The sequence below is a fragment of the Pinus tabuliformis genome, chromosome 9 (genome assembly GCF_031772625.1).
Source record: "Pinus tabuliformis cultivar Carrire ecotype Pingquan chromosome 9, CPIR1, whole genome shotgun sequence".
NCBI lineage: Eukaryota > Viridiplantae > Streptophyta > Pinopsida > Pinales > Pinaceae > Pinus > Pinus tabuliformis.
Genome location: NC_142307.1, coordinates 1097928373 through 1098072551, shown reverse-complemented (window position 1 = coordinate 1098072551; position 144179 = coordinate 1097928373). Strand labels below are relative to the sequence as shown.

Sequence of the window (144179 nt, the reverse complement as noted above, 5' to 3'; positions counted from 1 at the left end):
AAAATGGCGGGAGGAGTATTGTACTGGGGCCTCCACCCCGACTGAGGTGCATTCCACTGAGGCTGTGGCTGGGCATGTGAATGATATGAATGAGAAGTAGGTTGAGTAGGGTACTGAGGTGGATAAGACCATGGAGGAGGCATGGACCAGGAAGGATGAGCAGGGGGACCCCAGGAAGGCATAGGAGTCAATTGGTTGGGGCTGTAATAAGCTTGAGGTGCCCCTTGCATTCCCTGCTGATAAGGTCTAGATCCTTGTGGCCTCCTTTGGTTGAGGTAATAGAGAGGTTCAGTGGGAGCTTCTGTCCCTTGGTACATGGCTTTAAACCCAAGTAAGGTTGGACACTGATTTGTGGGATGGTCCTCCTCACAAACGAAACATACTTCAACCGAATGCAATGGGCATTCGTTCTTAGGGTGTCTCCTTGTGCACCTAGGGCAGAAGACAACCAAGGCTCTCTCAGCTTCTTCTTTCTTCTGCTGGATCCTGAATGTGTCCAGCTGCATGGCAATGGTCTGTCTCACCTCGCTCTTGAGATCTTCTAATTGATTTGCAAGCTCATGTTTGGAGAAAGGGACACTAGTTGAGAGGAGGTTTCCTCTACCTCGTTTCCGAGCTGCCCTGGAGTGGTTTCTAAACACAGTCTTGATGTCCTCATAAGGCAGTTGGTAAATGTCCCCCCCAGCTAACATGTGAAGGGTATCTAAGAGGTCTTCAGGGACTCCTCGGAGCAGGACCAACTTGAGGGATTCAGGGTCAAGTGTGCACCTGGCCCGCTTATAGCTATGTTGGAACCTCTCCTCATAATCCTCTAAGGACTCATCATTTCCCATGGTCATCCGAAAGATTTCTCCCTTGGTTTCCTTGGACCGACAGTAATCCCTGTACTTGGTATTGAAAGCTTGCTGCATCTGAGCCCAAGTGGTGATACTATTCCCAGGTAAGCCCATGAACCAGCGTAATGCTGCATCCTTAAGAGTTGAAGGGAAGAGTTTCAGCTTTTGCTCATCTTCAGTATAGTCATAGGTTCTACAAAAGACAGCAAACTCAAACAGGAAGGTATCAGGATCTTCAGTAGTCAGTCCATGGAAGTGAGGTAAGGCGGAGGGGCTAATGTTCTTCATTTTCATCTCTCCATTGGTCTCTCGGATGGGAAGACACCTTCTATTCTCTCATCTTCTCTTCTATTGTCAGCCATAGCTTCAGATGGAGTGGTCTCTAACTCTTCTTCTACTATAGGACCTTTGTATATCTCGGGATGTTCACCTATAGGTTCTTCTGGATCACTGTCACCAAAGAAGAGAGAAGGGTGACTCAGTGATGTGGTGGGGGTGTTGGGTAGGAATTTGCCTAATTTATCCCGGTTTCTACGAGGCATGAAATGGAAAAGACTTTCTTTTTTGATTGCTTTTGCTTTTTGTCTTTGGTACCTGCAAAAATGAAACAGATTGATCTACAACTAACTATAAAAATGCAGAATTAAACTGAAAGCAGGAAAGAACTAATCTACTTTGCTCAAATGAAATTGCAGGAATGGGAAATGCTAGTCTACGCTTGCAGAATTGAAACCTAGTCTACGCTTGCAGAAATGAAATGCTAGTCTATGAAAGCAGGAAATGCTAATCTATGAAAGCAGGAAATGCTAATCTATGAAAGCAGGAAATGATAATCTATGAAAGCAGGAAATTCTAATCTATGAAAGCAAGAAATGTCTATGCTACTTTTGCAGAATGGAAATGAAATAAACTACTTAGCAGAAGGCAATAGTAAGAAAATAGAAGAAAAGCAACAATTACTAATACTCTGACACTTCCCCAACAACGGCGCCAAAAAGATGGTGGGCTCCAGTATTGTAGCAATAATGCTACAACTCCTGGGGCTCCCTATCTCTATTTTTATCAACCCGGTAGTTCGTACAAACTTGGAAGTGACGGTGCTGTATGCACAAGTACTAGCTCTTGTCGCAGCTGTCACTTGGTCAGCTGGCACAAGTCCGCTAGGGCTCAAGCCAACTTCTATATGTTCTCAGAAGAAGCTTTCTAAATGATGGACGAAGGCTATCTCAAGGAAGCTGATCTATTTTGCAAAAATGAACTGAAAGCCAACCAAAGCATGGAAACCCTAGTAAACCCTAATTTGACTAGTTTAACCTCTATGATGCAATAGTGAGAGTGAAAATGTCTAAAAATGATGCCATTACTTCTAGTGATGTGAAATGCATGAACTCAAACTACTTTCATTGAAAAGAACATTGTTTTTGTATTTTTGCTTAAGTGGTTGGAGTGATTATGGTTTTGTTTCTTATTAGGGTTTGGCTGTGCAGAGGTGGTGCGAAGGGAGAGAAAGCTTGGGAAAGGTCAGGAGGGCTAGGAGAGGTCCCAGAGGATCCAACACATCATTCCATAGAAGTCCACAACGTTCAGGTGCTCGGCAACCGAGGTTACAGGTTTCTACAGGATGTCTGCAGGGGATCCTACAGGAAACTCAGGGATTCTACAGGAAATCTGCTAACTTCTACAGGATGTTCTACCGTGGGAGTTTTGGGTGATGGTGAAGTGATGGAGCGGTATGGGTGGATAGGTAAGGTGGAGATGGAGCTTGTGATGACTCAGGGGCAGAGAAATAAGATGGAGAAAGAGTGCACGAAGTTGGTTGGTGGATAAAAGGATGGCAGCAACGAAAGGTCAAAAAGATGGAGCTAAGTGGCAATGGAAAAGTTGGAAGGTGAACGAGCTGAACAGAGGTCGAGTAGGTGGCTTTAGGCGTGGTTAAGAAGAAGAAGAAGGAAGTGGAATGATACTGAGCAGTGTAAATAAAACAAATTGCTTATGTCCTGCACCAAAAACGAGAATCCATTAACTTGTGCTACCTGTGCTATTAAACCTATGAACATCAATGTAAACCGTGAAAAGAAGTCGTGCATGGAGTTGTGATGAAGAAGTGTGGCTCAAGATCAGAGTGCATGGATGGTTCTATGATCAAAACGACTGTGTTGCAGCTTGCATAAAAGTAGAAAAAGACTGCGTTTTTTTGTGTGGTTGGTATAGACTGCACCCCAATCCCTAAACAGAGATGGCAGTGAAGGCACTAACAACCTTTTCTTGGAGCTCCAGTGAATTACAAACCTCCTATTCTAATCTAAGCAACTGAAAGTGATTTAACCATAAGCTAATCCTACTCAATCTCATTAAAGAAATCAAATCAGCAGACTGTGTTCTTGAAATGCATATCAAACAAGGAAACAAAGTGCTGGAAAGAAAGGCAAATAACACTACAAGAAGAGGATATCTATTGCTCTCAGGTTGGGCCCTAACCTGAGAGCTATAGCTCCCTTAAAAGCTCAGAATTAGATCCAAGTCTGCTTGCCTTTATTCATAATCAAAAGTCTAATGTCATGCCAAAACTGGCTTACAAAAACAAACACTGAGATGTTCTCAGAAATTACAATATCAGTCCAAAAGTTCAAAAAGCTCCTATCAAAGGCTACGACCTTCATATTTATACACAATGAAGATCAAGCTGGCTTCCTCCATTCGTGGAGCTTGGCTGTCCAACTGGAAGTCAAACTGCTGTAAACTGCTGATCCTGTAGAACATGTTGGCTGCCTTTAAGCTCGGTGGGGAGAGCTGTTGGAGCTCGGAGTTAAGGTGAAAATCACGAGGAAGGTCATCAAGACTATGGACAACCTCCCTATGAACCCGCAATGTCACCTTTGCTGTCTCCTTGTCTCCATTTACGTGGTCTTTTGCTCTCTTTAATGCCAAAAACCTGAAATCATCATGTATTAGCCACATAGATATAATGCCTGCCCTTCTTCCTACAAACAACACGAATATGCTAAGAAATGAATGCATAAGTGATAAAAGATGAATGGTTGAGCAAGGTAAGTAGGCCAAATGAGCCCAAATTGTACCAAAAATTGGGGCTCATCAATGGGATTGAACTGGAGGAGTGACGCTGAATCGAGCAATGGGTTGTAACTCTTCCTTTTACTAATAAAGTGTTCAAATATTTTTCCATATGCTTTTGTTATTCATTTATGCTTTCATATGTATATCATGTACTTGATTCCATGCTATGTCTAGTCGATAGATCATTATTATCACATGCTTTGATTGGTTGTTGTCTTCTATCTGTGTGCAGGTACTCTTCAAGTGGATTAAGTACGGAGAGGAGTGACCGAATCGGTCAAGGGATATAAGAAGCAAGTGATTACTACAGGTAGGCTTCTTTGCCTCTTATTTAATCTATTGATCATAGGAAAAGTAGAGAACTCTTTAAACTATTGTTCTAGACATAGCTACTAGTCTAGGGGTTTAAGCATTTATCCGTAGACACTAAAACTTCCCAAAACACTATGGGAATAGTTGCTCTGCCTCAACCAACCTTACCAACATCTTATACGTTGCAGAAAATCCTCAACCTAACATATGACTACAACTCCCAGCTCAACCCAAACCAAATGCTAACAACAGGCCAATCCAGTGAGTCCAAATTATTGAAAGTCTGAACCCTGAAATTGAGATGAGAGAATGTAATGAACTTAAGTTAAGATCTGGTCGCGTAATTGCTCCAGATGAGGACAATAATTTGCAACCTGAGGGTTGTTGGGTTGTGTTATATTCTTTCCACGTAGTTAATGGGGGGTTTGAGGGGCACCCGTAACCTCACTTTATGGGGTCCGGGGCAGTGCCCCAGAAAATTTTGGTTATGGACCCTATGTTAGGTTGGGCGAACCCACCTATGGTTTTGTGCATGATTTTTGGCAGATGTTTTTTGGATGCGATGGTTTTCGGTCCATGGTATTGGATGCTTTGGCATGTATAAATATGTATTATAACATTGAAAGGAACATAATGAAAAATCAAGCTGGTAGTCCCGATTTTGGGATCCCAGGGAAAATCTTTGTGTATATGTGTATTATGTCTTATGCTCTTGCATTGCTTATTTTCTGTGTTTTAAAATTCTTATGCAGGTAATTTGTGTACGGGGTTAAAACTTACAAGGGTAAAGAAAGACATCTAAATAAGCCTTCAACTGTAGATTACCAACAAATAAAATAGGGAGGAGATACAGTCAGGCAAAAATATCCCGAGCAAATTATAATTACTTCTCCCCTGTTCTCAGAAAGATTGATAATACCTCGACCAATTGAATATATTGACTTTGATCTTCTGGGTGAACTCGAAAATATCTGTATAAAAATAACCCTCCTCCAGGCCATTCAAGACATTATGATATATGCTAAAACCATTAAATAATTGTGTGCAAATGTCTGTGAGGAAAACAAAAATAACACCAACTATACATGTCGTCGGAACTTTGTCTGATTTATTACTAGGCAAAGAGACACCTATAAAATATGAAGACCCGAGAAATCCCATTGTCATAGTACAAATAAATGGCCACTCTTTTCCCAATGCTTTAGTTGACTTAGGGGCAGCCATTAATATTCTTACAACAGAAACTTGTGAAGTGCTTGGCATCACAGCCTTAGAACCAACCACTACCTTGCTGGAATTCGTTGACCATTCAGTAATTAGGCCAGAAGGAACATTACAAGATGTGATGGTTTTTGTGGAATCGTGGAAATATCCAGTAGATTTTTTGATTATTAACCCCAGAAATTGGCTAGATGGGCATCCCTTAATACTAGGAAGGCCTTGGCTAGCAACAACCGATGCTTATATAGGCTGTCGAACAGGAAGTATGACCATAACTAGAGGAAATGATGTAAAGAATTTAGCTTTATACCCTCCTGCTCAGCCAAGCCTAACCATTATAAAAACTAGGAAACAACCAACAACATATTTAAAAGAGAATATTCGTTCACCATTGACTGTGGCAAATGTTAGTGCCTAGATTTACCTCAGGCTAAAAAGGTAGGATCCAGGGCCAACATCAAACCACGCTCAGCCTGGTAGCTAGCCCTACCAGGTCAGGAGAGGGCTCTCTCCGGGTCAATCTCAGCAAATAATGATCTATGGGGGCTTGAGATGACTGAAATATCTTCTGATCTTAGGCTAGGTATATGTGCAAGAGAGTTGATTTGATAAAATATTGTTTTGTTGGCTCAGATGGAAAGATTGCTTTTGGGTGCGGGGATTGAGGCTCAGTCCTGCAGAGATCTCAATGGGGCAAGGTAGGAAATCGTTTTGGCACTTAAATTTGAATGGGATGGAGGGAACAGACAGGTGAGGTGTTGAAGAGGGAAAGTGCAATCATGGATCCTCCCCAAACAGCTGAAAACATCAAATAACTAAAGCAAACTTCAAGTAGAGCACTGCACTTTCAATGGATTCTACTTACAACCTTGTTTGTTTAGTTCAGAAGAAATAAGATAGATAATGGCATACAATCACATAAAAAAATTCACAATTACAAAGGGAAAGCACTGTACCAAGACAAATTGCCACATGAATCCCAAAGAGTGCTACAAATCCTGGTCTCAATTCCTTAGCCAAAATGAAAATATGAGTGTACAATGAAGTTCCTTTCTTTCTCAAGAGTCCAACCTTCTACAAAAATCCAACCCCTACACTATGAAATTCAAAAAATATATACATTTTCTCATCCTTGTACTAAGGGATTGAGCTCAACCATTTTCTTCAAAATAGAATTAGTTACATTAAACTTGGGCCGAATTTCTGAAAATAGGCGTTGAAGATGAACTCGTATCTCCTAAACCATAGCACCTGTTATGAAACTGAAAGCGGTTTTTGTAGATAAGGTCATGTTGGCGAAAAACCTCTCTCAAATTTGGAAATTCATTTCCATTTGCTAGCAATCGGTTCCGCTATTTCAAAAACCTCTTTCACCTTTAAAAAATTCCTTACCATTATTTCAAAAACTAATTTTGTACTAAACTTGTCATTCTGTGCAGCAACTGACCTCAAAACATGCATAACCAAGAATCACTCATTCATTTTGATCATATCTTCTAATCCGGGAGCCGGTTATAGGAGTGTGATATACCGTTGGAAAGATTTTTCCGAGCTTATTTTAGTGGAAACACTTGTGACATGTTTTGTGCTGAAGATCATGTGCAAAACATATAACAAAACCATACATAGTAAGAGCTCATGTTGATCCCTAGTGACAGGCTGCGAAGACTGGACTAACATCGGCTCCAATGGGGATGGTAGCTCCTTGGAGGTGCCAAGAACTACAGATCTCTGGAAAGTAGACAGTGCCTCTTCCATTGGGAATGGATGGTCAAACAACTTCAAACCCAAAATAACTCATACCAATCCAAAAACATATAATTACTGCAACTTGTACATAAACAAATACTGAAAACTGAAATGCTGCCTTGGACAACTTATTTATGTACAAATCTAACCCACTTTGCTGCAAAATTGATAGATTAGGTAATGTTGTAATTCCATATCAACCAATCAAGTAACTGTGACAAGGATGCTGCTTGAAAGTGCTTCAACCAGGACACAAATGTAGATGATGATAGCCATACATGCACATAACAAGTCTGGTTGCGTAAAAGACAATTTGATCTATCATTCAAATAGAAAAAATACTCCATATATGCGACAAGAGGATCAAAGAAACCAGACTCTGTTTGCTGCCCTAACTCCTCAACACAGACCGCCAACTGCAAATTGTCAATGCAAACATCCACGGGCAGCCTTACCTTTTGTTCCTTCTACTGAAAAAGGTCCCCAAAGAATGGGACTCGATAGTCTAGATCCTGGGACTGTATTTGGGTCTCCAATTCAATTAGATCTCCTTCAATTTTGATGGAAAACTCTTGCAAGAAATTGAGCTTAACTTCATGGCTGCATCGACAGGATTTCAGATAAGAAGAAAGAGATGAAGCAAAGTTCTCATCTACCTCATCATCCATGCACATATCTTCCCATTCTCTAAAACCTTGAATAGAAGGCACCTCTATTTTGAATTCTTCCTCTTTCTCCATCCATGTTTCAAGAAAGATATGCCAAAAATCTACAAAGGACTTAATAGATCTGATAGGAAAACCTTCAATCCATTTTCTACATTTGCCTTGAAACGAATCAAAGAACAATCTAATGAAGACATCTTCCTTTTTAACTCTAAGAATGTCCACAAATGTTTTAAAATTTTCTATATGTTCTAGAGTCAAAGTCAGATCTTCCCCATTGAATTTAGGGCCATTACTCAAAATGTATGCATCCTTTGGTAATTGATTAGGAAAACCAGGAAGATTAGAAAAATCGACACATGAATACCTTGAACAAATAGAAGCAACATCTGAGTCCTTCATTTAGCCAATGGAGCCACCATCAATACTTTGAAACTCGGGACTTTGAACAATGGAGTTTCCAGGTAGATGATTTCAGCCTTCATATGTGTCAGACTGCTGTCCACCATTAGCAATCAGATCTGAAACTTGAATGATCTTTCCTGAATGTACTGGGGCAATTTGCAAGTTAGATGTTCAGTTCATAAACTAGACCAGAGATTGACTGAAGTAGCTTTTATCTACTTGTGCTAATGCAAAGAAAAAGCGTTTCGAAGGCTACCTGGATAATCTTCAGAGTCCGTCTGTAGTTTATAAAATGAACAACACTAACAAACAAACAATTTCTTCCCCAGTATGGTCGCCACTATGTTAGTGCCTAGATTTACCTTAGGCTGAGAAAGGTAGGATCCAGAGCTCACATCAAACCATGCTTAACCTGGTAGCTAGCCCTACCGGGTCGGGAGAGGGCTCTCTCCGGGTCAATCTCAGCAAATAATGATCTATGGGGGCTTGAGATGACTGAAATATCTTCTGATCTTAGGCTAGGTATATGTGCAAGAGAGTTGATTTGATAAAATAGTGTTTTGTTGGCTCAGATGGAAAGATGGCTTTTGGGTGCGGGGATTGAGGCTCAGTCCTGCAGAGATCTCAATGGGGAAAGGTAGGCAATCATTTTGGCACTTAAATTTGAATGGGATGGAGGGAACAGACAGGTGAGGTGTTGAAGAGGGCAAGTGCAATCATGGATCCTCCCCAAACAGCTGAAAACATCAAATAACTAAAGCAAACTTCAAGTAGAGCACTGCACTTTCAATGGATTCTACTTACAACCTTGTTTGTTTAGTTCAGAAGAAATAAGATAGATAATGGCATACAATCACATAAACAAATTCAAAATTACAAAGAGAAAGCACTGTACCAAGACAAATTGCCACATGAATCCCAAAGAGTGCTACAAATCCTAGTCTCAATTCCTTAGCCAAAATGGAAATATGAGTGTACAATGAAGTTCCTTTATTTCTCAAGAGTCCAACCTTATACCAACCCCTACACTATGAAATTCATAAAATATATACATTTTCTCATCCTTGTACTAAGGGATTGAGCTCAACCATTTTCTTCAAAATAGAATTAGCTACATTAAACTTGGGCCGAATTTCTGAAAATAGGTGTTGAAGATGAACTCGTATCTCCTAAACCATAGCACCTGTTACAAAATGGAAAGAGGTTTTTGTAGATAAGGTCATGTTGGCGAAAAAATTCTCTCAAATTTGGAAAATTCATTTCCATTTGCTAGAAATATGTTCCACAAAATAATCTCTAAAACAGAAATCATTAAAAATTTAAATCTGTGAAAATGAGCTATAAAGATCTAGTCACATATCCCAATTCATGACACCTATGAATAAAATGAAAGAGGCTTTTGTTATATGGCTTGTGTTTAACAAAAAACCCTTGGGTTTTGCAAAATTACTTTCCATATGTTGTAAAATGGCCCCGCACTAAAATGATTAAAATAGTAAAAAATATGAAAAATTTGCTTTGTTTTAATGTAGGCTCCAAATATCACTATATATCTCCCACATAGTAGCACCTATGCATAAACTGAAGGACGTTTTTGTTATTTGGTATGTGATGAACAAAAAAGTATTTCACTTTTGAAAAATTCCTTACAATTATTTTAGAAACTGATTTTGTACTAAACTTGTCATTTTGTGCAGCAACTGACCTCAAAACATGCATAACCAAGAATCACTCGTTCATTTCGATCATATCTTCTAATCCGGGAGCCGGTTATGGGAGTGTGATATACCGTTGGAAAGATTTTTCCGAGATTCTTCTGATGGAAACACTTGTGACATGTTTTTTTGTTGAACATCATGTGCAAAAAATTTAACAAAACCAGACATAGTAAGAGCTCATGTTGATCCCTGGTGACAGGCTGCGAAGACTGGAACTAACAGCAGATGCGATTGAATTCAAAAACCAAACAGAAGATGATGTCATTAACACATTTATTAATCACCCTTCTGTAGTGTCTAATTTGAGATGTCACATGATTGAATCAGTCCTTGATAATGAGATTGAAGAAGATTCCTTGAGAGACATTAATGACCAACCAATACCAACAACCACTACCTATAATAACAAACCTATTCAAATCGAGCAAGGGAAAATCCTAAACATTAACAGTAATCTGAGTAATGACCAGCAACATAAACTTGTCCAAGTCCTTAGGAAATATAAAGGGGATTTCACATGGGATTACCCATACATAAAAGGGATTGACCCTCAGTTATGCATGCACCAAATCTACACTGAAAAAGATGCAAGACCCATTCGAAAACCACAACGTAGATTAAATCCTCATCTAAAGTATATTATGAAAGAAGAGCTTCAAAAACTATTAGATGTGAATTTTATCTATCCTATATCTGACAGTAAATGGGTTTCTCCATTAGTAGTTCTCCCTAAAAAGAATGGAAAACTGCAGATATGCGTTGACTACAGAGAACTCAACAAATGATCTGATAATCACCCTATGAGTGACCTCAGTTAAAAATTTATTGAACAAAGGTATTACAAACTCATGTGATAGTGTGTGTGTCTATGTTATTTAAGCAACGGATCGATCAGATTGCAAATACACAGACACTTGAAATAGAAAGACAACAGAGAAATACAGTAAGCAAATACAAGAACACAAGACTTTAATAAGGAGTTCACCCTATCCTCCAGGGCTACATCTCTGGTCTAGTTCTCGGTGGTGGCCTTATTTTATTGTGTCTTAAGTAGAGAATTACAATGCAGAAGCTAAATATGAGTCTCCTGAAACAGATTTGCTTGGCAGGGTGGTTCTTGGATTCCCCAAGCCACTGGAGTTCACAGACTCTGTTGCCTACCAGCTCTTTAACCTCTTTGGTCTGATAGATCCACTCGGGGATGGCTTGAATCTCTCAAGTTCTCTGGTGCTCAACGCTGCCTTTGGTTAGCTCGACCCTCTGTCTTCTTTCTACTTTTCTCTGCTTCACTGTCTTCTTTGCCTCTCTGTTTTTCTGTCTTCGGTTCTTCCTCTTCTGTTTGTCTTATGTTCTCTGTTCATGGATTTAAAGCCATTCGAGCCCAAGGCTGTTCAGTTCCTCTTCCACCTCTGTCGAATCACCTTCTTCAGTTGCGCTTGGAGTTCCCTGTTCGGCGTCATCATTAGGCTCACAGGGAGTGTGTTGTTGGGAAAAGTATCCAATTCGGAATGCCCCTATCCCACTCTAAGGTGTGATAGTGCCTTAGCAACAAACAAGGAAACTTATTTGAGTATTCTTCTTTATGAAATGTAAATGAGGAAGGAGGATGTAACTAACCTGTGTCTTCCGCTAGTTTGTCGATCCAAATCACTCCTCTCTTCAGTAGCTCCCAGCTTCTTGCTCCTTCCCCGGCCCAGCTTCACCGAATTCCTGCAAGATCACAAGAGAGAGAAACTACACAAAGATACAGATATACATTCATAAAAAGCTCAAGATCAGATTAAGCTAAACATGTAAGCATAGCAAAACATCATTGGTACACAGCATGTAGGAGAAACTCAAATAGTTTATTGATAGAATAAGAAAGTCCAAGAGGGGATACAACCAAGTGAGTTCCGATCCAGCATCTACCTCCCAGCAAAGGAATCCCTTCCTCTCCTCCAACAAAGCATAAATCACCCAATATACTAATCTCAATCTCAAACCAACAGCAATTCTCTGCAAAGTACACAATTCTAGCCTCCTGAACCTCTGGGTGAGAGATCCATATATAGATGTAAGTAGAGAGGATGAGTCAGCTTATGTTTTGACTTGTGGCTTCTCTCTGTCAGTTCTTGTTTCCACTTGGAGGTTGAGAGCCTCTTACTCATCACTAGTCGAATTCATTGAGGCAAGTGTCATTGGAGAAGATTCTGGAAGCTTCTAGGGTCTTTCCACCTCGTTGAATAAACTTGCCATTTGTCATTTCCCGCTCAACGCACCCTGGTAGTGCTTCCACCTGCGTTGCAGTGCACCTAGCCAGTGTAGCCTCTGCATTTCAACGCAGGCAGCTAGTGGAGCCTCTGAATTGATCCTGAATTGACTGTTTCTGAGTGGTTTTTGGTGGAGAACTTCTGGGAGAAGCTGTCATTGGTTGACCTTGTTCCTTTAGGAGCTGTAACAACATCTTTAGGGACTTTGAATCCCTTGAATTATGGACATTTCATGATTATAGATGTAAGGCACAAAAATGTCTATAAAAGTTGCCCCCTAAAGTATGAGGTCGTTTATCGAGTGAAATGATTTATTAGGAGGATCCGAAGTTCATTCAATGTTGGGAGGAGACCTGTAATAAGATACAATACAATACATTATTTTTCATACTGTTTTCATGATCTAGTTGAGGCGGGCATTCCCATGCTCAACTGTTATAGACATTTTTGTGCCTTACAGCATGAAGCATGAAATGTCCATAATTTGAGGGATCCAAAGTCCCTAAACATGTTGTTCCTACCCCTAGAGGAACAAGGTCAGCAAACCACAGCACTGAATATCAGTTCTCCACCTGAAAACACTCAAAAACAAGCTAATTCTGGATCATGTCAACTGCTCCACTGAGCATCTGCACTGAATGTCAACTGCTCCACTATGTACCTGCGCTGAATTTCAACTGCAAAGAAGGCTACCTGCGCTGGGCGAGTTGGGACAAGTGGCACAGTCATTCCTCAAGGTGTCAATGCCCAGGAAGCTTCCAAAATGACACTTGGATCAGGGAATTTGACCGGTGATGAGTAAGAGGGTCTAGATCTCCAAGTGGAAGCAAGAACCTCCAAGTGGACTCAAGAACTGAAGAATAACTGAAGTGGGAGAGGACACTAGTTAGCTTCATGCCAGCTACAAGTTGACTCATCCTTTCTCCAAAACTCTTATATATAGAGCTCTCTCATGAGGTCTAGGGAGGCTGGAATCTTGTGAATGTAAGGAAGTGCTGTTGGTTTGAGTATAGAACTATTGGGTGATTTGCTTTGAAGGAGGTGAAGAGGAGATTTCTTTCTGCTGGGAGGTCATGCTGGATTGGGACTTTTATGGTTGTATCACTTCCTGAACTTTACTTCTTCCATTAATAAAGCATTTGAGGTTCTTCTATATACATGTGTCTCAATGGTGTATTGTTATACTTGTGTATTTGATTTATTCTAATCCTTAAATCAATTATGAATGTATGCTTCTTGTAGTTTCCCTCTCTTGCCATTTTGCAGGATCTTGGTGTAGCTAGGCCAGTGAAAGAGCAAGGAGCTGGGAGCAAGCAGCAAGGAGAGAAGATTGGATCAACCATTAGCGAAAGACATCGGTTAGTGGATCTCTTTCTCCCCTATTTTACTTTCATAAAGAAGAAATCTTAGATAGCTTTGCTTCGATTGTTGCTGAGGTACTATCACCCTTAGAGTGGGATAGGGTCATTCCGTATTGGATACTTTTCCCAACAACAAATTGGCGACTCCACTGGGGATCGTATCTTGTTGGTTGTTTGTGTTTTTGCTATTCATTTCCTAAACACAGGGAGTACCGAATCAAACTGCATTTGGATCTTTCAAATGCAAAGTAGAGGGCAGCTACTCTAGTTCAGTTTCTGGGCATGTTTATGATTTGAAGAGCTGATCCACAAGGACTCTGAACAGCTCTTAGTGATAGCTTTTCATCCTCCTAATTACCCTTTAGTGTGTACTTGATTGATAGCTTTTGATTTGGCCTAAAACTGTGAATTTTTGAGCAATCTGTGACCCGGAAACTGAGAAAAACGCAAGTTTATCTCTTCATTGCAGGCACTGTGAAGGCAGTCTGCATTTCATCGCAGGTCCCGAAGGGGCTACCTGCGCTGAAGGTCAAACTGCCAGTGTACTACCTGCCCTGAACCAGTTTTTCCTAGTGCTACTGGGGTTCCCTCCTGTTTATTGCCCTGTTTTCATCCTTGTTTTTGCAGCCTGTTATCAGTCAATGTACCTATCTGAAACCAACTTTCCTTGCCACTATTCTGCCTCAGTTGTATAAAGAAACTGTATTTGTTCTTTGCGTATTTCTTACATCATTTACAGTTTCCCATAACGAAAGTGAACTAGTCTTGCTGTGGCCTCTTAGATCTAGACCTATGATAAGTGTCGTTTTGATCTTAAGAGTTAGTTTGTTTGCTGTTCATAGCTGATTGAGCTTTTACTTTCGTCATATGGTTTGAATTTATGTATTTCTAGTGTCGAAACAAGTAAATCTTAAGGTGTCTTTTGATTTTGGACAAAAGCTTGTTTGCTTTCACTTGAAATTGAATTCAAAATTATACAAAAGCTTTCTTTTTGTATTGCACCAACATTAAGAAAGAGAAAAGAAATACCTGCATTGTGCATGTGCATTTTGACAGCTTGTATGTTGATTTAGGGAAAAGTGCATTAGTGTGTGCTCTATGATCTGTGTGAAAAGATGATGCCTTTCTTTTGCCTCAGTAGTTAAGATTTTCAAAGTTGAAAGATTGAAAAGCTTGCTTATCATCTTAGACTGCATTTAGGAAGTTGTATTATACATCTCGTGGTGATCCGTAAAGGCAAATTGCTAAACAAGATCAACCTTAAAATAAATTTAATTTACATAACAACGCATTGAAACATAACGCAAACACATAGAGGTCTAAGCTAGAGACGTGTTCCGGCGTCGTTAAACGTAGTGACTGTCGATCTCGAAGAAGGTGGGTGATTCCTCCTGAGAGTCGGTGGCACTAATACGGACTTGTGCTCCCACGTACCGTCGCGTATATATTGGGAGACCCCTATAGGCATATATCTTTTATCCATAGGAAGCCGTGTCGGCCGCCCTACTGATCGCAATGCAGTGAACACAGCATTCACGAAGATCGACCACTCGTACCGTAAAACGTATTCTGTGGTTTTGCGAAAAGTTTGGCACACCCTCTGCCTAGAACTCCAGAGCAGTTTCTTTTGGCCTTTTTCAAACTCTATAACTGAAAAAGTCCATCCGAGCATTTGTCACTTCGGGCTCGTTAAAACATCGAAGGAGACTAGAGTCATATTTAGCTTTTTCTCGCCTCTTAAAAAGTGAAAAAGCAAGTTGTGTCTAAAGCGTCGTTATAAAATTTATTTTAAACGGAACATAATCACCTCCTATTCCTGCGTTGATCTGTAGGTCGAGAACATGGAACGCACCAACCAAGGAATTCCACATGATGGAAATCCTAGTCCTTTCTCCTCTTGGGGAGAAGTTGGTGCGCCCCACATGGCCACATTGTCGCTTCCAGGACTGACAATTGGCCTGCCAATTTGGCTATTCTCTACCAATGTAGTTCAGAACACCATGGTTCCTGAACAGTCGAGTCAACAGTTAGATCAGTCTAGAGCTGCCCACTAGCCTTCTACTTCCTATAACTCTTCTTCCAATCCTTCATCTTCGCAAGGTAGAGCCAGCAAAAGCCAAGCTCCCATGGAGAAGAAGGAGAAGAAGAAGAGGGAGAAGAAGAAGAAGGAGCCTAAGGCGACTGGGGGCAAGCAAAAGACATCTGACAAAAATCCACACACAACACAGACCGGGCCTAAATCGCCATGTGTCATATGTAGAGGAGACCACTTCCATAGAGATTGTCCCTGTATTCCCCGGATACTAAGGGACTGGTCCCCTCGTTTGCACAATTCGGGAGCATCAACCTCTGATAGCCATGTTGAATGCTTACCGTCAACCAGCGAAAGTGAAGGTTCAAGACAAAGAGGGGGAGCAAGATCCCCCTGCAGACTGTGTGAAGGCGATCACGCCATCCACCGTTGTCCCTTCTTAGACGAAGCAAAGAGAGTTTTGGAAGATCGTCCGGTTTCACCGTTGAGATTTCCTCCTGGATACAAAAAACTCGTGCCAAGTCCTTCGTTGGTTGAAAATACAGCTGGCCTGCTCAAGTGGTCAGCTGAAGCGTCAGTCATTGAAAATGAACCTACTGAATCCAGACCGGACGAAAGTCCAAAGGTCAAAACGGTAGTTGACCCGGTTCTTCCTTCAGAAGTTTCATCGTCAAATGACACCGTCACTGAAGATTCATCTTCAAATGAAACCCTCACTGAAGAGAATAAGGATGACACCATCCAGATTCTTTTCATCAACACAGACTCTGATGAGCATCAGGGCAATGTGCCCATTCCTTTATCGCAGGAAGGAACATCGTCAGGGTCATATCCGGCCGTATATTCGGTCCCACCACCAAGCAACCTGGTTGTATCCTTTGATTGGAATCAACTAGGCAGACCCCGGTTGCCAGCCAGTATGCCATTCAGAATCATCGTCCAAATATACAGAATGGTAATGGCTGGAACTATCATTGATAAAGGGGCATCTGTGGGTATCCTTTCCTCTGTTTCTTGGAAAGCACTGGGTTCCCCAGCGCTTTTGCCTGAGATAAGAAATCTCTCGGGTTTCGATAAAGGAACCAGTCGACCATTAGGGATCCTCCCCAATGTGCCTGTTGCATTGAAAGGGAAGACCGTTCAAATGAATGTGAAGGTCGTTCAAGGACCCTTGGATTATAACCTACTCCTTGGATGAGACTATATATATTGCATGGGAGCAATAGTCTCCTCACTCTTTAGAGTAATGTGTTTTCCACACGAAGGAAGGATGGTCAAGCTCGTAGACCAACTTTCATTTCCGGGATCACGCATCGCAAATAGTCACATACCAACCCTGAATGGTATATTCAATCAAGAAATGTCTCCACCCCTAGTCCTCCTTCCCGATGAGTGCGAGTGATTCGGAAAGATGGGACTGGAACCCAGGGGGCGTGCATCCTGGTCTGCTTCGGGTAGAAAAAACCCTGGGTATAAGGTAGAATTTCCGCGAGAGAATATGACTAGTCCGTACCCCGTCCGTGGATGGAAGAGGGGTTGTTCTGGAATAGGATTCTTTTGTCAAAGTTACGTGTTTGACAAGAGTCATTCACCCTTGTCTATTTCGGTAGACAGTGCCGAGGAAATGTTTTCGTTTGAAGAAGTTAACAAGACAATCTTTGGGTAACCAGAAAGAGGCAAGCCTCCCTCAATAACACAAATGTTTTGTCTTTGAGTAGTGTTCTTCTCTTGTCGCAAGTAGCTGCTCTCTTGTCGCAAGTAGCTGTTCTCTTGCGATCTTGCAAAAGATCTGTTAAAAGTTGGGCTGACGGGAAGACAAGTACCGCATAAGACCCGTTAAAAATAATGAGAAGAAAAGTATCGTTAACATTAGACTGGCAAGACGACAAGTAGCTGTGAACACCCAAAGAAAAGCAGAGGTGGGGGAGAGGAGGGGCAGCCTTGAAATTGTATTTTATACCTGGGGGCATGCAAACCTTTTGGAGTGCAAGCTAAGAGCGGTTATTTATCTGTTTTTGGGATTAACCGTTTCCGAACTTGCATAAAGAAAGGATGAGGGAGCAAAGCTTAGTGAAGATGAAGCTCCATAAAAAATAGAGATCTCACTGGAGACATTTCTTATCTTATGACTGGTATATCGAGCAGTTTTAGCATAAAGTTCATGCTCGTTAAAAAATAAACGCAAGATTCGAGCAGTTTTACCGCGGAATTTATGCTCGTTAAAAAATAGAAAAGCGAGATTCGAGCAGTTTTAGCATAAAGTTCATGCTCGTTAAAAAATAAACGCAAGATTCGAGCAGTTTTACCGCGGAATTTATGCTCGTTAAAAAATAGAAAAGCGAGATCCGAGCAGTTTTAGCACATAGTTCATGCTCGTTAAAAAATAAACATAAGATTGAGCAGTGTTTTGGCGCTTTCAAGCTCGTTAAAAAAATGAACCTATCCCGGTAAATAACCACTATGATCGTAAATTTATCAGCCATAAAAACCTTGGTCGTGTTTTGCACCTGCCACCTCCACCGTCATTTGGCCAATTGTTCACCTCCATATGATTGTTTACCTATTTTGAGGAACAGCTGCGAAGAGTGATTTCACCTAGCCATCCTTGTGACACTGTCGTGATTGGAAAATTCCAACCTGTACCTGGAATCTGCTGCTATCCCTGTTTATCACTCGTTCCTCAAAAGACGAGTCTTCTTTGAGCTCTTTTCAACTGACTCGTAAAATATGAAAAGTTTGCCGAGTTTTGGCCTTCCAGCTCGTTAAAAGGACCGGAAGAGCTATCCCTCCTCTAGATTTTAATCTTTTTGGACCTAAGGGATTATTGCACAAAAAGGTCGAGCGCTTGTTTTATTCGGCTCGTTAAAGTTATCGAAAACTCATCCCTTCTGTATTGTTTTATACTTTTTCGGACTTAAGGGATTAGATGACGAAAAAGGAATTTTGGAGTTAACTTTCTGTACCTTTTCAGACTCTCTAAAAATGAAAAGGACCGAGTTTTCCTTGTTGTTAGACTCGTTAAAATGATTAAATAGCGACAAACTTGTCTTTAGACGAGAACTAGTTTCCCTATCGCTAGGCTCGTTAAAACATAGCGATGGGCTTACCCGAAGGGCAGGTTATAGAACAAGCATATGTTATCCTCCTCAAGCTTGACAAAAATAAAGAGGTACTGGTCAGAAATGACTGGGGAAAAATTGGGAGAACCTCAAAGCTTTAATGGTAGCAAGTTGCTCTTGAACATGACACTTTTCCTCCGTATCACATTGGGTTGGGTTGTTTCATTCACCGGTCTCATCACCATGGTCTCGCCAAACCATCCACATTTGGGGTAATGCTACCGATCCATCGCATCAGTGTCGTTATATGTTCAAGAGATGTTGTTCAGAAAGAGTCAACCATGTCCCATCCACTGCCATACATTATCCTTCATCCATCCATGATCGCCACCCTGAATCATCTGTCATAGATTGTTTTCACCTCCACTAAAATCATTAGCTCCGTTCCGTATCACTGATGTGGGATTCATTAAGGCCCTCCTTTGACGGATCGCTTCTTGTCGACTTCAGCTCATTATCCAAGAAGTTGATCTAGGAACAACCCCCTCAGTACTTTGAAGCTTGCATGCCTCAATGGCAAGTTTCTCACTTCCGGCGACAGGTATACATCAATGACCTTCGACCAGAAGATTTTGCGTGGTGTTCGACGCCAAGTCCTTTATTCACACCACATGAATTGTACTGCAGTACCTTGAGGGTCATTATCATTATCGGTGATTCCTCTCGCGCTTGTTAACGGTTTACATCATTGACCGGTAATCAAGCGATGTCTTTCCATGTTCGACTTCAACGCAATTCTCACATGGATTGACTTGTACTTAGAGTGAAGGTCGAACGAGTTTGAAGACCCCGGATCTAGTTTCATCCATCCGGGCTGCGATATATATTCAGGAAATATAAAGACATTTGATATGTACATCATTGCAGCAGATGATCATCCTACTCAAAGGATGATAATTTCAGCAGAGAATTATCAGTCTACTATCAGACGATCGTCTGTTCTATGTACCAAAATGAATTTATAAAGCTGAGCATGGGAATGCCCGCCTCAGCTAGATCATGAAAGCAGAATGAATCATAACGTATTGTATTGTATTTTATTACAGGTCACCTCTCAGCGATTGAATGAACTTCGGATCCTCCTGATAAAGCATTTCACCCGATAAATGACCTCATACTTTAGGGGGTAAATGTTATAGACATTTTTGTGCCTTACAGCATGAAGCATGAAATGTCCATAATCTGAGGGATCCAAAGTCCCTAAACATGTTGTTCCTACCCCTAGAGGAACAAGGTCAACAAACCACAGCACTGAATATCAGTTCTCCACCTGAAAACACTAAAAAACAAGCTAATTCTGGATCATGTCAACTGCTCCACTGAGCATCTGCACTGAATGTCAACTGCTCCACTGTGTACCTGCACTGAATGTCAACTGCAAAGAAGGCTACCTGCGCTGGGCGAGTTGGGACAAGTGGCACAGTCATTCCTCAAGGTGTCAATGCCCAGGAAGCTTCCAAAATGACACTTGGATCAGGGAATTCGACTGGTGATGAGTAAGAGGGTCTAGATCTCCAAGTGGAAGCAAGAACCTCCAAGTGGACTCAAGAACTGAAGAATAACTAAAGTGGGAGAGGACACTAGTCAACTTCATGCCATCTACAAGCTGACTCATCCTTTCTCCAAAACTCCTATATATAGAGCTCTCTCATGAGGTCTAGGGAGGCTGGAATCTTGTGAATGTAAGGAAGTGCTGTTGGTTTGAGTATAGAACTATTGGGTGATTTGCTTTGAAGGAGGTGAAGAGGAGATTTCTTTCTGCTGGGAGGTGATGCTGGATTGGGCCTTTTATGGTTGTATCACTTCCTGAACTTTACTTCTTCCATTAATAAAGCATTTGAGGTTCTTCTATATACATGTGTCTCAATGGTGTATTGTTATACTTGTGTATTTGATTTATTCTAATCCTTAAATCAATTATGAATGTATGCTTCTTGTAGTTTCCCTCTCTTGCCATTTTGCAGGATCTTGGTGTAGCTGGGCCAGTGAAAGAGCAAGGAGCTGGGAGCAAGCAGCAAGGAGAGAAGATTGGATCAACCATTAGCGAAAGACATCGATTAGTGGATCTCTTTCTCCCCTATTTTACTTTCATAAAGAAGAAATCTTAGATAGCTTTGCTTCGATTGTTGCTGAGGTACTATCACCCTTAGAGTGGGATAGGGTCATTCCGTATTGGATACTTTTCCCAACAACATCAGCTTTATAAATTCATTTTTATGTACATAGGACAGACAATTGTCTGATGATAGACTGATGATCCTGCTGAAATCATCATCCTTTGGTAGGATGATTGTCTGTGTTGCAATGCTGTACATGTCAATGTCTTTATTTTTCCTGAATATATATCGCAGCCTGGATGGATGAAACTAGATCCGGGGTCTTCAAACTCGTTCAATCTTCACTCTAAGTACAAGTCGATCCATGTGAGAAATGTTCTGAAGTCGAACATGGAAAGAAATCGCTTGATTACCAGTCAATGATGTAAACCGTTAACAAGCATGAGAGGAATCACCGATAATGATAATGACCCTCAAGGTACTGCAGTACAATTCACGTGGTGTGAATAAAGGACTTGGCGTCGAACACCATGCAAAATCTTTCGGTCGAAGGTCATTGACGTATACCTATCGCCGGAAGTGAGAAACTTGCCATTGAGGCATGCAAGCTTCAAAGTACTGAAGGGGGTGTTCCTAGATCAAGTTCTTGGATAATGAGCTGATGTCGACAAGAAGCGATCCATCAAAGGAGGGCCTTAATGTATCCCACATCAGTGACACGGAACGGAGCAAATGATTTTGATGGAGGTGAAAACGATCTGATGATATATGGTTCAGGGTGGCGGTCATGAAAGAATGAAGTATAATGTATGGTAGTGGATGGGACACGGTTGACTTCCCTGGATGACTTCTCTTGAACATATCGGCAACACTTATGTGATGGATTGGTAGCATTTACCCCAAATATGGATGGTATGGCGAGACCATGGCGATGTGACCGGTGAATGAAACAACCCAACCCGACTCTGGCATAGAGTGGAAGTGTCATGTTCAAGAGCGACTTGATACCAATAAAGTTCTTTGAGTTTCTTCCCAATTTTTCCCCAGTCATTGCTGACCAGTACCTCTTTATTTTTGTCAAGCTTGAGGAGGATAACATATGCTTGTTCTATAATTTGCCCTTCGGGCAAACCCATCGCTATGTTTTAACGAGCTTAGCGATAGTGAAACTCGTTCTCATCTAAAGACACGTTTGTTGCTATTTAATGTTTTTAACGAGTCTAACGACAAAGATAACTCGATCCTTTTCATTTTTAGAGAGTCTGAAAAGGTACGTAAAGTCAACTCCGAAAGTCCTTTTTCGTCATCTAATCCCTTAAGTCCAAAAAAGTATAAAACAATATAGAAGGGATGAATTTTCGATAGTTTTAACGAGCCGAACAAAACAAGCACTCGATCTTTTCGTGCAATAATCCCTCAGGTCCAAAAAGATTAAAATCTAGAGGAGGGATAGCACTTCCGGTCGCTTTAACGAGCTGGAAGGCCAAAACTCGGCAATCTTTTCATATTTTACGAGTCAGATGAAAAGAGCTTAAAGAAGACTCGTCTTTTGAGGAATGAGTGATAAAACGGGTTAGCAGCTGATTCCAGGTAAGGGTTGGAATTTTCCAATCACGGCAGTGTCACAAGGATGGCTAGTGAAATCACTCTTCGTAGCTGTTCCTCAAAATGGGTAAACAATCAAATGGAGGTGAATGATCGGCCAATGGAAAAGTGGACGTGACGGTGCAAACACGACCAAGGCTTTAGTGGCTGATAATGTTACATTCACGGTGGTTATTTACTGGAGGGTAGTTCATTTTTTAACGAGCTTAAACGCGGAAAAACACTGCTCGGTCTTATGTTTATTTTTTAACGAGCATGAACTATGTGCTAAAACTGCTTGATTAATCCAGTCATATGATAAGAATGTCTCATGTAAGATTCCATTTTTTATGGAGCTTGCGCCTTACAAAGCTTTGCTCCGGAATCCTTTCTTTATGGAAGTTAGGAAACGACTAACCCCAAAAACAGATAAATAATCGCTCTTTGCTTGCACTCCAAAAGGTTTACATGCCCCCAGGTATAAAGTACGATTTCAAGGTTACCTCTCAATTTGCAGATAAAACATTTGTTCTACCAGGAAAGGCCTACCTCTTTCAGGTTACCAAAGATTGTCTCATTTGCGCAGCAAACAAAAAACCTCTTCGGCGATGTCTACCGAGATAGACAAAGGTGAGTGACAACGAGCGCCAAACACATAACTTTGACAAAAGAATCTTATTCTAGAATAACCCCTCTTCCAAGACTGACGGGGTACAGACTAGTCATATTCTCCCGCGGAAACCTACCCTATACCCGAAGTTTTCCTGCCGAAGCAGACCAGGACGCATGCCCCTTGGGTTCCAGTCATATCCTTCCGAATTACTCGCGCTCATCGGGGGGACGGATCGTAGGTTGAGACATTTCTTGCATGAAGAGACCATTTAGGGATGGTATATGACTATTTGCGATGCGTGATCCGGGAAATGAAAGCTGGTCCACGAGCTTGACCACTCTTCCTTCGTGCGGAAAACACATTACTCTAAAGAGTGAGGAGACGATGGCTCCCATGCAATATATATAGTCTCGTCTGAGGAGTAGGTTGTAATCCAAGGGTCTTTGAACGACCATCACGTTCATTTGAACGGTCTTCCCTTTATTGTGATAGGCACATTGGGGAGGATCCCTAAAGGTCGACTGGTTCCTTTATCAAAGCCTGTGAGATTTCTCATTTCAGGCAAAAGCGCTGGCGAACCAAGCACTTTCCAAGCAATAGAGGAAAGGATACTCACAGATGCCCCGTCATCAATGATGGTGCCAACCATGACCATTCTGCATATTTGGACGATAATTCTGAATGGTATGCTTGCTGGCAAACGGGGTCTGCCTAGTTGGTTCCAGTCGAAGGAGACAACTAGGTTGCTTGGTGGTGGGACCGAGTAGACGGCCGGTATCGCTCTGACGAACTTCCTTCCTGCGATAAAGGAATGGGGGAATTGCCCCCGTGCTCGTCGGAGTTTGTGTTGATGAAGAGAATTTGGATGGTGTCATCTTTATCCTCTTCAGTGACTGTATCATTCGAAGATAAATCCTCTGAAGGCAAGACCGGGTCAACTGTCACCTCGACCTTTTGACTTTCGTCAGGTATGGATTCAGCTGGTTCATCTTCAATGACCGGCGCTTCAGCTGACCACTTGAGCGGGCCAGCTGGATTTTCAACTAACGAAGGACTCGGCAAGAGTTTTTTATATCCAGGAGAAAGTCGTAACGGTGAAACCAGACGATCATCCAAAACTCTTTTCGCTTCGTCTAAGAAGGGAAAACGGTGGATGGCGTGGTTGCCTTCGCACAGTCTACAGGGAGATCTAGCTCTCCCTTTTTGTCCAAGGACTTCACTTTCGCTAGTTGACGGTATGCATTCAACATGGCTATCAGAGGTTGATGCCACCGGATTGTGCAAATGGGGAGACCAGTCCCTTAGTATCCGAGGGATGCAGGGACAATCTCTGTGGAAATGGTCTCCCTTGCATATGACACATGGCGATTTAGGCCTAGTCAGTGCTGTGTGTGGATTTTTGTCAGACGACACTTGTTTGCCCCCAGTCGCTTTTGGCTCCTTCTTCTTCTTTTCTTTCTTCTTCTTTTCCTTCTTCTCCTTAGGAACTTGGTTTTTTGTTTTACCAGTTCCGTCAAGCGAAGAGGAAGGAGGAGAGGAAGAATTAGAGGAAGCAGAAGGCTGGTGGGCAACTCTGGACTGGTCTAACTGTTGATTCGACTGTTCAGGAATAGTGGTGTTCTGAACGACATTGGTTGAGAAGAGCCAGACCGGCAAGCCAATTTTCAGTCCTGGAAGCGACAATGTGGCCATATGGGGCGCACCAACCTCTCCCCAAGAGGAGAAGGGACTAGGATTTCCACCAAGGGGAATTCCTTGGTTTGTGGGTTCCATTTTCTCAACCTAAAGATCAACGCAGGAAAAAGGGTATGAATATTCCGTTTAAAATAAATTTTAACGACGCTTGGACACAACTTGCTTTTTCAATTTTAAAGAGTCGAGAAAAAGCAAAAGATGACTCTAGTCGCCTTCGATGTTTTAACGAGCCCAAAGTGACAAATGCTCGGATGAACTTTTTCCGTTATAGAGTCTGAAAAAGGAAAAAAGGAACTGCTCTGGAGTTCTAGGTAGAGGGTGTGCCAAACTTTTCGCAAAACCGCAGAATACTTTTTAAGGTACGTGCGGTCAATCTTCCCGAATGCTGTGTTCAGTGCATTGCGATCAGTATGGCGGCCGACACGTCTTCCTATGGATAAAGTTTTTATTCCTATAGGGGTATCCCAATATATACTTGACGGTACGTGGGAGCACAATCCGTACTGGCGCTATCGTCTCTCAGGAGGAATCACCCAACCATCAGCGAGGTCGACAGTCACTAGGTTTTACGACGCCGGAACACATCTCTAGCCTAGACCTCTATGTTGTGCGTTAAGTTACAAAGCGTTGTTAAGTTCATTCAATTTATTTTAGGTTGATCTTTCTTAGAAGTTTGCCTTTTTGGATCACCACGAGATGTATGATACAACTCCTAAATGCAGTCTAAAGATGATAAGCAAGATTTTATATCTTTTCAACAATGAAAATCCTAGCTACAAGGGGAAAAGTAAGACACAAACTTTTCTCAAAGAGAATAGAGCACACTGTAAATGCACTTTTCCTAAATCAAAGCATGCAAACTATCAAAATGCAAATGCACGTATGCATGTATTTGTTTTCGCTTTCTTAATATTGATGCCTAAAAAGAAAGCTGTTGTACAAATTTGAATTCGATTTCAAGTGAAAACATAAACAAGTTTCCTTTTGAAAACAAAAAGACGATTACGACACTTTATGATTTTGAAGTAAACACTTGTTTCGACATTAGAAATGCATAAATTCAAACCAAAAGACAAAAGTAAAAGTGTAATCAACTGTGAACAACAAACAAACTCACTCCTAAGATCAAAATGACACTTACGACAGGTCTAGATCTAAGGGCGACAGTATGACTAGTTTACTTTTGTAATGGGAAACTGCAAATGATGTAACAAATACATAAAGAACAAATACAGTTTCTTTATACAACTGAGGCAGAATTGAGGCAAAGAAAAGGGGTTTCAGATAGGTACACTGACTGATAACAGGCTGCAAAAGACAGAGATAAAACTGAGCAAAAGGAAGCAGGGAACCACAGCTGCACAAGGCAAGGGCTGATCAACGCACCCTCAGCACAGAGAAACTAAACTTCAGCGCAGGTATCCTTCACGGGACCTACGTTGAAATGCAGAACCTCTTCACAGAGTCTGCGCTGAAGCAGAAACGAGAGTTGTTTCTGGGTTCTGGGTCATGGTTTGCAATTTAATCTACAGTTTTTGGCCGGATAAAAGCTATCAATTAGGAGGATGATTTAAAGGAGGACTAAGATCTATCACAAAGGGCTGTTAGAGCACTTGTGGATCAGATGTTTAGATCATAAAAACAGGCCAAGTGAATGGACTAGAGTAACATATCTCTACTTTGCATTTGGAAATGGCAAATGCATTTCGATTCGGCACTCCTGAGTTTATGAGAAGAACAACAATAGAAACACAAATAAACTAACAAGATACTCTCCCCAGCGGAGTCGCCAATTTTTTGTTGGGAAAAGTATCCAATTCGGAATGCCCCTATCCCACTCTAAGGTGTGATAGTGCCTTAGCAACAAACAAGGAAACTTATTTGAGTATTATTCTTTATGAAATGTAAATGAGGAAGAAGGATGTAACTAACCTGTGTCTTCCGCTAGTTTGTCGATCCAAATCACTCCTCTCTTCAGTAGCTCCCAGCTTCTTGCTCCTTCACCGGCCCAGCTTCACCGAATTCCTGCAAGATCACAAGAGAGAGAAACTACACAAAGATACAGATATACATTCATAAAAATCTCAAGATCAGATTAAGCTAAACATGTAAGCATAGCAAAACATCATTGGTACACAGCATGTAGGAGAAACTCAAATAGTTTATTGATAGAATAAGAAAGTCCAAGAGGAGATACAACCAAGTGAGTTCCGATCCAGCATCTACCTCCCAGCAAAGGAATCCCTTCCTCTCCTCCAACAAAGCATAAATCACCCAATATACTAATCTCAATCTCAAACCAACATCAATTCTCTGCAAAGTACACAATTCTAGCCTCCTGAACCTCTGGGTGAGAGATCCATATATAGATGTAAGCAGAGAGGATGAGTCAACTTATGTTTTGACTTGTGGCTTCTCTCTATCAGTTCTTGTTTCCACTTAGAGGTTGAGAGCCTCTTACTCATCACTAGTCGAATTCATTGAGGCAAGTGTCATTGGAGAAGATTCTGGAAGCTTCCAGGGTCTTTCCACCTCGTTGAATGAACTTGCCATTTGTCATTTCCCGCTCAGCGCACCCTGGTAGTTCTTCCACCTGCGTTGCAGTGCACCTAGCCAGTGTAGCCTTTGCATTTCAACGCAGGCAGCTAGTGGAGCCTCTGAATTGATCCTGAATTGACTGTTTCTGAGTGGTTTTTGGTGGAGAACTTCTGGGAGAAGCTGTCATTGGTTGACCTTGTTCCTTTAGGAGCTGTAACAACATCTTTAGGGACTTTGGATCCCTTGAATTATGGACATTTCATGCTTATAGCTGTAAGGCACAAAAATGTCTATAACAGAGTGGCCACATGTCCTCCTGTAAACTGCACCAGCCTGCTTCGTTGGTTCAATTCTTCGGTTATGTCGTGGAATGAGTCTTCCTCCACCATGGTGGTCAAAGCATACCTTAAATTCTTCTAAATCACAGCTTATTTCCTCATTAAATCTGGCGTTGCCGTCAGGTGCGATGTCGACCATCCGATCTGGATCCCCTAGATCCAACGCCATTCGCTCATTTTGTGTGGTTGACTTGCTTTGCTTGCCACGCATCGAGTGCTGAGTGGAATCACTCCAATTTCATCCAAAACCGCTTACCATTCAAGGAGCCCCCGATCAATACCATCGGTTTTGGAGCGGGTCCCACCTTTTAGCTTTTAGCCTTTTTTGCCTTTTGTCCTTCGGTTCTCTGGCTCTCCACATGACCAAGCACTCGGGGCTTCTCCATTTTGAGGGTTTTCACTAAGCGCTAATCGGGCATCAAAAACTCTCCTCCGTTTCCCGATTTGGGCCTCCCAAGGGCTAATTTCGCCTCCTGCACAGTCTCCATGGTCCTCGGTCAGCCCACTTTGACCGAGGTCCTTGTTGTTCCACGTTGGCTGCCAACTGCCACTAGGTTAAAGGTGTTTTTGACCGCTGTTTTGAATTCTTTGAAGTCTGTCCCGACCTGGTACAACCATGGTTCTTTTGATTATTCTTCATGGATCCAATTCGGATCACGACCTTCCCACTGAAAAAGCTTTTGGACCACCAAAAGTTGGTTTTCAAGCATCGACTAAGTGAGGGTATTGTTTTCTCACTTGTCCAATCTCAATCCACTTTGCACTGCTTGGCTTTGAACCTTTGAGCCCAACTCTGAGGTACTCAACATCTCCCCTGTGCGTTGTCCTCACCTTCCTATCCAGCACTGTGTCTTCGTGCAATTCATTAAGATATTCAGGTAGTAGGTCATCAATAGAAGGCAATTGACTTTGCTATTTAGGGTCCTAAATCATTGAAGTTTCAAACTATCTCAAGCAATTTGCATTTACGACTGAGTAGATGTGCATGTAGGCTAGTAGATCAAGGTGAAAAGAATTTTCACCAATCTTCTCAAGTATCTTAAAGGGTCCATACCTGATAGGCTTTAGCCTTTTACCTTCACGTTGCATCCTGTCCTTGCTGATATACATCCAGACCTGGTCACCAACTTGAAAACTATGCTCCATCCGATGCTTGTCATGCTTAGCCTTGTATTTGGCTTGGCTATTTTCTAGCTATTCCTGTACTGCCTGGTGGATCTCCTGGATTTGTTCAATGAACCTAGTTGCCCTATCCACATCACTGTGTCCATTAACCATGGTATCTTTACCAAAGACAAAATCCAAAGGAGACCTTGGTGTGAAACCAAAACAGGTCTCAAAGGAGATCTCTGTGTAGAAGAATGTTTTGCTCTGTTGTAAGCATGCTGCACAAAACACAAATGTTCATCCCAAAGCTTAGGATGTTTGCTGTAATATCCTCTTAGTAACTAGATCACTATTCTGTTAACTACTTTCGCCTGGCCATTAGTTTGTGGATGAAAAGCTGTCCTTTTCTTCAGTTTGGTGTCCATCAGTTCCCACAGACTTGACCAAAACTTCCCCACAAATCGGGTGTCTCGATTAGATACAATAGAAGTGGGTAATCCAAAATGAACCCATACATGTTCAAAGAACAATTTTGCAGTCTATTCAACTGTAATCTGTTTATTACAAGGTATCAAAATACACATTTTGCTGAACCCATCCACAAAAACATATAGATAATCATGACCTTTCTTAGATTTAGGCAGTCCTCCAACAAAATCCATGGAAACACTTTCCCAAGGGTGATAAGGAATTGGAAATGGAGTGTACAAGCCGAGTTTTCTATTGTTGGGCTTGCTTTTAGCACACATAGCACACCCTCTTACATATCTAGAATCTGTCTCATTCATTTTTGGCCAATAACAAAAGCTTTGCAGCTGTGCAACCGTTTTACTTACCCCAAAGTGACCTGATATCAGAGAAGTACGTGTTTCCCTAATTATCTTTATTCTCTTAGTTTGTGGAATGCAGAGTTTCCCACAATGGTATAAGAGTTGGTCCTTCACATGATAATCCAATTCTTCTACTCTTTTGCCTTGACTCAAAGTTGTATATACATCTTTAAAGTCCATATCTTGAGCATATTGTTCAATGTAGCTTTCATGTAGTACAAAATTATGCTTAAGTATGGTAGATGCATTTACAATGGGTGTAGATAACATGTCTGCAACTTTGTTATGTATTTCCTTTTTATATCTGATGACTAAATGAAACTGTTGTAGAAAACCCATCCATCTGTAATGTCTTGATTGTTGCAACTTAGTTTGGGAGTGTAGATATTGAAGTGTTTGATGATCAGTATGGATTATTGTCTCTTTTCCCATTAAGTAATGTTTCCACTTTTTCACACTCTCAACTAATGCGTACAATTCTTTATCATATGTAGGATAGTTAACTACTGCAGGATTAAAAGTCTCAGAGTGATAACATATGGGTTTACCATGCTGTGTCAACACTGCTCCCATGGCATAGTCACTGGCATCAGTTTGGATCTCAAATGGTCTTTGTAGATCTGGTAGTGCTAGTATAGGTGTTGTACTAATCTTTCCTTTCAAGGTGTCAAAGGATTTTTGATTTTTGCCTCCCCACTGAAACACCTTGTTCAATCCTGTTAAAGCATGTAAGGGAGTTGCAATTGAGGAAAAGTTAGAAATGTACTTCCTCCAATATTGTGCTGCTCCTAAGAAGCTTCTCAGTTCTGTAGCAGACTTGGGTTTAGGCCAATTTGCAATGACTGCCACTTTAGAAGGATCTATTTTCAATTCACCTCCCCCTACTATATGAACCAAGTAGTTTAGAGATGTCTTGCCAAATTCACATTTTGAGAGTTTGACATAAAGTTTTATTCTTTTCAAAACATCTAGTGTTTGTTTAACATGCTTTAAATGTTCTTCCCATGTTTTGCTAAAAATCAGAATGTCATCCAGATACACAATAAAAAAATCATCAAGAAAAGGTCTGAGTACATCATTCATTAATCTCATGAAAGTAGCAGAAGCATTAGTTAAGCCAAAAGGCATAACTAACCATTCATACAATCCCTGCTTTGTTTTGAAAGCAGTCTTCCATGCATCTTGCTCTGCAACTCTGACCTGATGGTATCCACTATGCAAGTCTAGCTTGGTGAAATAAATAGCTTCCTTCAATTGATCTAAAAGATCATCTATGCGAGGAAGGGGATAACGATTTTTGATTGTTATCTTATTCAGTGCTTGGTAATCAATGCACATTCTCCACGAGCCATCTTGCTTTCTCACCAAAATGATTGGTGACCCACATGGTGATGTGCCAGGCCTGATGAACCCCTTCTCGAGCAACTCCTGCACCTGCTTCTTGATTTCAACATTCTCTAAAGCAGACAACCTATACATTCCAATGTTAGGCAATGGAACATATTTCTACAAAATAATATCATGTACTATGTTATCACAAAATCAAGCACTGGAAGGCTGCTGACCAGGTAGACTCTGTGTAACTGTTTCAAACCAGACTTTTGACTAAGGCTTAGCCTCCTTAGCCTGAGAGGGCTCTCTCAAAAGGTTATTGATTTTGACTATTGATGAGATGGCTAACTCTTGCAAAGTAAATTTAACAAATATGTTGGCTGGACAGACATTACAAAGACTTCCATTGGGCTTATGGAGTTAATCATTCTTCAGTAAACTATAACACTACTCATTCATAGAAGTCAGGGCATGTAATGTTTAAATACTCAAAACACATCTCATAAAAACCTCACCTTATAAATACACACAGGAAATCAGAGCAGCAAAGTGAATTCTGAGTGATTGTGTATCTATACAACTGTAAAAACATAAAGGATAAAACAAAACCACATATCTTGAGCATTTGAAACACTGTATGAATCCTGAGAAGAAAAACAGTCACTTGTATTACTGAAAATAAGTTTGTACACAAGCCAAAATAACACTCTGTTTCTCAAATATCCAACCCTCATTACATAAAAGTTTCAACTATATATAGAAACATAACTTTAACTACTTTGAGCTTCCTCCTCCAGCATGAGGGGAGCTCGATGACTGCCACTAATTACCCCTATCCACTATTGAACTAACTCATTAAATACAATAAGTGCTAAACTGGAGTTTAAAGAGTCCTAATTTATCTATAACTCTAATTCTATCCTCCTCGTAGAATGATTCTTTCTTGTTCTCTGACACCTGTCTCCTTTTAGTTTGGCCGAGATGGCTGAGAAAAGGATTCAATGTCCCATACTAGCTTTGGATGCTGAATGCTTTGATGGTTCAGTAATGTTAGGAGAAAACCCCTGTTTTTCCGGTTCCAGTCTTCCACCACTTATTCGAAAATGCAGCAGCCTGTCTCCAGCTCTTTAATAGCCCAAGAATATAGAGCATCACCATGTTCCTGATGTGCTGGAGGCTTCTTTGATGAACAGGTGTGCCAACCAAAACTCCCCGTATGCAGCTCCTTCCAAACCCTAATGACCGATAATAAAGTGACTTTATAATCAAAAACTTTAAACTTAGGTCAAAACATTTCACCTTTGTTAAAGGTACACCTGTCATAATTTGAATGGCCTGGTAGCTTCCTTTGATCTCTTTCATGTCACTTAGGTGTTCCCTTTGAAAATTTCTGATTATCCCATCGAACTGTTTGCCTGTATTAAAAACAGCACCTACAGTAGTTTCGCAGTAGGTCCAACAGTGAGAATCTCAAGGAAAAGATAAACTGTTTAAACCTCCTTTACATGTGGCAGAGATCTATATGTCTTCAAAATAATGAAACTAAGCAAAATTTTACAAAACTTAGAACAACACCTTTCTCAACATCAGTTAGCAGCTATTTGACCTAGCTGTGCCTTTAAGTCTGAAACCTCCTTCCTCAAGGCTTTGTTTTCAGCTCTTAAATGCATGTTTATTTTTCTAATGGATTTAGCTTGTTTGAGAGCTGGAACAATCCATGTGTAAACATCAGCTACTGAATCCACCTGGCTTACTAAGTTTTTACTTCCTCTCAAAACAGCTTTTCGATAATTTTCATACTGACTGCAGACTCCCTAGTGGCACTTTTCACCTTGGCAATTACATTTTCTGCTACCTCCAACTGGTTCTTTATAGCTATAATGTTACCTCCTTGGGAAATAATGACTGTTCTATTCTTGTCCTTTTGCTTAATTTTCTCTGCCTCTGTTATGGACAATTCCTCTGCTACCTCTGTTCTGGGCAATTTTTCAACTTCCTCTGCTCTAGGCAGTTTCTCAGCTTCCCTTGTTTTCTTGTAACAGGTCTTCTTGGTTTGAAGATAAATTTATCACCTGGTTCATCAAACCTCAATCTTTTTGAAGCTTTAGATTTCTTAGTGCTTTCTGGTGATGATTGAGTCAAATCAATGTGCATTAGTTCAATATGCACCGGTTCAACCTGCTCAAACTCAATGGCCTCAAGCAAATCACTCAAGCTGGCCTTAGATATCGGGCTTTCCTCAACAACCAATGCTTTGCCTTTTTCTTTGCTTATTTGACTCCTTGTCTTAATTCTTGACACTATTTCAGATCCACTTGGTCCAGGTACAACTTTCTTGTGCTTAGCTTCTTCTTTTGATGATGGCTGAGGTTGCTCTTTAATGATCAGTGGCTTCACTGATTTTCTCAACTGTAACTTGGCCTTCTTTTTATCTTTTGCCTCCTTTCGAAGCTCAGCTATTGTGGGTTCTTCAACTGATTTTTCTTTTTCTCTAACCGGCTGTGGAGTAAGACCTGTTTTACTCTGGAAACCAGCCATGAAGATGAAAGAGATCCAATCCTTACCTATTTTCTGAAGACCATCCAAAACCAACAACTTAACCAAACCATGGTGAAATAACGATGTTTCACAGTCATCCTTCCTTAATTGCACTTTGTCACACATTTTGCTTAGACTGCGAAACAAGTAAAAGGGAATATCTATGGATGCTTTACCAATAAAATGTAACATCAACTTGAAGTGATAGGAATAGACCTTATTGTATCTTCCCTCACAGGTTAAGTACTTCTGAATACAGGTGAGAAGAAGGGCATAGTGCTCCTTAACATAGTTTCTAGGCACTGCTTTTGTTAGGTCTTCATTCACATATGCCTCTTTTAAGAACTCTTTGCAGGGGTTCATATCAAATTTAAAGTTCTTAAACCATTCTTGCCCCCCTCTTGGAATCTCAGTTACAGCAGCAATTGACTCTGGAGACACTTGAACCTCTAACATAGCTATTTTAGAATTCAAACCCGTGAAGTTTAAAGCAAAATCCTTTGTTACCTGAGCATGGCCACCCTGCAACTTCTCATAGAAATTCCAACAGCCAGCATCCTTGAAGGCTTTCTTCACTCCTTCATCTCTTAATGCAAGGTCCAAACCTTCAAGCTCTGTTCTCTGACATTTTCCAGACCTATGCTCTTTCCTCTCCATTTCGCTTTTGAAATTTTCACACAGAGAATGGTCAACAGCTTCAACTCAAATGGTAATTCAATTTTTTTTAACGCGGGCTCGCTTGTAATCAGGCTTACTTGAAAACTCGGGCTCGCTTGCAAACTCAAATATCTCATCACACAGGTTGGTCATTTATGCATCATCTACGATCATCATAAAAATCCTTGCACGGTAAAAACCATTTGAATAATATTTATGTGCATGTCTACAAATCTATTGGTGGAGTGATGGTTAATGAGTGTTTGGGAGGTACACCCACTGACATGAACGGACGGAAGTGATGACTCATCAACAGACTTGACCCTTTGAGGAAAATTCGCTGCAAAACACACGAATCTGTGATTTCGTAGCGCAGTTAGTTATGAATTGGCATAATGCGCTGCGAAACGGCTTGATGCTGACGCGCTACGAAATGGCTAAACAATGATTACGCTGCAAAACTGACGAATGAGACTGCGCTGCGAAATTACGGAAAGGATCGGTGACATGAATAAGACAAGACATGGCTTTAACAATCATGATGGAGGATGACCGATAGGATTAGAGAATGATTTACATCAAACACCTTTAAAACTTCAACCCTAAGTAAGAAACATAGGACAAAAACCATTTGACACCAACTTTTTGACATTTAACTTGGACAAAGGATTATATACATATGTTTATAGTTCTAAGTGATAACATACTATTCCCTTTCTGGGTGGTAGACCTTTAGGTTCCTGAAATAAGACATCATACTTTGAAATAACCTTTTCTATATCAGCTTGCTGTTCAACATGACAACCCTCAAATACATTGGTTTTATCAGGTTTCTTTTCCTTTACAACCATCAGTAAGAATTGTTTGCATGAATTTATTATTCTTTTCATCTGCCCTGAGTTTATGAGAGTATAATTATTTTTGAGCTTATGAGCTCTTACAAAGTATTCGATTCCATCTTTGACAAGTAGATACTTGTTTTCAACTCTATAGAAAATAGCCTTTCTATCATACAAGTAAGGACTTCCTAAAACAATTCCACATATATCCAAAGGAATTATGTCTAACTCCACCTCATCTACAAATGCTGACCCAAAAGAAAACTTGAGTTTGCACTGTCTAGTCACTTGTACTTGTGCTTTATCATTCAACCAACCTAATGGGTATGGCTTCTTATGAGGTGTGGTTGCTAATCCCAATTTCTTTACAATTGCTTCAGAAATTAAATTTACTTGTGAGCCACTATCAAACAAAGTATCAATATTTTGTTTTTTGGAAACAACTCGAATATGGAAAAGCTCACGTCTTTTTCTCTCATTTTCTTCATCGATAACAGATTGAGAAGAATTACTAGTAGATGCCTCAGAATTCTTACCTTTTATACCTATGGCTGCAATAGTTGTTTCATCTCCTGAGTTTGACCCCAAATCTTTCTGAATAGTTGCAGCAGTCTTCTTTTTCTTGCCCTCAGACTTCTTAGGTCTCAGCTCTAGATGTAGAATCCAACAACGCTCATCATCATGCCCATCCTTTTTATAGTGAGTGCATGAAGCTTTGCATTTCTGTGCAGTGTTAGCCTTCCTTGCTTTCCACTTATGCTTTCTTTTCTCCTTTCTCTTGCTTGCAGTGGGTTGGGATGGTCCCCCAACTTCTAGATTTCCATTCTTTCCTCTAGCTTCTAGATGAGTAGCTTGTACGGATACCTCATATATACTAGTGGGATTAAAAATAAGGATGGTATGCCTCATGTAGCTGTGTAGACCACCAATGTACTTCAAAAGAGTCTCTGGTGAGTCTAATGAGATCCCTAGAATCAATGCTCTCTTTCTAAATTCTTGAGTGTACCCTTGCACACTTTTCCCTTTCAACTGTCAAAGAGTTTTCCAACTCATCATGGCTTGTTGCATGTAGGCCAATGGATAGAACTGCTTTTTGATTGTAGAAACAAAGTCATTCCAGACAAAGATAGTCTTACCACATCTTTTCATATCAGCTTGGGTTCTGCATTCCCACCAAACCAAGGCAGTGCCTTCTAGGCGTAGGCTTTCCAGCTGAATCTTACTCTTGTTTGAGTTGATGTTCTGTACTCTGCAATACACATCAATTTGTCTAATCCAATTGTCCAACTTTTCAGCATTTAGTTCTCCATCATATATAGGAAAATAAAATTTAACATCTAACTTGGTCAAAGATGCTTTCTTATTATGCACAGGGCTATTAGGAGGTGTGAGAAATCTTTCATTTTTCCCTTTTCCCTTGGAGTGGTCATGGAAATGAGACTCATCTTCTTCTTTATCTTATTTGGAACTTGATAAATCTTCATCCTTATGCTTTCTAAAGTCCCTATACATTTCTTCTACCATAGACTTTATAGCTAGGAAACTTTATATGAATTGAGGGTTTGGCCCCACAGAACCTTCCTCTGACATTGTCTTCCGAGGATAGACTCTCCCAATTTTAGGGTTAGTTTCGACCAACTCTCCTTCTCCTAATTTGAGCTTTGATCTAGTGAGCATTCAACAACTAACCAACACAAGCTTGTCTAACCTTACAACCCTAAAGCTCTGATACCACTTGATTTGATAATCACCCTATGAGTGACCTAAGTTAAAAATTTATTGAACAAAGGTATTACAGACTCATGTGCTGGTGTGTGTGTCTATGTTATTTAAGCAATGGATCGATCAGATTGCAAATACACAGACACTTGAAATAGAAAGACAACAGAGAAATACAGTAAGCAAATACAAGAACACAAGACTTTAATAAGGAGTTCACCTTATCCTCTAGGGCTACATCTCCGGTCCAACTCTCAGTGGTGGCCTTATTTTATTGTGTCTTAAGTAGAGAATTACAATGCAGGAGCTAAATATGAGTCTCATGAAACAGATTTGCTTGGCAGGGTGGTTCTTGGATTCCCCAAGCCACTGGAGTGCACAAACTCTGTTTCCTACCAGCTATTTGACCTCGATGGTCTAATAGATCCCCTTCAGGATGGATTGAATCTCTCAAGCTCTCTGGTGCTCGACGCTGCCTTTGGTCAGCTCAACCCTTTGTCTTCTTTCTGCTTTTCTTTGCTTCATTGTCTTCTTTACTTCTCTATTCTTCTATCTTCGGTTCTTCCTCTTCTGTCTGTCTTCTGTTCTCTGTTCATGGCTTTAAAGCTATTCAAGCCCAAGGATGTTCAGTTCCTCTTCCACCTCTGTTGAATTTCCTTCTGCAACTGCGCTTGGAGTTCCTTGTTTGGCGTCATCATTAGGCTCACAGGGAGTGGCTACATGTCCTCCTGTAAACTGCGCCAACCTGCTTCATTGGTTAAAATATTTGGTTACATCGTGGAATGAGTCTTCCTCCATGTGGCAGTCAAAGTGAACCTCAAATTATTCTAAATCGCGACTTATTTCCTCGTTAAATTCGGTCTTGCCATCGGGTGTGATGTTGACTGTCCGATCTGGATCCCCCATATCCAACACCATTCGCTCATTTCACGCGGTTGACTTGCTTGACCGTTAGCATGTGATGAGGGGCTGTTTTCTCTCTCCTCTGCTTGCCATGCGTCGGGCGCTGAGTGGAATCACTCCACTTTCATCTAAAAATACTTACCGTTCAAGGAGCCCCTGATCAATACTGCTGGTTTCGGAGCGAGTCTCGCCTTTTAGCTTTTAGCCTTTTTTGCCTTTTGTCCTTTGGTTCTCTGGTTCTCCACACGACCAAGTGCTCGGGGCTTCTCCATTTTGAGGGTTTTCGCCCAGCGATTAGCGCTAAGCGCTAATCGTGCATCAAAAACTCTCCTCAGTTTCCCGATTTGGGCCTCCCAGGGGCTAATTTCGCCTCCCGCGCTATCTCCATGGGCCTCGGTCAGCGCTCTTTGACCGAGGTCCTCGTCGTTCCACGCTGGCTACCAACTGCCACTAGGTTAGAGGTGTTTTTGATTGCTATTTTGAATTCTTTGAACTCTGCCCTGACCTGGTACAACCATGGTTCCTTTGATTATTCTTCATGGATCCAATTCAGATCAATAAAGCAACGCAAAAAGACCATTTTCCCCTTCCATTTATCGACCAGGTCCTAGATACACTAGTAGGAAAGAAATTCTTCTCTTTCTTGGATGGCTTCATTGGCTACAACCAAATCCAAATTGCCCCTAAAGACCAGGATAAAACTACTTTCACCTGCCCTTGGGGAAAATTTTCTTAGAGGGTATTGCCTTTCGGATTGTGCAACGCACCTGCTACATTCCAAAGAGCCATACTCAATATCTTTGCAAACTTGATAAATGAAGGATTGGAGGTGTACATGGATGATTTCACACCCTATGGAGATGACTTTGATCAGGCATTACAAACATTGGAGAAAGTCCTAGATCGGTGTATTGCTACTAGAATATGCTTAAGCCATGAAAAATGTCATAAGATGCTGACAGAAGGCTTGATTCTGTTTCATTACATTTCAGCAGCTGGAATTCAGGTAGATCCAACAAAGATACATGTAATCCTCTTATTAGCTACTCCTTGCACTCAAACAGAGGTACGTAGTTTTTTGGGTTTTGCTGGATATTATCGTAGATTTATAAAGAACTTTTCGCGGATTGCCACACCTTTATATGCCTTGACAGGAAATGCTGACTTTATATGGATTGATAGATGTGACAATGCCTTTACAGATCTGAAACAGTTAGTATTGAAAGCACCAGTATTACAAGGCCCAAATTGGGATATACCTTTTCAGATTTCATCAGATGCATTAGATACAACTATTGGAGCTGTTCTTGGCCAAGAAGAAGATAAGAAACCCTACGCTATATATTACATTAGCAAAAATTTAACTCCTATTGAGTTGAATTACACAGTAATAGAAAAAGTATTTCTAGCTATTATTTAAATCAACAAATTTAGACACTATATAACTGGATTCCCTGTAGTTCTGTATACTGATCACTCAGCTATCAAATAGTTAGCCAATAAACCCATTAAAAATGGAAGAGTGACTTGATGGTTACTACTTTTGCAGTTTTTTGACATAACTATAAAGGATCGACCAGGGAAGGAGAACCTCGTGGCAGACTTCCTCGCTCGAGTGCCAAGAACAGATGATACAGCGGCAGTAGAAGATCAGTTCCTGGATGAACATTTGTTTGATGTGGCTGTAAAAATGCCATGGTATGCAGATGTAGCGAATTACTTAGCAGCGGGAAAATTGCCCAAACATCTGACATCTAGAGAAAGGAAATTGATTATGCAGCGTAGCACTCGTTTCTCCTAGATCGGAGGATACCTTTTCCACACGGGAGCTGATATGCACATCTGCAGGTGCATCAGGGAGGACAAAATTTATGATATCTTAAAATCCTGCCATGATGGACTTTACGGTGGACACTTTGCAGACTGCAGAACTAGACATAAAATTCTACAGATGGGCTACTATTGGCCCACTATTTTTAAAGATGCTAAGAAATTTGTCTAGGCATGTGATAGTTGCCAAAGGATGGGTCGCCCTGGCCAATCTGATGAGATGCCCCTCCATCCACAGCTGGTGATAGAACCCTTTGAGTGTTGGACATTAGATTTCATTGGGCCGTTCAAACCACCATCCAGCTAGAAAAAGTATATATTGGTTGCAATGGATTACGTAACTAAGTGGGTGGAAGCAGTAGTGTTACCAAGAGAAACAGAGGAAATTGTTATTAATTTTCTTTTCAAAATTTTTGTGCGATATGGCTTACCCAGAGAAGTAATTACTGATGGGGGGCCACAATTCATGGGTCACAAGATTGCTGCTACACTGAAAAATCATCACATCACACACAAAATTACCTCTCCGTATCACCCGTAGGTGAATAGGAAGGTGGAGAGCACCAACAAAGTTATCAAAGCTATTCTAACAAAGACTGTCTCATCACATCGACGAGACTGGACCGTTCGACTGCTAGAGGCATTGTGGGCGTATCGAACAACTTGGAGAAACACTACTGGATACTCACCCTATCAACTAGTATTTGGTAAGGAACCCATTTTTCCCATAGAATTTGAGATACAAACACTAAAGACAGCCCAGGAAATAGAACTGGATTTCACTGAAGCCCAGGTTAATAGGCTACAACAAATGAATGATTAGATGAAATTCAGCTACTAGATCTATAGCGTATGACACTTATTCAATAGCAAAGAGCCAAATGGCATGATGCCCTCATTAAGAAAAAGACATTTCATGAGGGCGACTGGGCACTTCTTTACGATTCTAGGTTCCAAGACTTCCCTGGCAAATTGCAGACTAGATGGTTAGGCCCCTATGAAATAAAGCAAGTACATGACAATGGTACTCTTACATTGGCCACCATTGATGGGTCTGGTTCTTCTTTTAAAGAAAATGGGCATCAGGTGCACCTCTAGCAAAAGCCACTTACCAAAGAATCTTTCTATCATCAGATACGTGAGGACATCACCATGCAAGTTTTAGCTGTAGAAGGAAATCCTTCGACAGCTCCATCTTGATAAATTTTATTTCTTCTTTGTAAAATATGTAAATATGATTTTTGATTTGATTTGATTTCTTTTTTCTTTCTCTCTGCTTGTTTTGATTTTCAATTTATTGAACAACACTTTCTTGCTTTTTATTGTTTTGTTGTTCAATATATTGAATAGTTGCTGTTCAATCTATTGAACATCACTTTCTTTTCTTTTGCTGTTCAAATTATTGAACAACTTCTATTCAATCTATTGAACAACACTTGCCTGCTTCTTATTGTTTTGTTGTTCAATCTATTGAACACCATTTTCTTGTTTTTATTGTATTGTTGTTCAATTTATTGAACAACTGCTATTCAATCTATTGAACAACACTTTATTTCCTTGCATTGTTTTTTCGTTTAAATAACTGAACAACTGATGTTCAATATATTGAACAACTACCGTTCAATCTATTGAACAACACTTTCTTTCCTTTGCACTGTGTTGCTGTTCAATTTAGCGAACACCTGTCGTTCAATCTATTGAACAACACTTTCTTTCTTTCCATCATTTTGCTGTTCAATCTATTGAACAACACTTTTTCTTTTTGCGTGGTTTTGTTGTTCGTTTAATTGAATAGCTGCTGTTCAATCTATTGAACAACTGTTGTTCACTATATTGAACAATTGTTGTTCAATTTATTGAACAACACCTTTTTTCTTCTGCGTTGTTTTTTTGTTCAATCTTTTGAACATAGGCGGTCCAATCCAATTGAAAAACAAAATTTTTCTTTTGCGTAATTGCTCTTCGTTTCTCAGCCCCATTTTTCTTTTGTTTTTCATTTTGTTTTCTTTTCATGGCATGAAGTACACTACTTTTATGAGGACAAAGAATTTATGGATTCTATTGAAAGGATTTAATACCATTAACGTTATGATCTTTAACATGACAACTTCTTGATGATAGATTCTTTTCAAGAAAAGGGACATAGTTATTTATATACTACTTTACTGTATCGTTTTCTGCTGTACATGATACTAATTGATCATCTTAAAAACCATGCTGGTTCCACCCTTCCTGGTTATAATCTTCTCTGTCTATAACAAATAAGACTATGGGTATACCTTTTTTTATTGACATGTTCAACTTCTTCCACCATCCCTTCTCTTAAGGAGTATTGAGCCTCCCTCTATTTATCACAAAAATGTGTAATAAAAACAAAATTTTGTTTTTAGATGGAGGATAGGAGGTCTCATTATGAGCCAACCTACCATGTTCATAAGGTTGCAACAAAGTGACATTCCCACTATGGCCACCACACCAAGGTTATGATCCATTGGATAGAAAAAATATCCTTGGAACAGGAGGTCTCATAACGAGCCGGCCTGATTACGTTTTCTACATCCCAATGAATGGAAATGTGGTTATCTGGTTACCACACCAGCACACTGATCTCTTCTGTAGAACAACATTGGAACTCTCCATTTATAAATTGAGGATCCTGGCTCATATGGGTTAAAAAGCAACCCTGCCGAGGCTATGGATGCATGCTGGTAGCAGAGGCTCTTCTTATGGTATTGAAGTTATATCTTATTGTCAATTAATACTGTTATCACTTAAGAATTATAATGCCAAAATTTCTCATATTAGCTTGATGATAAAGGTCAGTGTTAGTCTAAGTTTTATTTCATTTTTCCTTAGAGTCTGAGTCTTAGGAGGTCTTGAGTCAAGCATGCATTCTCATCTATCATTGGTCACCCTTATTCATCACCGATCTCATAGCCATGTGTTAGTTTGGTTTAAAAATCATTATGTACCACAAAGCCTTTTTAGGTGATTGCATAGTGCATGTAACCATTCTAAAGTGTTTTCGTAGCGCATTAACCCTGTTTAGCAGTTTCGCAGCGCAAAAGTTCATTAGGTGATTACATAGCGCAATAGTCCTTTAGGTGTTTTCACAGTGCGATAGGTTTTAGGTGATTTCACAACGCATCATTCAAAATTTACACTGACCGCGCTGCGAAATTGGAGATTCGTGCATTCCGCAGCGAATCTTTCCCAAATGTCAAATCTGTCAAGTTAATCTATGGCTACGTCATTCAGTATCAGTTTATGCACTCCATATATCATCTCCAACCACTTATCTCCATTATTGCAATCACTAAGTATGTTGGTACACATGAAATACAAGTTCCAAGAAAGGCCAGATATGCTCAGTTTTAATGATGATTGTAGGCCTTGCAGGAAAAAAAAATCTACTAGATTTCAATTTGAAAACATCGTCATCAAGCGAGGCAGCTATCAAGCGAGGTAGCCATTCAAGCGAGGCAGAGTTGGGAGTTTGAGTAGTGCTAGCATTTCCAGCCTACAGGTCACTGAATCTTCACGGAGGGATCGGTAGAAAGGAAAGACCATAGATAAGGCAAATGTCTGAGAAACGAGCCTGAAGGTTTGGATATAAGCTTGAACAACAGAGAGGGCGAACATGCATTTAAACAAGTTGGATGTTGGAATTTTTGCAAGAAGCTCCAGGGAGGACATGCACAAGTGACTAAGGAATTTGCACTGAATTTCACAGGGCTAAACTCAAAGGTTGGCATGTTGGAATTGCAGGTCTCACCAGACATGATATCCACAGTTACAGAAATACCAAGAGGGCAAGAAAATTGGTTCAAGAATTTCAAATTTGACATGAATCCATGCAAAGAATTTCTAAAGCAGGAGTTCATTAACTCAGATTTGAGCAATTCTGTTCCTAGAAGTTATGTTAAAGAATCATATACCCAATTGATTACTTGTATAGAAGTATCTGACCTGTGAAGGGAGATATAACAAAGTGTATTCATACCATTTTAAACTGCTGTTGCATTTCACAGGCAAGACATCTATTGATCTACCTTTTTATTTATTCTGAAGTTTAAGTAAAATGTGTGACAAGGTGCAACTAAGGAAAGAAGCTTGTGAGACTTCACTTTTCCACCATGGCTTGGTTAAGTTAATGGTTCTGCATGAACTCCAGAGGGTAGGCAGAGACTGGGACACATTCATATTCATGTCCGGTTTCAAAAGCAAGACCGGTCTCAGCCCTCAAGCGACAAAAGATCCTTCAACAATAACCAGTCCTCAAGCAGAAACAAGAGCCAAGAGGGTTTCTAAGTTAAAAGCAAGGAAACAAGTTAGAGAGTCTACCAAGCCACTGACTATTCAGGATACACCCCAGCAGTCAATTAAAGAAAAAACTCAGGTCAAAGAAACTGCACATGAATCAAGCACATGTGGAGGAGTTCAAAGAAGAAGAACTAGGAGCCAGGTGGCCAAAGAAAAAGGTAAGTCAGTGAGTGTTGAAGAAAGCCCTGTTTCAAAGGGAGACTTAAATGATTTATTGCAAGCAATTGACATTAAAGAGTCCCCACTAGTTCAAGCTGATTTGATGCAGTCAGGAAAAGAGAAGGCTAAGAGGGTCAAGGCCTCAAAGAAACTCAAGTTTGATGATCAAGTTGATCAATTTGTTTTTAAACCCAGGAGACCCATAACAAGGAAGTTCAAACAAGTACAGGACGTACCACTAAGAGCTGATAAAATAGGGGAGGTGACACGGCCACATGAAAGAAAGGATAGAGGCAAAACTGTTGCCACTCAAGAAGAAGGTGGTGTGGTAGACTTGAAAAGGAGAATGGAATCTGCCAACTTTGAGATCGCTAGATTGAAGAAAGATGATAGGAAATTTGCAGTTAAGGAGGCTTATTTCAACCAAATGCAAGCTCGGTGGGAGGACCAAACTTTTCAAATTCCTGAAGTGGTTGAATTTAGTGTTCAATTGAAAAGCTGGACTACTCCTGCAATAAAAGAAGCTCAATCTATCAGAAAAGTCAATACAAACCTCAGGCCTGGGATCAAAGTAATGAAGAAACAAATTGAAGACTTAAAGATATAATTGAACCAAAAAAAAGAATCTCGATAAAGAAATCTCACTTCAAGTAAGGATATGTCTCAAAGTTTTGATAGTTTTGCTTGGTATAATCTTTTCAAACATTCCCATTCAGTTTTGAAAGGTCTTGAAACAATTGAAAGAATGTTTAACAACAAAGTGCTCAAATAGCGAAGTTTTGGGTTGAAACTGTGATTTTTGAAACAACTTAGCAGTTTCGTAGCGCGCTACGAAACTTCTGAAGGTGATGACTAGAGCTCAGCAGTTTCGTAACGCACTACAAAACTGCTGAAGCTAAATAATCCAATATCAATCAACCGGTTTTGAAACATAAGCGGGAAATTTGAAAGGGGAATATAGACAAGGCATCATCTAAAGCTTCAACATTCAACCAGGTCAAGACAGGTGGAGAAAATATGGATTCGAATCCAACTTTAAATTTTTGTCATAAAGTGAGCACATTTACCACCGTGCAAGGTATGTCAAAGCAGCTTGAAAGAGTTTTTGCCTTTACACATAAAGGAAGTGGACAACACATCAAAGACGTTCATCTGTTACATTTTGGATAATTAAAGATAAAGGACATGCTTCTTTGGATTCGAAAATTGTAAGGCAAAATAAAGACCGATGAGCAAGGGTAGTTTCCTATGTTTCAGGACAATGGAGAAGATGTGGCATTAAAGACCAGCATGGAGTTTTGAACATTCATCACAGCCAAACTAAAAAGGAACCAGATGTCAAAGAATGAGAACCATTGTAACCAAGGCTACTATTAACATAACATGGTGTTAGAATCCTACTTGATTTAGACCTCTAGAAAGTCTAGTTGAAGTTTGTTACATTAAATAGACAATTAAAAGTTAAACAGGTGTCATTAGAAGTAGTTTTCGAGTTCCCTTAATGTTTAAGGAGGAACTCTATATATAGAAGAATGGGAAATGTAATAGGGGTTGGAAGTTTATGTAAAAAAGCTTTGTTGCCAAGCTTATGTAAAGACTCTGTTTATTTGGTAATACAATAAATGGCTTCTGCTGCTCATGAATCATAGTGATTTCAATGTATGAATTCCTCTTGTTGTCTTTCATGTTGTATACGGTGTTATGAGTATTTGATTACTTAGAAATCACTTGCAGTGTTATAATTTCCTTCATATGCTCAAATACTGTCCCTTTTGTGTCTGTTGTACTTTATCTATGTTGAAGTCTGAATGCCTTGATTTTATTGCAAAGCCAATTCATTGTTGATGCTAAATGACATATGACTCCATGAGCCCAATGGATTCTTATTAATTTAGATTTTACCAGCCTCATTCCTATTTGTTTTATAAAGAGTTAGCCATCTCAATTATAATCACAAACCTTAAATCCTTTGAGAGAGCCCTCTCAGGCTAAGGAGGCTAAGCCTTAGCTAAAAGATTGGTTTGAAACAGTTACTTGAAGTCTTCCTGGTTGGCAACCTTCCAGGGCTTGATTTTGAGATAACAAATACTATAATACCCTCTTCTTATTCTTTCTTTTTATCGGAGAAATGATTTCCTTAATTTTCCCCTGTTTTGAACCGTTATGCATGAGATAATGTCTTTCGAGCAATCGTATCATTCTCGGCTAGAATACCATCAGTAGAGTACCCTTTTGGCATATTGCTGTTCTTTTCTTTTTCACATAACTTATCATCAACCCAAAGCGTCCTATCTCTTATTCATAACTACCGTTACACACTCCGCTCTCATTATAACCATTCCCCCTACCGTCCTATCGTTGATATGCGTACTTTACTTCATTTACTGCCATATTGTTCATTCCCTTGCCTTGCCATCAAAACAACACTTTTCCTGTCTACTCGGTCGTAGGCGACCTCTCTTTTAAGGAGGGGGAAGGATTTCCATTATGCCTTTGCATGCGCTATATTTATTCCGCTTATTTGACTTGATATGTTGCTGTAATATCCCATGATCAAATGACATGTGGCAGTATGCTAGTCCTTGAATTAATATTATTAATTCTCATGGAAATTCCACTTAATATCATGGAATTTAGTTGTTACATCTACTTGCTATTCTATTTCACCAAAGCAATTGCTGTTCTCTGCTGTTTCTTTTTTGCTGTGTTAATCCTTGAAATTGTAAGACGAACATTGGAAGAATTCGAGCATTATGGGTGGAAAATTAGTTCGCTGAGAACCCTTAGTGTTGGAGATTTCTGACAGAGCCAGGGAAATTTTGGAGCATGTAGGATGGATATCATATTTCACCAGACTTCAGGCCCCTAGTGAAGAAATCACTATCGAGTTTTTACAACACCTATAGAATGTACAGTCCACAGTAAAAGGCATAAGAGTAACAGTGTCAGAGGCTGTGATAGTTGAAGCTTCCAAGCTGCCAGCAGAAGGAGAAATATGCACATAATGTTGCATGACGCGGTGGATATTTTGAGAGATGCAGGTGAGGAATTAACATGAAAAGGCAAGGGCATTAAACCATCCTCTCTGGGACAACCATGGTGTGAATTGGCAAGTGTCATTCAAAAGTACATCAACTGTGATGGTCGCCGGGATGTGGAGAAGCCATAAAAAATTAAACTCTTAGCTGTTTTAAAACAGAAGATCACTGTCAATTTACCATTTTTCTTGAATTTGTTATTGCATGACACAACAGATAGAATAAGACGGGCTAGACATCCTGAGATTGTAGTTAGTCATCATGGTTTGATTAGACTAATTGTTAGTCATAGTCTAGCCCAACAAAATCTAATTTGGGATTATTTTATAGCACCGCTAGAGATAGGGACAAACCCTATAGTCCAAACCCTTGCAACCATGGAAATTGAACCTCAGAACCCTGTTTCAAAGAGGAAGAGGACCGCTCATTCAAAAATTGGACCTCATAAGTGCAGACAATCTGCGAGGTTGAACCCAGTCCAGAGGACGTTTGTAGATCCTTAGGGTAGCGCCGAACGACCGGTGGAGCCATCCATTCCAATTAATGTACAAGACTCTGAGTCAGAATCAGAGGAAGAACATAATTCTGAGCCAGAAAATGAAGCAGGACCTCCTCAAACACCACCTATGAGCCCCCAAGATGATTTCTTACAAGACTTTGAGGAGGGGATGGCCCAGGTCTTGGAAAATTTAAATGCATACATGCAACCTGGAGGATCACTTGATCCAAACCTGACTGAAGCCCAATCCTCAGAAGGTTCTGGTCACACAAAATTTTTTCCTTCCCTAGACACTGTACATCGGGAAGAGGAAATGGACAAAGAAGTAATGCATGAATCCGATAACTAGTCAGGTGACATGGCTATATTGGAACGCAACCAAGACAAGCACCAGGAACCCTTAGAAACAGAGGGTATTGATAAACCTATTTCTATAAAGGATGCTCCTCAGAAAAGCGAGTAGTTGAAACAAAACTAAAGAAGATGAGGAAGAAATACCAAAAGCTTCAGAAGACTATTAGAAGGATACATCAGAAATTGAAAGAAACTGAAAATAGAGAGGCCCAGAGCACTACTCCTGAGGTAGTCACTGTGGCCACACAAACAGAAACATGTGAGGGTAGGGCAATAGACACCCAAACCGAACCTATTTCTGCTCAGACAGTAGCCACCCAAACAAATTTGCATGCAGACTTAATGGATACAACAGTTTAGATGGAGGGTTGGCCCTCCCACAATAAAATAACTTAGACGAAGGGTTGGTCCTCCTATAATAAAAGAACTCAGACCAAGAGTATACCATCTCCCAACATAGGTACCCAGACAAAATAAATAATCATTAACTCTCGATCATGCAATGATCATATTCTTTCAGAATTACAAGAGGAGCTGGCACAAGCCCAACTTGCTTTAGATTAATGTAAGATGGAGATAGTTCCTTTGCAAAGGTATGAGGGGTTGTAGAAGCAATGTAGAGAATTGACCATAACTAAGAATGAAACTTTTGATAATTCTAGACAGGAGGAAGAAAAGAAGAGGAAAATAAAAGCCAAACTAGATAAGGTCGTGGGCTAGGTCGATGCTATTTGCTCTTTATACTTTGATGTCTTATCTTGCAGGTCTCTTGCCACAAATTATGCTCTGCTTTTATTAGAAAGATATTTTATGTTGAAGATTAAAGCTATTAAGGCTGGAAAGTTAGTTGAATTGAAGACAACTGACGAATTCATAAACTGTTGTAAGGAGCATGGGACAAAGGTACAACGTCTCCTTTGTGAATTATATTTGCACAATTTTGTATTAGAAGGGGAGGTGGATAATAATCCTAGTCCTTTTGTTGGGGATATTCAGTTCCAGGCCTTTATTTCTTTTGTAGTAAACCAACTCAAGTGGTCTAAGGCTTATAATGCCTTTCAAAGAAAAGAACATGGACTGAATTTGTGGGTAAGGAGTGAACCTACACACCCCTTGAAACTTTTTATTAAACATAAAAGCCTCATGACAAAGGAGGGTGTAACTAAGATTTTGGGGCCTATACATAAAGAAATCGTGCAAATGGGAAGGGAGTGTTTCTTATCCATTCAAGAAAGATACTTGATTACATCCAAGAAGAGATGGACAATCTTAACCAATAGTATCAAGGACAGTGAACCATTTAATTACAGGAATTTTAAAGCTACCGTAGGCCGTTTTGTCACTTACATCAATATTATCTTAAGGGAAGGACCATATTGGTTGGGATGTCAATTTAAGAGTCCTATTATTTGGTACCCACTTGAAGGATACCGTTCTAATTATGAGTTGCCTGAAGGTCATGTGTTATAGAAATTTTTGTGCCTTACAGCATTGAGCATGAAATGTCCATAATCTAAGGGATCCAAAGTCCCTAAACATGTTGTTCCTACCCCTAGAGGAACAAGGCTAACAAACCACAGCAATTCACAGAAGTTCTCCACCAAAAAATTGCTCAAAACAAGTCAATTCAGGATCATTTCACTGGCTACACTAGCTATCTGCGCTGAATGTCAAAGACAACACTGGCTACTTGCATTGAATGTCAACTAGAACAAAGGCTACCTGCGCTGAACGAGAGTGGACAAGTGGTAGGCTCATTTCTCAAGGTGTCAAGACCCAGGAAGCTTCCAAAATGACACTTGCCTCAGGGAATTCGACTGGTGATGAGTAAGAGGTTCCAAATCTCCAAGTGGAAGCAAGAACCTCCAAGTGGACTCAAGAACTGATAGAGGGAGAGGACACTAGTCAGATCTCAAGCTGACTCATCCTCTCTCCAAACATCTATATATGGATCTCTCCTCCATGAGATCTAGGGAGGCTGGAATTTTGTGATTGCAAAGAATTGCTGTTGGTTTGAGACTGGAATCATTGAGTGCTTAATGCTTTGAAGGGGCTGAAGATAGGAATTCCATTTGCTGGGAAGGAGATGCTGGATTGGAGCCCTCTGGGTTGTATCTCTTCCTGAACCTTGTTATTCATCAATAAAGCTATCTTGGTTTCTCCTATATGCTGATGTATTTTGATGTATGAATGTATTAGTGTATTTGGTTTATTTCTAATCCTAAACTAGTTATGAATGTGAACATCTGTCTTTGTGTAGTGTTCTTCTCTTGTCTCAAGTAGCTGTTCTCTTGTCGCAAGTAGCTGTTCGCTTGTGATCTTGCAGGAAGTTGTAGCTGGATAAGCAAGAAGGCAAGTAGCTTTGAACACCCAAAGAGAAGGGAGATTGGATCTAGGGACAAACGGAAGACACCGGTAAGTCTATTGATCTCTCTTCTTTCACATTTCATAAAGGAAGAAACCAGTATAGCTGTACTCGTTTGTTGCTAAGGCACTGTCACACCTTAGGTGGATAGGATCGTCCTGCATAGGCATTTTTCCCCACAACAAATTGGCGACTCCGCTGGGGATATTTGTTTAGTCATTTTATTTGTGTTTCTATCATTGTTTGCATCATAGACTTGACAACAACAATCGAACTGCATCTTTCCCGGATGCAAAGTAGAAAGTTGCTGCTTTGATCCAATTACTGGACTTGTCTATGATCTTAACAATGGATTCACAAATGATTTGATGATCCTTGTGATAGATCTTAGTAGCCTTCAAAGCATCCCTTTGATTACACCTTGCTTGTTGCTTTTATTTGGCCTGAAACAGTTGATTGAGTAGCAAACTGTGACCCAGAACCTGAGGGAAACGAGAGTTTCTCCTTCAACGCAGACCCAGTGAAGGGATTCTGCATTTCAACGCAGGTCCCGTGAAGGATACCTGCGCTGAATGTCAAAACCCCTGTGTTGAACCTACGCTGAACCAGTTTGCTCTTGTACAGCCGGGGTTCTCTGCTCTGTTTTGCCCTATTTTGATCTCTGTTTTTTGCAGCCTGTAACCAGCATAGGTACCAGTCTAAAAACCCCTTTTCTCTACTTAGATTCCGCCTCCTTTTGTACAAAATGACTGTGAGTGTTTTTATGTGTTTGTGGCGTCATTTAGAGTTTTCCTTTGCATGAGTAAAATAGTCATCCTGTAGCCTTTGATTCAGATCTGATTGATTGTGATCTTAGAAGAGAGTTCATTGGCTGTTTGCAGATTGATTATTTTGCTTATTGGTTTGAATTTGTCTCTTTGAAGTGTCGAAACAAGTCTTTATTTCGAAAATCGTTAAGTGTTGTAATCTCTTCTATCTTCTCTGATTTCGAAAAAGTAAACTTGTTTGTATTGATCATTTAAAAGCGAATTCAAAGTTGTACAAAAAGCTTTCTTTGTAGGCATCAATACTAAGAAAGCAGAAAACAAACACCTGCATTGTGCATTTACATTTGATAGTTTGCATGTTGGATTTAGGAAAAGTGCATTAGAGTGTGCTGATTGCTCTTTGAGAAAAGATGGTGTCTTTCTTTTCCCTTAGTAGCTAGGATTTTCAAAGTTGAAAAGATATAAAGCTTGCTTATCATCTTTAGACTACATTTAGGAATTTGTATCATACATCTCGTGGTGAACCTTGAAAGGCAAACTTTAAAAAGATCAACCTAAAATAAATTGAATGAACTTAACAACGCTTTGTAACATAACGCACAACATAGAGGTCTAGGCTAGAGACGTGTTTCGGCGTCGTTAAGCCTGGTGACTGTCGATCTCGTAGAAGGTGGGTGATTCCTCCTGAGAGACGATAGCGCCAGTACGGATTGTGCTCCCACGTACCGTCGCGTATATATTGGGAGACCCCTATAGGCATAAAAACTTTATCCTTAGGAAGCCGTGTCAGCCGCCCTACTGATCGCAATGCACTGAACACAACATTCAGGAAGATTGACCGCCCGTACCCTAAAAAGTATTCTGTGGTTTTGCGAAAAGTTTGGTACACCCTCTGCCTAGAACTCCAGAGCAGTTCCTTTTGGCCTTTTTCAGACTCTATAATGGAAAAAGTCCATCCGAGCATTTGTCACTTCAGGCTCGTTAAAACATCGAAGGAGACTAGAGTCATCTTTAGCTTTTTCTCGACTCTTTAAAATTGAAAAAGCAAGTTGTGTCTAAAGCGTCGTTAAAATTTATTTTAAACGGAAAAATCACCCTTTTATTCTTGCGTTGATCTTTAAGTTGAAAAATGGAGCACACCAACCAAGGAATTCCCCTTGGTGGAAATCCTAGTCCCTTCTCCTCTTGGGGAGATGTTGGTGTGCCCCACATGGCCACATTGTCGCTTCCAGGACTGACAATTGGCCTGCCAGTTTGGCTCTTTTCAACCAATGTCGTTCAGAACACCACCATTCCTGAACAATCGAGTCAACAGTTAGACCAGACTAGAGTTGCCCACCAGCCTTCTACTTCATCTTCCTCTCCTCCTTCTTCTTCGCTTGACGGAACTGGTAAAACAAAAAACCAGATTCCTAAGGAGAAGAAGGAAAAGAAGAAGAAAGAGAAGAAGAAGAAGGAGCCAAAGGTGACTGGGGGCAAACAAGTGTCGTCTGACAAAAATCCACACACAGCACTGACAAGGCCTAAATCGCCATGTGTCATATGCAAGGGAGACCACTTCCATAGAGATTGTCCCTGTATCCCTCGAATACTAAGGGACTGGTCTCCCCGTTTGCACAAGTCGGTAGCATCAACCTCTGATAGCCATGTTGACTGCTCACCGTCAACTAGTGAAAGTGAAGTCACAGGACAGAGAGGGAAATCTAGATTTCCCTGCAAACTGTGTGAAGGCGATCATGCCATCCACCGTTGTCCCTTCTTAGACGAGGCTAAAAGAGTTCTGGAAGATCGCCCGATTTTACGAGCGCAACTTCCTCCTGGATATCAAAAACTCCTGCCAAGTCCTTCACTAGTTGAGAACCCGGCTGACCCACCCAGATGGTCAGCTGAAGCACCTATCATTGAAGATGAACCGTCTGGATCCATGCCTGACGAAAGTCAACAGGTTGATACGGCAGTTGACCCGGTTTTGCCTTTAGAGGCTCTATCTTCGAATGATACCATCACAGAGGAGAATAAAGACGACACCGTCCAAATTCTCTTCATCAACACTGACTCTGATGAACAAGGGGGCAATGCCCCCATTCCTTTATCGCAGGAAGGAAGTTCGTCAGAGCGATATCTGGCCATTTATTCGGTCCCACCACCAAGCAACCTGGTTGTGTCCTTTGACTGGAACCAACTATGCAGACCCCGGTTGCCAGCAAGCATACCATTCAGAATTATCGTTCAAATATACATAATGGTAATGGCTGGCACTATCATTGATGAGGGGGCATCTGTGAGTATCCTTTCCGCTATTGCTTGGAAAGCGCTTGGTTCGCCAGCGCTTTTACCTGAAATGAAAAATCTATCAGGTTTTGATAAAGGAACCAGTCGACCTTTAGGGATCCTCCCCAATGTGCCTATAACATTGAAAGGGAAGACCGTTCAAATGAACGTGATGGTCGTTCAAGGACCCTTGGATTATAACCTACTCCTTAGACGAGACTATATATATTGCATGGGAGCTATAGTCTCCTCACTCTTTAGAGTAATGTGTTTTCCGCATGAAGGAAGAGTGGTCAAGCTCGTGGACCAACTTTCATTTCCCGGATCACGCATCGCAAATAGTCATATACCATCCCTAAATGGTCTATTCATGCAAGAAGTGTCTCAACCCACAGTTTGTCCTCCTGATGAGCGCGAGTAATCCGGGAGGATATGACTAGAACCCAGGGGGCATGCGTCCTGCCCTGCTTCGGCAGGAAAACTTTGGGTATAGAGTAGGTTTCCGTGGGAGAATATGACTAGTCCGTACCCCGTCCGTGATTGGAAGAGGGGTTGTTCTAGAATAAGATTCTCTTGTCAAAGTTATGTGAGAGGGCGGGTCTCATCACTCACCTTTGTTTATCTCGGTAGACATCACCGAAGAAGTGTTTTGTTGAAAGAATAACAGAACAATCTTTGGGTAGCCTGAAAGAGGTAGGCCTCTCCTGGTAAAACAAATGTTTTATCTGCAAATTGAGGGGTAACCTTGAAATCATACTTTATACCTGGGGGCATGCAAACCTTTTGGAGTGCAAGCAAAGAGCGGTTATTTATCTGTTTTTTGGGTTAGCCGTTTCCTAACTTTCATAAAGAAAGGATGCGGAGCAAAGCTTAGTGAGATGAAGCGCCATAAAAAATAGAATCTTGATGAGACACTCTTATCATATGATTGGGTAATCGAGCAGTTTTAGCATAAAGTTCATGCTTGTTAAAAAATAAACGCAAGATCCGAGCAGTTTTAGCGCATAGTTCATGCTCGTTAAAAAATAAACATAAGATCGAGCAAATGTTTCCACCCGCGTTTAAGCTCGTTAAAAAATGAACTATCCCGGTAAATAACCACTGTGAATGTAATATAATCAGCTGTTAAAGCCTTGGTCGTGTTTGCACCGTCACCTCCACTTTTCATTTGGCCGATCGTTCACCTCCATATGATTGTTTACCCATTTTGAGGAACAACTGCGAAGAGTGATTTCACCTAGCCATCCTTGTGACACTGCCGTGATTGGAAAATTCCAACCTGTACCTGGAATCAGCTGCTATCCCTGTTTATCACTCGTTCCTCAAAAGACGAGTCTTCTTTAAGCTCTTTTCAATTGACTCGTAAAATATGAAAAGATTGCCGAGTTTTGGCCTTCCAGCTCGTTAAAGCGACCGGAATGGCTATCCCTCCTTTAGATTTTAATCTTTTTGAACCTGAGGGATTATTGCACAAAAAGATCGAGCGCTTGTTTTGTTCGGCTCGTTAAAATTATCGAAAAATCATCCCTTCTGTATTGTTTTATACTTTTTCAGACTTAAGGGATTAGATGACGAAAAAGGAATTTTGGAGTTGACTTTATGTACCTTTTCAGACTCTCTAAAAATGAAAAGGACTGAGTTATCCTTGTCGTTAGACTCGTTAAAATCATTAAATAGCGACAAACTTGTCTTTAGACGAGAACGAGTTTCACTATCGCTAGGTTCGTTAAAACATAGCGATGGGCTTGCCCGAAGGGCAGGTTATAGAACAAGCATATGTTATCCTCCTCAAGCTTGACAAAAATAAAGAGGTACTGGTCAGCAATGACTGGGGAAAAATTGGGAGAAACCAAAGAAAACTTTGATGGTAGCAAGTCGCTCTTGAACATGACAATTTTCCTCCATACCACAATCGAGTTGGGTTGTTTCATTCACCGGTCACATCACCATGGTCTTGCCATACCATCCATATTTGGGGTAATGCTACCGATCCATCGCATCAGTGTCGCCATATGTTCAAGAGAAGTCGTTCAGAAAGAGTCAACCATGTTCCATCCATTGCCATACATTATCCTTCATCCATTCATGACCGCCACCCTGAATCATATGTCACAGATCGTTTTCACCTCCATTAAAATCATTAGCTCCGTTCCGTGTCACTGATGTGGGATTCATTAAGGCCCTCCTGTGACGGATCGCTTCTTGTCGACATCAGCTCATTATCCAAGAAGTTGATCTAGGAACACCCCCTTCAGTACTTTGAAGCTTGCATGCCACAATGGCAAGTTTCTCACTTCCGGCGACAGGTATACATCAATGACCTTCGACCGAAAGACTTTGCGTGGTGTTCGACGCCAAGTCCTTTATTCACACCACGTGAATTGTACTGCAGTACCTTGAGGGTCATTATCATTATCGGTGATTCCTCTCGTGCTTGTTAACGGTTTACATCATTGACCGGTAATCAAGCGATGTCTTTCCATGTTCGACTTCAGAACAATTCTCACATGGATCGACTTGTACTTAGCGTGAAGATCGAATGAGTTTGAAGACCCCGGATCTAGTTTCATCCATCCGGGCTGTGATATATATTCAGGAAAGATAAAGACATTGACATGTACATCATTGCAGCAGATAATCATCCTAGTCAAAGGATGATAATTTCATCAAAATTATCAGTCTACCATGAGACGATTGTCTGTTCTATGTACAGAAAAATGAATTTATAAAGCTGAGCATGGGAATGCCCGCCTCAGCTAGATCATCAAAGCAGTATGAAAAATAATGTATTGTATTGTATTGTATTACAGGTCTCCTCCCAGCATTGGATGAACTTCGGATCCCCCTGATAAAGCATTTCGCCCGATAAGCAGCCTCATACTTTAGGGGGCAACTGTTATAGACATTTTTGTGCCTTACAACATTGAGCATGAAATGTCCATAATCTAATGGATCCAAAGTCCCTAAACATGTTGTTCCTACCCCTAGAGGAACAAGGCTAACAAACCACAGCAATTCACAGAAGTTCTCCACCAAAAAACTGCTCAAAACAAGTCAATTCAGGATCATTTTAGTGGCTACACTAGCTGTCTGCGCTGAATGTCAAAGCCAACACTGGCTACCTGCGTTGAATGTCAACTGGAACAAAGGCTACCTGCGCTGAACGAGAGTGGACAAGTGGCAGGCTCATTTCTCAAGGTGTCAAGACCCAGAAAGCTTCCAAAATGACACTTGCCTCAGGGAATTCGACTGGATATGAGTAAGAGGTTCCAAATCTCCAAGTGGAAGCAAGAACCTCCAAGTGGACTCAAGAACTGATAGAGGGAGAGGACACTAGTTAGATCTCAAGCTGACTCATCCTCTCTCCAAACATCTATATATGGATCTCTCCTCCATGAGATCTAGGGAGGCTGGAATTTTGTGAGTGCAAAGAATTGCTGTTGGTTTGAGACTAGAATCATTGGGTGCTTAATGCTTTGAAGGGGCTGAAGATAGGAATTCCATTTGCTGGGAAGGAGATGCTGGATTGGAGCCCTCTGGGTTGTATCTCTTCCTGAACCTTGTTATTCATCAATAAAACTATCTTGGTTTCTCCTATATGCTGATGTATTTTGATGTATGAATGTATTAGTGTATTTGGTTTATTTCTAATCGTAAACTAGTTGTGAATGTGAACATCTGTCTTTGTGTAGTGTTCTTCTCTTGTCTCAAGTAGCTGTTCTCTTGTCGCAAGTAGCTGTTCTCTTGTGATCTTGCAGGAAGTTGTAGCTGGATAAGCAAGAAGGCAAGTAGCTGTGAACACCCAAAGAGAAGGGAGATTGGATCGAGGGACAAACGGAAGACACCGGTAAGTCTATTGATCTCTCTTCTTTCACATTTCATAAAGGAAGAAACCAGTATAGCTGTACTCATTTGTTGCTAAGGCACTGTCACACCTTAGGTGGATAGGATCGTCCTGCATAGGCATTTTTCCCCACAACATCATGAAGGGACAACTTTTGTAGATTTAATACAAAAGCACGGTTTTAGGTCAGATAAAGAAAAAGTCTTTCCTGCTTAATCATTAATTGCAGTACATAATAACTATTTATGTTCATGAGGCTGTGAAACAAGGTAAGCAGGGGAGAATGTTGGGCCATGCAACCGGTATAAATTTACCCTTGATTATACTATCTTTTTCCTCCTTTTTATGCATTTTGTGCCATGACATAATAATGTTTTGATAAGATTTCGAAAGAAAATGAATGCAACTATTTTTGATGTGATATGATTGACAAAACTAACTTTCGTTGTTTATTATGCAAAAATTGGCGAAGGGAACAACTGCTGTTCAAAAGATTGAACAACAAAGGTTAAACAGAGGAAACAATGCGTGTCTTGTGCGGTCAAAACGAGAAGCAGATCAGGAGGATTAGCGCAAGATAGAAAGACTATTTGATAATAGAATTTAGTTGCGAATTCCTCACGATCTCCTGATCCTAAGGAATCACATTTATCTCTTTTCCTCTTTGGTTATAAGAAGGGAAAGACACATAGAGTAAGGGAGAACTTTTTCACCGTTTACTTCAGTTGTAATTTTAATATACAAAGCGTTATTTTGAAAGACATTATGCTGCAATGACATTTGGATTTGATGAATAATATATAATTTGCGTTGCTATTCATTTACGAGATTCTGAAGTAATCAAGCAATAATCACTGACGGCTTGGGCCCAGTCATTGGTGGATTTCACTGCTATTCCCTATTTCATAGTTTGTCTTTCTACAGTTTAATTACTCTGTTTTATAGTTTTATGATTGATTTACTTTCACTAGTGTTGAGTTTGTATGTTCATTACATTGGTTCTTATTCCTGTTGATTATTTCATTTATTTAATATCGTGGATTGAGTTGATTAAGAATCATTTCTTGTTAATTGAATTCTAGAGTTTTATTGATTATATCAGATGTATTCCTTTTATGCATAAGCCTAGATTCAGCTGAAAGAGCTCTGTTATCACTACGGTGCACTTGGTTGATGTAATTGCAGTTAGAAATTTCGGTTAAGATTGGATTGTGATCTCGCTTAAGATTGAGTTTTGATGTTTGAATGAGTTAATTTCCTTGAAGTTACAAATTGGTAGTTTATGGTTTGATCCATTTACTCTTGTATTGAAATCAATAAGTTATTTTAAAGCATTACTCTCTATAGATTCAACGATTTACATCACTTGCACATATTGTGTACACTCGTGAAACAAAAAGACTTAGCCAGGTTGATAATTAATGTGAGGCATTTAAGAGTTCTAAAAGACACCTTATTTGTGCCTAACAATGACCCTTTGGTATACCATCACCATCATCCTAATACCATACATATCATGGAAATAATGTATTTTATAGAGTCTTTAAATATTTCTGGGTCAAAGCAGGTCTAAGTTCATGGAGTGAAACCATTTATACCATTAACGTCAATAAAAATTCCCTTCTTCGACTCTCAGGAAGGGCTTCAAAATTCCTTTCTAGTTCATCTTCATTAATGAGTTATAACATTTACATAACCTTAAGAGATTCGAAATATCTTCCTATTTTATGGAAGCCAACACATTTAAGGTCTTTTCATTCCTTATAACCATTTCAAAAATATCATAAAACTCAGAGCACATATGAACAAATTCTAGAAAGGTGTAAGTCCTAGGGATTACAACTTGAAGTGACCCAATTTCCCATAAAGGGAAATACTCTAAGTTATTTGTAAAATGGAATAAATATTCACTCAATAGGGTTCTATGGGATTTACTTGTTAACATTAGGTCAAAAATATCCCTATCTTTATCAACAAATATCTTAGGAAAATCGTTGTCTTCACTTAGCTTATCTGTGGGCATATCTCTCTTTGTAGGTGCCATTTTCTGAGCAAGGTCTGAAAACAATATTTTATAATGGAAGTGACATAGACTAAGAGGATTCATAAACATATATTTTATAGGGAGTTAAAAAACATATATTTATATGAAAACATAGCTTAAAAATCTCAATTCATCCTTACCTAAACTACAATCATACTCTTTTGAAACATAGTAAATTACATAAATGATATGGGAAATAATAATTAACCATTTAGTTGATTCATTAATTGAAAGGATACATATGTCATTAATAAATATGTAGGTTTTAACCCTATACAATTAGTTTTTGCAAATAGATTCTTAATAAAACATAAAGACATAGTGGAAAACACACGCATTAAAACAAATATTTCATCCTAGAAATTCATACTGGGAAAAATATAAATATTTTTTAGTATACTCATCTTTACAATGTTACGATACAATTTTAATATCCATAAACCACTAATATATTTATCTTGGATTAGAATAAAATCATAGTTCCTTAACTGAAACTACAAAACCATTTTGTAAACCATTATGTGCCACATGTTAGAGTCGGTCTTGTCAGTCCTCCGGTAGAGATCAAACATGCTCTTACAAAGTGATTTTAAGGTGTCAAGGTCAAATTTTATCATTTCAGTGAGTCTTCAAGCAAAATTTGGTCACTAGGTACTTGGTCTAAGGTTTGCTTTTACTCCTGTCAAAGTTGTCCAAATGTCAGTCCATGTCACTATTTAGCTGAGTGTACCATCATTCAGAGGGTTTTCATTATCATGTCAAGTTCCATTCGGTCATTTTACACCTTGTTCATGCTTCAGTTGCGCCTAGGTAAGGTCATTTCCCTCTCCTAGGGTTTTGAAGGCAATTTCTCTTGGACGGTCAAATCATCGGCAAAACTTGTATCCCGATGTTCATACACCTTCGCCTATCCTTAAAGTACCTTATCAAACACTTCCCATCACTGAGATCCCCCAAATTCCTCATTTTCGCACAAACCCTAGTTTCTTGCTACAACCTGGCAATTTTCTAGGTTGGACCTGTGTTTTGCATTTTTGGACCCCTTCCCCTCACTAAATATTTGAAATTCCACTTTCCCCTACTTCTTAACATCCCTCCCTACTTCCAAGAATTTTCCCAAGAATTTAGAAGCCACTTATCCCCTTCATTTCGCTTCATTTCAACAAATCTCTTGTTCCACACATCGGGATAGGTTTTACTCCAATGATGTTTCTGAGCAATAAAATATGAATTTGGGAAGATTGAGAGAGGTTTTTGTCCAAAATAAGCCATGGAAGAAAAACCTCCTTCACTTTTTACACAAGTGTCATGGTTTTAGATAAATGGCAAAAATACAATTTCCTCAGGAGAATTGATGCACCTCTGAAGTGACCTTGGGAAAATCAAGTTTTCTCCTAGATCGGTTGGCAAAATTACTTACTTGATTATTCAAATGATAACTAGACACAAATATCTTTCCAATGAGCTATCATGAACTCAATTTGGAGTTGAGAAAGGCATTCCAAAGTTGACTGTAACAGCACTCTGCCTTGAGGCAGCCTCATTTGGCACATTTTGAACAGTCTAAGGAGATTTGATTTTTGACAGGGAAAATGAACTCCAAATTGAAAAATTCTAGTTGGATTGGAAAATAGACTCAAAGAAATTTCCAACGAGATATCCTACACCCAATTTGGACACCAGGAAGGCCTCCAAAAGTCACCTGGAAAAAGGCGCGATGCACAGGGGAGGCGCGGCGCACTCGGAGAAAATTTCCAGTGTAAATTTACACAGGCGCGACGCACTGGGAAGGCGCGGCGCATAGAGCTACCAAGGCTGATTTTTTTAAAAAATTTGCTCCAAGATTGCCCCAAAATGCATGGATTTCCATTGGTACAAGTAGGTTGAACTTCTCTCATGGTTTTTCATCCAATATTGATGGTTGTTGATGGTGTTTGATGAATGGTGAAGTGCATTAAAGAAAACAAACCTTATCTCTTCAAAATTTGCCAAGGAGATTGCTGCTAGAGTTTTGTGTTGCAACTAAGTATCCCCTCACCTAATCACTCCCTAATCCCATACTCTCCTTACTTCCCTTATTCCCCAAGTTAACATACCCCCAAAATTCACTAAGCCCATGCTCCCAATTCCCAAATCACTTATTCCTAAGTTCTATTATCCCTATTCCTAAACCCTACCATTCCCTATCACTCTCCTTCTCTCATTTCACTTGTAAAATCCTCAAATCCCAATTCCAAAACATAGTCAAGTGACTGTCCTCACCTTCACTTGATTGAACCACATTTTTCCCACACTCCACTATACCCACTGTCCCTAGCCTCACCTTCACTTGATTGAACCACATTTTTCCCACACTCCACTATACCCACTATCCCTATTCATCACAGTCCCTTCCTACTTGGCACATATTTGGCATTGAAATAAAGGGTACCAAATTCTCTTTTTCAACAAGTTTCTAAACATACACCTTTCATGGACATTGTGGAGATAGACACTGAAACATCATATGAACAAGACAGTCATTTCCACCACTGAACTACATTCACCAAGAAGGCATCAAAAAGGAAAAAGAGGAAAAATGAGCATGATCGACTCCAGATATTGGCCAAGGCAATCCTTGGCCCACCATAACATGTAATGAAGAAGCTCCAGCCCAAATTTCAAGAAATTTTGGGCAGTTTTGGTATTTTTGTGCAAAAAACAGCGTTTTTCTCCCTGTGCGCCGCGCCACCTGGCGCGTGCTTACAATAGGGAGCTCCAAATGAAAAAATGTTTTCATTTTTGGATTTTCCATGGAAAATCATGACTGTTGTTGCATTTCCTAGAAGGTTGGGCCAGTTTTGAGTCCTCAGGAGGTCAAAAACACCCAAAAAATGACCTCTCTGCCCTAATTTCACACATAGGAAGCAGTCTTGGGGGATTGCAGTTTTGGAGGGGAAAATGGTCACAAAATTCAGAAATTCCACTTGGGTTGGAGAGTAGATAGGTAGGGATTTCGAACAAGCACACTTGGTCTAAATTTGGACTTCGGAAAGGGCCTCAAAACTAGCTCCAAAGTAGCGCGACGTATACAGTTTTTGGCGCGGGGCACAGACACCCAAAGGCCAAAATTGTGCCCGCTTCGCAAAATTTACATTCACAATTTTCTCCAAGTGGGCCCGCTCGTTTACAACACATTTTTCCTGGCATCAAAGGCAAAGTTTAAAAATCATTTTTTGCTTCTATCCAAGTGGCCAAATGAAGGCGAACAACCACCCACAAAATCTATGCTCATATTTGATTTTTTCTAATTGGTCTTCATAGAAAATTAAATGTAACTGCTGATGGTTGGCTCTTCATTGCCTGGGTTGATCAACCTTCTCATGGAAATTCTTATTTATTGTATTGAGAGTCATTTTGTAAAGGGTTGGAGTTTCTGGGAATAGTATGGAGAAAAAAACTCAGTTATTCATTGTACAACTTGGCCTGGAGATTAATGAAAAATGATGCAGATCTGATTTATGAGATTCCTGTGGCGTGAGTTTTAGCAATATGTTTCTTCTCTGTTTCATATGTAACTTGTAATGTTTTTCCGTTCATTCATATTCATTTCCAGTTGAATTTTTTTTAAGTAGGAAAGGTAGAATCCACATTTAGTGCTCTGCCTTGGAAAACATTCATCCTCTGTGTTTCTTCTTCTGTCTGAAAAGGATTCATGCGTATGCCCTTCTCAGCTTTCTCATCAGTCTTTTCACTCCATATTATTTAAATCTGATTGCTAAATTTCTTGCCTATCTTGCCTCACGAACTATTTTGTGTCTTCAATCTAATTTCCCAGCTCATGCAGTCCTTTGGTCCCACACAGCCCAGAAAATTCAATCATTCAAAAAATCACCTTTTTTCATATCTATTTACTAGCCTAAAATCAATATACAATTTAAGTCATTCTCAGACCCTATTTGTTTATTCCTCACTGAGCGTGACCCAGAGAGAGCCCTCTCTTGTTCTGGTAGGGCTAGCTACCAGACTGAGTGTGGTTTGTGGTTACCCTGAATTTCGCCTTCCTCCAGCCTAAGGCAGATTTAGGTGCTAACATAGTGGCGACTCCACTGGGGACGAAAATGGTTTGCTTGTAGATTGTCTTGCCCTAGTACATATCTCAAGTTCAGAGCTGATTGTTGATGGTGAACAACGATCAGACATAAGAAGGCTGAAATCATTCACCTGACGACTCCATTCACTAAAGAATCCAACAATCAGTGCTTCATGGTGACTCCACTAGAGGACTAAATTTTTCTCTGCGAAAATGGAAGGATCTTACACAAAGTTTGGGTATCCAAAGTGGAATGGTATTCAAGACCTACTCTGCTTTCTTGTGAATTACTTCTTTGCTGTGCTTGAAGCTGCCCTGAAAATTTTTCAGAACTTGTTGTATGATAAAGGTGATCAAAATATTCAATCGACCCATTCAAAAAGCATAAATACTAAGTTTCCCTTTGATCATGGCCTCCTTACTTTTCCTACATCTTATGGTGATTCTCTACAAAGTGATGAGCCTAAAGAAAAAAAAACTGATCCCATAGCTCTTGTATATATTCCTATAGCTGTTATAATCCCAGATAGGTATAAACCTCTTGTTTTACCTTCTATTCTTCATGCTTTCCCCAAAAACTATGATCTATACTTGCCAAGTTTTGACGGTGAATGTAAGAATGTCAATGCTGAGCAACATGTGTATAATGTTGAGACTTTTCTAGACCTTTTTGAAATTGATGAAGAAGATGTCAGTATAAGGTTTTTTGCTCTTTCTTTGTGAGGCAAAGTCAAGAGCTGGTTCAAAGCCTTTCCTGATGTGAGCATCAGAGATTTACAACAGTTCATCAAAGTTTTTTTTGACAAGTGGAGAATCGGACAGAACCTTTTCCTTATCATAGAAGAGTATAATCAGATGAAAAGACTGCCAGGGGAGATAGTACAACAGTTTTTAGCCAGATTTAATCAAGTTTATTATTCAATGCCGGTTGATATAAGACCCCCTCCTAGATCTTCTCTCTTGCATTACCTAGGTGTCTTTGATCTGGAAATGGAGTTTCAGCTGAGAGAAAAGAATGTCGCAACACTTGAAGAGATGCAAAAAAGTGCAGTAAATGTAGAGGCTCACTTGTTGATCAGAAGGGCAAGGTTGAAAGAAGAAGAGATGAAAAACGTGGATCCAGAGAAAACGACACCTTCAGAGGAAAAGCTTGACATTTTGGTGAGTGCAGTAGAAGAGATAGTGCGGAAAATGACTGCAAAAGATGAAAATGATGTTCATGAACAAGTTGCTGATCCAAAACATATTGTTTCTTGTCTCAGTTGTCATAATGATTGTTTTGTAGATCATCTTGAGGAAGAAAGACATGTTGATATGACATGTATGCTTGATGATGTGTTTTATACTGAAGATTTGCCTCAGTTTGATCAATATGATGATGATGATTATGTTCTCCAAACAGAAGCTAATCTTGCAGATAAATCAACAACCATTTTTTGGGATGAGGAAGTTCACTTACAGCAGCTCGAGTACAGTGACCAACCGATAAATATCGGCTATGAAAATGGCGAGGAGAGTGCAAAAAATTTCGAAGTAAGTGATGGATCTTTACCTTTTTGCTTTGATTCATGTCAGTTCATCAGAGACAATTTCCATGCTATCAGAAATCAGCTGTCGACTAGTCTTGATTTGGAGCCTCTTGAGGGCGATGAAAACTTAGTGCCAGACTTCTCATATTTAGATTTCCAGCCCCCAAATGCCATTAGTTTTCAAGTTGCAGATGAGGACATGGAAGCTGGCACATGCGATCAAATGATACAAGAAGATTCCTTACCTTTCTGTTTTGAATCATTTAAGTTTTTGAGAGGTAAATTACATAGTAAATCTTCAAATGAGCAGCCTATAGGAAATCAACAATCTCTCAGTTCTAATATTGAGGATGAGACAGATGGCGAAATTCTTGAGCAAGTTGTTAATAAGAAATCTTCCCCTGAAATGATTGACGAAATAATTTTGGATATAAAACCTCTCTAGCACCAGATTCACAGCCACCAAACACAATTGAAGGTCAGATTACAGATGAAGGTGTGGCAGCCGAAGTACATGACCTAATGATGCAAGAAGATTCTATACCCTTTTGTTTCGAAATATTTCAGTTTATAAGGTAGAATCTTCGTAATATCTCTAAAGATAAATATGAACCGCCAATAGGATGTCATACAGTTTCAATAGATACATCGCAGCAGTCCCCTCAAGTTTTTGATGATCCTTTTGCTCATGTGTTAGATTCTGTTTGCTGTAAAAATTCTTCTCCATAAGCCAACCATGTGACAAAAGAGAATGTTGATAATAATATGATTCCAAGGCCACCTTCATTGTCTTGTTTAACAGACTTTTCATTACAAAGTGTCACACGGAATGAGTCGATCTTGCGGACAAGAATGACCTTCCTAGAATCTAAAGAAGACCTAATGACAAGCAAACCAATCACAAACTATCTTTCTCTAAATATGCATTTATAAACAAAGGCAACAAGTGTTTTTAGGCCTACCTTGGGTCCAACGCAAGTTTGTGGAAGACTTCGCTCCTTCGATCCAAATGAGCTCCCTTGTCGCGAATCTGCAAACACAAACAAGCAAACAAATTAAATATCACCTGAAAAGCCAATATCATAAAACATATTTAACATGAAAGTCAAGGTATTCATGAAACAAATGACATGAGACAATTTGTTGAGAAAAATGATTCTGATTGTATTAATTCAAATCAAAGAAGAACTTTACAACCTGTGCCTTGAAGCTGTACAAGCTCCTCCCAGGGTCCAGCAATAAGTCTCCTCTACTTTGACAAGTTTCACTCTCTTCCCAATGAAGCCAAAAAGGTATGTGATCTCTCCTCTCAAGCTCAACTAGGAAGTCTTAATTTCACCAGCATTTACCCTCAAAAATGTTCAGCTTCTAACCTCCCTAGCAACCAGCCCAATGCCTTAATTTATAGTGCAATGGAGGGAAGTTACTAGGTCCTCCTTGAAAGGGATAAAGCCCTCCTTCAAAGGGATAGCTTCTCTCATCAAGGGATTATCTCCTTCTCTTTTGGGATGCATGAACCACCTAAGAGCAGAAAATCCACGTCAAAATTCCTTCTAGAATCATCTAGAATTAACCCAAAGTCAGTTTTTTAGAATAAACTTGCGCCTTTTTTACTTTCACATGGGTTTGCACCCACACCTTTAGGGACAGAGCATGTAGGTCCGCAGTTTTTTGTAAACAGGAGGTGCGGGACCGCAGGCAATAGTGAGAGAAAGTGCGGAACCAGAGCTTTGTTGATTTTCAATGTCTTTCTCTCATTTTCAAAGCTTGACTTGAAGAGCTGAGGTCTGAGACTTGCTTAGGAGGACAATACAAGTGATGATAAACTCATACTGACTGCAAATAATCATGGTGACAATATTTTTGTGTAACAGATTGCCCCCTAAAGTGCAAAGTCTGTAGTAGATGAGGATTTCATTTATCATTTAGGAAGAGTGAAGTACTTTATCATTTCGAGGATCATCTTGTGGAGAGCCCGGTTGGAACCTGTAAAAACATTCAATGCAAGATATATATATGATATCATATCACCGCTGAGGTAGGCATTCCCATACTCAGATCAAAACTGACTTAGAAAACTGACTACTGCTCTGGTACAGGAATGATCTTGTAAGACATCACAAGTATAGACTCGTGTGGACACAGTATGGACGCAATCATCTGTTTATGAATAGTCTATTATATAATGAATACAAAATTCCTCGCAGCCTGGATTGTGGAAACTAGATCCAGGGTCTTCATTTCTTTTTCCGAAACAGTACGATTCTATCCATGTGAATGAATGTGTTGAAGTCGAACATGGTAGAAACCACTTGATTACCAGTTAATGATGTAAACTGTTAACAAGTGTGAGAGAAACCACTAGTGATGTCAATGGCTCTCAAAGTACCCAGTACAATCCATGAGATGTGAATAAATGTGTTGATGTTGAACATGTCACAGAATCCTTTGATCGAAGGTCAATGATGCAACCTGTCATCAAAGGCGAGAAACCTGCCATTGAGGCATGTAGATCCCAAGGTACTGACGATTTCTAGATCATCTTTCTAGATAATGAGCTGAAGTCGATAGAAAGCAATCCGTCGCAGGCAAGCCCACAACATGAAATCATAGATCAAGTTGAAGAAATTTAGTTGCAAGGACTGACTCAGGGATGGTCAAGATGGATGACAGATATTTTGCAGATGAATGGCTTATTGGCAGTGACCTCTTGAACACATAACGACATGACAGATGGCTTGGTGACAATTGACCCAAAGTTAATACCGAGAAACTGGCTGAAGACTTTCAATGTGGTTTGATCAACTGTTAGGCAAAGGATTTCCCAAACCAGGTGAATAAAAGTGTCGTGTTCAAGAGTGGTTACAAAGTATGACAAACAGGCCGATTTTTCTCTCTTTTCCCCCACCATTTTTGGCAAGTACCTCTTTATTTTTGACAAGCTTGAGGAGGATAACATTTGCTTGATTATAAGCTCATCCTTCGGATGAGTCCAACTTAGTTTAAATTCAAACCCTAAGAAGGATTGGTTCGTTCCTGTTTTTAATTGAACAGGTCCTTTACTGTGAAATTTTAACGAGTCCAGTATAGGAGAAACTCGGCGTTTTTCAATTTTAGAGAGTCTGAAAAATCTTAAGAAGACTCCAGGGTTGACCTTTTTCGTAAATTTGTGTCTCCCAAGCCCGAAAAAGTATAAAATAATACTTGAGAGAACCGCTTGATCTTTACGACCAAGGAGTAATTTTCGTAATTAGTGCCCCTGATCCAAAAAAGTCAAAAAGCGATCAACGACACGTCGTTTTATAACCAATATCGAATTTCAAATGACAAAAATCCGGAAGTCTTTTCATGTTTTTACGGTCAGAAAAGCGCTGTAAGTGGACCATCTTTTAGTTCCGTTTTAACGAGTTTAAAAGAAAAACTCGGCAATCTTTTCATGTTTCAGGAGTCAGAAAAGAGCTTAAAGGTGACTCTAAATGTTTTTTCGTCGAGAATGATAGATTTCACCTGAATAATCCGTTATCCTGAACAAAAATGCAAACATTGCTCATACCTGTTTGAAATGGATAAAAATGTTGCAAAAATACCTTTCCAAAGTGAAACATAAACAAATTTGCAATTTATTTACTAAAAAAACTTATAAAAAGGGCTTTCGTCAATTCATTTTAACCGTTTGAGTTTTGGGTGAGAAAATAGTGCTTTTGTTCAGAAAACTTCCCGTGAAGATTGCGGAAAATCCAACCGTCGGAATCGAATGTCGTCTTCTCCAGGTAATCCACATCATCCTACTCTTCATTTTTAACCGTTTCATTTCTTGTTTTAGGTTTTTATTTCATTTTTTGGAGGGTTTTTAGGCTTAAAACCCGCGCGCAGGGGCCCGCAGGCATAACACTGCCAGCCCGCGGACCCCGACTTTTTCTCAATGGGGAAAAGGTCAGGGGTCTGCACCTTCCATGTAGAAAAGGTGCAGACCCACGCACTGTGCCTAACCCAGAGGGTGCGGTCCTCGCAGCAAGGGTTTTTAACCCAAAAATTCTCAAATTTGACCCAAATAAATTAATTTCTAGCATTCTAATTTATCTTTTTATTGGATGCAGAGAGTACATCATGCTAGATTGGCCTGAACGAGAGCATGAGGATGTGGATCTAGCCGTGTTGAATCACCAACCTTTGATCGATGCATTGAAGGCCTGCGGCTTGTACAAATTTTGGGCCATACCTGGCATGAGGGCCCAGGTGGATTTCTTACAGTGGCTGGTTGACAGATGGAGCATACAGGACCAACGCTTCTTCATTGGTGGCCACCAGCTTGAAATCGAGCCGGAAGACATATATTTCTTGACCGGTTTGCCTAAGAGAGGTGAAGACTTGACTCTATTCGGGACTAGGCCAGGTGGCCAGTCTGTCGATAGCCTCCGGCTAGAGTTCTGCAACAGCCAGACTAGAGACAAAGGAATAGACATAAAAACCATATCCCTTCTTGAACTCATGGTGATCGCGTTTACTGTCACCAGACTTTGTGGGAGTGTCGCATTACATATTGCCACCGGATCCCAGATGCGGATGGCAGTTGACTGCTTTCGAGGCACCATCTTCAACTGGTGCGATGCTGTGTTGGCCAATGTAAAAGGCCAAATGACCAGAGCCAAGAACGGACAACTAAACACCTTTGGTTATGGGGCTTTGGTTGTGAGCTTTGGTCTGGAGAGGGTTCCCATGTTGATCCCGCAGCACCTTACTGTTGGAGCTGGGCTTCCTCGAGAGCCCAAACTGATGCGATGGGTCGCAGTTATGGCCCGTCATCTGGACGAGGGGACAGAGGTTGTTCAATTCAAACCTGAGTATTTCCAGTGGTTGGAAAACCAGGTTTTTTCTATTCAGGACTTCCCTTACACTGGGGTAGATTTTCGTGGTGACCCAGATATGGCTCTTCCACCAGGAGAGCAATGGGATGACTCAGGTAAAATCATTTTCAACATTTTCCTATTTTAATTTTTTTATTATTTTTCTATCATCCCAAAACTGATAGTAAAAGTTTCAAATGCAGATGTGGGTCCACAGCGACCAGTCGCTCTCTGGCCTTACGAGAGGAAACAACCAGTTGCAGCCGCGCCAGCCCCACAGGATGAATCAGCAGAGGTTTTGGCTGAGTTGGAGAGTCATCTAGAGCGCTCGACAGGAGATATTCTAGAGACCACCATAGATGACATTCCTCGTCGACTTCAGCGCTATGTGATTGGGGTCCCAGGACCTTTTAGGAGGTTCCTTTGCAAGGTGGCCTGTGCAGTGGTTTCTTATCGAGATCATCACCAGTGATAGGATGATCACCTATTGTGGGCACATATGACATTTTTGTTTTTTGTACTTATCATTTTTGCCAATCATAAGGTGTTTTTCAACCTATGATCGAGGACGATGTATTTTTTGACACTCCTATATATATATATCACTATTACCGGCTTATTTTGTAAATCATGTTATGGAATGGTTTTAAATTTACATGTATGATTATTGCAAATGTCTACTTAACATTCGAGAAGCAATTGCATCTGCTAATGTATTTAAAGATCTTGGAATATGTTGATACTCAATATAATCAAATTCACGTTCCAAGAGATGCACTCTCAAAAATAATCTCAATAACACTGGATTTCTAATGGCATACACTCTATTAAGCTGTAATACAACGAGTTCAGAATCTAACCTCACTATCCAACTCTGAATCCCAAATGAAATAGATTCAGATAATAACTCAATCACTGCACTATGCTCGGCAATGTTGTTCGTTGTTTGACTGAGGCTTACCCCATGCATAGATACCAACTCGTCAGAGGGCGAATAGATAACCCAAGCTGCAGAAGAAATGTTTCGTGTATTACGACAAGCACCATTAGCGAAACCGATGTATGTTTGGAGAGGCATTGACATCTGTAATATCAAGAGTAAAACCAAGATAAGCAGGAATAATGACAAAAAACACTCTCTAAGCTAAGCACACTGTTTAAAATAAAACACACCAGCTAGAAAGAAAAAACTATCCTAACTAAAAATCTCCATACCCATTCTTTAAGCATAATACCTCTTCAGGTAAAGACCATTTCTGGGTTTACCTAAAGAGTCCCCGTCAAAGTCTACCAATTCATAGGCCCCTTTTGCTAGCTTTCGCTTGACAACATAGGGACCATGCCACATAGTAACGAATTTTCCAGCACCTAATTTATCATTAGCTTGATCGTAAACTAAGACTAGATCTCCTTCCGAAAAATTTTGAGGGGTCACATTTCGATCATACTGAGCTTTCATACGTTTTGCGTGAGTCTCGATCGCCAATGCAGCATCACGTCGATTCTCATATAATTGAGCCAAGTATAACAAACGCTTTTCCTCTTCGGAAGTGGCTGGAAGTAACTCGATGGCCATTTGCAATGATGGGATTTCGCATTCAATGGGTAACACAGCTTCCATACCATAAACTAGTTGGAAAGGAGTGAACCTTGTTGATGTTTTTGCTGAAGTTCGATACGCCCAAAGTGCTGAAAATAGCATGTTATGTCAATTCGACCGATGAATCCCAATGATTCGTCGGATCATGATGACTAAGACTTTGTTGATGGATTCAACCAGACCATTAGCTTGTGGATAATAAGGAGTTGAACTATCATGACGCAACCTAAGCTGGCCTGTAAGTTCGGTCATCATAACGTTTCGAAAATGATGCCCATGATTAGTGATAATCGCTTGTGGGACACCACCTAGCAATTATATGATTGAACACGAAAATTGTCGCTGTCTTGCCGTTTGCCTCAAATGTAGGCATCGCCTCGGCCCACTTGGTAAAATAATTTACCGCAAGGATGATATACGCATGCCCCCCGGTCGAGTGAGGGTTACATGTAATAAAATCAATACCCCATTTGGCAAAAGGACCAATGGCAATTATAGGGTGGAGAGGAGCATGTGGAGCACGCATATTTCGATCAAAAATTTGGCAGTTGTCGCATTTTCAGACCGCGTTAATACAATCTTTAAACAAAGACAACTAGAAGTAGCCAGCGCGCAATATCTTTTGGGCTGTGGCATACCCAGACATATGACCGCCACACGCTCTAGAGTGACAGTCATTTAGAACCTTTTCAGCTTCCTTGTGAGTTAAGCAATGTCAAAAAACAGAGTCCGCCCCATGGCGATAAAGAGTATCTCCAATAATCCTGAATTGTTGGGACTGGAATTGTATTTTCCGACGTTCTGACCTTGAAATTTCTAGCCGAAAGGATTGGGTCCGGAGATAAACGATGATATCCCCATACCATGGATCTACAGTGCTGATTAGAAACAAGGATTCATTCGCAATGGGCTCCTCCGCCACAGTTTCCGTGTCAGCACGTGGGAAGTCACAAATTAATTCCGCAAAAACTAAAGATTTCTTAGACTTAGATTTTTCAAATTCCAAGTCGAACTCCTACAGGATAACAATCCATTTAGAGTGCTTGCCCCCTAGCAATTGCTTGGTCAAAATGTAGATCATAGGGTTGCAATCAGAAATTACTATAGTTTTACGTAGTAAAATGTAGTGACGAAAACGTTGGACAACTTGAACAGCTGCCAATGCCAATTTCTCCACATGTGAGTATTTTAGCTCAGTTGGATTTAAAGTTAGACTAAGGTAATATATCACATGTTCAGTACCAAATTCATCTTCCTGAACTAGGACCATTCCAATGGTGGAATGAGAGGCGGCGAGATACAAGAAGTAATCCTGGTTGTAGTTGGGAGGATGCAATAATGGTGCATGGGCCAATGCGTGTTTTAGTGCATCAAAAGATTTCTGAGCTATCTCATCCCAATAGAATGGAGTATTTTGTTTCAACAACCGGGTAAAACCCTTTGTAACCTCGGTGTAGTTAGGAATGAATCATCGTAAAAAGTTTGCTTTCCCTTGCAAACTTTGGAGTTGGCGAAGACTCGAAGGAAGAGGCAATTTGACAATAGCTTTGACCTTCGAGGGATCGACGCGAATGCAGGCTTTCGAAACAACAAACCCCAGCAACCGACCCGTTTCTATACAGAAAACACACTTGTGTGGATTCAACCGAATCCGATAATGCCTACACCTCATAAAGATTGCTCGTAAATGGACGAGGTGATCAGCTCGATGTAATGAATGAGCAGGCAAATCATTGAGATAGGGTTGCACAATGTGCTTGATGTCATGAAATGCATAAGACATGACCCTTTGAAAAGTTTCTCCGGAATTCTTGAGTCCAAAAGATAATTTGCAATAAGCAAATGTCCCCCATGGACAAATGAAATCCATTTTTGGTTGATCGGCAGGTAGAATATTGATTTGATTGTATCTGGAAAAACCATCCATGAAGGAGAATATTTCACTACCGGCACAATCATCAATGATTTGATCGATATAGGGAGTTGGGTAATTGTCCTTTGGATAGGCTCGATTAATGTCCCTATAATCGATACATATTCTTATTGTCCCTTGCTTTTTGTTAACCAGAACAATATTCGATACCCAATCCGTTAATGAGATCGGATAAATGAAACCTGCTTTGAGTAATTTTTCAACTTTTGCTTTAATTGTAGCAGCTTTTCTTGGGTGAATCTGACGCAAACGTTTCCAGATGGGTTTAGCGTCCGGGTAAGTCTTTATTTCATGAATAACAATTGCAGGATCAATTCCCAGCATTTCCTCATAGGACCAGGCAAACACGTCGCGGAATTCTTGAAATAGGGCCTTATATATTTGAATTTCGTTTTCTGTACATGAGGCACCTATATGAATGTTCTCAACAATTCCAGGCTTAACCGAAATGTCAATAGGAATAGTGCGAGAGATGTTTCCCAAATTTAACTCTGAATCAGGATGTTTCATTGGATTCTGAGGTTCCTTGACATATTCAGTCGTAAAAATTGATGAAAAATCATTTTCAAAATGATAATTCTTGGGTAAAAACGAAGATCTGTGATGGAGATCTTCCCATGGCAAATCATCTACAGACAGGATTTCACGCATTTTCTCATTAGAGTGAACAAGTTCAGAAAACGTGATTGAATCCGAGCTTGATGTGAAAAGTGATTCTTCATGGACCACATTCATTAAGTCAATTCCGGTTGAATATGGGTTGGTAAACGATTGCACGGCCTCATACGCAATTTCATATGGACTCAAAGGCATGACATCACCAAATGAGTCTATCTCAGATTCAGAAGGATCAATCCAAGGATCATCATAAACAATGGTGTCTGACGTAATCATATGAATGGTTGCAAATGAAGACGATGCGTTGATCGGAGGAAAAGGAAAAGTTCCCAGTAAACTAGCATCTTTAACTAGTCCTACTCCAACATCCTTATACGGGATAGTCGTTTTACCGACATGCTGAATACTTTCAGAAGAGGCTGGGTCGGATGAAAAGTAAGTCAGCTGGTCTATTGTTACAATCTTTCCATTATGTGGAAACTTTATAACCCGAAATACCGATGAAACGACAGTTTTCATAGCATAAGACCAACTTCGACCCAAGAGAAGGTTGTAATCTAGAGGGGCATCAACCACCTCCACATCTAGATTAACGGTTTTCCCTTCAACCCCTATAGGCAAATCTTGTAGAATTCCAAAAGGATGAAACCCACAGCCATCAAACGCCTTTAGAATCGTCGGGGATTGATTTAGAGAAGGAGAACCAAGCGATCTCCAACACTGTATCGACATAATACACGTTGAGGCTCCCTCATCAATCACAATCCGATGAATAGGCCTGTTTTTAACTATCACTGGAATCTGGAAAGCCATTTGATGAGGTAAGCATTGTGTACTATTTTCTAGATTGAAAATTATTAGGTTCGAGTCCTGAACGTCAACAGCTCCTATAGCCGACAAAAGTAATTTACGCTGTGCTAGACATGATGCAGCACTTCCAAAGCCGACATTGCTGAGGGTGAAACAACTAAATCCTCAACAATGTTATAGTTCTGAGCCACTCTCGCATGTGGATTGAAAGCTAACTTTTGAAGTATACCCTTGGTGGGCGATTTGATTACCAAGTCTGGATTAGGTTTCTCAATCTGTAGTGGATCGGAACCGGGAGCTGAGGTTGATGGATTAGAATGAGAAGATTCTGCTTCTTTACCATCAAAAAGACTTTTACTACCATAATCATGCGATCGAGTCGCAATCCTAACATGGGACATCATCAGTATGGGTTCTTCATTGGCACTCGAGGAAGAACCTATCATCTTACTGTCTTGACTTGGAAAAGGATCCTTCAAAACAGCAGGCGTTTGGAAACCTTTGACAATCTTCGCAACCTCCGCACGATGAGGGCAGTCTCTTGTAAAATGTTCTTCATCACAAATGAGACAAGGATAATGAGGTTTGTGTTTTTCATCATTGGATTCCGATTTTTCAGGTTTCTCCTTTGAATTTTTGTCTGTTTTATTCTTCTTCTTCCCACCGGATTTTGATTTGGCTGTAGATGACTCTACAATGTGAATATCGGCAGAAATCTCCGCGGAAGAATCTCCTATCGGGCAATCAAGCAAGGTTATGATAGGAGAAGAATTCTTGGAAGACTTCTTCTTACTCTTAGTGTTAACCGTACCAATCATACCATCGGCGGCATGAGATCTCGAAGGAGCTGCAGCGTTTTGATTTTGCTTGGGAAGATCGGGGATTTTCTCGTGTAACGTACCTGACTGAGTATTGACCAAGTCAAGGTACTGTGCTTGAGCAATTACTTGCTCCTCAGTAACAACTCCGCCTTTAGCTACATCTTCAGCAATCTTTGGCAACAAAGATTTTACAAACCATTCAACCAAGATCTGATCCGGAATAAAAACCTTCACTAAATGCTGTCGACGTCTCCATTCATTGATATGATCTGAAATGTAAGTGGATGTCGATTGCTTTAATGAAGTTAGTAATTCTGTGCCATTGTCATATCTGACTGGCAACTGAAAATGAGTTAAAAACGAGGTAGCTAACTGACTAAAATTATAAAAAGTGCCTCGCAGTAACTCAATGTACCACTTGGCCGCGAGACCAATTAGAGTGTGCTGGAAAAGTCTTAGACGGATTGAATCATCTGAAATGGAGTTAGACGCACACTACAGGTGATAAGTCATCACATGGTTTGACAGGTCCTCTCCTGATTTGCCTTCGAACTTAGGAATATCACTAGGCAAATTATTCGGCATTGGCGGCCAAAACAGAAGATAATTAATGGGATCGTTCATTAGGCGCGAAAAGTCAGGCAAGTCCAAAGTTGCGATAAACGGTAACTGACGATTAGGGTCCCTAAAACTCTGAGTCATGAGACCAGCCCAAGGAGGAGGATATCCATGATAACTAGGAATAGGGATTGCATTGGGATATTGTATCCTCCCGGAAAACCAGGATTAACCGTACCATACTAGGGTTGTTGAGGTTGTTGATATGTGTATGTAGGGTACGGTTGATACTGATATACTGGCTGCTGCACAACAGGACCGAATTGGTACTATCCCTGGTACGGTTGATAAGTAAATTGTGGTTGACTTGTGAAACCATACTTGAACCAGGTTGTCCTACAGGCATCTAAACCGAAGTTTGAATCATGGATCCAGACGAAGGTAAAGATGTCTGAGGAGTCGATACAGGAACAGTAGAAACCGGAGCTGTCGATACTCCGGAAGTAGGTGGGGTAGGCGGCAGTTGCTGCAGTCGTTTGAGGCGGAGTACGAGGTGTACTAGGCCCAGGTTGAGAAACTACCGAAGGTACAGAAGTTTGAAGAGTAGACTGGACAGGTTGCTGGGGTGTACCAGAAACTAAGGGTTGTCTAGTTTGAGATGACAACTGTACATTTGGCTGCAACGCCTATTGAGTTTGTGATGGATCCCACACTAAATTCATTCCGGGGTATGGACCCATAACAGGTTGAGAATATTGAGGACCATAACCAGGTTGAGGGTAGGATTGATAATTCAAGGTACATTTCCCATTCCTTGAACATATGATTGACTGGAGGGTGGTTGGAAACCTTGGTTCGAGTACTGACCTTGGGGTTGATACCCTTGAGGCACGTACTGATACTGGGGTTGACCTTGAGGTATAAATTGATACCGGGGTTGACCTTGGGGTACATATTGAGTCTGGGGTTGACATTGAGGAACATACTGTCCCGTAGGTATGTACTATCCTTGAGGTTGCCCCCCAGGCACAAATTGGGTACCTTGAGGTTGCCCCACAGGCGATAATTGAGGATTTTGAGGCTGCCCCCTAGGCGGTAAATGGCCACCTTGAGGTTGAGGATTGGGAATAGAACCTGACATCATGAGAATATCTTCTACGCTCAACGGCTTAGTACCATTGCTTCCAGTTAATAACACTTGTTCAATGGGTTGAGGAGATGCTCCCGAAAAAGTACCAGAAAGTGATTGATACCCATAGGGAACAGAAGGACCGCCGTACAAAAAGGATTCGGGCGATTGAGTAAACATGGACAATTGTCTTGACATATTTAACGGAGGATAATATCCTCTAGGTGTTGGGTGATAAGGAACACGAGGTGGTGAAAAACTTAACCCTGGGTCTTCTAAGAAATTAGTCAAAGAAAGATACCAAGCACTGCTCCTAGGTGGACTGTAAAAAATTGATTCACGCTCCCTTAGCTCAATAGCAGGTTGATTTTCAGGGATAGGGATGCCTACTTCTTCTTCTGGAGTAGCAAGTTCTTCGATAGCTATAAGTACAGAAGGAAGATTTTGGGTGATTATTCTTTCTACCCTAGGTGAACCAGGACCACTAGAAGTTGGAGAAGAAAACCCCGATGTCGGAGTAGCAGCAAAGTCACTTTCATGTTCGGATATTTCAGGTTCCTCAGCTAGCAGACAATTTGTTGAGAAAAATGAATCTGATTGTATTAATTCAAATCAAAGAAGAACTTTACAACCTGTGCCTTGACGCTATACAAGCTCCTCCCAGGGTCCAGCAAGAAGTCTCCTCTACTTTGAAAAGTTTCACTCTCTTCCCAATGAAGCCAAAAAGGTATGTGATCTCTCCTCTCAAGCTCAACTAGGAAGTCTTAATTTCACCAACATTTACCCTAAAAAGTTTTCAGCTTCTAACCTCCCTAGCAACCAGCCCAATGCCTTAATTTATAGTGCAATGGAGGGAAGTTACTAGGTCCTCCTTCAAAGGGATAGCTCCTCTCATCAAGGGATTAGCTCCTTCTCTTTTGGGATGCATGAACCAACTAAGAGTGGCCAATCCACGTCAAAATTCCTTCTAGAATCATCTAGAATTAACCCAAAGTGAGTTTTTTAGAATAAACTTGCGCCTTTTTGACTTTCACTGGGGTCCGCACCCACACCTTTAGGGACAGAGCAGGCAGGTCCGCAGTTTTTTGTAAACAGGAGGTGTGGGACCACAGGCAATAGTGAGAGAAAGTGCGGAACCAGAGCTTTGTTGATTTTCAATGTCTTTCTCTCATTTTCAAAGCTTGACTTGAAGAGCTGAGGTCTGAGACTTGCTTAGGAGGACAGTACAAGTGATGATAGACTCATACTGACTGCAAATAATCATGGTGACGATATTTTTGTGTAACACAAAGCTCATATCAAAGTTTGCAGTCATATGAGGAGATTGATAAAGGAGGCTTTGGTTCTATTTGGAATCAACAACAGAGTTTGGTTCTTCACGAAATTCAGGATCCTTTTGACAACCTACTACTATGACCAAAGAAAGAGAGCACGTATGCGAGGAAAATTTTAATATCCAGCTATGAAGATTACTTGGACCAGAACAGTAATGTGTTAATGGAAATCAATGGCGATGCTTATGAAGATCCTTTTGCAGTATTCTTGAAGTCATCCAACCAATTTATGCTTTGCAAGTTTATCAGCAGTGAACTTGATTCCAAGTTTCCAAGGAAGTTGCCTTTCGATTCTTCCCTTTTCCTGAGCATCATAAAGCATTTGGGAAGAGATCAAATATCAACCATTATGCTCACATGGTTGCATTGGATATTCCATTTCACTTTATCGGGTGGTGGAAAGAGTAATTAGAGTAGGTTTGATGAATAAGCTCAAATATGAACATCTTTCCAGTTTGTTAGTTATGATTTAGTCATGTCTGGTTTTATTGTGGTCTTCAATTTTAGTCTTCAGTCAGAGTCTGTTTGCATAATGTCAGTTTCCGTGTTTTGACTCCATAGCCCAATGGACGAAGGCACTGTCTAGCTCTTCCAGAGATCTGCTGTTCTTGGCACCTCCAAGGAGCTACCATCCCCATTGGAGCCAATGTTAGAGTCGGTCTTGTCAGTCCTCCGGCAGAGATCAAACATGCTCTTACAAAGTGATTTTAAGGTGTCAAGGTCAAATTTTATCATTTCAGTGAGTCTTCAAGCAAAATTTGGTCACTAGGTACTAGGTCTACGGTTTTCTTTTACTCCTTTCAAAGTTGTCCAAATGTCAGTCCATGTCACCGTTCAGCTGAGTGTACCATCATTCAGAGGGTTGTCATTATCATGTCAAGTTCCACTGGGTCATTTTACACCTTGTTCATGCTTCAGTTGCGCCTAGGTAAGGTCATTTCCCTCTCCTAGGTTTTTGAAGGCAATTTCTCTTGGATGGTAAAATCATCAACAAAACTTGTATCCTGATGTTCATACACCTTCCCTATCCTTAAAGTACCTTATCAAACACTTCCCATCATTGAGATCCCCGAAATCCCTCATTTTCGCACAAACCCTAGTTTCTTGCTACAACCTGGCAATTTTCTAGGTTGGACCTGTGTTTTTCCTTTTTGGACCCTTTCCCCTCACTCAATCTTTGAAATTCCACTTTCCCCTACTTCTTAACATCCCTTCCTACTTCCAAGAATTTTCCCAAGAATTTAGAAGCCGCTTATCTCCTTCATTTCGCTTTATTTCGACAAATCTCTTATTCCACACATCGGGATAGGTTTTACTCCAATGAAGTTTCTGAGCAATAAAATATGAATTTGGGAAGACTGAGAGAGGTTTTTGTCCAAAATAATCCAAGAAAGAAAAAAATCCTTCACTTTTTACACAGGTGTCATGGTTTTAGAGAAATGTCAAAAATACAATTGCCTCGGGAGAATTGATGCACCTTTGAAGTGACCTTGGGAAAATCAAATTTTCTCCTAGCTCGATTGGCCAAATGACTTTTTGATGAGTCAAATGATAACTAGACACAACGAGATTTCCAATGAGCTATCATGAGCTCAATTTGGAGTTGAGAAAGGCATTCAAAAGTTAACTATAATAGCACTCTGCCTTGAGGCAGCCTCATTTGGCACATTTTGACCAGCCTTGGGAGATTTGATTTTTGACAGGGCCAATGAACTCCAAATTGAAACATTCTAGTTGGGTTGGAAATTAGACTCAAATAAATTTCCAACGAGCTATCCTTCACCCAATTTGGACACCAGGAATGCCTCCAAAAGTCACCTGGAAAACGACACGACACACAGGGGAGGCGCGGTGCACTGGGAGAAAATTTCCAGTGTAAATTTACACTGGCGCGGTGCACTGGTAAGGCGCGGCGCATTGAGGTGCCAAGGCTGATTTTTTTTTTTTTAAATTTTCTCCAATATTGCCCCAAAATGGATGGATTTCCATTGGTACAAGTAGGTTTAACTTCTCTCATGGTTTTTCATCCAAGATTGATGGTTGTTGATGGTGTTTGATGAATGGTGAAATGTGTTAAAGAAAATAAACCCTATCTCTTCAAAATTTGCCAAGGAGACTGCTAGGGTTTTGTGTTGCAACTAAGTATCCCCTCACCTCATCACTCCCTAATCCCATACTCTCCTTACTTCCCTTATTCCCCAAGTTAACATACCCCCAAAATTCACTGAGCCCATGCTCCCAATTCCCAAATCACTTATTCCTAAGTTCTATTATCCCTATTCCTAAACCATACCATTCCCTATCACTCTCCTTCTCTCATTTCACTTGTAAAATCCTCAAATCCCAATTCCCAAACATAGTCAAGTGACTGTCCTCACCTTCACTTGATTGAACCACATTTTTCCCACACTCCACTATACCCACTGTCCCTATTCATCACAGTCCCTTCCTACTTGGCACATATTTGGCATTGAAATAAAGGGTACCAAATTCTATTTTTCAACAATTTGCTAAACATACACCTTGCATGGATATTATGGAGACAGACACTGAAACATCATATGAACAAGACAGTCATTTCCACCACTGAACTACATTCACCAAGAAGGCATCAAAAAGGAAAAAGAGGAAAAAAGAGCATGATTGACTCTGGATATTGGCCGAGGCAATCCTTGGCCCACCATAACACGTAATGAAGAAGATCCAGCCCAAATTTCAAGAAATTTTGGGCAGTTTTGGTATTTTTGTGCAAAAAACAGGGTTTTTCTCCCTGTGCGCCGCGCCACCTGGCTCGCGCTTACAATAGGGAGCTCCAAATGACAAAATGTTTGCATTTTTGGATTTTCCATGGAAAATCATGACTGTTGGTGCATTTCCCAGAAGTTTGGGCCAGTTTTGAGTCCTCAGGAGGTTAAAAACACCCAAAAAATGACCTCTCTGCCCCTAATTTCACATGCAGGAAGCAGTCTTGGGAGATTTCCGTTTTGGAGGGGCAAATGGGCACAAAATTCAGAAATTCCACTTGGGTTGGAGAGTAGACAGACAGTGCTTTCCAAAAAGCACACTTGCGCTAAATTTGGACTTCGGTAAGGGCCTCAAAACCAGCTCCAAAGTGGCACGATGCATACCGTTTTTGGCGCGGTGCACAGACACGCAAAGGCCAAAATCACGCCCACTTCGCAAAATTTCGATTCGCAATTTTCTCCAACTGGGCCCATTCATTTACAATAAAATTTTCTCGGCATCAAAGGCAATGTTTAAAAAGCATTTTTGGCTTCTATCCAAGTGGCCAAATGAAGGAGAACAGCCACCCACAAAATCTATGCCCATATTTGCTTTTTTCTGATTGGTCTTCATAGAAAATTAAATGTAACTATTAATGGTTGGCTCTTCATTGCCTGGGTTGATCGACCTTCTCATGGCAATTCTTATTTATTGTATTGAGAGTCATTTTGTAAAGGGTTGGAGTTTCTGGGAATAGTATGGAGAAAAAAACTCAGTTATTCATTGTACAGCTTGGCCTGGAGATTAATGAAAAATGATGCAGCTCTGATTTATGAGATTCCTGTGGCATGAGTTTTAGCAATATGTTTCTTCTCTGTTTCATATGTAACTTGTAATGTTTTGCCGTTCATTCATAATCATTTCCAGTTGAAGGTTTTTTAAGTAGGAAAGGTAGAATCAACATTTAGTGCTCTACCTTGGAAAACATTCATCCTCTGTGTTTCTTCTTCTGTCTGAAAAGGATTCATGCGTATGCCCTTCTTAGCTTTCTCAACAGTCTTTTCACTCCATATTATTTAAATCTGATTGCTAAATTTCCTGCCTATCTTGCCTCACGAACTTTTCTGTGTCTTCGATCTAATTTCCCAGCTCATGCGGTCCTTTGGTCCCACACAGCCTAGAAAATTCAGTCATTCAAAAAATCGCCTTTTTTTTCATATCTATTTACTAACCTAAAATCAGTATCCAATTTAAGTCATTCTCAGATCCTATTTGTTTATTCCTCACTGAGCGTGACCCGGAGAGATCCCTCTCCTGTTCTGGTAGGGCTAGCTACCAGACTGAGCGTGGTTTGTGTTTACCTTGAATTTCGCCTTCCTCCAGCCTAAGGCAGATTTAGGTGCTAACACCACAAAACTACTAAAAGTGAAAACTCTATGGTGAAAAACACCAAAAATAGATGAAAAAAACCATTCAATTTTTTTCATCGGTACTATCCCCAAACCCCTATCTAGGGGGATTCTGTCATCCTCTAAGTGATATGGGTTGTATAAGGAATGAAATGAAGTGCAAGAAAGGAAATGGAACACACACAAAGAAAATTATATAGAAGAGAGCATAGTAATATTGTGAAAACCCAACTTCTATTGAGAAATAAAATAAAAAAACACTAGAGCACAAATTTGATAAAATGGTGGTAGTTTTTTTTGAAGAGGGAGGGATTGCGGCTAGACACATTTGCAAAAGATATTTCAAGAGGCTATAAGAATGGACCTTTAACATAAAGAAGGAACCCTAGAGGTTCAAAACACTAAACTTAGAAGATGAAGTGTAAATGCTTTGTGAGCCCTAGAGTGTTTAGTTACTACGTTAACTTCCCAAGGGCATAAATTTTGCACACAATGTTTGTTTAAGGTGCATAGTAGCATATTGGAAAGAACTATCCAAGGATTACAACTTTTGTCTACGGCCAAGGAGTTGCATAAAAAACCCTCCCCCTCAAATGGCCGAAAAACATCATTTAGGGCTTCAAAATGACCCTAGAAGTTTGGGACCCAAAAAACCATAGAAAAACTACCAAGAAGATAAAGAACCATTGAGTCAGTGGAAGAGGTGGATGACCATCAATATTTTCCTATATTAGTCATCCTATCTTAGGAAGCAATAGTCTCCATTGCATCAAGTTACTTCATCAAAAAAGAAAACGTTTGCTAAATTTGGATACTGGTGAGCCACTTACCAAGTTGAAAATTCTTGACTACTTTAACAACCCAATAGATTTGTATGTTATAATAATAGGTATCCTTTATCTTGATGTCCATGATTTGATCCACCGTAGCCTGTTCAATGCATTTAGGATTGAGTTCTATGAGGTCCAATTGATTAGATGCCTTTGAGGTGTCCAATAGAGGTGGAAATATGGTCAAATGATCCAGATTTAAGAAGGAATGAAATGAAATACAAATATAAATAGAAAAAAAAAAGATATAATGAAAACAAAACTTCAATTCATTAATAATAAAGTATTGAAAATTATGTACATGTAGAAGGAAAATAAACTAACTCATTCGATGGTAGCTTACCTCTGATAGGAGATGTGGTAGCTACATGCCTTATGAACTGTGTTATAATGAGGCTCGAAGGCATATTTATTATTGAGAAATAATGGAAAATCCTAAACATCCAAAAACATAACCCTAGGATATGAAACGCCAAAAGTATGTGGGCCCCATTGGGGTAAATTGGTACATCAACTTCCCGGGGTTGTAACTTTGGCATACAATCTCTATTTGATGCATACGATACCTTGTTATAAATATCTATCCGAGGACTACAACATATGACTGTAAGCCATTATAATATGCTACGAGTTTTCCTGTTTTCTAAAAAAACATCGTTTAGGGCCTTAAAATGGCTTTATAAGTTCAGGACCTAAAAAAATTCCAAAAATAGTATATTGTGCTACAATTAAGGAATTTGAAAGAAACAATGGTGGGGTTCCAAGTGGAATAGGTGAGTGGCAACCAATATCCACCTGGATCAACCCCCCCCCCCCCTTTGGAAGCAATGGTTCCCTTTGCATTGAGTGCCTCTATGAGACGGGGAAACTTCTGCGGAACTTGGCCTCTATTGAGCCACTTGCCCTAGTGTAAGAGTTAGCCAACTTTGATAACTTGATATAGTTGGATCCTCTGTTTGCGAGTGCTCTTAATCTATGTGTCCATGATCTGATCAATTGTGACTTATTCAATGAAGTCTGAGTTGAGTTTTGTTGGTGTCAAGTGTTCAACAATGTTTGATGTGTCCAACAATGGTGGAAAGTATGGACGAAGTCATACACATTGAATACGAGGTGAAAGCCAAGGAATGGGGGGATATTGAGCTCAAAAGAATTGTCTCCCAGAGCCTTGGTGATGGTTCCAGGCTTGTATCAAAGTGGTCGAAGTTTACGATAGGCTCCGACGAGGTGCTCTTTCTGCATATGTAACAAAACTCTGTCGCCCACTTGAAACTTATGAGGCACCTGATGCTAATCATGCCGTTGTTTGTATTTGGCATTGGATTTCTCAAAGATGTCATGAACCTGCTGGAAGATGTGATGAACGCACCCAATAAACCCGATGGCTTTATCAGCTTTAGACTGTACATGGGCATATTCTTCTTGTGTAGTTTCAAAAGGAAGTGCAACATCAAGGGGACATACTGGTTGAAATCCTTGGCCCACTTCAAAGGGAATGTAGCTACTTTAGCTATGGAGAGCTATGTTATAGCTATTTTGTACATAGGGAAGGCTCTCATCCCATTTCTGTGAATGCTTAGAGTTGTACATGTGTAGCATGTGCACAATCATCCTATTGATGACTTCTGTCTGGCCATCAATATGGGGATGGAATGTTGTCGACTTGGTGAGCCTGGTGTCCAACAATGACCAAAGGCTTGATATAATCACACTTAGGAACCTGCTATCCCGATATGATATAATGGTCTGTGGGATCCCAAAATGTACCCACACTCGTTCAAAGAAGAGTCTATCAGTGGCCTCTGTTGTGATACTCTTCTTGGAGGCAACCAACATAACCATCTTAGAAAATGTGTCAACGCCCAGAAATACATAGTCATTTCCATGCTTGGTAGAAGGAAGGCCAAACATATAGTCCATGGAGATGGATTCATGGGGCCGGCTAGGAGTAGTTAGAGGAGTATACAAGCCTTTCTTGTTAATATTTGACTTGGAAATGACATAGGCTATGCAATATCTGATGTATTTTCCAACATCCCGTCGAATATTTGGCCAATAAAAATAATTCTATAGTATGGCCACAACTTTCTCCACACCAAAGTGTCATGTGACCCTACTATAGTGTGCCTCCCAAATCAGCTTGGCATGCTTGATTGAAGGAACACAAAGATGGAACAAGTAGCATAATAATGCATCTTGGAGGTGGAAGTCTAGAACTTGCTTGCCATCCACTAGCATATGGTATGTGGTGGTGAACTCTAGATCATTTTTATATAATTGCAACCATCCATAGGTCTCATGGCCACAAGAGTTGAGAACATCGGTCAATGCTGCAACTAGTGGTTGACTGAGGCAATATGCAACATGATTGGTGTTTCCCTTCTTGTATTTGATATTCAAATGGAATTGGTGCAGATATGTAGACCACTTCTAATAGCGATTTTTCTGCAACTTCCCTTGGGCCTATATAAACTACAAGGGTCGGTGATTTATGTGGATGACACTCTCCTTCCCTAGAATGTAATGTTTCCATTGTCGGTAAGTCTGCACAATGGAGTACATCTCCTTATCATAGGCGAGGTATTTCAGAATGGTGTTGGAAAGTGTCTCACTGTGACAGGCCACTAGATGCCCATGCTGGGTGAGAACTACAACAATAGCATAGTCAGAGGTGTCTCTCTCAATTTCAAATAGTTGTTTTAGGTATGGAAATGCAAGTAATGGTGCAGAGAAAAGGTGGTGATTCAGGTCAACAAATGCCTTATGTTGGGACTTGGACCAGAAAAACTTTGCCTTCACTCCACCCTTGGTAACTTGACTCAAAAGCCAAGTGATATGAGAGAATCCCAACATGAACCTCCGAAAAAACTGGCAAGGCCCAAAAAGGTGTGAAGCTCTATTAGAGTGGTCAAGGTTGGCCAACCCCAAATTACTTGGATCTTAGTCGAATCCACATGTACGCCTTGCTAATTGATGATTAGCCTAGATATTGGATCTGACCCATTCCAAATTTGCATTTCTCCAAGCTGGCACCCAATTTGTGCTGCTGTAGGGTTTGAAGGATGTGCCGGGTGTGTTGAAAGATCTCTCCCCAACTCTTGCTAAAGTTGAGGATGTCGTCTAGATAAAAAACTGTGAATGATTTGGTGAAGGGCCGCAAGATGTCATCCATCAGCCTCATAAAAGCAATAGGGGTATTTGTCAACTCAAAGGGCATGACCAATCATTCAAAAAGGCCTTCCTTGGATTTGAAGGAAGTCTTCCATACATCTATTGACCTAATTAGAACTTGGTGATAGCCAAACTTCAGATCGGTCTTGAAAATACTTAGCCCCCTCGAGCTGGTCCAAAAGGTCATCAATATGTGGGATTGGATACCTAATCCTGACACTGATTTTGTTTATTGCCAGATAATCAATGTAGAGCCTCCAGGTCCCATCCATCTTCTGTATAAGTACAATTGGGCTCCCAAAGGGTGAGGAACTTAGTCAGACATGCCCTTTTTGTAGCAACTCCTGAATTTGTCACTTGATCTCTTAATTTTCCATAATGGAGCAACAATATATCATCCCATTGGGTAGATGTGATCCAAGAGTCAGATCAGTCCAATGATTGACCTGATAGTCCAAGGGTACCCTTGTGGGTGAGGAGAACATGTCCCTGTATTCTTCGATGACCTTATCCACCTGCTTCTTCTAAGTGGAGGAACCCTTCCTAGGGGACATGGATGTGGCCACGATCTTCCCCTAACTTTGATATTGAATATGAAATAAAAAAATTCCATGTTTGGGAGATGTTTATATTTCACTGCTTAGCACAGATCAAAGAGATGGTGGTAGGCAGGGCTACCTTTGGTACTCTGTACAACTTACTACCCAAAGAAATAATAGCAGTGTGAGGCCTCGACTCATACACAACATGATGCTTCCACAAGTATGGTTGGCCTAATAATACATCATAAAATTCAAGAGGGGAAACATCACACAGTACCTCATCCATGAAGGGTTTGATGCTATATGGAATATGACACTATTAGCTGATGTGAAGATCTCTTCCTTGGTGGAGCCACTCGATGGTGTATGGATGTGTATGTAGTGTGGTCAGTAGGCCGAGCCGCTTAATGAACTTTATTTAGATGAGGTTATTTTGGCTCCTGCTATCGAAAATGAACTTTAGTGGAGACGCATTCACCCACATTTGTAAGTGGAAAAGATGCTCCCCTTATTTTGGATCTTCAGGCTGAATCTTCTAGATCTTGTTGGTGGAAACGGTGGTGTTGGGCTTCACATAAATAATTTTCTTCCCTTTGTCATTCCTTTGGTTAGGTTTTTATTCAGAGTTAGAACATGCATCTGAAACTAAAGACTTAATCTTGGCCACCAGTGACTGCTTGGCTTAACACTCACTTGTGTTGTGAGTGGGGTTCTTATGGAAATCACACCACTTTCCTGTGTCCTTCTTTATCTTCGTGGTGTTGTTCTTTGCTTGTAGCTTCGAAGGGTTGTCCTGGGTCACCTCGCCTTGGCTTTGTACTTTGATTTTTGATTTGTGGGCACCTTTCCCTTGCTTCATATTCACATATCCAAAGTTTCGCTTCTTTTGTTTAAATTTCTACTCAATCTTGACAGTGGATTGATAGGTAAAGCCAAGCGAGGAGATTTTCAAGAACTCCATATTCGCTTGGATGTAATTTTGTAGATAGCCACGGTACTTGAGTACCATATGCCACTTAGAATCCTTGATACCCAAATTTGTGCGAAGGGTATGAAAATTATTTATGAACTCCAACATGTCTTAGTCCCTTCCTTGCCGTAGTGTGGTCCACGTTATGTACTTATCTTGATAGCTCCCGACAAGGTAATACTATTCCTTGATGACGTATTGGAAAGAATTCCAAGTGGGTGTGGCTGAATAAAGAGAGGGTTCCCTCTTGTCTCTCTGATCATAGTAGGTTTCTGGCTAGTCCTTGACATGGGGGGCAACTTTGAGGAGTGCAAACGTAATCTTCTCCCTATTGGAAAAATCATGAAATGAAAAAATATCCTTACAATAGATTCAACCATTTGTCTATGATATCTTCGTCTATCTAGCCTTCATATATGGGAATCTCAAATTTGACTTGTACCTTAAAGGGAGTGGCGCTTCCATGGTGGATTTTGGATGAAGATGCATTGCCTGTGGGTATCCACTGAAGAATTTGGGAAACGTTTTCCATCATCTCATTCCTTTGTCACTCAAGGGATTCTTTGAGAAATATTTTGAAAGGATCTCCTACTCTCTTGTCTTTATTTTCTTTTTCCATGGGATTCCATCGGGGTTGGCGAGGCCGATCTTACAAAGGTTCAACTAGTTCAAGCCGTAACTCCTTATACCCCGACCTCAATGGGGACATGCACAAAAAAATAGAGAAAGAGAAGACCACTCTGATACCATTGATCCAGATCTATGAAGGAACGAAATGAAATATAGATATAAAAAGAGACATAAAGATACAACTAAAACAAAGCTTCAATTCACTAATAACAAAGTATTTAAAACTATTTACATGCAGAAGGGAAATAAACTAGCTTAGATGATGGTAGATTATCTCTGAGAAGAGATGCAGCTACTACATGTGGTGTGTACTGTGTTATAATGAGGCTCGAAGGCCTATTTATTATTGAGAAACATTGGAAAACCCTAAACATCCAAAAACCTATCCCTAGGAGATGAAGCACCAAAATTATGTGGGCCTGGTTGGGGTAAATTGGTACATCAACTTCCCGAGGTTGTAACTTTGGCATAGGATCTCTATTTGATGTGTACAATACCTCATTATAAATATCTATCCGAGGACTACAAATTTTGATTGCAAACCCCTATACTAGCCTACGAGTTTTCCCGTTTTCCAAAAAATTGTTGTTTAGGGCCTCAAAATGACTTCAAAAGTTCAGGACTTGAAAAAATGCCAAAAATGGTAAACTATGCTACAATTAAGGAAAATGAAAGAAACAATGGTGGGGGTCTAAGTGGAATAGGCGGGTGGCCACTAATATCCACCTGGATCAGTCCCATTAGGAAGTAATGGTCCCCAGGTAATGTAATAATGCATTCTTGAGGCAAAAGTTTGGAAGTTGCTTGCCATCAACTAACATCTGGTATGTGGCAGTGAACTATGGATCATTTTTATATAGTTGCAACCATCCAAAAGTCTTGTGGCCATGAGAGTTGAGAACAATGGTCAGTGCTGCAACAGGTAGCTAACTAAGGCAATATGAAACATGATTGGCGTTGTTGTTCTTGTATTTGATATTCAAATGGAACTATTGCAGAAATGTGGACCACTTCTGATGGTGATCATTCTACAACTTCCCTTGGGTGTATATAAATTGTAGGGGTCAATGATATGTGTGGATAATCATCTCCTTCCAAATAATGTAATGTTTCCATTGCCAAAATTCTTTCATGATGGAGTACATCTCCTTATCGTAGGTGGGGTATTCCCAAATGGTGTCAGAACGTGTCTCATTGTGACAGGCCACAAAATTTCCTTGCTGGGTGAGAACTACACCAATAGAATAGTTAGAGGCTTCTGTATCAATTTCAAATGGTTGTTGCAGGTCTGGAAATATGAGTACTAGTGCAGAGAAGAGGTAGTGCTTCAACTCAACAAATTCCTTTTGTTGGGACTTAGGCCAGAAAAACTTTGCTTTCGCTCCACCCTTGGTAACTTGACTCAAAGGCCAAGTGATATAAGAGAGTCCCAACGCGAACCTTCGATAAAAATTAGAAAGGCCCAAAAAGTTGGGAAGATCAATTAGAGTGGTCAGGGATGGCCAATCATGAATGACTTGGATCTTAGCGAGATCCACATGTACGCCTTACTCGTCAATGATGTAGCCCAGATATTAGACCTGGCCCATTCCAAATGTGCATTTATGCAATTTGGCACACAATTCATGCTGCTGTAGGGTTTGAAGGACCTATCGAATGTGTTGCAAGTGCTCTTCCCAACTCTTACAGAAGATGAGGATGTTGTCTAGATAAACAACCACGAATGAGTAGGTGAAGGGCCATAAGATGTCATCCATCAGCCTCATAAAAGTAGCTGGGGAATTTGTTGACCCGAAGGGCATGACCAACCATTCAAGAAGGCCTTCCTTTGACTTGAAGGTGGTCTTCCATACATTTGTCAGCTCTGTTGTAACCTAGTGATAGCCAGACTTTAGATCGATCTTGATGAAATACTTGGACCCATTGAGATGGTCCAAAAGGTCATGAATACATGGGATTTGATACTTGTTCCTCACAATGATTTTTTTTAGTACCCAATAATCAATGTAAAGCCTTTTGGTCACATCCTTCTTATGTACAATTACAATCGGGCTCCCATAGGGTGAGGAACTTGGTCAGATGTGCCCTTTTTGCAGAAACTCCTAGATCTTCTAGTTGATATCTTCATTTTACATGATTGAGTGGTGGTATATCGGCCCATTGGGTGGAGGTGCTCAGAGAGTTAGATCAATCGAATACTTGACCTAGCATTGAAGGGTAATGTTGTGGGTGAGGAGAAGAAGTCCCTATATTCTTCCATGACCTTATCCACATGTTTCAGATATCTGGAGGAACCCTTCAAGGGGGCCATGAATGTGGCCATGATCTTCCCCTTACTTTGAGAGCGAACTAGAAAGAAAACAAATTTCTTGGTTTGGGAGATGATATTATTGCATTTCTTAGTGGAGATCAAAGAGATGGAGGTAGGTGGGGCTACCTCTGGTATTATGTACAACTTACTACCCAAAGAAATAATAATAGTGTGAGTCCTTGACTCATACATAGCATGATGCTTCCACAAGTATGGTTGGCCTAATAATACATCAAAAAATTCAAGAGGAGCAATGTCACACAATACCTAGTTCGTGAAGGGTTTGATGCTGTAGGAAAGATGACACTGCTAGCTGACACGAATATATCATCCTTGGTGGATCCACCCGATGGTGTATGGTTGTAGGTGTGGTGAGGTTGGTAGGCCCAAACACTTAAAAACCTTTGCTGATATGAGGTTGTTTTGCATCCCGCTATTGACAATTAACTGTGGTGGAGATCCCTTCACCCACATCTGTGAGTGGAAGAGACACTCTCGAACTTCTTCTGGATCTTCAGGCTCAATATTCTAGATCTTGGTGGAGGAAATGATGGCGTTGGGTTCTGCATTAATAATCTGATTCCCTTTGTCATTCCCCTTGTCGAGTTATGAATTAGATTCGGAACATGCATATGAATTTGAAGCCTTCAGCTTTGCTACCAGTGATTGATTTTCTTGACACTCGTGTTGTGAGTGGGGCTCTTATGGATCTCACACCACTTTCCCGTGTCCTTTGTTTTCATGGTGTTGTTATTTTCTTATGACTTCAAGGTGTTGTCTTGGGTCACCCTGCCTTGGATTTGTCCTTTTTTCTTTGATTTGGGGGCACCTTTCCCTTTCTTCAGATTCACAAATCAAAAGTCTCACTTCTTCTATTAAAATTTTTGCACAATCTTGACAACATATCGATAGTAGATGCCAAGCGAGGAGATGTCTAGGAACTCCATCTCATCCTAGATCTATTTGTGTAAATAGCCGCGGTACTTGAGTACCATATTCTTCTCAAAATCCTTCATACCCAACTTCGTGCAAAGGGTATGAAACAATTTTGTGAACTCTAACACGTCTTGGTCCCTTGCCTGCATTAGTGTGGTTCACTTTATGTACTTATCTCCATAGCTCTCGACAAGGTAATATTTTTCTTTGATGGAGTCTCGAAAATAATTCCAAGTGGGTGCAACTAAAAATAGCGAGGGTTACCTCTCGTCCCTCTTTTCACAGTAGGTTTCCCACCAATCCTGATGTGTGGGGTGACTTTGAGGAGTGCAAAAGTAACCTTCTCCCTATTGGAAAAATCATGAACCGAAAAATATCCTTCCAACATATTCAACCATTTATTTACAACATATGCATCTATCTAGCCTTGAAATATGGGAATTTCAAATTTGATTTGTACCTTAAAGGGAGTGGCGCCTCCAGGGTGGCTTCTGGTTGAAGATGTGTCCCCTATGGTTATCCGCCAAAGGATCTAGGAAAATTTGCTTGAGGGATTCTTCAAGCAATATTTTACAAATATCTCCTTGTTATAGACATTTTTGTGCCTTACAGCATGAAGCATGAAATGTCCATAATCTAAGGGATCCAAAGTCCCTAAACATGTTGTTCCTACCCCTAGAGGAACAAGGTTAGCAAACCACAGCACTAAATAGCAGTTCTCCACCTGAAAACACTAAAAAACAAGGCAATTCTGGATCATGTCAACTGCTCCACTGAGCATCTGCGCTGAATGTCAACTGCTCCACTGTCTACCTGCGCTGAATGTCAACTGCAAAGAAGGCTACCTGCGCTGGGCGAGTTGGGACATGTGGCACAGTCATTCCTGAAGGTGTCAATGCCCAGGAAGCTTCCAAAATGACACTTGGATCAAGGAATTCGACTGGTGATGAGTAAGAGGGTCTAGATCTCCAAGTGGAAGCAAGAACCTCCAAGTGGACTCAAGAACTGAAGAATAACTGAAGTGAGAGAGGACACTAGTCAGCTTCATGCCAGCCTCAAGCTGACTCATCCTTTCTCCAAAACTCCTATATATAGAGCTCTCTCATGAGGTCTAGGGAGGCCGGAATCTTGTGAATGTAAGGAAGTGCTGTTGGTTTGAGTTTAGAACTATTGGGTGGTTTGCTTTGAAGGAGGTGTAGAGGAGATTTCTTTCTGTTGGGAAGGTGATGCTGGATTGGGCCTTTTATGGTTGTATCACTTCCTGAACTTTACTTCTTCCATTAATAAAGCATTTGATGTTCTTCTATATGCATGTGTCTCAATGATGTATTGTTATACTTGTGTATTTGATTTATTCTAATCCTTGAATCAATTATGAATGTATGCTTCTTGTAGTTTCCCTCTCTTGCCATTTTGCAGGATCTTGGTGTAGCTGGGCCAGTGAAAGAGCAAGGAGCTGGGAGCAAGCAGCAAGGAGAGAAGATTTGATCAACCATTAGTGAAAGACATCGGTTAGTGGATCTCTTTCTCCTCTATTTTACTTTCATAAAGAAGAAATCTTAGATAGCTTTGCTTCGATTGTTGCTGAGGTACTATCACCCTTAGAGTGGGATAGGGTCATTCCGTATTGGATACTTTTCCCAACAACAAATTGGCGACTCCACTGGGGATCGTATCTTGTTGGTTGTTTGTGTTTTTGCTATTCATTTCCTAAACACAGGGAGTACCGAATCGAACTGCATTTGGATCTTTCAAATGCAAAGTAGAGGGAAGCTACTCTAGCTCAGTTTCTGGGCAGGTTTATGATTTGAAGAGCTGATCCACAAGGACTCTGAACAGCTCTTAGTGATAGCTTTTCATCCTCCTAATTACCCCTTAGTGTGTACTTGATTGATAGCTTTTGATTTGGCCAAAAAATGTGAATTTTTGAGCAATCTGTAACCCGGAAACCAAGAGAAACGAGAGTTTCTCTCTTCATTGCAGGCACTGTGAAGGCAGTCTGCATTTCATCGCAGGTCCCGAAGGGGCTACCTGCGCTGAATTTCAAACTGACAGTGTACTACCTGCGCTGAACCAGTTTTGCCTTGTGCAACTGGGGTTCCCTGTTGTTTATTGCCCTGTTTTCATCATTGTTTTTGCAGCCTGTTATCAGTCAATGTACCTATCTGAAACCACCTTTCCTTGCCACTATTCTGCCTCGGTTGTATAAAGAAACTGTATTTGTTCTTTGTGTATTTCTTATATCATTTGCAGTTTCCCATAACGAAAGTGAACTAGTCTTGCTGTGGCCTCTTAGATCTAGACCTGTGATAAGTGTCGTTTTGATCTTAAGAGTTAGTTTGTTTGCTGTTCATAGCTGATTGAGCTTTTGCTTTCATCATATGGTTTGAATTTATGTATTTCTAGTGTCGAAACAAGTAAATCTTAAGGTGTCTTTTGATTTTGGACAAAGCTTGTTTTCTTTCACTTGAAATTGAATTCAAAGTTATACAACAGCTTTCTTTTTGTAATACATCAACATTAAGAAAGAGAAAAGAAATACCTGCATTGTGCATGTGCATTTTGACATCTTGTATGTTGATTTAGGGAAAAGTGCATTAGTGTGTGCTCTATGATATGTGTGACAAGATGATGTCTTTCTTTTCCCTCAGTAGTTAAGATTTTCAAAGTTGAAAGATTGAAAAGCTTGCTTATCATCTTAGACTGCATTTAGGAGTTGTACCATACATCTCGTGGTGATCCATAAAGGCAAACTGCTAAACAATATCAACTTAAAATAAATTGAATTTACATAACAACGCATTGAAACATAACGCAAACACATAGAGGTCTAAGCTAGAGACGTGTTCCGGTGTCGTTAAACGTGATATCTTAGCGTTGAGTGGTTGGGTGATTCCTCCACTGTGAAGCGATAAGTATCAATACGGATTTGTGCTCCCATGTACCGTCGCGTATATATTGGGAGACACCTATAGGAACAAAGCCTTTATCCATAGGAAGCTGTGTCGGCCGCCCTACTGATCGCAATGCAGTGAACACAACATTCACGAAGATCGACCACCCGTACCGTAAAACGTATTCTGTGGTCTTGCGAAAAGTTTGGCACACCCTCTGCCTAGAACTCCAGAGCAGTTTCTTTTGGCCTTTTTCAAACTCTATAACTGAAAAAGTCCATCCGAGCATTTGTCACTTCGGGCTCGTTAAAACATCGAAGGAGACTAGAGTCATCTTTAGCTTTTTCTCGACTCTTAAAAAGTGAAAAAGCAAGTTGTGTCTAAAGTGTCGTTATAAAATTTATTTTAAACGGAACATAATCACCTCCTATTCCTGCGTTGATCTGTAGGTTGAGAACATGGAACGCCCCAACCAAGGAATTCCACATGATGGAAATCCTAGTCCTTTCTCCTCTTGGGGAGAAGTTGGTGCGCCCCACATGGCCACATTGTCGCTTCCAGGACTGACAATTGGCCTACCAATTTGGCTATTCTCAACCAATGTAGTTCAGAACACCATGGTTCCTGAACAGTCGAGTCAACAGTTAGATCAGTCTAGAGCTGCCCACCAGCCTTCTACTTCCTATAACTCTTCTTCCAATCCTTCATCTTCGCAAGGTAGAGCCGGCAAAAGCCAAGCTCCCATGGAGAAGAAGGAGAAGAAGAAGAGAGAGAAGAAGAAGAAGGAGCCTAAGGTGACTGGGGGCAAGCAAAAGACATCTGACAAAAATCCACACACAACACAGACCGGGCCTAAATCGCCATGTGTCATATGTAAAGGAGACCACTTCCATAGAGATTGTCCCTGTATTCCTCGGATACTAAGGGACTGGTCCCCTCGTTTGCACAATTCGGGAGCATCAACCTCTGATAGCCATGTTGAATGCTTACCGTCAACCAGCGAAAGTGAAGGTTCAAGACAAAGAGGGGGAGTAAGATCCCCCTGCAGACTGTGTGAAGGCGATCACGCCATCCACCGTTGTCCCTTCTTAGACGAAGCTAAGAGAGTTTTGGAATATTGTCCGGTTTCACCGTTGAGACTTCCTCCTGGATACAAAAAACTCGTGCCAAGTCCTTCACTGGTTGAAAATACAGCTAGCCCGCTCAAGTGGTCAGCTGAAGCATCAGTCATTGAAAATGAACTTACTGAATCCAGACCGGACGAAAGTACAAAGGTCGAAACGGCAGTTGACCCGGTTCTTCCTTCAGAAGTTTCATCTTCAAATGACACCGTCATTGAAGATTCATCTCCAAATGACACCCTCACTTAAGAGAATAAGGATGACACCATCCAGATTCTTTTCATCAACACAGACTCTGACGAGCATCAGGGCAATGCGCCCATTCCTTTATCGCAGGAAGGAACATCGTCAGGGTCATATCCGGCCGTGTATTCGGTCCCACCACCAAGCAACCTGGTTGTGTCCTTTGATTGGAATCAACTAGGCAGACCCCGGTTGCCAGCCAGTATACCATTCAGAATCATCGTCCAAATATACAGAATGGTAATGGCTGGCACTATCATTGATAAAGGGGCATCTGTGAGTATCCTTTCCTCTATTGCTTGGAAAGCACTGGGTTCCCCGGCGCTTTTGCCTGAGATAAGAAATCTCTCGGGTTTCGATAAAGGAACCAGTCGACCATTAGGGATCCTCCCCAATGTGCCTGTAACATTGAAAGGGAAGACCGTTCAAATGAACGTGATGGTCGTTCAAGGACCCTTGGATTATAACCTACTCCTTGGACGAGACTATATATATTGCATGGGAGCAATAGTCTCCTCACTCTTTAGAGTAATGTGTTTTCCACACGAAGGAAGAATGGTCAAGCTCGTAGACCAACTTTCATTTCCGGGATCATGCATCGCAAATAGTCACATACCAACCCTGAATGGTCTATTCAATCAAGAAATGTCTCCACCCCCAGTCCTTCTTCCCGATGAATGCGAGTGATTCGGAAAGATGGGACTGGAACCCAGGGGGCATGCATCCTGGTCTGCTTCGGGCAGAGAAAACCTTGGGTGTAAGGTAGAATTTCCGCGGGAGAATATGACTAGTTCGTACCCCGTCCGTGGATGGAAGAGGGGTTGTTCTGGAATAAGATTCTTTTGTCAAATTTACGTGTTTGACAAAGGTCATTCACCCTTGTCTATTTCGGTAGACATTGCCGAGGAGGTGTTTTGTTTGAAAGATTAACGGGACAATCTTTGGGTAACCTGAAAGAGGTAAGCCTCTCTCGATTAAAACAAATGTTTTGGCGGAGGGTAAGTAGAGGTAACCTTGAAACTCTGTTTTATACCTGGGGGCATACACCTTTTGGAGTGCAAGCAAGGGGCGACTATTTATTTTTTAAATTTTTAGGTCCTCCCTTTAAACCTGTAGGTCTGACCCTTTAAACTCGTAGGATTGGCCGTTTCCAAACTTGCATGAAGAAAGGATGAGAGGGAGCATAGCTTTGGTAAGGCACAAGCTCTATAAAAAATGGGATCTTTCAGGAGACATTCTTATCTTATGACTGGTATATCGAGCAGTTTTAGCATAAATTTCATGCTCGTTAAAAAATAAATGCAAGATCCGAGCAGTTTTAACGCGGTCTTCATGCTCGTTAAAAAATAAATAAAAGCAGTGAGCAATGTTTCCCCCAGAGTTTAAGCTCATTTTTAAATAAAAAATGAACCTATTCCGGTAAATAACCTCTGTGATCATAAATTTATCAGCCATAAAAAGCCTTGGTCGTGTTTGCACCTGCCACCTCCACCGTCATTTGGCCGATCGTTCACCTCCATATGATTGTTTACCCATTTTGAGGAACAGCTGCGAAGAGTGATCTCACCTAGCCATCCTTGTGACACTGCCGTGATTGGAAATTCCAACCTGTACCTGGAATCAGTTGCTATCCCTGTTTATCACTCGTTCCTCAAAAGACGAGTCTTCTTTAAGCTCTTTTCATCTGACTCGTAAAATATGAAAAGTTTGCCGAGTTTTGGCCTTCCAGCTCGTTAAAATGACCGGAAGAGCTATCCCTCCTCTAGATTTTAATCTTTTTGGACCTGAGGGATTATTGCACAAAAAGGTCGAGCGCTTGTTTTATTCGGCTCATTAAAGTTATCGAAAACTCATCCCTTCTGTATTGTTTTATACTTTTTCGGACTTAAGGGATTAGATGACGAAAAAGGAATTTTGGAGTTAACTTTCTGTACCTTTTCAGACTCTCTAAAAATGAAAAGGACCGAGTTTTCCTTGTCGTTAGACTCGTTAAAATGATTAAATAGCGACAAACTTGTCTTTAGACGAGAACGAGTTTCCCTATCGCTAGGCTCGTTAAAACATAGCGATGGGCTTGCCCGAAGGGCAGGTTATAGAACAAGCATATGTTATCCTCCTCAAGCTTGACAAAAATAAAGAGGTACTGGTCAGAAATGATTGGGGAAAAATTGGGAGAACCTCAAAGCTTTAATGGTAGCAAGTCGCTCTTGAACATGACACTTTTCCTCCGTATCACATCAGGTTGGGTTGTTTCATTCACCGGTCTCATCACCATGGTCTCGCCAAACCATCCACATTTGGGGTAATGCTACCGATCCATCGCATCAGTGTCGTTATATGTTCAAGAGATGTTGTTCAGAAAGAGTCAACCGTGTCCCATCCACTGCCATACATTATCCTTCATCCACCCATGATCGCCACCCTGAATCATATATCACAGATTGTTTTTACCTCCATTAAAATCATTAACTCCGTTCCGTGTCACTGATGTGGGATTCATTAAGGCCCTCCTTTGACGGATCGCTTCTTGTCGACTTCAGCTCATTATCCAAGAAGTTGATATAGGAACAACCCCCTCAGTACTTTGAAGCTTGCATGCCTCAATGGCAAGTTTCTCACTTCCGGCGACAGGTATACATCAATGACCTTTGACCAGAAGATTTTGCGTGGTGTTCGACGCCAAGTCCTTTATTCACACCACGTGAAATGTACTGCAGTACCTTGAGGGTCATTATCATTATCGGTGATTCCTCTCGCGCTTGTTAACGGTTTACATCATTGACCGGTAATCAAGCGATGTCTTTCCATGTTCGACTTCAGCGCAATTCTCACATGGATCGACTTGTACTTAGAGTGAAGATCGAACGAGTTTGAAGACCCCGGATCTAGTTTCATCCATCCAGGCTGCGATATATATTCAGGAAATATAAAGACATTTGACATGTACATCATTGCAGCAGATGATCATCCTACTCAAAGGATGATAATTTCAGCAGAGAATTATCAGTCTACCATCAGACGATTGTCTGTTCTATGTACCAAAATGAATTTATAAAGCTGAGCATGGGAATGCCCGCCTCAGCTAGATCATGAAAGCAGAATGAATCATAATGTATTGTATTGTATTTTATTACAGGTCACCTCTCAGCGATTGAATGAACTTCGGATCCTCCTGATAAAGCATTTCACCCGATAAACGACCTCATACTTTAGGGGGCAACTGTTATAGACATTTTTGTGCCTTACAGCATGAAGCATGAAATGTACATAATCTAAGGGATCCAAAGTCCCTAAACATGTTGTTCCTACCCCTAGAGGAACAAGGTCAGCAAACCACAGCACTAAATAGCAGTTCTCCACCTGAAAACACTCAAAAACAAGGCAATTCGGGATCATGTCAACTGCTCCACTGAGCATCTGCGCTGAATGTCAACTGCTCCACTGTCTACCTGCGCTAAATGTCAACTGCAAAGAAGGCTACCTACGCTGGGCGAGTTGGGACATGTGGCACAGTCATTCCTCAAGGTGTCAATGCCCAGGAAGCTTCTAAAATGACACTTGGATCAAGGAATTCGACTGGTGATGAGTAAGAGGGTCTAGATCTCCAAGTGGAAGCAAGAACCTCCAAGTGGACTCAAGAACTGAAGAATAACTGAAGTGAGAGAGGACACTAGTCAGCTTCATGCCAGCCTCAAGCTGACTCATCCTTTCTCCAAAACTCCTATATATAGAGCTCTCTCATGAGGTCTAGGGAGGCCGGAATCTTGTGAATGTAAGGAAGTGCTGTTGGTTTTAGTTTAGAACTATTGGGTGGTTTGCTTTGAAGGAGGTGAAGAGGAGATTTCTTTCTGCTGGGAAGGTGATGCTGGATTGGGCCTTTTATGGTTGTATCACTTCCTGAACTTTACTTCTTCCATTAATAAAGCATTTGAGGTTCTTCTATATGCATGTGTCTCAATGATGTATTGTTATACTTGTGTATTTGATTTATTCTAATCCTTGAATCAATTATGAATGTATGCTTCTTGTAGTTTCCCTCTCTTGCCATTTTGCAGGATCTTGGTGTAGCTGGGCCAGTGAAAGAGCAAGGAGCTGGGAGCAAGCAGCAAGGAGAGAAGATTGGATCAACCATTAGCGAAAGACATCGGTTAGTGGATCTCTTTCTCCTCTATTTTACTTTCATAAAGAAGAAATCTTAGATAGCTTTGCTTCGATTGTTGCTGAGGTACTATCACCCTTAGAGTGGGATAGGGTCATTCCGTATTGGATACTTTTCCCAACAACACTCCTGCTCCCTCATATTTATTTTCTTCCACCATGGGAGGTCATCGGGGTAGGCGAGGCTGGTCATGCAAAGGTTCAAACAGTTCAAGCCCTAACTCCTTATACCCCGATCTCATTGGGGACATGCATAGAAAAACAAAGAAAGAGCAGACCAATACGATACCACTGAGCTGGATTTATAAAGGAATTAAATTAAATATAGATATAGAAAGAAACACAAGATACAATGAAAACATAAAATAACAAAGTATTGAAAATTGTTTACATGCATTAGGAAAATAAACAAACTCAGGCGATGGTATCTTATCTCTGAGAAGAGATCTGGTGGATACATGCCTTGTGAACTATGTTAAAATGAGGCTCAAAGCCCTATTTATTATTTAGAAACAATGGAAAATTATAAACATCCAAAAACCTAACCCTAGGAGATGAAGCGCCAAAAGTCTGTTGGCCCTGTTTGGGTAAATTGGTACATCAACTTCCCAAGTTCATAACATCCGATCTATGTTTGATGCGTATGATACCTAGTTATAAAGATCTATATGAAAACTACAACTTTCAATTACAAACCCATATTGTAGGTTAAAAATTTTCCCATATTCCACAATAACGTCGTTTAGAGCCTCAAAACGACTCCAAAAGTTTAGGACCCGAAAAATTACCAAAAATAGTAAACTATGCTACAATTAAGGAAACTGAAATAAATAATGGTGGTCATCCAAGTGGAATAGGATGGTGGCCACCAATATCCACTTGGATCACTCCTCCCCCCTTAGGAAGCAATGGTTCACATTGCATTGAGTGCCTCCATGAGATAGGGAAACTTCTGTTGAACTTGGTCCCTAGAGAGCCACTTGCCCTGATGCAAGAGTTGACCAACTTTGACAACTTTATATAGTTGGATGTTATGTTTGTGAGTGATATTGATCTGTGTGTTCATGACTCAAAATGTTGTGGCATGTTTAATGCACTCCAGGTTGAGCTCTGTTGGTGTCAATTGCTCAACAATGTTTGATGTGTCCAACAATCGTGGAAAGTATGGCCGAAGGCGGTCCACATTGAATATAGGGTGAAATTCAAGAAATGTGAGGATACTAAACTTGAAGGCGTTGTATCCGAAAACCTTGGTGATGGTGTAAGGCTCGTATCAGAGTCAAATTTTATGATATGCTCGAGCGAGGCGTTCTTTCTACAAATGTAACCAAACATTGTTGCCTACTCGAAACTTATGGGGCACCCGATTCTGATCATGTCATTGTTTTTATTTGGCATTGGATTTCTCCAATATGTCATGAACCTACTGGAAGATGTGCTAAATGTGCTCAATAAACTTGGTGGCTTTATCAGTTTCATATTGAACATGGGAATATTCGTCCTGTGTAGTTGCAAAATGCAATGCAACATCAAGGGGACATAATGGTTGAAATTAAAGGCCCACTTTAAAGGGACTATAGCCAATCGAGCTATGGAGAGATATATTGTAGTTGTGTTATACATAGGGAAGGCTCTCATCCCATTTCTTTGGATGCTTTATTTTGTACATGCATAGTATGTGCACAATCGTCCTATTGATGACCTATGTCTAGCCATCAGTCCGGAGGTGGAATGTAGTTGACTTGGTGAGTTTGGTGTTCAGCAATGACCAAATGCACAAAAAAAATGCGCTTAGAAACATGCTATTTTGATATGATATAATGGCATGTGGGATCCCAATATATACCCAAACACATTCAAAGAAGAGTCTGGCAGTGGCCTCTACTGTGGTACTCTCCTTGTAGGCATCCAATATGGCCACCTTAGTAAATATGTCGACGACCACAAATACATAGTCATTTCCATGCTTGGTGGAAGGAAGGTTAGACATATAATCCATGGATATGGATTCCCAAGGCCGACTAGGAGTAGGTAGAGGACTATACAAGCCTTGCTTCTTAATAGTTGGATTTTCAATGGCACAGGTGGTGCAGGATTTGATGTATTTTCCAACATCCTATTGGAGATTTGGGCAATAAAAATGCTTCTGTAGTATGGCCACAATTTTCTCCACATCAAAGTGTCCTCTGACCCAACTATAGTGTGCCTCCCAAATAAGCTTGACACACTCACTTGAAGGAAGAAAAAGGTGGCCCATTTAGCATAATAATGCACCCTGGAGGTGGAATTCTAGAACTTGCTTGCCATCCACTAGCATCTGGTATGTGGTGGCGAATTATGGATGTTTTTTATATAGTTGCATCCATCTAGAAGTCTCGTGGCCAGAAGATTTGAGAATAGTGGCCAGTGTTGCAATCAGTGGCCGATTGAGGCCATCTGCAATGTGATTGGTGTTGCCGTTGTTGTATTTGATAGTCAAATGGAACTCTTGCAGATACGTGGACCACTTCTAATGTCCATCATTCTACAACTTCCCTTGTGTCATAGAAAATTTTAAGGGCGAATCTTATCCCAAGAGAAAAATTTAAGGGGTTTTATATTTTGGAGGGACACATTTTTTATATTACACCCCTTTTCTATAGCTAGCCCGAAAATTATTTAAAAATTAAGTAATTATTACATTTTAGCAATAAAAAATAAGGTGTATAAATAGTCTAAAGTCCTGATTCACCTGGTTTGGAGGTTGGATTAACTTGAAATCATTTGATTTCCTGGTTTGGAGGTTGGATTTGGTTGCAATCACCCGATTTCCTGTTTTGGAGGTTGGATTTGCTTGTAATTGCCCTAATTTCGTAGTTTATAGGTCATATTTGGTTGCAATCAACCTCTACCATTCTACGAAATCGAGGGTAAGGTTGAATTCAGGGGATTCGAATTTATAAATTCTATACTCCTCATTGTTGAGCTATGGGTGTGTAAGTCCTCATTGTAAATTATACAATGCAGTTGTGTGAATTCTACAGTGCGAGTGTGTGAACTCTACAGTGCGAGTGTGTAAATTCTTCAATCCTTTTTTGAATGCACTCTTGTTTGAGGCAAGGTGGTTACTAATATTGGAAAGGTATTTCCGAGCCCTTGTACTGGGTTAATTTTTTTTTTTTTTTTCTTTCAGGTTTTCCCACTCAGTTCCACCACCATTTTGTCTATAATCCATTTCGGTTCAATAGCTTGTTCTGCTACTAGTGTTCCAATAAGATATGTTCCGACATTCCTCTCCCTCTGTTAGGATATATTCCAAATAATTTGGGGTGATTTGTGCAAATTTGATTAGGGATATCAACCGAACTGACATATAGCTCTGGCTCTCGATCTGCTTCTACCCCCCAATCATCCCCATCTTTGTAAATCAAAATGCTAAATAAGCGCACTTCTGACCTCCAATTGGGCTAAATATGTTGTAAAGGTTGGTCCAAGCCATTAGTAGAGAAATGAGCTATTTGATATTTGTCTTCTAGTGATTATTTTTTCATCTTTGGTATGTTTAGGTGCATGCACAAATATTTTTTGGAAATCCTAGATGTGTACATTTTTGTAAAGTTTTATTTGTTTGTGTATAGTAGGAATTGTGGCAAGGAGGACATCATATGTTGGGAGGTTTTTGGAGGTATGTTCTCCAAAACTATTATTGGGATGGTTTCCATTATCACTTCCTGCCAATTGCACTACCTTTTGCAAAGTCTTGTTACTCTTAAAATGGGAGTTGCAGTTTGAATGGAATTGTAGTACCTTAGAATTGCTTTGCTTTTCAGAAAGGGAGAATCTTTTTGTGCACCTTAGAACAAATTGAAATTTGATTGTATATAAATATATTATTAGGATATATTTAGTAGTTTTGATGTTCATATTGTTTATTAAAACCTAGTTTTTTGTTTGCAGTAAGCTATCATGGGAATGCACGAGAGAAAATGTGAAACAGGTGATTATCATGACCTTGAGAAATTTGGTGGTTTACTCATTTTGAGATGGTGTATAGATTCATGAGAAAATCATCCAGGAAGATTGTTTTTGCATTGGCTTACCTAGTATTTGAATGTCCATAGGAGTTCAATGCGCTTCTTTATGGCCAATACATATCTCCAAATTCTAGAGCTATGGTTTCAAAGATGAAGCATTTATTGTAAGTGAAATCATTGGCAATTATATGAGAGGGGATGGTTATGGTAAATTGATTCATTATAAAACTATACGAATTGATAGTTTCTAAAACTATCTACAAAATAATAAGTTTGGCCTCTTGTATGAAAGGATTTTTTTAAAAATATCTTCTATTGTTGGCTTGATGGGGCTTGACCTAGGTTCAAATTTAACTGCGCCAACCAACAAAACCATGATTGTTGGCCCTTTCGGTAACAACGTGCATAGCGCATGTTGCAGTCTCACCCAAATTAGTATTGGGGGATGCTAGAACTAGGTTTCTGCATCCAGAGGCTCGTGTGATGGTTTCCTAAAGTTCTTATGGCTCAGATCTAACTTTGAGCAGCCTTACCCCTTCCAGATAGACAACTTCTGCAACTCTATCTAAACAACTTTCAGATATTTATGAAGGTACTTAATTTCACTTATCATGCATAAATGTTACAGATCTACCAGTTTTGTGTAGTAAGTAAGCATTAATTCATATAAAATAGATTACAGAGCGAAGATACATAAACTTTACAGAAGTAAATAAAAGGACACAGATGCATCAACTTCGGCCCAAAACAATATTTATTAAGTATAAACATTCAGATTATAGACTTTTCCCCGTGCACTTATCTGGAGGGGCCCACACACTTAGCCAGAGGACTTACCAAGGTTTTCGCACACTCAACTGCAGGAGCCTTCCCCTTTCACCTAAGTACAGGAAACAAAACATTCCTGCCTTAACACCTTACCCTTACAATGAGTCTTCACTAATTGATTGATTCTTGGACTCATTATGACTCAAATTTATATAGCATCTGCTTTACAATACCACGGTCTGTGGACCATGGGCGGGTCTCAAAACAACTCTATCACCTACCCAACTAAGGAAATAAATCCCCTTTGACTTCTACTAGCTTCGCGCTCCTGTTCCACATTTCGTGAAGACTTTACATTCATTACAAAAAGAAGCTACAAAATTTATCCAAAATTGACCACATGGACCCCTTACTAACATGCCCCCAACACAAATTGGGTGAATCGACCTTGAGTTACTCAGCTGGTGCATCAATCTTGTTGCAGAGGTAATTGAACTCTATCTTTAGGATCTGTAAGTCAGTAGAACCTTGCATCGTGGCCTGTTGCACTTCCTCTACCATCTTTTCTGTAGTCGGGCCTTCCATCGTAAGGCACATAGTCCTTTGAGTCTGCTGGAGTGTCTTCAAATTCTCTTGGTCTAACAGAGTAAGTTGGATGGCTTCCTCTGTCCATTGCTTTATTCTGGATTTTAATACAACTTATTTCCTTTTCATCTCCTCAATCTGCATTTGAAGCTGTTTTCCTTCTGTCAAGCAAGTGAAGCACTGGACTAGTGCCAAAGTGCGTGCTATCGCCCTAAGTTCATCAAACATTCGCTGCATCTCCTAGATATCTATGACAAGTTTCTGCAGGTTTGGGTCCTCTTGCAGAGTCATCCATAGTTCCATTTCCTGTTCGAAGATCAGTGTGCAGCCTATGACTGCTGCATCCAAAGTGGCCATGCTCTCCCTGATGGCTGCTCCGTGTTGCTGTTGTACTTCTGGAGGAGTGGTTGGCTGCAATTTCAACTCCAGCTCTAAGATCTTCATTTGGAACTCAAATGTCACTCAACTAATCTCATCCTTTGAGTCTATGATTGTGGCAGCCAACTTACGAATCATTGCGACTGCTTCTGCATCCTATCGAATGTGAAGTTCTGGCAGTGTCTTACATGCCTATGCAATTTCTGCCTCTAAGCTCTGGCTTCGTGTGGCCAATCCTTTGTTTTCCTTCAGCGCCTAAGCCTTTTCTGTGAAAATATACTCATTATTCATCTTTAACACCTAGTGAAGTTTGCGTCATTTGCCTCTATGTGAAGTGATCCTTCTGGTAACGGTATAACTCTGAGGTCTAGAGTCCTGTCTGTGTCCAGTACCGATGTGCTGACTTGCTGTAGGCTCGCTTGAATCTTGCTCACTTGTCCCATGCTCGCTTGTAGATGACCTGTTTGAATTTGCAAATCACACAGATCCTTCTGCATGTTCTCGAGTGCATGCTGGTACTATTGTTCAAACTTTTTCCACAGTTCGGTCATTGTATCGTGGATCTTGTCTCTGATTTCATCCAAGTCCCCCTCAATGAGGACCATTGGATCTACATGGACATGCTTGTCTGATTTTTGCTTCTTTATAGGCCCGGAAGTGGCCTATTTGGTTCACTTCTGCAGTTTAAAGGGAGTGCTCTGTAGCTTGCTCAACCTCTTTCTTTTTCTGTGTAGATGTAGCTTGTGCAGAGGAACTTTCCTTGACCTTTCTTGTTCTTTCACTGAGTTTTGAGGGCTTCCACCACTCACGCGGCCATTTTCCCTTAGCTTCCTGTACATTTGCGTCGGTGACTAGTTATGAAAACTTGTACTATACATTCTTAGTATCTTGCCTTGCGTGGATGGATACATTGTGAAAATATGCTTTAAACTCTATGTAGGCTTCCAACTGCACAAACAGGGTAGGTGACAACCTCAACCTCTGGGTGATCACCATGCGAAGGTCCATCTCAACCAACACCCAAAATATCTTCGTTTCCATGATCCTCTCTAGATCATTTGTAGCCCACAACGAAGCGAACTTTGTTGCCTCTGGTAAATCAACCTCATACGGAGGGAACTGACTGTCCTCTGGAAGTCTCCACACAACTAGGGCAATTGAAAACAGCAACTAGACATAGTGTAATGCCTTGCAGTCGTCATGTGCTTTGCGAAAATTCAACATAAACTCTTTGCAGAGGTACTGCACCCAGTTATATTGCACCCCCTTCGCGCATTATGCAACCAATGAAATGACTGGCTTTGAGACCTAATATGTGTGACACTTTCTCATGACCTTGCAAGCCAAGATCTAGGCAGAAAACTCCACTGCCTTGTCTATGATGGAATGGGTAGAGTATTCACACAACTTCTTCACTAAGCCAAACTTGTTCTTGATATGATTCGCGAGTTGTTTTTCTTTTCTCTTTCCACCAAAATTCTCGGTTGGATCCACCCATTGATAGGGAAACCTTGTGATGGGGTGGATCAACATATATGTAGTGGGGATGGGTTCTCCCAGCCAGAGACACCCATCATGAACTAGTGTAATCAATTGGCGTATGCACACCATGTTGATAGTGGTTCTACTAAAATGTGGTACCCATAGTAGATTTAGCAACCCAACCTTCTCAACCCCCGCGACCCACTTCATAGTCTCTAGTCGTGTGTCTCCAGTCTCCTCATAGTATATCTTCACCAAATATTTGTTTGTCGCCAAATGTGGGAATTTCTCGTGATCAACTAGATCCCAATCCTCCATTTTGAGTGTGGGAATGTTCACTAAGAGCGCGCCTTCAAATGGCACTTTCTCCAGCAATAGAGGGGTAGAGACTGTGAATTTAACATTATCGGGATCCTTGGGTACCTTCTTTCTGCCCTTTCATGGAGGGATATACTTTGGGAGCCTAGTGATAGGCTCTCCCTCCTTAGCATCCAACTCTTCAACCCCTTTGTGAAGGTCCTCTTTGTTAAGATCCAGGGGTTTGTGTAGCTGTTTAGACTTGTCCATCTTCCATTTCTACCGAACCTCTATAGGGTTCTTCCTCGGCGATTGTCTCACTGGTACATCCTGTGGTTCCTTCTTCTTTTCCTTAGTTGTGGATGGTTTAGGCCTATGTGACCTCGGTGCCGTAGGAACAGACGGTGTAGCCTCCATTTCCGATGAAATTTCAGGGGCTGTGGCGTCAGAGACAATGAATTCAGAGACTTCAACTTCTGCGGGATCAGTCATTTTCTCAAGGATGATTTGTCGACTCCAATTAGGCAAGTTTCTGCACCCCAGTTGTTAAAGAAGTTCCTCCCAATATTCTCAGTTCATAGAATGAAGGAAATAAAATTCACAAGCGATTTTCAGGAGGCAAAGTGTTCTATTGCAAGCTAGCATGCCAGATTTATAAGTGATTTCAAATTCAAATCCGATCATTCCCTCCAATTTCTGATCATAAATGCATCTTTGGTAGTAGATTGCCAAAGATTTGCACCATAAATGCAGCCTACCCGCTCCTCCTAATGGGATTTTCACCATCCAATAAACTACAGTGCATCTAACTACTATCTTTGGACCCATCTGCATGACACCAACCTCCATGGTGCATCACCCCCTGACGCACTTCTGGCTTTCCTCGCGCAGCCCCCTTACTTCGTTTTCCCAGTATTTGGGCAGTGTAGTTTATAGTCCTATACTTCCTTACAGTTGCCTAGAGTACTAAGACTATCCTGCTATCATGTAGTCATTGCTGAGGGGCAATGTCCCCTTTATATAACTTCAATTGGCTTCCATTGACTCTTCCAAGAAATAATTCCCCATTAAGCTTCGTGAGCTAAACTACGCCACCATCTGTAATTTTCTTGACTACATAAGGTCCCAACCAGTGCATTTGGAACTTCCAGGGAACTTCGTAAACTTTCTATCATATAGTAGGACCAAGTCATTAACCTTAAAGGTGCACAACATAATATGTCGATCATGCTAGGCCTTCTCACGCTCCTTTTGCACCTGTTGGTGAAATCCTACTAGAAATGGGTCTTTTCTAATTCCAACAACTATGCAAGGCGTTCCTCCATAGTCTCGTGGTCTGCCATATCTGTTACTTCATGGAGTTGGTTGAGTATTTACCTTGCACATGGTTTTAGTATGAAGTTCTCCCTTGCCTCATGGATCCATGCTCTTCACACACATCTTGAGGTCACCCTATGTTGGAGTTGTTGTAACAATGAGTAGATCGTTGCTTGCACACATATCCATGAGATTCAATTTTGGAGGGGCATCCTAGCTTTATCTTCCTGGCTCTATATTGTCTGATTCTTGGGTCACACAAAAAGAGAACATCCATGATGAAATGCATTCTCTATTACTACTACCTTACTATTGATTTGATTCTCTTACATCTCATTCCTTATTTCGCCTATATACTCGCTTGGGTTCATTACAGTGTCATACTAAACAAAATGAGGGCAGAGTATCTGAAACCGTCGCTAGAGAAGCTACTAGAATAGCTGCATCCAAAATGCCTATACATACTCAATTTGTTACTATTTAACCCAACCCAACCATACAGAATCGATGTTGCAATCAGTAGACTTGGCACAATATGCTCCATGGGCATTACAACCTCGATCCCATAGACCAACTTGAACGGAGTTCGGCATGTCAACTTTTTACATGTCGTCCTATATGCCCATAGGACTGCTGGTATGAACACATCCCAATCATTCCTCTACGCATTGTAAACCTTTGTCAATGCGTTCTCCAGAATTTTATTGAATTCTCCAACCATACCATTTGCTTGAGGATGATAGGGCATACTCTTTTGATGGTAAACCTAAAATTATTTGAGCATCATGACAATAGTTTCATTTAGGAAGTGCATACCCCTATCACTCATCAGTATTTTAGGACACCCAAACCTTGTCAAGACATACTCAAATAGGAACTTCGCGGCTGTAGCAGTGCTACAATCCTTCACTGGTTGTGCTTCTACCCATCTTGTCAAATACTTCGTTGTAGTAATAATGTACCACGCACTCGTCTTTTTCCATGGTGGCTGTATTGGACCCACAAATTCAATCGCCCATTTATCAAACACCTATAATGAAGTCTGAGGATTTAAGGGAAATTCATCCCTTCGTGAGGGCTTCCCCGTCCTTTGACAAGCATCACAAGCCCTGCAATATGCCTTAGAATCCTTATGTATCGTCGGCCACCACAACCCTACGTGCATAATATTCTGTGTGGTTGCTCTGCCTACATAGTGTCCTCCCGCCACTCCTCCATGTGCTTTAGCGAGGATCATAGAGAATTCGAACTTCGATACATATCGATGTAGTATTTCATCAGTTCCCATCTTATACAAGTGTCTTACAATTACAGAAAAATCAGCTGTGCGGACCACCAATTCCTTCTTTTGTTGAGTAGAATATCCTTCCGGTGCTGCGCTAGTAGTAAAAAATTAGATTATATTCACAAAATGATCATCAACGACACGTACCGCAAAGAGCTGCGTATTCAACAACCCTTCCTCCAAATTAGTCGGTTCTTCACCCGTCTCAATTCTGGATATATGATCTGGTCTCGTGTTCAACCATCCAGGCTTTACGATCACCTCAAAGTCATACTCCTGAAACAAAAATAACCACCTACATATATTCCCCCCCAAAACAGGCTTGTTGACTAGGTACTTGAGAGTGAAGTGATCTGTGTAAATTTTGAAATGTGCACCAAACAAGTAATGTAAATTTTTTTGCAGCGCATAGACCATCACCAATCCTTCGTGCTTTGCAGTTGAATAGTTTTTCTCGGCCTTTGACAATGTATTGCTCGTGAAGGCTATAGGGTGACCTATCTCGCCTTCGCCTGGCTGGGCTAATACCACACCTAACGCAATGCAAGAGGCATCCATGTGAGCATGAAATTCATTTTTCTAGTCGAGGAATACCAAAATTGGTTCAGTCACCATCTTTTCCTTTAACACATCCATGCTGTGCTGACACTGCTTATCCCAGTTGAAAGTCGCATCCTTCTTCAGTAATTTCTCCATCAGTGTAGTTATCTGAGTGGAAGCTTTGATAAACTTTCTATAGTAGCCAATGTGCCCTAGCGTTGTGTGCAACTGTTTTACATTCTTCGAAGCTTCTAAATTGACAATCATAACTATCTTTGTAGGGTCTACCATTAATCCCTGCTTACAGACTACATGGCCGACCAATATCCCATAAGGCACACAAAAGATACATTTCTTCATATTTAGAGAAATTTGGTATCTGTGACAAGTATCCAACATAAGGCGCAAACTTGCAACATGGCGCTTTACAAATCCAAATACAGTCCAATCATCAAAATACACTTCTATGAATTTCTGGATGAATTCCTTGAATGCTGCAATTACAACCCTTGAAAAGATCGCGGGTGCATTCTTCAATCTGAATGGCATCACTATGTACTGGAAGCATCCCCACTCCGTCACAAAGGTCATCTTGCTTTGATCTTTCGGCACAATCTTAATCTGATGGTAACTTGAGAACCCATCAGTCAACAAATAAGCTTCTTGTCCACCAACGTTCTCCAAAACTTCATCTGTAAATGGTGTTGGAAATGGGTCATGAACACATGTATCATTGATATTTCTCAGGTCTACCCATTTTCTTATTTCACCCTACTGCTTCTTCTCTTGAACCACCATAGGGCTCACCCAATCAGATTCTTTTACTAGCTCAATGATTCCAGCTTCCAGCATTTTGTCCCACTCTTTGTGAACCTTCTCCTTATACTTCGAATTCATATGGTAGGATGTCTATTTTACAGGCTTCACATCGGGCTTTAAGGTGATCTTCATTACTCCCATATCCCCTAATATTCCTTTCGGGTCTAAGAACTTGGTGGGAAACAAGTGCTCGTACTTGACCAGTAGTTCCGCAACTTTATCAACTCTATCTTCATCCCAATAATCGCCTTATCTTTGCAAAGTTAGGCTACTCGTCAGACCCAATATTTACTTGCATGGTATCCAAAGGTTCTGTTATATAGGGGATATCGAGGGATTCCGTCCATATGCAGTGGGATTGATCCAATCTTCATCGCGCGTAGTAATATTATAGATTTGATCCAAGTCATCGTCCTCCTCATAGTCACAAAATTATTTAGTGTACCGCACTCCTTTAGCGGGATCCAGTGGCAAAATAACCATAAGTGCCTTCTTCTCAAATGTCATGCTTCGCTTCTTCAAGTTAATTACTGCATCCATGTCGAAGGCCCAATCAATCCCTAGTAGCACAGGGTAACGATTACTATCATCCACTACTTCTATTACTTCAAAACCAGCTACAACACTTGCTCCTTCAATATCGATTGTTACCCCATACAGGCACCCCATAAGAATGATCTTCCACTGATTGGCCATGCGTATATGTATAGGAGACCATTGTAGAATAGGTCTCCCCATCCTTTCCCATGTCTTCTTTGGTAGTACGTCTGCATCATATCCCATATCTAAGATGACTTGATCCATTTCATATTCTCCAATATGCACGGCCAACCTCATCTCACGCCCTGTTCGCTTCTTATGTTTACCCAATTTCCTTACAGTGAATTTTTATGAAGGAATCTTAATTTTTCCCATGGAGTTATCAATTATCTCCTCGAGCCCTTCCACCACTTCTTATCCCGCAACAACTTCATACATGTTTTCAAAAAAATAGCCAATAGCGAGGGATCCACGTCTTGTATTTCACTATTTCCAACGGGTTTTTCCTGACTCCTTGACATAGAAGCCTCGATAAAGTTCTTCTTGGCTTCCATGAAATTTTATTTAGCCCAGTTGAGGTCAAACCCGACTTCCTTTTCAGTAGCCTTGCACACCCATCCCTCAGTCTTTAGTTGCTTTCCCTTATCTTCTCCTGTGGCCATACCACTGCGCATTACGATATTAATACTATGGTCCTCTTCACGAGGCTCCGCCCTCATTGTCTGGATGTTGTGCGTAGGTTGTTGCATCTTTTTCTCTTGTATCTTGGCAATCAGTACTAAGGAACCTTCTATCACATGATCAAACTGTTTGCAATATTGACAAGATGGATGCGTTGAATTATGATAGTCATGCACAAAATGTGCTGCTTTTCCACAATTATAACATATGATTTGTCCACGACCTCTGTCAGCCCCTCCTCCTCTTCCTCTTCCTTGACCTTGAAATCCCCCGCACGTTGCACCCACGCCTTGTTCCTGAGACCGATTTTCCACTTGCATTCGATAGGTAGGGGTCCATTCCATCATCAGTTCATAACTTCGGCAGTTTCACTCATCATGTCCAATCAATTTGTAGAAAGTACAAAACAATTGTTGAGGTGTCTGAACAAACTTCTGTAAGAGGTGACAATTATCAGTCACGTGTTTTCCAACTATCTGACAGATAACGCACCAAAATGGTATTATTGTGCTCGGTCCCACAATGTTTTCAAGCTTCAGAGGCACAAGACCTCCTCCAATCAAGTAATTATGATAAATAGGGCAGTGACCCTTATCATGTCCTTTGTCTTTGAATTTTATACACCATACTTCAACGTGCACCTCTAACTGAGCATCCTTTCCTGTCTTCAGACTCCACAACTCCATGTGTAGACTTTGTAGTTGCGACTGAATCTATTGTACCCCAATGTTCATATCCTACACTAGTGATGCTTCTAACCTCATCGCAATCTCCACAGCCTCCACTTGCATTCCTATCTTCTGATGTGATAATGGTAATCTCAGATGTGGCAACAATGAAGCAATATACCAGTCTCTGTGTTGATCATCTGTGATCTTCATATTAGTCTGCTAGATCAGGCATTTTAGCCTCTGATCTAAATCCCACGAGGAACCATTTACCCTCTTTTGTATTTCCCTAAACTTTGTTACAGACTGCGCTTGAGACTTAGGCTTCTTAAACTCATTATTCAATGCTTGCTGAGTCTCTACCAACATCGCGACATGGTTATCTCGACGGAATTTAATATAAAAAGTCAACGCCCTATCCTGTAGTGCTATGACCAGCTGTGTTTTCTTTATATTATCATCAATAATTTGTTGCGCTGCCACAAAACATTTTCAACAAACCAGAATTGTTCGGGGTCTTCTCTTCCCACCCCTTTGAAGATCAGCATCTTCACTACGTTTTCCATGTTGAACGGTTGGTGCGGAGGTGGAGATAGAGGTGAGGGTGTAGGTGTATGCGATGGAGGCGGAGGTGGAGGTGGAGTGGATGGGTGAGGTATTCTTAGTATACCCTGACTTACTATCTGCAACATGCGGTGTAATTAGAATAGTTCCCTCATCATAGCTAGAAGAGGATCCTGACATCGGACTGTACTCAGAGCCCAATTCTCTGTACCTTCTAAAGGGTTGTCCGCTTCGCGTAGTTCCAAACATCAAGGTAATGACATAACCATTTTTTCACACAACATCATCTTAATCCAAGTTTTCAGAGATTTTAAATACATACCTTATGGTCCCTTGAATAATCTGCGCTCTGCTTCGCTATAGTTGATGGTCGTGTCAATCGCGAGCTCAATGACTAATCCTCCTAAGATATGATTAATCCAGTGATTAACAACCCACGTGATGTTACTTTCTGAAGCTTCCAGGTGCTTCACCAACTTTAGAGTCCACACAATAGGCCTGTCAAGCCTCCACGTTCCCTCACTGTCTGCTAAGTTAGACAACCACTCATGCAATTTGCAAGGGAAGAAACCGAAAAAGGCTTCGCTTTTGTGATTTTACAGGTATCTATTCAACCATTGTTCCTTGGATAACCGCGGGTTTTTGTTCTCCTGAGCTGTAACCACGTGTAACTTATAATCGAGCCAATTTTTGATTTCCTTCTTAGTAGGGAACCACTTATTCGACATCACACTTTCCTTAGATAGATCTCGGTCTTGGAAATGGAACCATTTGTTGGGTTGATGAGGCCTGACCCGAGTTGAGCTTTAACTGCACCAACCAACAATACCTTGACTTCTAGCCCTTTCGGCAACAACCTGCATAGCGCAGGTTGTAGTCTCACCCAAAGCAGTATTGGGGGATGCTAGAACCATGTTTCTACATCCAGAGGCTTGTGTGATGGTTTCCTGAAGTTCTTATGGCTTAGATCTACCTTCGCGTAACCTTACCCCTTCTAGATAGACAACTGTTGCAACTCTATCTAAACGACTTTCAGATCTTCAAGAAGGTAATTAATTGTACTTACCATGCATAAATATTACAGATCTAGCAGTTTCTCATAGTAACTAAGCATTAATTCATATAAAACAGATTACAGAGTGAAGATACATAAACTTTGCAGAAGTAAATAAAAGGACACAAATGCATCAATTTCGGCCCAAAATAGTCTTTATTAAGTATACACGTTCAGATAATAGACTTTATCCCTGCGCACTCAGTTGCAGGGGCCTGCGCACTCAGCCAACAAACTTACCAAGGTCTCCATGCACTCATCTGCAGGAGCCTTCCCCTTTCACCTAAGTACAGGAAACAAAACTTCCTGCCTTAGCACCTTACCCTTACAATGGTTCTTCACTAATTTATTGATTCTTGGTCTCACTATGACTCAACTTTATATAACATTCTCTTTACAATACCATGGTCCGCGGACCATGGACGGGTCTCAAAACAACTTTATCATGTACCCAACTAAGGGACTAAAGCCCCTTTGACTTCTATGAGCTTCACGCTCTGCTTCCACATTTCGCGGAGACTTTACATTCGTTACAAAAGGAAACTACAAAATTTATCCAAAACTGAGTCAATTGACCCCATGGACCCCATCCCAACTTCTATATTAACTATTCATTGTATATAACGAGGGTACTTCTTTGATACCAGACAAATTATAATTCACAAAAAGTTGAAATACAAATATGGGGATGGAAGTGGGAATGTTGTGTATTGTGGTATAATTTCAATGTCATCCAATCATAAGCTTTTGTAAATGTACTTGAAATCCATCATTTTATTTTTCACCCATGGGAGTTCCACATGTATTGTGTTTGAGTCCTTGTGCTGAATATGGGTATTGTTGAATTTCCAACAAGCTATATGGTCAGATTTTTGAATATGCTTAGTCTCACATTGTCTATAGAATATGCTTTCAAAATATGGCAGAAAAAATTATTTTCATGATTTTTTTTTTAGAAGTTAAACATAAATAAGTTGCAGTAGGACATTTTCAGGATAAAAAATTCCCCATTTGACAAAAAAGCATGGTAACTAACCAGTCAACAAGAATACTATGAAATATATATTAAGGCAATTGTTGAAACTGAATAAAATTGCTTGGTTTATTGATCAAGAGAATAAAAAGCGACATCTGATAATTCATCAGTGGTAGTGTACAGATGCATGCTATCGTAGACTTGGATACAATTGTAAAACTTATTATCTCGATTCTTCAAACAAGGAAAATGATGAATTGATAATGTTGGGAAATGACCTTTAAATTATAACATGCAAATTTTTTAAGGGAGAAGGAGGATTTTTTTATTGCTTTTTAGATTGGTTCTTTCTGTGAAGGAGCAGAGCCAAATACAGGGAATATAAGCAGCTGATATTCCATATCATTTGTGGGAGAATTTCTTGGCTAGATTGCCAATTTTGAACCTATTCAGGATGTTGAGAGTTTTCATAACCTGGAATTCAATGGCATGCGATTAGATTTATTTCTGATGGCCTACAAGAGGTTACCCCCGCAAGACCTTTTATTCATTATGTTTGTCGAAAACTATAATAGAAATGTTGTTGTTTCCTATAATCCTATAGATGGCAAGTGGGTTGTTATTCCCATGTTGTACATGTCATCTTCATGCCCTTGTTCTGTAACATGTTCAAGGATTCGTAAGCCTATAGTATTAGGTGGGGGTATGTTGGTAGCAGAGAACAAAAATGGGTCCCTTGTTGTTTGTAATTTATTCACCAAAACCCATAGGATTTTTCCTCCCATGTTACCTATGAAGTCTCCCTGTGTGGTAGCAATGGTGATGTATCGAGAGAGAGACAATGAGTATCAAATTTTGGTTGTAAGTGCTGTTGATGGGATTTATTCACAAGTGTATGATTCTAGGAATGATTCATGGAACATTTGTTGTAGTTTTGATGAGAGTTTTTCCATGTTGGGGAATGCTTCTCATTTAGATAACTTTTTGTTCTGCCTCACCCATGGTCCTGATCACTTTTTTGCCTTTGATGTTGATACCGAAACTTAGGATTTGGTTGAGGTTACCATGACCCCTGTGCTTTGCCTACATATACTGGAGCATGAGGGGCCCTTGATTCTTGTTGGGGGTATTGAGGAGCTTGGATTTTTGAAGAAGATTAGTATATGGGAGCTCAATGAGTCTTTCATGCAATGAAGGAAAGTGTACAGTATCCCTGATCATATCTTTAGTAAATTCAGTGATGGTAATCTTAATCACTTTTTCACTATTGGTCTTTGGGGAAATATTTTCTTTTACAAAAACTACTATCTAGTCATTTTCATGCATGATCATTTGGGGAATAGATGATGTGGATTACCAAACTTTCCTATTTACAGTTTCTTGTGTAAGTCAAGATGGTATTTTCTTGCATTGGATCCCTGCCTTGACGCGATGGTATAATGCAGGTATCTTAGTTAACCTATTACCCATAATTCAATAGCGTATATTGCATTCAAAATGTAGGTTTTAGTACCTTCATTTGTGTCTCTCTATAATTATGTGACAAATATAGGGAATGATGCTCATTTAGATGGATTTTTGTTTTGGCTCACCCATGGTCGAGATCATTTGTTGGCCTTTGATGTTGATGTTGAAACTTGGTATTTGGTTGAGGTTACCATGCCCCCTATGGTTTTACCACATATACTAGAGCACGAGTGGTCCTTGATTCTTGTTGGGGCTATTGAGGAGCTTAGAGTTTTGAAGAATAATAGTATATGGGAGCTCGATGAGCCTGTCAATAAATGATAGAAAGTGTGTAGTATGCCTGATAATCTCTTCAGTGAATTCAATCATGGTAATCTTAATCATTTTTTCGGCAAGATTTGATTTTACAAAAACTACTCCCCAACCATTTTCATGTATGATATTTTGGAGAATAGATGGTGGGGATTGACACTCTGTCCTCTTTATAGTCACTTGTGTAAGCCAAGATGGTTTTGCCTTGCCTTGCCTTGATGTGATGATATAATGCAGGTATCTTAGTTAACCTATTCCTGATAATGCAATCTCATAAATTGCATTCAAAATGTGGGCTTTCTTACCTTCATTTATGTCTCTTTGTAATTATGTGACAAAGATAGGGACATTTACTAGACATATTGGCATCAAAAGTGTAAGGGTTAGGTTTTGCTATTATATATTATAAAAATGTGTGATTGTTGTGTTGATGTCTCATTTGTTCTTAATGAGTTAGTAATAGTTTTCCCACATCATCTGCCACGTTTAATTCCCCAAATTGTTGAGTACTCCTAAGCTATTAATTCCATAAGTGACCACTAAGAGGATGTAATAGGATCTTAATCCATTTATAACAGAGTTCATAAGATAAATTCTAGGCTACTAGGGTGTGTGAAAAAATATTTAAGTGAGATAGATAAATTTGGAACTATGGATGTATATTCACCTATTTATGTAGATTTGAAAAGCTTCATAGGTGCCAAAGAGGAAAACTCAAATAGTCTTGCTCACAAGAATCACAAAATTTTATTGAGAAGCATTGCAGGTGGGATGTGTTGTAGCAATTTTTGGATTTGGTAAGTTAGTATCGATTAGTCAAAAAATGAAAATATATTTTAGAAAATGTTAAGTTAGGATATGGACAAAAAAGAATATTAAATAAAAAATGTTAGGGATATTTTTATGAATGAGTCCATATCAAATAAAACGTTAGAATAGATGCCCTAAAAAATGAAGGCAAAAATAAAATGTTAGGCTAGAAAGAAAAGAAAAAATAATAAACTCTAAAATTGTTGCAAATCCAAATGCCACTACTCTTAGTCAATTTTATTTTTGCAAAGAAAGGTTGTGTGCAGATTGTTTAAATGCCACACTAGTTCATACAATACAATTGTACAGTTTAATCATGATTGGATTTGATTTAAATTGTTTGTAAATAGGTAGCAAATAAAATTGGCCCAACAGTTTATTCTGAGCCAATGGAGGAAATAAGGGATAGAAGTAGATTAGTCATTAAAAGGAAAATATTGAGTTGCTAGTCTAAATGCACCTGGATAACTAAGTGAGAAAATGTTAGGAAAGATAAGGGTAGGTAGACAAATGAAATGCAATTGGAGCATGAAAGGGTTTTATCCTAAGTTATAACATTGCAAAGATGTGGATATGGTATGGGCTTTAATTAACCACATTCTAAGTACCAATGTAATTTTACGAATATCATAACTTCATTCATTCATCCCCCCACGACCCATAATTGTCACATCTGCCATAAATCCTGACCCCACTATCACTTTTCGTCTTCGTCGTTAAATCCCTTTCATCTCACCTTACATCCCGCACACTCCCTTAAGATCCGATGGCCCACATCGCTCCTCGACCCTCATTTTCTGTCCGAACTTTATCGGCGGGGGGGGGGGGGGGGGGGGGGGTCCGAAGTGGGCAGTTTTGGAAACCACCCTCTTAAACCACTTTTCCCTCATCCTAGTCTTTCAGGACTTAAAATCCTGAAACAACTTACCACCTGAAGTTGCACAATTTAAACTTTGAAACGGGAACTATAAACTCAAAATGGGAACTCTGGCAAAAAAACCCCAAAAAAACATAAAAAACAGTGCTAAAAATGAAAAGTGTGTATACTGGAACGATGATTTTTTTTTAGGAGTCAATTTTGAACATGTTTTAAAAATGACAGTGACTACGAAATTTACGACAAAATTTTTGGGCAAAATATAGCTTCAAAACAAAAAAGTGATGATACTGGAACGATGATTTTTTTTTAGGGTCAATTTTCAAACTTTTTAAAAAATGCTAGTAAAACCAAATTTTTATGTGCTAAACAAAGTTGTTTATGAGGAAAAAACACATTAATGTTTTTGGTAGAATATCATTTTTCTTTCCTGGGAATCCAATAGGATATTAAATGGATTTCAGAGGGAATTTTGATGTTAATTAATTTGGCAAGAACAAACAAAATAGTTTTTCAGTAAAATTTCAGTTTTGATCTGGAGTGAGGAGCAGATCGCTCCAATGCGAGATGTGATGAAATGGAACTTGAAGGGAGGGAGCTTCCATGTTCAACTCAGGCATGCCTTTAAAGCCCTTGATAAAGAGGGCACTGACAAGATTTCTGCCAGGGAACTCCATCATATTCTTACCAGCGTCGGGAGAAGCTGGAGCCGTCAGAATTCGATGAGTGGATTCGAGAAATTAAGATCGTTTTGTTGTGACAATGTCAGAGGCTCCATCTTACATGAAGATTCCATAAAATTTGTTTATTGTAACACTTTGGAGAAGGTGGCCTTGGAAATTGCACAATTCCCATGTCATGCTTTATGTCGTGCAAAGAAAACTTTGAAAGAGGTTGCAGTATTCATGACGCGTGCAAACCATATGGTTACGCAGCAATTAGGTATTCTAAAATCATAAAACTTTATCCGGCGACTCGCGAGCACGCATTGTAAAACAATAAAACTAAAACTTTATGGGTCAAGTGCGCATTACAAAACCTAAAACGAACTTCATGTGGCGAAGGCGTATTGTAAAATCCAAAACGTCAATGTCATGGCCCGGTCATGGAATTTCAAGTTTGTTCCGCCTGTCGATTCAAAATTTTGGGACGGTTATTTACTTTTTGTGCCTGTCATTTTAATGACAACTTCATTTGGATGAGTGTAAAATAAATTCCTGTTTTAAATAACAATACATTTAAAATTTTCAATCCTAGGTTAAAAATGAAGTATAAGAAGTGAATTAAATATAGTTCAATACGTCTGAATGAAAAATTTAAATAATCAGAAGAGGATTGTTATTAATATCTCAGTTTGCTGAAAATGAAGAATAAGAATAGTTTGATATTTCTAAATGAAAAATTTAAAATGAAAATAAACCTAAGAGGTTTAAAATATAATGAGTTATTGGAAAGTTAAACGGAAACATTTGCTATGAAAACTTTATCACCAGGATGATGGCCAAGTAATATTTAATTTGCATTATGGTTGTGATGCACAGCCTTTTTCAAAATTTTTGATTTTTGAAACCTCTGGAAATCTTGCACCATTTTCTCTAGGAAATTCAGAGAATATATTTTATTATCTAAAGGGGCTTGAAGTTAGCATATGCCAAGGGTTTACAGTGGGCTTGTCTATTCATATGTTAATTCATATTCATAGTTTGATTTAAAATAGATTGCTTCGATCTGGGATGTTTTTGCCATATTCTTGTGAGAGTGCCCTAATTTTCAATTTGCCACTGACGGCTTCTTTGAAAATTTCAGTTTTGATCTATTTTAATGAACTGAGGCGATTCTGAGAATCGACGAGTGGTGGGGCAATTCTCAGAATCACCTCGCCACCGCCCCGCCGCCACTGCCCTGCCACCACCACCGATGGCGGGGCGATTCTGAGAATCGCCCCACCACCCGGCGATCCTTAGAATCACCCCATCTGCTATGAATCGCCTCAAAAAATGCTTACTGGGCATCCAATATGATATTAAGTGGATTTCAAAGGGAATTTTGATGTTAATTAATTTTGGCAGGAACAAACAAAATAGTTTTTCAGTAAAATTCAGTGTTGATCTAGAGTGAGGAGCAGATCGCTCCAATGCAGGACATGATGAAACAAAACTTGAAGGGAGGGAGCTTCCATGTTTAGCTCAGGGATGCCTTTAAAGCCCTAAATAAAGAGGGAACAATCAATATTTCTGCCAGGGAACTCCGTCATATTCTTACTAGCGTTGTGGAGAAGCTGGAGCCGTCATAATTCGATGAGTGGATTCGAGAAATTAAGGTTGATTCCGATGGAAACATTTGCTATGAATATTTTATCACCAGAATGATGGCCAAGTAATATTTAATTTGCTGTATTGTTGTGATGCATAGTCTTTTTCAAAATTTTTGATTTTTGAAACCTCTGGAAATCTTGTGCCCTTTTCTCTAGGAAATTCAGAGAATATATTTTATTATCTAAAAGGGCTTGAAGTTAGCATATGCCAAGGGTTTATAGTGGGCTTGTCTATTTGTATGTTAATCCGTATTCACAGTCTGATTTAAAATAGATTGCTTCGATCTGGGATGTTTTCACCATATTCCTATGAGAGTGCCCTAATTTTTAGTTTGCCGCTGACGGCTTCTTTGTTTTGATCTATTTTAATGAACTGAAAATTTTAAAGAGTAGTACATAACATGTGCAGATGTCTACACCAAACAGCTATCAGTATTCATATTGTCAAAATCATGATTTCATAGTTCTAATGTAGGTAAAAATAAAATAACAAAGACGTAAATATTCTAGGAAAAAAAAGGTAAATTTGCATCACATCTTCCTGTGAAGGAAAAATGTTCTCATAAATCAACAGCTTCATCACCAATAGGCCTCTCATATTGAAACAAAACTAAAATATGAAACCTCTGAGAGTTTGTAGGCCAAGTAGTGACAACAACCTCATATGCTGCTGGGGAACATAGATACTCTCACTCTCCCTCCCATGGACTTTGGTGGAAAATTTGTTCTAAATTTTTCCCTAACAACACCAATGTTACCATGCGGCCTTGTTACTTTGCCCCAAATACACCTGTAATTAGTTCCCCCCTTCTTGGTTTTCACCTTGTAAATATAGGTCATCCTTTTGCCCAGATACTAATCCACTTCCTCTGGTGTATTAACTCCTTCAATTTGAATCAGAGAAGTGTTTGGGTACTGGTTTGATTTTGACCTTTTGTAGCTGAGGATGATCCCTCGAACATACAACTTGATATGCTCTCCTTGGTGTCGCTTCAACATGTTGATTAAAACGGCTCGGAACATCTATCTCGCAATGTGATGTGAATTGAGTTTTACTTATCAATATCAGCGCTTTCCCTTGAACAAGGGGTAGGCAATAATATTACATTTTGATAGGCACACTATGATTTAATAAATAATAGAGGTTGATGTATGTCCTTGAGCTTTTTTATAGGCACGCAACACAATGTTTTCTAGATGGATATCAAAATCTTTCGTTATCAAATTAAATAGGATAATTTTGAGCCATTATAAAGGTTGAAAATTGAATAATGTAAGTCAAGTCCAACATCGTATAGTGAAGATAAGAATGAAGTGTTCGTTATTTACGAAAGGGAATTGCAAAGAGTAAATGGAATGGAGATATAGGTTTTAAACCAATTGGTAGGGTTATATGACTAATTGTACATGAAAATATGGTTTAAAGAGAAATTAATGTACAATTTTAAACGATGTTTCTAAAGAATTTATTGAGAAAGAAAACGTTAAAGGAGTTTCATGTAATAAAATTTATTACTTATGGTGAATATTCATCTATTTTTATGTAATAAGGTGAACGTATGGACTGCTGTGCAAAATCTTCTTCCAGTTGCTACTGCTCCTCTTCCTCCACCTCGCCCCGACACAACCAATGTTAAAATGCATGGAACAAACAAAATAGTTACTAGTGCATGGGTGCATGCATCAAATATGGCAGAAGAAAAAGTGAGGAATCCAACTCAGCCGTTTCTTCTCAATGAACATGTAGGTCCCTCTTTCTTTTTTGATTTTGTTTTTTTGGAATAATTAACTTCGACTAAGATATAAATGAATAATCAATCCATAAACGTATTTCTTTCTTTCTTTTGTTTTTTTGAATAATTAACTCTGACTAAGATATAAATAAATAATCAATCCATAAACGTTGATTAGATTACAATGTTTGATTATTTCTAACAATCTTCATGGTATTCCTTCTCAACAAAAACCATAGTATTCCTTCTCAACAAAAACCAGACTAAGGTTAACCAATAAGGTTTCATATCAAATTTGGTTTGATATGTGATCTATCTCCTCTCCTTAGAATTATAACCTATCCAAATCTCTTATTCATGATGCATAGATTAGGCATCTATGCCAGGTTTGCAAGCAATTATCAAACTCTTCAATATGTTTAGTATTTATGACTTTTCTTTTTCACCCATGGATCTGCCACATCTATTTGTTTTCTTCCCATCCTGTTTTTCATTGGGTATGACATAATATTTTCCAATCATTGTGTATGACACAATATTTGCCAATCTTCCATTGTCAGATATTTTTTGATGCTAAATGATCTTGGCAAGCGAAAAAGAGTGGTTATTGGTGTGTATTATGAAAGAAAAAGAGACAATCTAACACGGTTTACCTCTCCTCCATGTTCTAGATGAACACATAGGTTTCTTTCTTTTTTCCAAAATAGTGAACTCCGAATAAGATAGAAATGTAGGTGTCTTTTTCTTTTGCTAAAATAATTAACGTATGATGAGATAGAAATATATAAAGAATTATGAATTGGGATCACAAATTTCAAGGTTTGAGTATACTCAAATGTTCATTTTTACATTCTCTTGTATGTTTGTTTTGATTAGGTCTATTGAATCAAATTGGTTTTCAATAGGTTTGTTTTGAGTATGTGAGGTTTCTAGTGTCTTATTAATTCAAGTGGAAGAGATCTTTCTTACATATCATTAGATTATGAAGTGACATTGGACATAATTAAGCTTTGGGCCATACCCTTTTAGAAACAACAACCCAAACTAAATGATTAGTTATTATACCTTTTTATTTAGTCGATCTAAAGTATAAGATTATAAAAAAAATTCCTTTCATTGCTCCTCATAAATCAAGATAGATTGATTCATCCCTCCTTTTTAGTGTACAAAGAGGAGTGCTTTATTTTTACTCAAAAAGATGGGGTGTTGATGTATCTATTTATGGATGCTCAGATTTTTATATTAAAATTTTCTCCAGTGCTTGATTTGTAGTCAAAGAGATGCGGTGATAATGTATCTAGATATGGGTGTTGAGTTTTTTATATTGAAATTTTCTCTTTGTTTCAATTAGAATTATAAGAGCTTGTTCTTTTTGTTTTCCTTATAATAAACTATTGTTCTCAATTGAAATTGGATCATTTGTATTAATGTTTCTTTCAATGTAAGTTTGAGGTGCAAGTTACTTATTTTATTTTTAGACTATGATATTTAACACATAGTGACCTATGCTTAATAAACTAAAATTAGGAAGGTTTAATAACTTGCTTAGATTTTTTTTATATTTTTTTCTGGTTTTGGTGTGGCTTGTTTGTAGAGAGACTAGAGATTTATCCCCTAGGCAATAACATTCTCTTGCATCTTTGAAATCTTATTTATTGGTTCTATGTGCTCGCATTACCATCTTTTCTTAAATGGTATTTGAAATAGTTATTCAAGAAAATTTCTAAACATTTCAGCCTTTCATGATAAAATGTTCATTTTTACATTCTATTGTATGTTTGTTTTGATTAGGTCTATTGAATCAAATTGGTTTTCAACAGGTTTGTTTTGAGTATGTGAGGTTTCTATTGTCTTATTAATTCAAGTGGAAGAGATCTTTCTTACATATCATTAGATTATGAAGTGACATTGGAGATAATTAAGCTTTGGGCCATACCCTTTTAGAAACAACAACCCAAATTAAATGATTACTTATAAAGAATTAGGAATTTCACAAATGTAGTAAACCAATATTAAGCGTGATTTATGGCCTTAAATGAGTTTTGGAGGGTAAACTTTGAAATGCCACATAAGTAAAATTAGAGGTCAATAGAGTGTGTGAGGTCCAATTATTGGATAGAGTTCTTGAGAAAATGCTCCTATAACATTAGAGTTAAACATGAGGCATCTCAGGTCAAGTGCCTAATGGTTAAGAGCATGTGTTTCCTCCTAAGAGGTCATAGGTTCAAAAACCAGAAGGGGTTAGAGTAGGTATGCCTTCGTAGACAATAATCAAATCGTTGCATGGAGGTTGGTCTCTTGTCCCACAAACAAGGGGGTTTCATACACCAATTTGGTGTCTGGCTTGGCTATGACCTTAAAATTGGGTAGCAATAATAATTAGGATATAGGTTGTTAGAAATTCATAATCTATAAGGGTGAAAGAATGGAGCTGGGTTACACTTTTTGGCAAGAGATGGCTCGTTTGGGTGGAAAAAATGATTGCTCAATTGAGACCTTTTTAAGCGCTCGATCAAGCCGTTTGAGCACTTAAACAATGTAACCCAATGTTATTTAGGAGCTCGATTTAGCCATGTCTTTGCGGCATTCAAATGAAGGAGATTGGGTTTTGGATTTATTTTCTGGCTCAGGTAAGTTTTATTATATGGAATTGAATTTCAATATGTTGTTTATTAATTTATATGTCACTGTACTAATTTATTTCATTTTATTTTGTGCTTGATAATTAGGTACAACACTAGCATGTTGCCTTCAAAAAGGAAGAAATTGCATTGCAACTGAAAAAGATCCAATACAGTGCAATTTCATTCAGCAAAGAATTAATGCTCTTCAATTTCTTCCAGATGCAATGCAAGAAATTGGGTTGAAGAAAGGGGACTTTAGTGAATCACGTGTAGCAAAAAAGGCAAAGGAACCCCAACCACCATTACATGGAATGTTTGGAAAGACATACATTGGGAGATTCGCAGACATCAAAGATCCATTAGAAGAGGAAAATGAGCAAAAGGAAGTAGAAAATATTGTGGAAGAAGACAATGATGAAAACCTAGAGGACGAAGAGTTTGGATTACGTGACATTGTTGATTAAATTTAAGTTATGCTTGGAAATAAAGCTTTGCAATGTTTTGACTTTGAGATTTTATGAGAAGAATAAACAATCAATTAAGGTTGTTATGCGTTCAATATTTCTAAGATGTGATTTTCGCATTAATTTTTAAGTTAATCATTATTTTTTGAAAAAAAGTGATTATTATTATTTTTTTGACATGAAATTCATAAAAAAAACTATTACTTAACCATTTTTAGTTAAAATTTTCGTATAAAAATTGTGATCTTGACATGTCAATTCTAGCAAAAAATTTATCAAAACGTGTAGCTTTTTAGTTATATTTATGTTAAAAATGGTTATTTTTATGTCGATTGTTAAAAAATATTGTTTTTTAGAAACGATTATTTCATGTGGATTGAAAAATTAATTAAGGAAGTATAAATATGTAGAATATCGAAAATTCAAAATATCGACCTTCTAATTTAAAAATGCAAAACAATAAAAACCTCACTACAAAAAAATTAAAATTAGAATAAAAAGCAAGAAAATATGAAGAAAATGACCACTTCAAAAATTATTAAATTTACAAAATAATTATTTACATTTCATACATTAGAAAATTTAAAGTCAAAAAATAGGTCTTTTAAAAAAGGGTCTGATGCAGAATACTCACTTTTTAAAATCAACATGAAAATTACTACCATTCTAAAACGTAATGTACATAAAAAAAATTAAAGTGCCAAAAACTATGCTCTAAAAAAAACATGTGTGTTCTGCATCACCCCTTTTCAAAATCAGGTCACTTTTTTGCTATTTCTACGAAATGGGTAATAGTTTTAGTTCCCGTTTCAAAGTTTACATAGATTGCCCTAAAAAATGAAGGCAAAAATAAAATGTTAGGCTAGAAAGAAAAGAAAAAATAATAAACTCTAAAAGTGTTGCAAATTCAAATGCCACTACTCTTAGTCAATTTTATTTTTGCGAAGAAAGGTTGTGTGTAGATTGTTTAAATGCCACACTAGTTCATACAATCCAATTGTATAGTTTAATCATGATTGGATTTGATTTAAATTGTTTGTAAATAGGTAGCAAATAAAATTGGCCCAACAGTTTATTCTGAGCCAATGGAGGAAATAAGGGATAGAAGTAGATTAGTCATTAAAAGGAAAATATTGAGTTGCTAGTCTAAGTGCACTCGAATAACTAAGTGAGAAAATGTTAGGAAAGATAAGGGTAGGTAGACAAATGAAATACAATTGGAGCATGAAAGGATTTTATCCTAAGTTATAACATTGCAAAGATGTGCATATGGTATGGGCTTTAATTAACCATAATTCTAAGTACCAATGTAATTTTACGAATATCATAACTTCATTCATTCATCCCCCCACAACCCATAATTGTCACATCTGCCATAAATCCTGACCCCACCATTACTTTCCGTCTCCGTCGTTAAATCCCTTTCATCTCACCCCACACACTCTCCCGAGATCCGATGGCCCACATCGCTCCTCGACCCTCATTTTCCGTCCGAAATTTATCGGCGGGGGGGTCTGAAGTGGGCAGTTTTGGAAACCACCCTCTTAAACCACTTTTCCCTCATCCTAGTCTTTCGGGACTTAAAATCCCGAAACAACTTACCACCTGAAGTTGCTCCCGAACGTGGTTTACATTTGACCATTTACCGCCGCTCCAATGTCACTGTCCACGTCTACTCCATGTCACTTCCTCCGTCCAATTAGCTGTCGCCTATCCGTTATTCATTTAATTCACACTCCCGTGAATTTATGCCCCATAGACCCATTTATTAATCCCGTTGGATAATTAATGAAGATTTAGCCATTCATTAAACAATCCCGCTCCATTTTTTCCATTATAAGCCCTTTTCCTTCATGAAAACTGTTACACAGTGCATTTCTGTAACTAAATTGATCACTGAAGATTTCCTCCTTACATCTCAATGACCGTTCAACACTTAAGTAGTTACTTTGTCCTATTTAGAAGAAAGCTGACATCCAGGTCCACTTGTCTCTTTTCAGTCATACTGTTTTTACTGTTATCACTCAGTTTCAGACCGATTTTTTCCATTTCCATCACTTTCAGTCTGCAATTCATTTGATAAGATGCCTCCTAAGGGAAAAGAAATTGCAGAAATCCCAAATCCTCTTATTCATCTGCAAGTTGACTTCCACCATACTCCCCTGGTTGACAGAGATTGTAAAATCATTGAGTCTTCCTCTCAATTTGATTTATATGAAATTTACTACTAGATGGAGGATCAATTAATTGATCAGATAGATGAAATAGGACTGTGGGATTCCCACCTTCCCCACTACATTTTCCCTCAAATACATAGAGCACCTAAATTTTTCAGGAAATTCCATGAGTCCTATAATCCCATTCAAAGAGCAATCATTTCACCCACAGGAGAAATTCTCTATTTCATCAATGCTGAGTCCATTGAGAAGATGTTGCAAGCCCCAACTATTACAACAACTCAACCTTTTTCTCATGAAAGCTTGATAGAAGCTTATCAAAAGCTAGAATTTACTAAAATATCCTAGACTCTTGAACTTTTCCTAGCTATAGATAGTCCTCTTCCTAAAAGAAACCCTCCCTATGATTTATCCATGTTCCCTAACAGAACCAAGTAAATCACCACTATTTTTTCCTATCTTCTTGGTTACAATTATGATCAATATGTTAATGAAGCCATCCTAAGTTTCTTGTCAACATTTTCTGCTGATTCCAAATCCACTGTTCTCTATAACTTTAGCCAATTCCTAGCTAAAACCATACATTATAAATTTGTCCAGTTTAACACTAAAGAAGTAATCAAGTATGCTTTAGTACTTGTATACCTTTTTATATATTTTTAGGGAGACAAGTTTCCATTCACCTTACAGAAGCTAGATGAGGAAGGCAACCATCAACCAGTGATCTTTTGGACATCAATGGGAATGAAGGAGAAAGAAGAATTTACATATAAACAATTCATATAATTGTTTATTCATCCAACCGTTAGTCTTATGAGCAACACTCTAGTGCTAAGAATCAGTGATGAAATTGTGAAAGTGTTGTAGCTAGTTGATCAAGCCACAAAAGTGATTGGTATCTTTAGCAAAACTATATAAAAATTAGGGTTTATGGTTGTGAGATTTCACCCTACAAACTTCCCAAGCACCTCCCCATCAAAATCTTTGCACTGGAATTTATTAGGCAGAGGTTAAATGCAGATGGAGTACACTTGTGGAAATGAAGAAGAAATCACAATTCAAGATAAAGGCTTAGGTCGGTCCATTCATCTGCAACACTAGAGCAGTAGGAGAAGAAGTAGACAGGTTATTAAAGGAAATGAAGTTTGGTCTCAGTTTCACTTGGCCTTATGACCCAATGGGAGTGATTTCTAAGCTCAGGGTTGAAAACAAGTTTATTGCATATCACTACACAGCTAGACCTGAAATAGAGCAGTATAAAAATCAGTTGGAATGGAAAGAGAACACCCTTCAAGAAGCTGAAGAGAAGGTAGTTTCTACTTCAAATGTGCAAACTCCACTTGCACAGGAAAAGATAGCTAAAAGAGGAAGGGAAGAACATTCATCCCTACAACTGAAGCATCAAGCCAGGGATTTAGGATTGTGCATAGAAAGAAGAGACCTAGGATCTTTGTGATTTTTGGAGAAAAAAATGAGTCTGAAAAAAAGACATATGATGGACTTGGAGAGACTGTGCTCTATACACAGTCTGGTGGACAATCTACCCAGTCCCCAACTCATTCCACTACTTCTCATGAACAATAGGTAATTCAGACCAGTGGAAGCATTCAAAAGGACAAGGAGGAGGACATATTTCATGTTTTCAGTGAGATTAAAAAGAAGAATGAAGAATTGAAATTGAACACCTATACCGAATTCTGGAAACATTCCTCCAGATCTCAATCTAGACTTCTTTCATTCTTTGACCCTGAGAAGGGAAAAATATAGATGGCTTTCCTGCAAGCTCAAATTCCACAGCCCAGAACTCATGCACATTATCAGAAGAAATCCTCATTTGAGTTTAATGTAAAAGATGTGCATCCAATTGATCAAATTGAGATGCACAAACAAACTGGACAGATGATTTATTCCACTTTAACTCATACTGCCATGAGTTTGTCAAAGTTGCAGGTCACCTTAACCAATACACAGTCACAGCTCAAGTTGGAAAATGTTTCCTCACTAGAAAAGGACACCAAGATCAAATCCTTGGAATATCTGGTGCTAAAGATGGGATATGATCCCTCAAACATAAATGCAGCAAAACAAAATTTTAAGAAGAAAAATGCTGAGCTCTCAGCATTAAGGAAGGAGCTCAAATTGCTAGCTTCTGAGGACCCAATGACCAAGGAGATTGAAGAAATCGAGACTTAGAAATCTGACATGATGAAGCTCATCATGGAACAAATATGCAAATAAAACAGATGGAGGAGAAAATGGAAAAATTGGTCCAAGAGAAAGAGGAAGTTGTCAAGGGGACTCTCAATAACCAGAGTTTCTACTTCAGGCACAACATCAACTACATGTACAGCAGAAGGAGCTGAACAACTTGCAGAATCTGTTTAGAATATTCCCATTCAGGTAGCTGAAATGAATAAGTTACATGATGAATTGAAGGAATTAAAACATATGAAGGCAGTTGCAGACAGTTCACATGCATTTGAGTTGCAGAGGACAAAAATTCAAATTGAAGTTTTGCAAAAGGAAATCAAAGAGTCTTACCTTGGAAACAAACTAGGTTTAGAAAACAAGATTCTATGGGAAGAAATTAGTGAATCAGTCAAGGATATCTGGCCCTATATCAAGATAATATTTGATCAAAAATACCTATTGGAGAAAGCTTAGGAAGATGTTGAAATTATTTCTAAAGAGCTTGAGGACATGCCAGAAATTGCTTCTAAAATAATCAAGTTCCTGAATTCTAAAGACAGCTATGAGCATGAATAATTGGGTATAAATGACAGGACAAAAACTATACTGGAAGGAATGAGGATGGATCTCTGGGAGAATTACCCTAGCAGGGGATATGGTTAACCTCGAATTACTGCAAACAACCATAATCTCCCGCTGACCCTTCACTGGCTCCCTCTGCTACTAGCTTCCCTCCACCTGGGCTCTTGCCTCCATGATCCGACGGTTACAGTCCCTGTTTTCCAGCTATAGGATGGATGATATGGACCTTGAGACGGTCGACTACTCACTAGACCCTTACCGCGACCAACCTATTTTCTGGCACCCTAACGCTACTCCAACCCTAGTTACCCAGGGCTATTTTGTCGCTCTGTCACCTTCGAACTCATCTCCAGTGGTTACCCTTCCTGGGCTGTCTGCATCCACTCTCCATATTGTGACCCTCTCCATCGATTCCTTGGCCCTCGATTTCCCCCTGCTCTCACCTGGGACGCTTCACCTTCTGGCCACCTGCTCGCCCTCGTCCCCATCCTTCGAATCTGCGCCACTAGCGTACCATCTCTTTCCAGCAAACCCTTCCCCTCCCCCAGGTCTCAACTTTCCTGAGGTGCCTGTACATCAGTCCTAGGGTTATGGCGCCCCTTTCGTTACTGTGGCGGTGACTTCTTCGACTCCACCATCCGAGTGTTTTGAAACCCTAGTCATCAAGGTACGGTCCACGGAGCATTAATCACAACAAGAGAACCCGAGCCCAACTGATCCTCTGCAGGACCATCCAACTGTCCCTAGAATTGGGAAAAGGAAGATGAAGTGCGTAAAGGCCTCTGGGAAGGACTTCAAAATCAAATTTAGGGAAGGATTATCCATGGGGGAAGTAGCAAACATGGCCGACAAGGTTCTGGTGGGTAGGGTTTGCGGGAGAGCCTACTCTGCGGAGCGACTCGGGCTATGGGTAAAAGAAATATGGGGTAACATATTCAAAGAGTTACCTTAGGTGAAGATCCTGCCTCGAGGATGGTTTGCACTCCACTTTGGCCTAGAAGAGTACAAAAACATGGCGCTTGCCAGGTATTGGCACATAGAAATGGCCCCAGTCTTGCTAAAATGATGAAGTTTGCTCTTTGACCCAAAAAGAGAGCAGATTGAGGCAGGACCCCTATGGGTAAGATTTCCTGGTTTACCCATTCAATGCTGGAATGAAGATGTTTTTGTTCATATTGGAAATACCCTGGGTGCCTACTTGGACTATGACAAGTCTTACATTCAATCAAAGAATCAAACTCTTGCTCGCATCCTAGTGCACTTGGATACTCGTGAAGGGTTAGAGGAGAAAGTAACCCTGCAGTGGTGGAACTTCACAAGGATCTAAATCCTAGACTATGAAGGCATGCCATTTAGGTGCTATCGGTTCCACAAAGTGGGGCATCTATACAAGGAATCCCCACTGGTTTGAAAGTCTCTCGATATTTCGGTGGGCTCAAATGGGGGGATGGGTAAGACTACTGTAGCTATTCCTGAGAAGATGCCATCAGCAGCAGTATCTTCGACCGAGAAGGACTCTAAAAATCAGAAGGCTCCTACCAGTGCCCCCCATCCACCTTCTCTGCTGATGACCAAATCAAGGACAGTTGCAGAGGCTGCACGCTCCTCGGGTAATCCACTTTTTTCCCACCCTGTTTTTGCATCTTCTATTGATTATAATGCATTCCATTTGCACAATGCATCAGTAATGGAATAGTATTGCACACATCCTTCCATCCCTTGTTCTCTGACCTCCCATCAACCCATCTTTTCTACAACCTCCCCATCCTTCCCCCTTGATACTCCCTCTACTACTCCTTCTCCTCCCATTGCCCCATCTGATCCCCCTCACCCCTACAATCTTCATCCCCACTCTTTGTCATCTGAATCTCCCTCCTCCCACTCTGGTTTGGTTCTCACCCTCCCCTCACTATCCCACAAGCCCCCCTGCAGCCCCAAATATTTTCTTTCTAAATCTATCATACAAGCTGGGGCTGAAGTGGTCTCTAGCAGACAATCATCTCTGGACCAGCTTCTTAGAGATTTGAACACACATGGCCAACTTCCTCCATGAAGTGGGTCTCTTTCAATTGTAGGGGCATGGCTAGCTCGCCCAAAAAGCTAGCCCTCCGAAGACTATTTGAATTCGAGTCTATTGACATCATATTTCTTCAAGAAACCCTAGGTGAGGCAAATCATATCACCTGAATCCTTCGATCTTTGAAACCTGGTTGATCCTTCCTCTCCCTTGATGCATCTGGGTGATTTGGGGGTTTGGCTCTGGGATATAACCATCACTCTATAAACCTGAAGTCTACCAGGGGTGGTATGGGTTTCATTGGTATGGACATTTTCTCTGCAGATCTTGGGATGGACCTCTAGGCCATCAATGTATATGGGCCCTATCAAGGATGAGAAGCCTTCTGGAATCACCTCTTTAACCTATCTATCACCTCTCTGGACAATCTCATCATCGGAGGTGACCTAAATTTCTCCTTAGGGTATGGCGAGTCTTGGGGCTCTTCTGCACAGGTGGACCCACTCTCTGATACTATGGAAGCTCTATTGGAACATTCCCATTTGATTGATATCCCCATGAATAAACCACTACCCACATGGAGAAATAGGAGATTGGGGGAGACAGCTTTAGCCAGGAGATTGGATAGATTCTTGATCAAGATCTTTCTGTTACAGAAATTATCTCTCAATAGACAATGGGTTGGCTCGGGAGGTATCTCAGATCACTCACCTATTTTCTTGGAAATCTTTGGTCCTTCGAATAAACCAAAGGCGCCCTATAAATTCAATTCGACCTGGCTACAGGATCCGACCTATATCAAATTAATCACCGATTTCTGGTTGGCCAACCCACCTTCTAGGGGACGCTCCCTGGTAGAAGGATTCTGCTACAACCCTTCTCAGCTCAAATTATTATCTATTCAATGGGCTAAGGAAAAAGCCTTGGAGGATGAAAACACCCTTGCCATTGTCAAATCATCACTGGCCGCATTCTTGGATGACCGGAATAGGGGCTTTATATCAGCAGAAGAAAAGTCCCATGTTATCGACCTGGAAAATCAACGATCCAAAATCCTAAAGGAAAGGGAGGAAACCTGGTGCCTCAAGAGTAGAGTGACCTGGCTACAAGTTAGAGATGAGAATACAAAGTTATTTTAGAGTTATGCATAGGGGCGGAAAGTCTCCAACACCATCTGGAATATGCCCACGCAAGATGGAGGTATGGCTAATAATTTCAACCAACTTTCACAACTCAGGAACTCTCACTTCCAACACCTCTACAAGGCATCGCCTGATGTAAATCTTGTGGAAATTATTTGATTAGTGGGACACTTCCCCAGTTTCGCCGATGTGGATATAGCAGAAGAGCTTACTGCTCCAATCTCCTTTGCAGAACTCGAAGGGACTCTGAAATGGTTCAAAAAAGATAGAAGGCCTGGACCAAATGGCTGGTCTATCGAATTCTACCTGGATTTTTACAAACTCATTGGACAAGATCTCCTCAAAGTGGTTGAATAATGCAGGATCACCGGTAAATTGTATGAGGCCATCAACACCACTTTTATTGCCCTAATCCCAAAATCAGACTCCCCATCATCCTTCAATGATTTCCACCCTATCTCTCTCTACAACTCCCTTTACAAAATCATTGCTAAGATCATTGCTAACAGACTTTTCCCCATCCTCCCCCACCATATATCTCCTGATCAATTTTCTTTCCTACAGGATCGTCAGATTCACGAGGCCATTGGCACAACATAGAAAGCATTACACTCTATCAAAATTAAAAATATGAATGGCATTATCCTAAATATTGATCTAGCAAAGGCATTCGATAGGGTTAGCTGGCTCTATATAAAAATTATCCTCATCCATCTGGGCTTCCCATCACCATTCACAGATTGGATCATGTGTTGTATCACCTTGTCATCCTTCAGCATTCTCATTAATGGATCAACTTCATACTTTTTTCATGTAGAGCATGGCCTTCGACAAGGATGTCCCCTCTTTCCACTTCTATTTCTACTTATCATGGAGGGTCTCAGCAGACTCATTGCAACAACCAAAAGGGAAGGTAGGTTCCAAGGGATGAAAATGAGTGATCTATGCAATCTCACTCATCTCTTGTTTGTTGACAACGTCCTTATCTTTCTTGATGGCAGCATCCGAGACTCCACTACATTTTTTGAAATCTTATCACTATTTGCACATGCCACAGGAATGGAATAAAATCAAGACAAGTCCTCTATCACTCTGTATCATACCTCCCCTCAGGAAGATAGATCTGCCCTTCAGCTTTTCCCATACCAACTGCATTATCTGGCAAATGGTCTCAAATATTTGGGGTTCTGGATCAAACCAATTAGCTACAGGATTACAGACTAGATCTAGCTGGTGATCAAAATAGAAAGGAGATTGACAAATTGGAACCATAGATTCCTATCCAGAGCTGGATGCCTTGTCCTCATCAAATATGTTCTGGAGGCCACACCTGTGTACTGGATGTCACTGGCCTGGATCCCTCAGGGAATTCTTGCTCGCATCCAGAGGATATGCTGCAGATACCTCTGGAATGGACAAAAAGAAGGGAAAATTTTTGCTTGGGTTGGCTGGAAAAATATAGCACTCCCAAAAAGATGAGGTGACTGGGGCATAAAGGACCTGGCTATCTTTGCCCAAGCATTAGCAGGAAAGAGGGGCTGGACTCTTCTCACTGCTTAGAATCTATGGACTACTATCACATACCACAAGTATGTATGGCCACAACAACTAATGGATTGGGTCTGATTGTTAACCTGGCAGCGCATAGGTATTTCTATTGTTTGGAAGGCGATCCTGGCATGGAGAATTAATGATGGCAATTAGGTGCACATCGTATGGATCTGTGGATCGGGGGAGGTAACAGGTATCAACTTCCTCCAGACCTTATCCACCTTTTATATCAAAGGTACATCAAGGTGATTGCACAGATAGCAGACATGGAACACAATTCTATTTTCGAGCAGGCATGGTTATCGGCTCACAATATTGGCATCCCTAAACAATGGCAGAAATCTTGCGATGAATATATAAATTCTATGACTGAAGTGCATGTACATGTCAAAGAGGGCCCAGATGAACTCATTTGGACCCCGACAGAACATGGAAAATACACCCCTAAAATAGGCTACCTCTCTCTCCTAATGGATCGTAAACCAGTGGAATTACAGGACTGGTGGTGCCATCTTTGGAAGATGAAAGCACCTCCTCGGGCACGACTGTTTATGTGGAGTGTGCTAAACAACAAAACGCCCACGAGAGAATATATTACTCACAGATCTTTCTATGGGCCACATTGGTGTGTACTGTGCAAACAAGAAATTGAAATAAATGAGCATTTGTTCCTACAATGCCCTACCTCTGTTCATCTGTGGTAGTTTATTATTCATACTCTATCCATACAGGAAAGGTGGCATGGACCCTTGATTAAATAAACCTGGAACTCCTGGTCTACTACTTTCCATGGCACTAAAACTTTATGCTTACCTCTACCCCTGTGCTGGACTATTTTGCTTACGCGTAATAATATCATCTTCAATGGAGATGTGGCTTCATGGTCTCTCATCATCTCAAGGACTGTGGAAGCATACCACAATATCCCAGAGGTTGTCCATCTCCCCACTTGGTGCACTCTCTCCCTGGGACTGATTGACAAAACCCTCCCATGGTCTTTCTTCGATGGTGGTGCCCAAGCTCATGGATCCTGCGGCAGATTTATATTTCATCTGACAGAGAAACATTCATTTAAAGTCGAGCTAGGATTGGGGTAGGGAACTAACAACTTTGCTGAACTTATTACACTCAGACATCTACTGCACTTTTCTTTAGCACATGCATGCACAAACATTTAGATTTATGGGGACTCTAAAATCACTATAAACTAGTTCAACAACACAAATCTTTGTCATGCACATACTCTTATAAATATGTTGGATGAAGTTGTCACATTCAAAGAAATATTTAACAAAATTTCATGTCAACACAATTACAAGGAATATAACGAGAGTGCTGATAAGCTTTCCAAGGAGGCCACGATACTACCCTGAGGCTTGTGAATGATCCAGGAGCAGGACGGTGCTGAATAGTACCAATATTACCATCACCCATATATTGATCAAGCATCTCATAGGGTGGATAGGGTGGACATGCCCTAATTTTTTTTTCACTTTAATCATCAGCTGTGCTTTTTAATGTATATTTCTATGTACATATATCTATGGCTCATCAGACTGGTTTTCACTGAACACCCTGCGAGGTGATTTTGTACAATTTCTATTTTTGGGAAATGGTGAACGCCATAACTTATCTACTGATATGTATCTAGTACTGGCCTTGGGCCAATAGTTATGCATATGCCTTGGGCATCTACTATATGTAATTTTTCAAACTTAATGAAAGATTACAATTTTTCCTTTGGAAAAAAAACAACTATACAAGAAGTAAAGAAGATCATTACCAAGAAAAACCTCATCCTTCAGTTGGAGGAAAAGTGCAGTAGTGTGAATACTATATTTCAAAGATTTTTCAGTAGGTTAGAACCATTGAGCAGAAAGGGTCTGCCCTCTATGCTTGCGATAAACAACAAATTAATGCCCATTGAAGATTATGTTTGAAAGCTTACAGAGGTGGGTACCAATGCAACTTTAGTTTCAAACATAACAGGTGCAACAACACCAAGGGTTGTGCTGAATGTACTTAGAGATTCATTTTTCATTATGAATGAAATCAGACATATATTTCTATTAAAACCCACTTTTACTAAATATACAAAGATGGATGAAGTTTATAGAAGGGTAACTAAGTTATCTATTAACTGATTTACTTGACTAAAGGGTGATCAAACAACATTTAGTGTTTTTAGGAACAGTCATCATTAGCTCAATAGTTCTCAGTTTTTCAAGCAACAGTCATCACCAGCTCAACAGTTCTCAGTTTTTCAAGCAACAATCATCAACAGCTCAACAACAAAATAGTGACAGATCGACTACCAGTTTATATTCCTAATTTTGTATTTATTTATTTTTGTAAAATAGTTTAAGATATTTTCTCAGTTCTAAGATTGTATAAATAACTCTCTTTCACGAGTTATTAAGGGTTGCACCCTTGAAGAATCATTTCAAAACATTAAATGTACTTGACTTTTCTGAATCATTAATACAAAAGCAAAGGATTCTGAATTCTAATTCATACAGTTTCGTTTTTACAATAAGTTTTTCCAGTTTTATTTCACAGTGTTTTCTTCATATTCTTATGTTTTACAAAGATAACCAGGTAGGAGTAATTGTATTTCAATTATTCCTATAAGCTTCTGAAGTGATCATCTATAAAGAGAATGAATTATATAAACTATTTGTTTTATTAATTCCCTCTAAATCATAAAATCATCAGCTACTTTTGTAAGCTTAAGCATATTTTGTTAAACCTTCTGAACACAGTTTAAAGTTTTTCTTACTTATGATTATTTAATTTTCAATTTGAAGACCGTGATAATCATACCATCTCTCTATTTCTTCTCACCACCATGCAAGCTATATCACCATGTGAATTCTAATAGCAACCCTCTGTTTAAATATTAATACTATTCAAAAGGTTAGGCATTGCTGTTTTAAATTTGTTTCATGCATTGGTCCTCCAAATTAAAACAAAACCCCCAAAACAAACATCTTAGATGCCCTAGCATGATAGCTGACTATTATCATCTCAGAGATACAACATTAATCTGGCGCTTGCTAGAGATTCGAATTTCATTAAGTTTTCCTGGGTCAACAATATTATTCCTATTCATTTAAGGTGTTTAAAGGTCTAGATAGGTCAAAATCCTTCACTTGGTGACTCCACTGTACCAAAATGGCACCTTTTAAGCACACTAGATACCATTCTAAATCTGATATAGTTAGTCCTTTGTCAGATCCAGAAAGACTTGTGAGAAAGGCCAGTTCTAGAAGAAGACATCAACCATCTTCTTCTGCTTCAGCCTTGCAGTCTGAAGATATGTTACAATTTGATCCCTATAGTAACATTCCATCCAATACAGACTACACTCACCTATCACCTAGGGTTGCTAAACTCTTAGATAGGGGAGTTGATTTCAAATCAGCTTTCCTAATTCATTCACTTGAATCTCATCAAGAACCCCCACTTTCACAAGGATCACCTAAATTTGAGTCTAACTTGGGTGTTCATATACCCGAATACAAACCTATAGACTTTATATCCCCCACAACTTATTCATTTCATCCCACCTCTGAACCACTTGAATCTTCTACTTATAAACAACTTGAAGGGACCTTTTCTATATATTCAAATCCACTCTTTTAAACTGAAGATGATATTCATTCTCAGGTCCACAAGTTGGTTATTAAAACTCCTTTAAAATCATTCAGGAAGTCTCCACCTTCTTTATCTCCTCCTTCACCCCCACATAGTAATTCACCCCTTCTATCACCATCTTCCTCTTCCCTATCATCATCTTCACAAACATCCCATACATCATCTTATACTATGGCATTCCAACCCATTGTACATGCAAGATATGAAGTTTTAGTTTTACCTCCAGTCCTTGATGCTTTCCCTAATGGATATTTAAAGCACCTTCCTAGATATAATGGAGAAACTGGTCCCTCAGTTGAGGATCATCTTCAAGAATTTCTAGACTTTGCAGATAATATGAAAATAGAACAAGAAAATGTTTACATGAGGTAGTTTGTTCATACTCTTGAGGGAAATGTGAGGACTTGGTTTAGGCAGTTACCTACAAATTCCATTAGAAACTGGGAAGAATTAACAAATATATTTAAAAATCAATTGGGGGTTAAAAAAGATGCTCTTTACTTCTTGACTGAGTTTGAAGAACTTAAAAGAAACTTTGGTGAACCTGTCTCTGATTTTATCAAAAGGTTCAAGAAAGTTTATCATAAGATGCCCCCTGATTGCAAACCACCTATAGTAGCAACTAAATCTAGGTTTTCAAAAGATTTTGAAGATGAATTTTCTGTGATGTTAAGAGAAAGAAATTCCAGGACTCTTGAAGACATGCAAACTAATGTTATAGAGGTGGAAGCAAATAGGTCTGCCTCAATCACTTTAAAAGATAAAGAGGAAAAAGACCAAAGAAAAATTAAATCAAGTTAAGAGGCCTCTACTTCCTCTAAGACTAAAATAGAAGACTCTAAAATAGATGAGATACATTCACTTCTTAGAAATCTATCTAATAGAATTTCCAAGATTGAGAATCAACCCAGAACAGTTCAACAAATAGTCACTCGACCCCAAAATCAAAATCAAGGTCAATACAGAAGAAATCCACCATTAAAAATTCTTCAAAGGTCTAGTATTGATCAGCAGGTTCCAACTCCTTTACTGGTAGATGATCAACAACCTAATGACAATACTATGACTATCAATGAGGATATTAATAATATGGATACCTCTTTTGGTCAGGCTGCTATTATTCCTCTCTCATAACAAAAGCAGGTTCAACAAGATCAAGACTGCTCATAGGCTTCCAAATACCATGCCTTCTTTGAATTCCTAATTGTAGAACTAAAAAAAATATATGATCTTAGGCCCAGACCTGGTCCAGGAAGACCTCCGAAGGAATCTCCAACGATTGAACCTCGTACAAAAGCTGTTGAAACTCAAACAACTATTATTCGACCATTAAATAAGTCGACTGATACTACACAAATTGAAAAAATTGTTTTAACTACATTTAATGTTGAAAATGAGTTAGAAAGAGTTAAAATACCTATACCACTTTCAGAACTTTCTAAAAACCCTGGATATAAAAATCAAGTCTCCAAATGGATACAAAACACCTCGGTTGATGTTGAAAGTGATATCATTAGTCTTCAAGATGAAAAACCAGCAGTTGTCTTTGGTCCTACCTCAAATATGGTAGAGGAAATAGTACCACCTTTCTATGTGACTCTTAAAACAAATGATTCTATGTTATACAATTGTATTCTTGATTCTGGAGCATCACATAATCTCATGCCAAAATGTATCATGGATCATTTAACATAACTAGATCCTATCATGATTTTTACACCTTTGATTCCAAAAGTGTGCGTTGTCTAGGACTTATTAAGGATTTAGTAGTCACTCTCACCCAAATCCCTGTAAAAAGTGTAGTATTAGATATAGTTGTCACAGATATCCCTCCCAAATTTGGAATGATTCTTTAAAGGTCTTTTTGTGCCAAATTAGGAGGAACTCTTCAGATGGACATGTCTTATGCCACTATTCCAGTTTATGGGGGAGAGAAACTAAGGCTGTATAGAGAGGTGAGATTTGTGCACACTGTTTGCAAAACAGATCAACCAAGAAACCATCCCATTTATGCAATTGATCAAGATTTTGGTTGTTTCCAACTTTCTTCAAACCAAACACATGAAACTCAAGCAAAAATTGAAGATGTAATTGAAAGACCTGTACCAAATTAGACTGATGTCTGGAAGCTATTCTTTGATGGTTCTTGTACAAAGGATGGAGCAGGAGCTAGGGTAGTATTAATCTCACCAGAAAAAGAAAACATTACACAATCATGCAAACTTGATTTTGAAGTTACAAATAATATAGCTGAATATGAGGCTTTCCTTTTAGGACTGCAGTTAGCCAAGAGCTTCAAAGTACAAACATTGAGTGTTTTTACTGACTCAGAGCTCATTTTTAAACAAGTTAGAAATATTTTCCAAACAAAAAATCCTATGCTTAGATCTTATCGAAATGAAGTTTGGGATTTAGTTGAAAATTTCTTTAGCTGTTTATGCTAGTTCATTTAAAATCCTTGACCAAACTAATGTGCTCTATCAAATACAAGTCAAATACAGGCCATCCATCCTAGATAACCTAAAATATTGGCAAATATTTGAAGATGATGAACAGTTAAATTTTTTTCTGCAGGTTATAGATGAATTTTCAGTTCTACAAATTGATGAAAATAAAATAGAAACAATTGAGAATTCAAATGAAAATGAAAATTCAGATTTCAACTCAAAAATTGCTAATCATGATATCATTTCGCTGTCTAACAATATTATTCCAAAAGGTCTCATTCCTTTAGAAAAATTGTTTGATCAAAATGATGTCCTTAGAAACCCACAATCAATCTCTCCACATGATGACATAGAGGAGGTAAACATTGGAACAAATGATGACATTAGGAGCCTCAAAACCTGTGCATCCTTAGATCCCAGAATTAAAGCTCAATACCTTAATTTATTTGAAAAATACAAGGATGTTTTTGCATGGACCTATGCCGATCTAAAAACTTATGATACATCACTGATACAACATAATATTCCTTTAAAACCAGAAGAAAAACCTTGTCAACAAAAACTTAGGAGGATTAATCTAGCACATCTACCAATTGTAGAAAAGGAAATTAAGAAAATGCTAGATTCCTAAATTATTCTCCCTCTTAGATACTTCAATTGGGTTGCTAGTTTAGTTCCTATTAGAAAGAAGAGTGGGGAAATCAGACTCTGTGTGGACTTTAGGAATTTGCATAAAGCATCATTAAAGGATAATTACCCTTTACCCAAAATGGATCGGTTACTTCAGATGGTTTCAGGAGCACAAAGACTTTCCATGCTTGATGGTTTTTTAGGTTACAATCATATAAATGTTGATCCAATAGACAGAGAGAAGAAAATTTTTAATACACCCTGGGTTACATTTATGTACTCTAGAATTCCCTTTGGCTTTTCCAATGCTGGAGGAACTTTTCAGAGAGCTATGGACATAATTTTGTGGGATTGGTTAACAAATTTTTAGTCATCTATCTTAATGACATAACTATTTTTTCTAATTATGATCAGAAACATCTAAAGCACTTGATGAAGGTTTTTGACTGGTGTAGGAAATTTGGAATATCCCTCAATCCTAAAAAATCTCTTTTTGCTATCAAAGAAGGAAATCTGCTTGGCCATATAATCTCAAAAGGAGCAGTGATTGATCCCAAATGTGTTTCTGCAATAAAAACATTGTCATTACCTAGAAATAAGAAGGAGATCCAAGATTTTCTAGGCAAGATTAATTTTTTAAGGAGGTTCATCCCAAATTATGCTGAAATTGTGAAAGACATAACTGATATGCTCCGAAAGGATCATGAAGTTAAATGGATTGTCTCTTCTAGGTATGACTTTGACCAAATCAAGAAAGCTATCTCTAAATCCCCAACCTTGGCTAGTCCTGATTATAGCAAGCCATTTAGTATATTTTCCTTTGCCTCTGAAAAAACCCTTGCTACTATTTTATTTCAAAAGAATGAAGATTCCCATGACCAACCTATAGCCTTTTTCAGTAAGGTTATGAGAGATGCCAAGCTTAAGTATGACATTGTTATTAAAAGTAGGAGCAAAGGTCAGAAGTTGTGTCCCCTATCAGATGTTGCTAGTAAGCAAAAATTAGTAGCTCTTCCACTGATCCCAACAATATTTTGAACAC

General features: G+C 39.8%; 2 pseudogenes; one reads left to right on the top strand and one right to left on the bottom strand.

Moving 5' to 3' along the window:
- Positions 1–47702: 47702 nt before the first annotated feature.
- On the top strand, positions 47703–118141 carry LOC149152502 (F-box/kelch-repeat protein At5g15710-like; annotated as a pseudogene).
- A 4442-nt stretch (positions 118142–122583) lies between these two features.
- On the bottom strand, positions 122584–122922 carry LOC149152501 (large ribosomal subunit protein eL33y pseudogene; annotated as a pseudogene).
- Between the last annotated feature and the right edge of the window lie 21257 nt (positions 122923–144179).